Source organism: Pezoporus wallicus, unplaced genomic scaffold, assembly GCF_028554395.1.
Source record: "Pezoporus wallicus isolate ANWC-B61680 ecotype Strahan unplaced genomic scaffold, APGP_CSIRO_Pwel_v1 contig_3486, whole genome shotgun sequence".
Classification (NCBI taxonomy): domain Eukaryota; kingdom Metazoa; phylum Chordata; class Aves; order Psittaciformes; family Psittacidae; genus Pezoporus; species Pezoporus wallicus.
In genome coordinates, this window is record NW_026642292.1 from 4,636,068 (window position 1) to 4,775,281 (window position 139,214).

The following is a 139,214-nucleotide window of genomic DNA, read 5'->3' on the forward strand; positions in this document are numbered from 1 at the left end:
CCCCATGGGGTGTCTCAGTGTCACGAAGGGAGACAGATGTGGTTAGGGTGCAGTCTGTGGTTCAGACAAACTTTCTTGCTTGAATTCAAAGGAGTTATGCCCTTAGAAGACCCTGATGTCTGTGATGGCCAGAGAGGTACTGGGGGAGCTTGCTGGAAACAAGGAGGCAGCATTCTCTGTAGGTGATCCTGGAGCAGCTGGCTGCAGCAGGGGCTGAGGGCTTCCCCAGTACACCAAAGGAGCAGTCAGGTCCATGTGAATACACATAAGAACCTGCTGCTTCTGTGCACCAATTACGTGCTTTAGTGACAAGAGACCATAAATGAACAAGGGAGTTAATTAGGTGTGCAGCAGTCCAGGTTGGAGGCCTGCAGGGCTGAGAAGTCTGGAGCTGGTTCAAAGGTGCAGGGGGAGGAAGAGGCCCCAGAGCTTTGTGTAGCAAAGGTGCTGCTGGTTCTCCCCTTCGGGGAGAGCTGTGAAAACCCTCTCTGACCAGAAACATGGTCCCAGGAGGGGGGAGACCAGCTCCTGGCAGCATCTGTTTGTTCAGGCGTCTGATGAAGGACTTCAGCAGCTTGTTAATTCTCTCCTTTGCCCAGCTGCAGACCCTTGGTCATTGCATGCAAGCCTCCAACGCAGCGTGTGGAGTTGTGAGCCAGCTCCTGCGGTCCTGGTACTCTCTGTGTGCTGGATGATCCATGAGCCGTCAGCAGGGCTGAGGGGCATGTTGCAGCTGTCTGGCCATCTCTAGTAAAACACTTGCAGCAGGTCCTTTCCATCTGCTCTGGCCCAAGAGTGACCCTTGCAAACCTCTTCTCCCTTGTAGTCGCCTCAGCAGGTGGTGGGAAGGCAGATGGGAAAATCTCCAAAGCTGTAGCAATAGAAACGCCATGGTACCTCTCACTCCAGCACCCAAAGGTACTGGGTTCTTCCACTGCCACCCTAACCCTTGGCTTCCATGTCTCTGCTCCCACCCCTTGGAGCACCTCCTACTCCCTTCTCTGGACCTTGGTGGAGGCTCTGGATGGCATCCAGCTGGAAGAGAGCCTGCCCAGCTCTGCAAGCAAAGTAGGAAGGGGCACCGGTGTTATGAGGGGAGCTCACAGCACAGCGAGAGCTGAGGAGCACTTGTGCTCTAGATGTTGTGCTATTGGGGTCTTGGGGCCTATGAGTTTGGGGGTGGGAGGGTGTCTGTTGTGGTGAATCACTGCAAACCACTTTTGGGCTTTCTTGACTCCGCCTCCACTTGCACCGTGGGTTCATAAAGTCTGCTTTGGGGGGGTGTGGGGATGTGGGCAGAGGGTCCTCCACTCACCTGTAACTTTACCAGACTTCAGGAATTTGGCAAGCTTGGCCCACACTGGAGTAAGTTTCAGCTCAGGAGAATGGTTGGGATAGCTGAGCTGTGCATCGCCTGCAAGGCGGTACCAGCTGCTCTGGAGTCAGGACTCAAACCATGACCAGACCTGGTCCCTGTTCCAGACATTTCCTTCACCTCATTTGTTAGCAGCTTCGGATGCAGATTTGGTGGCCAGTATGCAGAGGCCTCGCTGGCTTGTAGGGCTCCTGTCCAGCTGCCCTCATTCAAGCCTCCTACCCAGCAGGCCTGCTTGGATGCAAGCACTGCAAAGGTCTCGGAGGGAATGTGTGAGGTATCCAGATTATAGCACTGTCACCCTTCCCCTTCAGGTGACAGCAGTGGTTGACTTGGGCAAAAGACAGGCACCAGCAAAACAGATGTGTCCAAGTACAACACAGAGGTGCAAGGTTTGCCTTGCAGAGGTGGTTCACCCTGTCTGGCGTTAGGTTATGATGCAGATGGCTTATGAGAGATGACCCTTCCTCCTGCAAAATAGCTTGTGCAGGCAGTGTGGGCAAAGAACAAGAAGCAGCCTGAAATGAAATAGGAGGATGGTGGAGAGAAGCTTGGAAAGGTCGCCAGGCCTGCAAATGCAAAGATGTCTAGGGGCCATGTAGAGGGGCTCCACTGTAATGTTTGGTACTATGCCCAGCCTGACGCTCTAGCACCATTTAGTAGGTTGGACCAGCCTTGGCCTCTGTCGTGTTTGGCTAGATGGAAGCAGTTGTCATTGTGTCCCAAGTACAGTATCATTGTCACTCTTTAATTCCTCCAATGAGGTGTTGTGAACAGATACACATGTGTTATAGCTGTACTTTGGATTCGGATTGCCTCGTGGGACAGGCAGCGATAAGTGTTAATAGCTGTTTAGATCCCAAACTGTTGTGTTTCTGAACTGGTTTCTATCAAGAGCAGAAGACGGGAGGCTAGGGAAGAGGCCGCTTTCCCTGCCAGAAGCATCCCGCTGGCCTGGGGAGGGACCCTGAGCTGCTGATGCCCTCCATGCAGCTGGGGTTAATGATCAGGCTAAGGTTATTGGGGGTGTTACCTTACAACTGCTAATTTGGTTTGCCCTTGTTCGGTGCCTGCCCCTGGGACTTCCCCTGGCAGCTGCAGGGGCAGGTCTGGGTCTGTGGAGGCAGGTCCCTTGGGGAAAGAGGCTGCTGTGATTAATGATCAGCGATGAATGAGAGGAAAAGGGATAGGAGGAGCAAGCTGCTAAGGCTTTAACTCTGGTGGGTGCAGAGGTGCAATCTGGTTCAGATCTGCTGGCAGGTGGGGAAGTGTCCTTGGCCAGCCAGGGTGTTAACAAGCCAGAGGTGAGCATGGGTGACCAGGACAGCCATGGCTGTGTTGCATAAATCAGATTTAACACACCAGAAAAAGCCTCCAGGGAGATGAAATGTCTCAGAGTCATCAGCTCTGCAGAGATAATGAGAACCAGAAAAGCACTGGGAGGTAAAACAGCACAGATCTGTGAAAACAGGCTTGTGGGTCCAGGATCCTCGTGGATCCACGCTGACTGCACACCTGGTGGTGGGGGTGGCCATGGGGGAGCCTGGTGTTTATGGAGGGTCTGCAGGGTTAATCCTCCTCAATCTCAGAAGCAATAGACTCAGAGAAGAAAGCCTTCCTGCCAAGTGATGCTCCCCACCTCCCCCCCCTATACTTCTTCAGTTGTCTTGAACAGAATGGAAGGAAATGGCAAAGGCTGGATCCACTAGTGGTGTGTTTGCATGGTGATATGTGAGTGAGGGGAACACCCCACTTTTGTTCCAGGCTTAGCTTCTGGAACATGGCCCTGTAACATGGGGCTTGAAAGCCTCCCCTTGGGGACTGGAGCCAGGAAGCACAGCCAAGAATGTTGTGCAGGTCCATAGCTGTCATGTCCCCAAGAGAGGCATCCCTCACCTCCTCTGGTAGTGACCGAATACATTGCATCAAAGGTGGCTGATGGCCACCTGTGCTAGAGGCATGATCAAGGTGAATGATGATGGAGCAGGCTGCTCAGGAAGGCTGTGGAGCCTCCATCCTCGGAGGGGTTCAAACACCCAACCAGCAGCATCAGGCATCCTGGCCTGAGCTGGGGCCTAGACAGGACCATCTCCAGAGGTCCTATCCCACCTTAGCCAGTCTGTGATGTGTGGGAGAGCACCAGTGGATGCTCTTCACTGTCAGTGCCACCTGCTTGCTTGGCCATAGCCAGGAGGCTCATGGCTGGCTGAGACAAGGACAATAGGAGCCTGTTTCCTCCTCACATCCAGTGCGAAACCAGTGATGGGGTCCTTCACTGTTCCCTTTCCCGCACTGCTCCTTGCAGGGCTGTGACTGAGCCCTGCAGAGTGCCTCCTGGGCACAGCAGAATGCTGTTGGAAACCATCTGAGCTGCTGCCTCTGGACACTGTGGTGGTGAAGCGGGTTTGCTTCCACTGCACCGTAAAGGAGGCAGAGCTGTAAATGGAACTTAGGCACCACCAGCCGCTTGGCCGACTTTGGCATTAGGCCTCAACTACTGGGGACAAGGCAGGGTTATTTCACAAAACAGGGATGAAGTATGTGGTGGGGGGTTGTTTTCCTGGCTGCCTCCTTGCTGGTGCCCCAGGGCTTGTGGCAAAGGGCATATGTTTGGTCTTTCCCCTTGTATCTGTGCCCCAGGCGCGCTCCTCATCTGCCTGCAAAAGGCTGTGTTCCCAGCCTCGGGAGCAGCTCTGTGCCGGCTGTGAGATCTCAGCCTGGATTAAGTGGCAAAGGCAAATCCTCAGCTTTGAGAAGAGTACACTTGACCTTTGCCTCTGTGGAGTTACATGCTCCCTCGGGAGGAAGTGTTGGCTCAGCCGCCAAACAAAGCACTGGCTGTCATGGGCAGGACCTGCCTGCCTCGGGGAAGGAGGGCCTGGGGTGGGGGTCAGATTTATGTGCCAGGGGGAGGAAGAGACAGCAGACCCGCTGACCTAGAAACTTAGAGGTGACCGGCTCAATTTACTGAGAAATGCAAAGCTACGCTGCCTCCTCTGTCAGTAAAAATACACCATCTGGGATGGCAGGGGCAGATGGTCCCACTGGCACATCCAAATGCAAGAGGGGACTTTGCTTGATCCAAATGAAGTTGTGAATCTCCTTTCCTTACTTTCCAACCTGTTTTCCTTTGTCATGTCTTGCGGTGCCTCTCACCCTGAATTGCTGCTAACACCTTTGCAGGTTCTCCAGATCCCATGGAAGATGTATCCAGTAGCGAACTCGGTCCTGGCACTGACTTCAGACAATATGTACGTGCTCAGTGATGTTAGGTGAAGCTAAACATGTTTTCCCTAGCAGTGGCATGTGTACAGCCCTCACATCAATTCAGATGTTTTCTCCTGCAGCACGTTCTCTGTTTTATGCATTGTGGCTAACTCTAGTGCCAGAGGGCCCAGCAAGGGATATGGGCAAACACAGAGTGGGTGTGTGGAGAGGTCTCTTTTCCACTTTGTAATTGAGATCCGAAGATAGGTGGTTCATCTGAGCTCACAGAAGCTTGTGTCAGTGCTAGGTCTGAACTGGGGGTCCAGCACCAGCACTGTGAGGCAGTGCCCTGGTTCTGTTGTCCTGGGCTCTGTTTACAAGTTATCAGGTGTCTCTGTGCTGATGCTCTTCCCTATGTTCACCTAGGTAAGGTTGCTCTTACTTTGAGGACATTTTGGGCAGCTCTGCGACACCAGCACCACAGTTTGAAGCAGACACATAAGGATGAAGAATCTGGCCAAGTGCAAAGTGCCATAGAAATGCATTTGCATCTCCATCACTGCAGGTACAGTGTTTGAAGGTTTGGTGTTACCCCAGGCCTCCATATCTTCCTCTCTCCCCAGCCTCCTCCACTGAAATACTCTAAGCTTGGAATCCCTTTGAATTAGTGTGAATGTGTCTCTAAAGAGGTAGCTCAGTATTCCTGAGAACACATGGATTAGATAGGGAAGAGATTGACCCAGGTGGAACTGATGAAAAATCCAGGTGTGCCCAAGCCTCCAAAGGGCTGAGAAGTATAAATACATTTATAGCCTACTGCATTGCAGAGAAATGAAGAGATTGATCTGTCTTGAGAGCAAATCGTCTCCTTTTGTGCCTCCTTCGCTGTAGATATTTGTGCAGTGCTCAGCCACTTGATTAGAGGGGTTTCTCCTTCAGTGGTTTTGGCTGGGATAGAGTTGTTTTTATTTCTAGTAGCTGGTACAGTGCTGTGTTTTGTCTTTAGGGTGATGAGAGCACAGCATGACAATCAGTACTGCAGGACAGGAGCACTGCCTTCACCTGTAGGTGGACCAGCAAAATGGAAGGAGGTGAAAGGAGACTGGCAGCTGCCAGCCAGGCTGTTGCGGGGTAAGAATGAGAGGAGGAGCAGTTTGGAGAGCCCATCTGTATCTAGCACTGCTTTGCTTGACTATCAGGAAGACTGTTAATCAGCTGCTCTGAACTTAGACCATCTGAAGATCTTGTGGGAAGCAGCCACCACCATGTTACCAAAGCTCTCCTGCACGCTGGAGGCAGTTACCTCCTGCTCCATCAGCTTTATAGGTGTTCTGTATCTCTTGCCTCTGTGTCACTCACACCCATAAGCATCAGCTGTGTTTCTGTTGGCGGAGGATGGCTGGGAAGAGACCAAAATCAGAGTATGTTACTGAAGGCTTACGTGGGAGGTCTGTTGTTAGCACGGGCGTGAGAGCTGCAGATCTGAGAAACTAATACGATGAGAAGGGCTGCGCACGTGAAACAGCTCAGGGCAACAAGCCATGTTCCTCCTTTAGATCTGCTTGGTGCTGACAAATCCATTAGAGGCAGCTTGATGCTGCTGCTGATCAGGACTTTGCTGAGAGCAAAAGCCCTGGAGGCTGCTGGCGGCTGAGCTCTGCACAAGACCAAGCTGATGGAGTCAGTTATTCCCTCTCAGCACATATGGAGCAGATTCCTGACCAATTCTGTGAGCAGGCAGTGTTTCTGGAGATGTTTGGCTGAAGCGTAGGCTTGGTGTAGCTGTGTCAGCGGGTTCTGGGGTGGGAAGGGCACTGCATTTCATTTCCACATTTCCCTTCTAGAGCCTTGCTGACACAGCTTCCTGGACCACTAGTGTCAGGAAAAGGCAGCTCAGGTTCTGGGGTGTGCGCGTGTGTGTGGGGCTGAGCCCAGCCCGCACAGGGCGTGAGAAGGGCACCAAACTGGCCTTCCAGCCCAGCTGCTTCCTCCACTAAAGCATCGAGACAGAGCCTCTGCCATACCCGGACTGCTTGGAAACATGTTGATAAACTTCCAAATGTCTATTTTACAATCCAGATGTGCTAGCCTTGGCCATAAACCCTCATCTGAAGAACAGGTGTGCTGTAATGCTTCTAGCAGCAGCCCCAAAGCCAGCTGGAGGCTTGAGCTGAGCAGGGGCCAAGGGGCTGGTGCCATATAGGATATGGATACTGGGGTAGGGACAGGTGAGGCAGGGAGCTGTAGGTCAGCTGTAGTTCACTGCAACACAGAGTCAGACTGTGAGGGAGGAAAGGGGCAAGCCAGAACATCCCTCAGCCCCCAGCCTCTGCTTAGCAGCACTGGAAGCTGTCCTGGTTATATGGGGTGCTCCTTAGCCTTGGTTGGATCTGTCCTGGTGAGGAAGCCCAGGGCTAGGGCTGGCCACCAGCCTCTGCGGTGTTTCCTATAGCTGCCTTTGACCTTCCCAGCAGCTCTGTGGCACTGCAGGTCAGAGCAATTCCCCACCGGCATTGCCAGGGGAATGGAAATGGGGCAGCTGCTTCCTTGAGCCAAACTCCATGTGTGCCTTTGGCTCAAGGAAGCAGCTGCACCCTCTGCCCCAGGCAGAGGAAGGTATCCTGCTGCTGGGCCTGCATCTGGCTCCCCAAGGCTGTGCTGGGGAGAAGCGCAGGCCCGGTGGGAGAGGCAGGCGCCAGCCCTCTGGTGCAAGGAGGACAGACAACCCTGGATGCAGGCTGGCAAGAAGCTTGGGGATGAGGCAGGACACGAGGTGCTGGTACCACACTGCCTTAGCAGTGCTTGCAGGCTCAGAGGTGAGCACCACGCTGATGGTCTACTCTCCTACCCCCCTGAAACTTACTCATATAGAATTTAAGCTCCACTGGTACCACTGGGTGATTTGTGTACCCTAAAAGCTTTGTTGGTGATTTTCATACCCTCCAGAACCCCCACGGAGCTGGACAAGCTTGCAAGGAAGCAGGGTCTGACTGAGAGCAACAAGATAGACAAAACATGCCATAGGGGCAGCCACCTTTGCTGAAAGTGGGCAGCAAGGCAGAGGTAACTCCGGCCAAGGACAGCACAAAGGATAGCCAAGGGCCCTGTTGCTGCCATCCCCTCACAGGGAAGAAGACCAAAGTGATGCTGAGGGGAGTCTCCAATCAGGGGCCACTTCCTCCTATATCTGGGGTGGCTCTGGCCATGTATTCAGCATCCCCTTGTCCCTTCTTGTGGGCATAAGGCAAGCTGGTGCTGTTGCTTCATTTTCACCTGCTCCCAGATTGCACTCCTGGCTGTGCAAGTACCCTTCCTGGTCCCTACCCCATCTGCCTGCCTTTCTCCTGCTTATCTGTGGTAGGAGCTGCTTGTAGACCAGCCTAGCCAGCACAGCCTCAGAGCGGGTAGTTCTGGCCTAATGTTGCTGCTCCTGTGGGGATATTCCCCAGGGACAATGGGAGATCCCTACTTCCTACAGCCCTGCCACCCTCCAGGACGTGCTTCCCTTGGCTCAGGGATGCACAGGGCCAGGCTCTGGGAAGGAGGGAGGAAGGAGAGGGTCTCTGTGATGCCAGCTGCCTTCTCAGCCACCACCCCTGCTGTGAGGGCTCATCAGCCCCAGGGGAGCACATGCAAGCACTTGGGCTGTTGGCACTGCTGTGCACTTGGGCTGTGTGAGGCTGCCTTGCCTGCTCAGCTGGGCTGAGAGAGAAGGGGAAAAGGAGAGAAGGCAGAGGCATAGTCTGAAAGTGCATGCCAGAGCTCAGCATGGAGCCAGAGGTAATCACTGCAAAGAGGGCAGCTTACGTTGTCCTTACTGCTGCTCTGAGCTCCAAACCCGGTGCTGGGAGAGGCAGGAAAATCATGAGTGCCACCTCTATAATCCTGTTCTGGATTTCTGTTCTGCACCTGGCATGGCCCCTGTCTGGGTGGGAAGTGTATGCTTCCCCATCCCAAGCTCTTTGCTCTTCTCAGAATGATGCAGCGAGGCATGGAAAGGGGCTTTGCTCATCTCCTCTGCAGTTGTCTTGTGTTTATGTCCTCGTTAAGCTCTCATTTCTTGTTATTCTTACTTCCTGTAAGAGTGGAAGCCCTCTTAAAGCTGTGTGCCACACCTATGTGTAGAGTGGGTGACAGCAGAGTCAGTGTGGCAACTGCTGAGGGAGACTGCTGGAGCTGTGATGTCACCAGAGAGCTGCATTCCCAGCCTGTGAAGTCATAGGTGGGAAATTGGGTACTCAGCCTAATCCCAGTAATTACCCAATGGGACTGTAAAGTGTCAATGAACTAGTCTATTGCTTGATGACTACTTTAGCTCTAACACACGCCACCTAGTAATAGCCACTTCTTTGCAGTTCCCTAAGATTCACTTTTATTAATAAGCTATTAAACATCCACTTGAAATCACTGCATTGTAATGAGCTGAGGTCACTGCTCACACAGCCATTCCAGGGCCAAAAGTGGTAGGAAAACACCTAAAATCCTGTGATGGGGAATGGGCCTGCAATTTCAGGATGGCAGAGTAACCAAACTATAAAATACAGATATAACATCAACCCCACCGATCATTCCCAAACAGGATCTATGTGGCCATCAGTTTTCCTCTGACATGCAAAGCTGATGGATAGGCTGAAGGACTTCCAGTCCAAATTCCCCATGCCCCAGGCAGCCAATGTGAGGGTCTTAAGGAAGCAACAGCAGCTTGAAGGAAATTACAGTTGTTGCTTTTTAGGAAGACTGCTTTGGAATCAGAAATTCAATTGCTTTAATCCCAAATGCTCTGCAGAATTCAAAGTTTGATTCAGGGTTGTTTTTTCTGGTCTTTTTGCTGTTTAAGAAAAGGCAAAGGAAATGGGGTGCCTTTGAGAAGTTCAGTGTGGGAGGGATTCCTCGGGAAAAGCTGCTTTGGCAGTCCTGGTTTCTTCTGCCCTTGTATTGGGTCATCTTGCCTAGATCTTTCTCTTCTGCAGGTTGTGGGGTCCTTGGGAAGTGCTGCCTGTGAAGTGGTACCAGACACCAGGAGAGGAGACCTTCCACTGAGGAGAGCGCCTCCACTCCCTCTGTATCCTCAAGCTATTGCTCCTGCTTCCCTTCCAGGCTGTGACAAGCTGTTGTTCAATGGCCACTTCGGGGAAAAGCCTCCAGGTGTCAAGACACCAGTAGAAAAGGGAATAGAAAGTTATGGAAATTCACACTATCAGGGCCCTTTCTACACTCAACAGTACCCCGTCACATGGGAGAGTGTTCCCTCTTTGTGGGTCATTGCCCTTAAAAATGGCAAGAAGCTGTGCTTCCTTCTTTCCTTTCCTCCCTTAGCGAGGACAGCTGACAAATGAGTGCTTCAGTTGAAGGCCCCCCCATCAAGTTTAGGCCCTGGGCAGGCTTGCTCCTACAGGGAATGTGTGATGGAATGGGTTTCTTGGTCAGGGCAGCCTTTGTGCTCCTCAGGGACGCTTGGGCTTTCCTGGTTTCCAGGCCCATCTCCCCGCCACGTGCAGTTCCAGCCACAGGTATCAAAGCAGCAGCAAGGCCAGATCAGGCTCCTGGGGAGAGGGGAGGTTGCAGTCAGATCACTGCAAGCAGGACTTCATTAATTACAAATGGACAGGTTCCCCTGAGCTGCTGGAGCTCTGCATGAGCCACATCCTAGCTGAGGTTTTTTGTTCTGATTTGTTTTCCTCCTGAAGATTTGCTGAAGGGGCTTGAAATAATGTGATGGATAAATAAGGAACCAGCTGTGCTCTGCAGCCAGCCCCACCAGAGCCTCTCTGCAGCAGTAGCCCACAGCAACCCCTCTCTGCCTCACTCTGCACTCGCATCCCTTGGGTTCTGACATCTGGTCTTGCTCTCCAGGTTTCTTCTTCCTAGCGGCATGTTTTCGTCTCCTGTTGAAACCTTTTTTCCAGCATGTGGTCTCAGCCCTTGGTGGTGCACAGACATACGCTTAGAGAACAGCACGACCAAGGAGTCCAACTGTGGGACACCCACTTGGATATTCTGTGCCTCCCTCCTCCATCTTAGAGATGATCCTGGTTAAATGGAAGCCGAAGGAACAATAAAACCAGCAAACCTTGGCTTTGGACTAGGAGCTGCTGGACGGTTTCTCTTCTGTTTTCTGACAACAATCTGTCACTCCCATGGCTCTTGGCTGCCTGCTGCTGGCCACCTCATAGGGAGGGCCAGGATGGACCCCAGGGCTTGGAGGGACACACCAAGAGTGGGTGGAGGTGGCTGGAGGGCCAGGCTCTGCGTCTGTTTGGAGCAGCTCATCTGTCCAGTGGGAACGTCTGCTTCCCTGGGTGCTATGAGTGTGCCGAGCTGCGTGTACCTCATAGCAAAGGCAGGGGGTGGGAATGCTGTCCATGGGGGATTTGTTGGCTGTGTTCACAAATTCAGAAACTGCTTTTCCTGCCTCTCTGGTGCCCATGGTTACAGAGGTCCTCTCCAGAGGTTTCTCTGCACTGTTCCTCCAAGTTTCTCCATCCAGACCCCCCAGGGCTGCTGTGTCCTCTCTCCTGGTGCAAGATGGCCGTTTCCTGGGAAGCTGTGACTTGTACCTCTAAAAGGCTGGTTCCACACCCTGATTTTGTAAGTCAGTGGGGCTGGCCAACCTTCTCTTGCCCTTCAGCCCCAAGCAGGGGGGGAGTACTCCTTCTTCCTCTGCGGGAGCTGTAGGCAGCTTCTGAATCTATGGAATGTGTTCCATCTGCAGCGCGTTAGGGATCTGCTCACAGCAGAGGAAGAAGCACATGTGGGTTGTGAACCCTTCTGAAGAGGAAGAAAAGGGGCTAATTAATCTAAGGGATACAGTGCCAGCAGCCACATCTGTGGGCCAACTGGCCCTGGAAATGTGGCTCCCAGGTGCTACAACCCCAAGGGGGTCTTACAGAGCTCGTGTGGACTCAACACGTAGGAGAATGATGGCTTGAGAGGTCCTGGTGCAGAGGGACCTCCATCAGCACAGTCCTGAAGAGCCCTTTCTCCCTGGCCTTTGAGAGGACTCGAAGAGAGATGAGAGATGACTTGTGATTATCTCTCCAGAGCAGAGCTCACCTTCAACCCTCTGTCTCTGGCCCCAGGGCTTCAATCCTCAGCTGCCCAAGCACCCCTCCTTCTCTTCTGTAGTGGTGGCAAGTGAGAAGGACCACACCATCAGCACAGCCTGCCCTTGCTCCTAGTCTCTTCAAGGTCTGTCAAGTCCTTTGCTTTCTGTGCTGGCTCCCAGGTCTGCCTCACGCATGTTGGTGCCCTGGCCCTGGAAAGCATGGACTGGGAGAGGTGCTGCAGCTGTGTCTGCCCTGTCTCTTCTCTGATACCATTGCTGCTGCCTGAAAGTTTGTGTGGTGAATTAAGGGGAAGTGAAGGCAGCAAGGAGCACTTTGAGCTGCCCATCTGCAGTTCACTGCCTGGGAGGAGCCCTGTGCTCCCTGCTGATGGGGGCCAGGCTGTTGAACCCCACTTGCCAGCTTGCTGCCTCCTCTTCCCTCCACTGCTGATCCCTCTTTCCAGGTGCAGGTTTGCTCTTGGTGACAAGCAGCCTGACTGTGCTGTGCCTGTGTGAGTTCCTGAGACTGAGATATTTCATGTTTTCCTGCTGAGCCCCACTGAGCAGCACACTGAAACCCAACCTGTGCTATGACTCCCCATGCACCCCCTGCTTCTTTTCTGACAGGCCTGGTTTTGAGATGGGAGGCAGTGAGCCCAGGAACAAGAATCTGCACATCACTCACCTGCGCTGGGATGCAACCATTCCCCCAGCAGAATACACACACTCTGGTTCAGGAGTCTAAGCCTGCAGCCCCTTTTGCCAGGCAGCCCTGAGGTAGCAAGGCTGGAGCTCATAGAGCGACTGCTCTTACATGGGTCAAACGTTGCTGCACACCCCTGCAAAAACAGAGGAGTGTTTGCATGTGTGAGCCTGGAAGGAGTTCAGTGTCCAGCTCCAGTAAACAAGTTGCAAAGCTGATTGGAGAGGAGATGACAGTTCTCTGGGCCGGGCTCCAGAGAAGCCAGGGGCGGGTGGAGAGGTACTGAAGGGCTGCCGATGGCGCTGTTGGATTTGCACATCTCTTTCCCCAGCCCTGCGAGGGGCTGCACAGGCTCCTGCAGTCCCACCGCCGCTGGGGCTCAGGCTGCTGTGGAGGTGCGGTCCCCTGGGGATGTCAAGATCACGCTTCTTCCCTGGGGTGACCCAGCACCTCAAGGGAAGAGGAATGCGCTGTGCCCCAGGGTTGCCTGCTCTAGCTTTGAGTACTGCTCAGGCTCTCAGCTGCTTTGTTTATAGCTTTGTTTATGGCATTGCCAATTTTCTTGTGTCAGGTTTAGGCACAAGCATTCTTTCCACTGCTGCATAAGAAAATAATTAGGTGAGGATGGAAAGGACATTCCTCTTTTTCAGAACAAAGGAGTGAGCCATGGCTGTTATCGGGCACTGCTCACAGCATCCAGAGCCATGCTCCTGCCCAAGCAGTGGCTCTCCCTCAGCAGGGCAGGCAGGCAAGCTGGTGGTGTCGCAGGAAGTGCCAAAGCACCTGCTGGTATTTCCTCTGACACTGCTGCCCCATAAGCCAGTTGCCAGCGCCAATGTCAAAGCCTGAAAGCACTGAGCTCCGGTGCTCCGGTAGCACTTGCTCACCTGTCAGGTTACCTTCCCTCTCCCCTGGTTGCAGGACCCCAGCTGGTCGGGGTGTGCTGGGGTCCTGCTCCACTCCAGATCCAGTGTGCTTTAGGGAGATTTAATTCCCTGTGCTTCTGCTCCTTTCCCGGCTTTTTTGCACCCTGGAGGGTGAGTAGCAGGGCTTCCATCCCGAGGAGGGGGGAGCCGTGATCTGAGAGGCCTGAAAGTCAAAGGGCAGGAGCCACTGGTTTCAAATGGGAGAGACTTTAGGAGTGCAGAGACAAGGTACTGGGGGAGCTGGACTCCTCTGCCACGAAGTTTTTGGGAAGCAGATGGTTTGGTGAGGGCCTGGGGACACAGCACCTGCAGTGGGAGAGGCTGAAAGAAGAGGAACATCAGTGGGACAGGGTGCTGTAAGGGCCTGGGGAGCAGCAGGAACAGGAGGAGAGCTAGTGCTCTATGTAGGAGCCACCCCATGCATCAAAAGGGGCAAAAGAAATTAGACAAATTCATGGGCTGATATGACAATTTGCCTTTTCAACCCAGCGGCTGAGCTGCAGCATCTGGCTGAAGGTGCCCCTACCCTGCGGGCTGCTGAAGACGTGAGGGCACACCCAAAGGATCACTCTTTGTGCACACTGAGTTCCTCATGTTCTCCCGCAGGCATCCAGGCACAGCGCTCAGGGCTGGGATGTTGAGTGAGGTGCACCTTTCATCCGCCTGAGCTTGGCATGATGAAAAGAGGCTGACAGATGTTACTGGCTGTACGACCCGCGGCAGGGACATATGCCAGTGTACATCTGCTTCCTGTGAGTACCTGCAGTGCTCTCCTCTGCCTCCTGGCCCGCAGAGGTGCAGCGAGAGGCCTTTAGCCACCCATCAAGCTCACAGATGCTGGAGTAGGCCAGAAAGAACTCACCCCAGGTAGACCCTGTTTCTGGACTGACACAGCCTGCACTCCTCTGGGAGGCTTCGCTCCCTGATGGAGATGGCCAAGAGCAGCAGACAGCAGCAGAGATGTGGCAGAGCTGAGCTGATGTGTGTGGCTGAAATGAGATTTGGGCTCCCTACTCTCCCTTGCCCTATTCTTCCCTCAGAATTTCTCAGTGTGTATAGAGCAGTCATTTGAAGTTATCCCTCAACCTCCAGGTGCCCATGAAGAGACAGATAGGGGGAAGGATGAACATCCACTCTAAGTTGGTGGGATGTCTCCTAAAAGATCTCTCTTAGCTGAAGGACCTGAAGCTTTTAGGTGGGTCCTTCTCTAGCCTGGACCTATACAAGGAAGAGTCTAAAGCCAGAGTTGGGTTTAAGAGCATCCGAGAGCTCTGTAGCCAGGGTGGGATGGCAAATAAGGCTCTTCCCATTGCTGTCCCCTTCTCCTGTGAGATGCGAGCAAGAGCAGCGAGATGGCTTAGTAGTGGTGATGGAGCTCCACAAGTCCCCAGATGCTGGGGGGCGGCGGGGTATTCCTCCGGTATCCGCGTGTCCTCCTCCGTGCACCGCACACCCGGGGCTGCTCCACCTTCCCCGAGCGCTTCCAGCTGCTGCGGGAGCCGGCGGCAGGCCGGGCGGCATGGAGGGCTCCGGGACCGCACGCCGGCATTCGGGCAGGCGGCGGACCGTCTCCCCGGCCAGGCAGGGGTTAAGGCTTCTCTGTTGTAGTTTGTTTCCCTTTGCCAAAGTGGGTGTTGCTGGAATGTCTCCTCTCCTAAGGAGGGGGGGCGAGCCGTGTCCTCTGGAGAGGGGGGATGTCAGCATCAAAAAGAAACAAAAGGGGGAGGTTTCCAAAAATAAAACCCTCCATCCCCTCCAGGCGCTGCCAGTGCCAGAGGCAGGCGCGAAGGTGCTCGGAGCTGCCTGAGGAGCGCGGGAGCTCTCTGGGAGCCCGGCAAGCGGGGCCGGCTGCTTTCCCCTTCTTCCTCCTCCTCCGGTCCGCCCGGCAGCCCGCGCCCCTGCCTCGGCACCGCTGTCAGCGCCCCGGGCCCCGGTGGGCGGCAGGTCCCGGCTGAGCCCCGGCGCGGGATGGGGCGGTGAGCGGAGAGCCAGCGGTGCCCTCTGCCCCGCAGCCACCGCACGATGCCGGTCGGGCGCTGAGCGCTCCGCGCAGCCCGTCTGCCCCCGCTACCGGCTGACACCATGCGGGGCGCCGCCGCCAGCCTCCTCCCGCTCACCTTCGCCGTCCTCCTGGGCTTCGCCGAGTGCCGGTCGGACTCCGCGGCCGGGCTGGAGCCGGAGCGCGGGCGAGCCGCGCGGCCGCGGGGTCGTGGGGCTGCTGTAGGGATGGCGGGCGCGGCGCACAGCCTGGCCCCAGCGCACGGAGCGCCCCCGCCGGCGCGGCCCCTCCCCGCCGCCCTCCACGTGGATCGCGGCTCCGCGGCCGCCGCGGGGAGCCCGAGCGGAGGTGACGGCCAGAGGCAGCGTCCACACCGCCGGCTGCCCGCGTCCCTGGGCCAGGCGGGCGATGAGGGGCTCGGTCCCGGCCCGGAGCAGAGGAACAGGCAGGACCCGTCCCGCCAGCGGCAGGGCGGCGGGCTGAAAGCTCGGGTCGTGCCCCGCTCGAAGGAGCCAAGCGGCAGAGGGAGGATGGTGGGGTAAGTGCTGCGGCCGGACCCTGCCGTGGGTGCGCGGCGTGAGCCGCGGCTCTCCCCGTGCATCATCCCCCCGTCCCATCCCCGCGGGCGCTGCGGGGCGGAGCTGGACCCGCGCTCGTGCCGCGCATCTGACCCGCACGGCGGGCCGAAGGGATGCGGGGCCACGGGAGGTGGGAGAGGACGGAGCGGCCTCGCTGGGCGCTGCGGGACGGAGCGCGGCCGCCTCTGCTCCGCTCTGTCCAGGTACCTGGCCTCTTGGCGCTTTCCTCCCGTTGCGGGCCCCTCGCACGCAATCCGTGCCGCCGCTTCCCATGGCTGCAGCTGGCTCGGCCGGGGGAGGCTTCCTATGACTTGCCTGGCAGGACCGCTTCCAGCTCCAGCCTCTGGCTGCTGGAGGTGGAGGGGAGATCGTATGGCAAGGCCAGCTGCTGCGAGGGCAGCCTGCGAGCGGGATGTCTGGTGCAGTCTGACGTACCCTTCAGCCCCATGTCCTCTCCTCTGGGCGGTAGTGCCCTCTCTGCTCTGCCGTGGGTGATGCCCCTTGTGATGAGCTCCTTTGACAGCTCGGAAGGGCCACCAAAGCCATGGTGCAGGCAGTTTGACCTGCACATGTGTCAACGTGTGTCCACTCTCCCTGTGAGCCCTGCCAGTGGGGTACAGAGGGTAGGCTCTGGGCTTACTACTCACTGACGCTGGCAGAAATGCCCTCTGCTAGCATAGGGTGGGGAGCTTCACTACAACACAAAATGCAGCTCAGTCTCTGAGGTCTATCTCTTCTGTAATCACTTCCTTGCAAAATTTCAAGATAAGAGATGTTCCCTGTGCCACTCTGTGTACTTTCCTTCAACAAATCCACAGAAGCACCAAACTTGCTCCTCCTCTATTATGTTTGATACATGAAGTATTTATCACCAACAGATAACCAGTGGAAGGTAGGTCTTGAGCAATTTGAGCTTACCCAGTCCATTAGCCTGGGTTTGGCAGCTGTTCAGAGTGAGAGTCTTGGGAAGATCCAGCCCTGCGCAGTCAGGGTTAGGCTTTTTGGGGCTCAGAAGGATTTTACCCTTTCTGCAGTCAGAGTGTTAGCATTGCTTTGGGGTCACAAGGCGGTTCAGTTGGATTTGAGTCGTGTGTGATGTAGCCCGTTTCCTTCTATGACTACTCTTGAATGGTCTCCACCAGGTTTTCAGGCTGCAGCTGCCTCCATTGTCAACAGCCACCCTGTACTGCTGTCAGAAGGGGCGGGCAGCCCAAAGGCTCAGGCTATGTTCAGAAGAGTGCTGAACCTCTTTGCAAGTAGCTTTCTTTCAGCCCTTAATCAAGGGTGTAACCAATGGTTGGTCCAGGTGTTACCGACGTGATTCGGCTTCCTGGGGTATTGGAGAGTGCTGTTGCCTCCAAGCTTAGAGGCAGGAATAGCTGTGCCTCAGTGCTGTGTTCCCCACACAGGCTGTGCTGCGCTCTGCCTCTGCCCTGCCCTGGAAGATGAGGGCTGGGGGATACGGAGCTTGCTCCAGTCCCCATGAACTTGAACTCTGGAAAAGTGCATATAATGGCTTGTCATCAGTGGCTTTCCATCTCTTCTGGAGTCCAAATCGGCACTTTTAAACTTTTCTATGACCTACTGTCTTTGGAGTGTATGAGAAAACCTAGCTGCAATAATTGTCCGTGAGTAACCACATGGCATTACTCCTCATGGAAAGCTAGCGGCTGCTGCCTCCATCTGTTCAGTGAGACTCCGTCCTTCCACCTCATCCATCTTCTTAGGCCCCTTGCTGCACCGGACACATTTCCATCCAGGAAACTCAGGGCCCCTAAAAAACATAATTTCATGATGTTTCATTTTTCTGCCAGGTGGGATATTTTCTGTTCTGCTATTTACACTGAACTCCTACTACTCTCTAGTATGGCAACCTTCATTTTCCCTTACTCAGGTAGCTTTGCAGGTTGCATTAAACCCTGCTGCTATTTATATATACAGTAACTTTGGCTTAAAATCTCAACTTCTGTGTGGGTTGCCCTCCCTGATTCCCCAATCAGACCTCTCTGCTGGTACTTCCAGGGGGTCTGCACAGTCCTGGGGATGAAAACCCCATTTATCAGCACTACATCCTTTTCTGGATAATTATTTTTTCTCTTTGTTTGACAGTGGCATACCCAAGATTGAGTTTCTTTCCTGGGGACTGTTTGGATGTGTCTGCCATCCTGCTCACATCTGACCTTGTTGCAGATGGGACTTGCTCGCACCTTTCCATGAGTGCGTCCAACAGCAAGACTTGTGAGAGATGGGTTTTAGTGTTTCCTCCTGGAGCCTCATTGTGAGGTGACTTCTGACACTACAGCAAATACTGCAGAAAATTACTGTCTTCTGAGTGAGGAAAACAATCCAGCCCAGGGAGCATCTCTGCTGTGCTGTGCTCTGCTTAGCACACCTGTTTCTCAACACCTCACAACTAGAAAGATTTTCCTTCCATGTGTCATGGGGTAGGGAGCTCCCATGCCCTAATGTGTGCCAGCTACGGTTGTACTTGTGTGCCAGATGCATCCTAGTTAGGGCTGTCCAGTCCTGCTGGGAGAATACTGTAGGCGTCTCCCTCCACCTCTGTGTTCCCTGGGACGTGACACCCTCCTTCCTCTGCCTTGTGGCTGGGAGGGTGAGTCCCAGTGATGATCCTCAGGTGATGTACTCAAAATCAGAGGAAGGTGGGTAACAGGGGAGCAGTCTGGGGAAGCCTACGTGCCTGGGTAATTTTCAGGGGCATATGAGGCTGCCCAGGTAACAGGATAGGAGTCCCACACTCTCTCTTCCTCCCACCTTCTTTTTGTGTATTCTGTCCCCTAGTTCTTGTTTAATTGCCGTTGTAGACACCATCTGTGGCTATTTAGTCCTGCTTTACCCAGGCGTTGTGGGATGTAGGTTCTTGCTGCAGTATGTGCATGTTGCTGCTCAGGAGCAGAGGCAGTTAACGCTGATGTGGACTTGGCAGAGGATTTTCAGTGGCTTATCGATGCCAGCACCCTTTTGCTAATGTTCTTCATAGGGTCCGACTGCAAATGTTTCATACACAGTTGGATAAAGTTCACTGTCCTGCAGTAGAAAGGCAGACCTGATGATCTAATGGTCCCCTGGCCTTCTGTTAAGATGCTGAAAATGACCTGAATGGAGCCAGCATATCTGGCAGCACAGAGTACTGCGTGAAGTTGGAAGATGATGCATATATTGCTTTTAAAATAAGTAGTGAAAAAAATAGTTCTACTGAATGGTTCAGAAACAGTATGTGATCATTGCTGAGGCTGTGCACATGTTGAAACTATGTGAAGCCACAGTCTTACTACTGTTTTCTTGTTTTCCTTCCCCCTAGCACTTGTTAAAGTTGTTTGGCTCTGGTTACAGATAACCCTGCAAGCTCCTACAGGCTTTTCTCATCCTTGGTACCACTTTGCATAGTGGGGGCCTGATCCTTATGGTATTGGTCTTTGGCTGCTGCAGCAAAGCCGGTGATGAAGGACTGGCTTGTTACAGCTCCTCTGCCCAAGCTGCAGGTTGGGCTGGAGCATGCAGTCAGGGCTGTGAATGGTACTTCTGGATGTAGGGAGAAGCTACATGGCTATAGCTGTGAGGAGTGTCAGGGAGATGTCTGTCCCAGAACAGGAGCAGGCAAGTGAGTAATGCCTGACATCCATCTCCTGTGCACCAAGCTCTCACAAGGTGCCAGGGACTATACCTGGGTGTGGATGGTACATCCTAGCAGCAGAGTGAGAAGTGAGCTTGGTCTGCAGTTGCTTACTGCTGCCTGTGCTGTTTGGAGACCTCAGGGTGTACCTGGCCCTTGAGGGGCTGAAATGCGGATCCAGTGCCTCACCCTGCATTTTGCCAGAAAGGCAGTCCCAAAGACCCATGTCTGCACTAGTGAGCTGTACCTCAGGGCTTTCTCTGGCACTGGGGCTATTCAGCTGCCTGAGCTCTCCAAAAAGGGGAATCAGACTATTGGAAATGGTCTCTGTCTGCTCCAGTCTGAGCTGAGCTGGGAACTATTTTGGAAGGTGCTAAGTGGCCCATGAGCCCTATAGCAGCCCAGTGTTACAGGCAATCAAGCCCCAGTGCCTGAGAATGTCCCCAGCAACATTTTCTTTCCTAGGAAAGATGTGAGCTAGCTGGCTTGGCCCTTAGGAAGGTAAATACAGTAATTAACCTATTCCACTGGTACGAGACAGATAGGAAAGAAAGATGGTTTTCCCAAGGCTTGTTTTGGCATCAGTGGTAGGGCTGGGAATAAGGCATCCCTGCTGAGCGTGACCTACTTGGGTGTGGTCAGTGGGACTTCAGTTTAGGACACCTGTGTGAGGACATGTCTTCTCTTTTGCACTGATCTAAGGCTGTGTTGAGCTTCTTTCCACCTGGGAGAGTTGCTGACCCCTTCATGTGCCCACCAATCCTCTCATCGTTTTGCATCCCAGGCTGCAGGGTGAGAGTCCTCCCCTCACTGCTGCCAGGCTCCCAGTTTCACATGGTGGGTAAGAAGGAGGCAGCCTGGCTGCTCAGCCTTGCACAGCTGCTGAGGGCTTCAGAGTTAGGAGCATGGCTTTGGCTCATGTCATTGTTAGGTCTGCCAGGGGCTTAGTGCATCATGGCACCAGCTGGTCTCCTTGCTGGGCAGCTCCACCTGCTGCCTTGGAAACCCCCATCTCCTGTGCAATGCAGAGTGATCAGGGGCTGCTGAGGGTGTACAGGTAGCTCCACAACAGCCACCCTTGGGACAATGACACCAGACCTGGAGGGACCTTGCCACTTGTTTTGCAATCCAAAAGCAGTGCTGGATGGAGAGACCCGGGGTTGGATGCACCCTGCATGTGGCTTACGCCTGATCCATGTCTTTACCCAAAGTGTTGGTGATGGCACGTGCAGAAAGACAAGCACATCTGGGGTCCATTACTCTCAAGCACCATCCTTCCATGCTGTAAACATGCTGTGCTCCTTAAACCTCCCGGGATTCATTCTGAGTTCTTTGTAAGACAGTGAAAACCACATGGCTTTCAAGCCATGCAATTGTCAACTAAAAGCTTTAAATAGAACCAGACCTGCTCATGACTGCGTCCCATGCAGCAGAGGCCCCATAGCTATTTTCCCACTGCTGATGCTCTTGCTTTACCTGGGGCCCCATGCTCTGTGAGGTCCTGTGCACTGGGCTTTCATCATGAAATAATTGTGGTCCTTCTCTGCACTCCAGTACCACATGCTGCTCCTCCCAAGTGCCCACTTCCAGGCCTGGAGATCCTCCCTGCCTCTGTCTCTGATAACCTCTCATCCAGGAGGTTGTGGAAGGAAGGGACATTCCTGTCCAGGTACTCCCTCTGCCCCTGCCTCTGAGGGCATCCCTGCCTGGTTGCTCCCTTCTCCACATGCTGGGCTGTCCTCCCTCCAGGAGCATCACCCTGGTGCTTAGCATCTCCCTTCACCTCGGGTTGGCAATTCATTTCTGGAGTTGGCAGTAACACAGAGCAACTCTGTTAATGAGAGGTTTGTGCTGAGCCCAGCAGGGGTTTCATGCCATCAAGAGTGATCTTGTCTGCTCAAGCTTGGGCCCCTGTCTCTTTTAGTCTCATACCTTTCTTCCTACAATCTCTGGCTCACTGTTGGTGTTGAGCACCTAGAAGTATGCTCCCTCCAGCATGCATGTGAGACATGCAGATAAAACTTGCACTTTAATCCCACAAAGGAATTAAAAGAGTGTGATTCAAGGCCAAACAGGTTCTCTGGGGAAAGCAAAGATGTTTATGCTGCTGCTTGGAGTGGAGTCCCTCAGTAGACCTTAATTACCTGAAGATCAGCTCCAGCCCGGTAGTTTTCTCTCTTTACTGATCTAGATGTCTTTAAAAAGTTTAAGGCCTTTCATGGGCTCTTATGCAGTAAGTAAAGGAAAGTTTGGTTTCCTTGGATACTTTCTGGGAATGCCTTAAAGATGAGACCCATGGATCTATTTGGGTTGACAGACAAAAAGCTGGAAATTGGTACTTTAGCCCAGCCAGAGCAGATGTGAGTGGATGCAGGAATTACTTTGGCTTGTTCTGTTTGCAGGAAGTCACACCAAGGGAATCTAAGTGCTTTCTGCCTGTAAAAATCTACCCAGGTTAGTAAAACGTTGATCCTGAAGGTCTGGATAACACTTTACAAGTGATGTGGCTTCTCAGACCACTTCCCCTTCCCCTTCTCTACAGGCAGCTTCATTCATGAACACCAGAACAATCCTTGGCACACCTGCTACCCACTGTCTTTGGCTCTCCTAAAGCATGAGCCCCACAGCTTGAGCTCTGGCACTTCTGGAGTCTCATCTCATACCATGTGGGTGCAGCAGTCACAGGGATACAATTTCAGAGCAGGATCATCTTCTGACCCTGCTGTGTTCATGTTAAAGCCAATCCAGAAGACTAATATGCATGTTTCCTTGGTTTCTGTAAATTCTGTCAGCAGCTCTGACTGCCTTGTCCAGAATTAGAAATAAACCATACTCCTCACTTCATTTCCAGAGCTTTCAGCCTGCCTATTTCTAACTCTCTACCTTTTGATGACTATACTCTTCCATCTACCTAGGCATGGAAAAGTTACATATTCCTAAAACTTTCCCTCCAAGGTGAGTAAATATGCTTGGAGACCACCCTGCAACTTGTTATTCCTTTTCATTATAGACATACGAGGTGTGATAGAGGAAGCAAGATTAGCTGCCTGCTTGGGCATGGCAGAGCACCTCTTGGAAGCACGGCACTGCCTCTGATAGCTGTATGTTGGCAGTGATCAGTACCTGAAAACACATAAGGGAAGAGGTGGGGAGGACATCATTTATGTAAAGGTAGTCAAAAAGTTGCTGCAGCAAAGTGCTGGAGTTAACAACCATGAGATGAGATGAGCATCCTGGAATTAGTGTAGCACTGTGCATGTCAGGTAGAGACAAACTTCATAGCACTGGAGAGTCCCCAGGTCCTGGGGTCATGGCACCAGAGGCAGATAACAAATGCAGGACTGGGGTGCTTGCAAAGGGAGAGCAAGCCAGGAGTGGCTGGTGTGGCTGCTGGAGGGCTGTCCCTCTTGGGGTAATGAGCAATGAACAGCACCAAGCAGCAGCACTTAGGTGGAGAATGAAGCATTGTCTTTGGCCGAAGCAGATCCGGACATTTGCAGAGCGGAGATGCTATGACCAAAGTTGGAGTCAGGCCTGACTTACACCCCAGTGCCATGAAGTGCTATGAGATCTTTAATGGTCCCAGGCTACTGGCTTCCAATTGCTCCCGGGAGGAAAATGGTTTCTCTGAGCACTGTGCCAGGAGCCCAGCATAATGCCAGTTGGGCATTATACTCCCAGAGGGATCACTCACACTGCAGCATTCACATAGCCCTTGGGGGTTTCTTTCCCAGGCACTTAAACAACTCGGCCCTTGTCCCATTGGTTTTGATCTCAGCTGCTGGTCCATTTGGAAGGAAATATCACATGCTGCAGGAAATAATTTTACGGGTGACTCAGAGGTGCTGGCTGCAGAGAGACCTCAGCTTCCCCTTCTCCTAACCACACTGCTTTGTCTCTCCGCTCAGGCCAAATGTTTGTGGCAGACAGTGTTGCCCAGGATGGACTACGGCTCTCGGCACAAACCGCTGCATCAAACGTGAGTATGACAGTCTCAGCTGGTGTGCATCTCCTGATGCACCCCTACAAAATGCTCGGGTATGGCTGCAATCCCAAACATGCCCCCTGGTCTGTGCCAGGGCAGGTGGATTGTGGGGTCCCTGCACGCAGTCCTCCAGCCTCCCCATGGGGCTGCCAGGCTGTGGGTCAGCTCTCCCCACCTGCTGGTTAAGTCTGAGCATGCTGAGTAATTATGGCTTTACTTTATTATCATTATTAGTGTCCATCCCTAGCAGGGTCTTGTTGGGGCAGGGCATTGCAACGGCATGTTCATGGATGAGTTTCAAGCCCTGGGCTCTCATCTTCCTGTTTGGAGCAAAAGGCAGGTCTGTGAAAGTCCCAGCAGGTGGGAGCCCGCAGTGTGGGGTTGTGCTCATGTGGGCGAGCAGTGCTGATGCTGAGGGGCAGATCAGGGCTGCAAATTACCTGGGTGCTATTAAGGAAAGCATTTAATGGAGCTGGCACAAGGGCTGGGCTGGGTAGGGCTGGAGGGTGGTGCAGCATGTGGATATGTGAAATGGCAGGAGGTGCAGAGTGGGAACTGCTGGGGCAGGGCCCTCCTGCCTCTCACAGAGGGGTTAATAAGGGCTCTGTTTCTCTGAGGGCCCTGTCACAGCCCTGGGGCTGAGATCATTTTGGGCTCCCTGACACAGCACTGAAAGGGAAGGGGTTTGGGCAGGGATAAGTGCCGTGCATGCCAGGGGCAGCTGCACTGCCATCTCCAACCCAATAGCTCTGCAACCACTGCCCAGCCCCTGCTGGGATCCCTGTCCCTACTAATGGGGCTACACCATCCAGCTCACCCATGGTCCTCTCCAATGCACCTGCCTGGTCCCAGGGAGGCGAGAGGCTGCATGCAGTGCCTGGGCAGCTCAGAGGACAGGCAGCACACAGGCACTGGGCAGGCTTTCCGGATGGGAACGCCCTGCCCGGGGTCGCGAAGAGCATCTGTGTTCACTCTAGTGGCAGCAGCTGCCCAGATGTTTAGCAGGGAAAGAAGCTCAGCTTTGTTTGCTGCGGGATCTCATGGACCTTCGGCAGCGCTGGGATAATTGCATTAGCGATCGCTGCTCGGGAGCTAGGGGCCAAGGGCTGACTCACCTCCCTTCTCCCTCTCCCCCCTGCCGACAGAAGCCAAACGGTAGAGAGCGTTCTGTGCTGCCAGACAGTGTCTGTAAACAGAGCGCGGGGCCAGCAATGGCAGCATCTTTCTCTCGTTAGGGATTTTCATAGGAGCAGTAGATCTGGGCTCACAGCCATGCAGGCTGTCTAGCAGTTGCTCAGGTGCTGGGCCCTTGTCCCCATGGATTCATTAAAAGGTCCCCGTCAACATGATTGGGCCTAACAGTGTCCCTCTGACAGGGGATGGTAAATCTCAGGCAGGATTTAGGGGGGGACTGGTGATGTGTAAACATCGTTTCATTCCCAGCTACCTCCCTCGCAGGGCTTTTCTGCTGGAGTTCAAGCTGCTGGAGATGTTCCTCTGTTTTTAAAGCTGCCGAGGCATGCTGGACAGCCTGTCCCAGTTAGTTTTTGCACTGTAATGCTGTTTAGTGTCTGATCCCATGGTTTTTTATATGGGCATTTCAGGGAAGTTATCAGGGTAGAAATGCAGCCAGAGGGAACCTCTTAGAGTGATGGAGCAGAGAAGAAGTTGGCATTTGGGTCTTGGGCAGGACCTTGGTTTTCATATATTTGAGCTTGGGTACAAGAGAGACCATAGGCCAAATTCTTATCTCCTTCCTATCATCTACCAAGCATGGTGATTTCTTCCTTCTTCACCCATGCTTCTCTAGGGACTTTCCTCTTGCAATATCTCTTGCATATGACTGAACTCAAGCCGTGGGCAGGTGTCTCTAGCCTTTTGGCTTGTTCTAGCTTTGAGGACCAAAGTGCAGTGTGAACTTGGGGAGTTAACAGAGTATCAGTGGCTGGGAGGGTGAAAAAGAGTAATCTTTCTCTTTGGGACACCAACATTTCTTGGGAAAGTGGAAATGAGCTGAGGGGGTTTAGCAGGAAGACCTCACCCGCTTGCAATGGGCTTGCTTTCTACCCACATGCTGCCAGCTCATCATGCGAAACTGCATACAGGGCATCCCGCAGGAGGGGACATTAGGGATAATGAGCTACATTTGTATTTGGGTCTGAGGAGTTCATCCAACCTCCTGCCTGTTTAACTTAGAATCATAGAATCAATTAGGTTGGAAAAGAGCTTTAAGATCATCAAATCCAACTGCTACCCCAGGACTGCCAAGACCACCACTAATCTGTGTCCCTGAGGGCCTCATCTACACAGTTTCTGACCACTTAAATCCTGGGGTGAGACTCAGGCCTTTATGTCCTGGGTTTGGTGGAGAAGAAACCCGTACGCACAAGCTGGCCAGAAGCCGCCTTGCGCTGTTCATATTTCAGGGACTGCAGGGGCTGTGGTGTGCACTTGTCAATAACTTAGCTGCTGCCTATTAGCTCATCATCCTTCCCTTCTGCTTAAGAGTAAAGGAATCCTTTTGCTCAGCCTCCCGACATTAGTTCATCCGCCTTTACTTTCATCAGCATTATTCACTATGGTTATTTGTTACTTCCCAACACAGCAGCTTGGGCTGGTAATGTAGGGTGAGATTTTTTTCCTGACATGGATATTTTAAAGTTTAAAAGAAACATTTTAATCAGCATGTTGGGAAGGAATAAACCTATTAATGTGTTTTCTAATCTCATACAGATGGTCTTGCAGTTAAGATACAGGATGAAGGCACAGGGACTCCAGAATGAGTCGCTAGCTCTACTGTGGTCTCACAGTGTGTCTTCAGACAGTCACATTAGCATCTGGGGCTTTTACACATCTGCAGAATTAAGGTGACATTCACATGGTCTCTCCTGTTGGGTTTCTTCTGTACAGTGACTGTACTGTACAGTCACTCAGACTGACTGTACTGTCTTTTGAGCTCAGACTGGTTTTCATTGAAGTTCTGTTTTCCCTTTATTATTTCTTCATTGCTGTTGATATCCCTGCCTGTCAGCCTGCACAGATCTCTCGCTTGTGTTAAATTATCCTCCCCTTCTGGGTGTGCTGACATGATCAGAGCTTTAAGTTAGACTGAGATTACATCTCACTCTGCATCAATAAGCAAGCTTTTCCATGAGAAAGTGGACTAAATCACCCCAGTGGTACAAGCCCTTCAGCATCTTCCCAGTTTTCCTGTTGATGCCTAGCTGAATGGACAGGTTCCCCTGCATTTAAATGGGACTGAGCAGGCGCTGCTTACAGTGAAGATCTACACCACTCTCCTTGACCTAGAGCATGTGCAAAGCAACAGGGGCACAGTAGTTGAATGTCACCTTGCAAAGTCATTGCTCAATCCTGGGCCAGGTGTGCCTGCAAGGTGATGTAGATTGCACTTGGTGGCCTTCCTCTCTGCAGGTCCTGACTGCCTGGCCTAAGTGAGTGGTCAGAGTCATGCCACAGTCATCCTTGCAGTGTGAACTTGCAGGGCTAGACAGCCCCAGACTTGATCTGTGAGGGTATTGCTAGATGCTCTTGAACAAACTGTCATTGCTACTAATGATAATTCAGCAGTGCTCCAAAACTTATCCTTTTATTAAGAGTTTTGATATGACTCTTTTTGCTTTCCCTAAAGCCACAGGTCCTGGAACAGGTGATTACATGGGACTACAGTGAGAAGACATGAGTGGCTGTTATCTTAACAGAAACTGTACATAGCCCCCACAGCTGGGGATTAACATCTCAGAGTAACCCTTGGGCTCAGAAACCAGAAAGCAAAGAGAAAGATTCCAAACAAACTGTCTTGTTTCTTCTGTCATTGTTATGGTTTTGGGGATCTGACTCATGATTTTACACACTTGGCTTTGGCAGTACTTCCACTGAACAATCTGCTCTCCCTACATTGCGGAGCTGGACTGAGTGAAAACCAGTGACTTTTTAAAGCTCTTTCAAGTTCTGCCTGAGTCTGCAAAGGCAACTGGGAAGGGGATTAATCCTAGAGCTGGAATATTTCTCTTCTCTGTATCAGTTGCCTTAAGGGCTTTTTAGAGTGCCTGGTCACTTATCACTGCCATCCTGCTGAAGGGCACAGCCTAACACGACTATGAATGTTGTTAGTGGGAGAGGCTGTGAGAACTGCTGTAGTCCCAGGTCCTGGCGTCTCGGCTCTGCAGTATTTCAGCACGTGAAGCAGTTGTTTTCTGTGGCAGGCTTCCTGGGCTGGTGGTGTTTGTTAAAACAGGAATTTATTGCGAGATAATAGTGGGGACTGGCAGCCTATTTATATCACAGCTGAGTTTTATATTATAAATTACATCAACTTTTGGAGTGCCAGACTTCCCAGAGACACGGTTAATTCCTGCCTGACTAGGACCCTGTCTCTGTTCCAGAGTCTGCAGTGGTGGCTGATTTATTTTGCTGGGGGATTTCATCAAAACCTCTGGCTTTAACCTATACATCTCTACGTGACTTGGGTTCTCCCTTGTCTTGAGATCTTTCTCTCTTCCTGAGTGTTAACATGGCAATAACAGTCAAATGAAGTATTCCAGCCAACATATCCCTGATCTAGTTAGGAAAAGCTGATGGCAGTCCAGTTTTGGGGTGAGGGAAGGGTTGTGGTGGTGATACTGCTGTGAAAGGACCTCAGAGTCTGCACAAGGACTTCCTTTGCTTGGTGACAGCAGGATGGCACATGAGGCTAGAGCTCTCTGTGTGTTTGTTGTCTAGAAGCAGTGTTTCTCACAGGTGTGCTTGGATCCCATGGGGATGGAGAACACAGCCAGAGAGGGAGGAATGTGCTAGGAAAGCCCAGCAGCCGCATGCGAAGATGGTGGGATGTTGGATGCTCCTGCAGCCTCCTGGGGCTGTCCTGAGGAAGGGGTCCTCAGCAGAAGTGATGGATGCATGTTTCAACCCATCCACAGGGTTCCCATGCAGCTGGAGTTTAATGTCCACCTTGTGTTGTCGAACAAGTTTTCATTACTCTTTGGCCAGACGGCCCTTTCCTTCTTTGAAGGATGACACTGTTTTCCAGTGTGTTTCCTATTAGTCTTGCTCGGAGCAGTGAGCCTGGTCCTACCTGGGCAGGCTGTGGTCTCCTGGCTCTTGCTGTCTGGGCTATAAACAGTATTTGGCATTTGTTGACTTGAGAAGTGTTAGGGTCCAGCATATAATTAACAGCACTTTCCTCCCAGGGTGCAAACTGAAGCTGGTGTGCTGTAATTAGGAACACACACAGGCTCAGAGTGTGATTTGGGCATGAAGTTAATGAACTGTAAGTCCCCATAGCTGTGGAGGAATTTGAGTGCAGTGACTCCAAAATCAGCTGTGGAGGGAGAGCTGGAAAGCTCTGGGGGGGACAGGCCGCAGTGGGGGAGAGGAGGATCATGCAAATCAGACCCCGAAACAGAGGTAACCCAAAAAAAGGTAACACTCGATCTCTTACTTTGGGGTTGACGTCTTGTCCTTGCCCAGAGTGGTATGGGCAGGGATAGGCCATACGCGCTCTACAGACCATGCTACTTATTTCTGAGCTTTCTGAAATGAGTATTGTTGGAGAAGAGCTCTGCAGAGGTCAGTGAAGAGAAGTGGGAGCAGAAGCAAGTCTCTGATGGAGGTGGCCTTGTGTTAGGGACCCATGGCAGCAGTAAGTATGTGACTTTGAAGGTCATCTGCCTGCAGAGGAGAGATGGAACCACTCTTGTGCTGCCCCAGACGGGTGCCACCACCATGGGGCTGAGCCCCATGACCACTAACTGCCTTTCTGTGTCTCCTCAGCTGTCTGTGACCCGCCGTGCCAGAACAAGGGCTCCTGCAGCCGGCCCCAGGTCTGTACCTGTCGCTCAGGCTTCCAGGGCTCCCGGTGTGAAGAAGTTGTTCCCGAGCAGGAGTACCACCCACCTGATGCCGCTGCCGCCTTCCAGCCCTCCGTGAGCTCCCTGCGGAGGAGGACCAGCACGGCAGGGAGGGATACATCCGTGCAAGGGGCTCAGGCACCCGTCCCACGGCACATCCCGACTGTGTAAGTTAAACCCAGTTCCTGGCAGGATGCTCCTCCAAGCCCACAGCAGATAATGCCATGCTCAGTCAGGCCACAGCCTCTGCTTCGTGAGACCAGGCACTTTGGCTCCTGGGGGAGGCTCCTTCCTACCCTATGGGAGCTGATGTAAGGGGATCGGGTCTTGATGTCCCTCCAAGGGACTTGGTTTGTCCCCAGCACTGTGTTATGGTCCCCAGGCACATGCAGAAATGGGACAGGCTCACAATGGTCCCATGCGGAAAGAGTACTGTGAAGTTCAGCAACTTTCCCATGTCCAGTTGGTGAAGAGCCTCCATTTGGTAGCAGCAGGGTGGATGGACGAGTGCGGGTTATATCTCTTTCCCAAGAGGATGTGTTTAGAGCAATAGTAGTACCTGCAGAAGGGTACATATATCTGAGGTGCTGTTAATCTGTGCTATAAGCGCTGGTATGAACAAAGCGATGATATTCAGAGGTGTCTCCTGGCAGACTCTAGCTGTTATTGAACCATTCATTCCGTATTTCTGTGCCATATTTCAGTGCCACCTTGGCAGATGCCTGTTTATTGGGTACAAAAACAAAGATGCAGCTGATGGAGGTTGCAGAGGCCCATGCAGGAGGTCCGAGGTGTCTGTTAAACTCAGGATGACAGTGGTGACATCAGCCGGTCATTTGGGTGAGGAAGAGCTTATGGTTTCAGCTCAGCTGCCTCAGATCAGTGCTGAGGTGCTCTTGTACCCAAGCTGCAACTCCTCCACGCTTTGGGTTTTGTGGAGTCCTGCTGGAGCTGTGGGTATTCTGCTGAGAAAGGCAGTAAAGGTGGGAAAGGTGCCTTTCTCTGCAAGCACTGCCAAGCACTGCTGATTTCTGACGGCTCAGTGGAGATGGAGAGGTGGGAATGGTGCCTGCTGCTATACAACAACCCACACATGGTGATTGGTTTTGGCTTTGTTTTGGTTGTTTTTTTTCCTAAATCATCTCTGCCGTTCCGTAAGGGTCCACGGCTACGGGAGCGAAGTGGGAAGTGTTAGGATGCACCACCCCTAAAGGCCCATGTCTTTCTTGCTGCTGCTTGCACAGTTGCTGGGCCAGAATTAGTGGTTTTGTTGGTAGCCGCCATAGCAGGGAACTTATATGTGGCTTCCAGCAGAAGTCCCTCAGTCATAGTCAAGAAAACATTACAGCAAATTCCAGGTGCCTAACCAGGAGATAACTTCCATTCTTCCTTCTGCTTTCTGAGCTGTTTTGACTTTCTCTGTCAGTGCCACTTAGAACTGCCTGAGGAGAGAACAATTTGGCCTTTGTTTTTCTCTGTTCCTGAAGTTGATTTTAACATGCCTGTTGCACCTAAAGTAGCTGTTGCCTTTCTGTCTCTTCTGAAGCAGAGGCAATTCGTGTGATGGAGACATTTCTAGACACTTACTTTCAGCCATCTACAATTTTGGAGGGGCTCAAATGACTGATGGGGAATTGACTGACACGAGGTAGTTCACTGAAGCTGGCATACCTCAGTGCCCAAATGAAAGATAATCTGATGGGAACCAAATTCAGCCAAGGCAGAGGTGATGCTGATGGGGAGAGGTGGCCAGGCCCCTGTCATCACTGCCCTGAGAGGGGCTTGGTGCCCGAGCAAGCACGCAGCCCTAGCACATGCCTGCAATCCCAGCCATCGCTGACGAGTTTCCCCACAGTGGTGACCTCCTCCTACCCCTGTGTGCCATGGTGTGTGGAGGGGCTGCAGGGGACGGAGAGCGGTGCCCTTCGAGATAGAGCACCTGTTGAAGGCTTTCCCAGTAAGGAACATGACCTCAGGCTCTGCACAGAGGACAGCGAGCTGTGCCCGCACTGGCAGAGCATTCCTGTCCGCACAGTCAGACGCGGTGTCTAGCAGTCACTGAGCTGGGATTGCTGAATGCCCAGCTGCCTGCGGTACCTTAAATCCTCTGGCGCTGTCCCAGGGAAATAGGACTCCATTAAGGACTGTGCCGTGCTTTTCCTCCTTCCCTCCCCATGGAAGCCATAGAATATTGCCTTATTCCACACTTCAGCGAGAGCATTTGACGTCCATCCTTTGCGATGGCCTCAAGTAGGACCCTGGGACACATCCACTACTGGCTACTTTCTCTACCCATCCTCAAGGGTTTGTCAAGGCTGCTGTGCATGTCTCCAAGGGGGATTTCTCACTGCCCCTTTGGGTACTGTGCTTCAAGCTGCTGCCTTTCCTGCCTGGGCATTGTGTAGCAGCCCTGCTTTGTAGGCTGGTGTGGGGCTATCTGTGCCCTGGAACTGGTCAGCATTGAAATGCCTCACTGCAGCCCCTGGGTATTTTCCCATAGAGTTCAGTTGCTTTGGTTTTGTCTGTGGCCTGTATAACATACTGCATGCAGCTAGCATGACCTAAAAGTCTTGTTGCTGTTAAATTGGTTCTTGCCCAAATATATTGAAGTGGTCCCTTCAGCCTGCCAACTTCTGGGTTAGCTGTGGAGCCTGTAAGAGTGAGCATCTGCAGCCAAAGTGCATTCTTGCTGTTAGCGCACCTAGCCATGCCCTCCCACTCCTTCCTGTGCACTGGCATTGGTCCTCATCTGGCCCTTGGCTGAGTTGGTTCAGTTAACACAGCAAAATTAAGGATAATTTTCTGCCACTCCATTGGGCTAAATTGGCTCATTGAAAAATCATGGGGACCAGGAGAATTGGGCAGAATTGCAAGGCTAGCAGTGAAGGGAAGGAGATGGGCAGACTCCCCTTTTGCAGGAAGCCACATATTAGATTGGTCATTTGTCTCATGAAAACATGCTCTTAGACTTGTCTGAACTTGGACCCTGCTTCATGCAGTTACAACACACAACCATAGAATCATAGAATAGTTTGGGTTGGAAAGGACCTTAAGATCATCTAGTTTCACCCGCCTGCCATGAGCAGGGTTACCTCCCACTAGACCATGTTACTCAAGGGCCTGTCCAGCCTGGCCTGTCATCTGTCTAACATCATCTATTTCTGTGCCACCACTAAAGTACTTTCTATGCTTCTGCATCAGGCTTTCTCCAAACAGTTGAACTGTAGCAGCAAAAGCAAGAAGCATATTGGCCTTCCCAGAGCTAGGCAGATCTTACTCATACGTGCTTGTATGAGGATAGATTTTTGGGCACTGCAAACTTAGGGTCACCTTCACTGGAGTTCAGTTTAGTGTCAAGTCTGAAGGGAACAGCTTCGGTTTTCCAGTCCTTGGTCTCCTGTATAAGGATGGGTTGTTCTGATTGGACGCTGACTTTTTCTAGTCAGTTCAGCATGATCCCACAGCAGCTGGCTTGCTTGTATCATTTGTTGATAAGAGGTAAAAGAAGCACTTGGGTGTCTTGGTGGATGGACGACACTGGTGGTTCCAGGTCAGTTGTTGTGAGAAGACTGTGAAACCCAGGATGAGCAACCAGTCCCCAACCTCCTTGCACATTCACATTGCTAACAAGGGGGAATTGAGCAAGAGTGGGAGCTTATAGACCTCTAAGCTTCATCTTGTTGCGGCAAGGCAGGAAAATGAATCCTCACATGGGTACATTTGCTTTCTCCTTTTGCTTATTTATGTGTATATTGGCTTTATTTGTGTTTGTATGGAGCTAGCAATCAGAAGCTCTAATGCAGTGGAACAGCTGTATGAAATGAAACAAAACCCATGAATCCTCCCCAGAGACCTGCTCTCTAAGTAGAGATGGGGTTGATTTTGGTTCAGTGAAGTTAGTCTTCAGAAAGAGTTAGGAGAGCAGCCTCCTGGGTTATTCAGGAGCTTCCTGGACCAAAATATTCCCCACTTGCCTGAGTGGGTAGGTCTGCTTTAAAATGTTTTCACTTTCTCAGCTAGTTGAACTTGCTGCTTATAATGACTGCCTCTTCACTGTGGAGAGTAGCTTGATCTGCAGGTAGGAAGTCTTTTGGAGTCTGGAGAAGCCTATAAAGCCTTGGTGAAGAGCATGACTAGGCAGTGCCTGTCTCCATGGCCCTGTTTCTGGTACATACGCTCAGGCTCTCCAGAGCTCACTTACACCTGGAAGCAGAAGCTGTGGTGCCTTCTGTGGCTTCCCTGCTGGGAGAGCCCAGGAAGCGTGCCTGACAGCAGAAGGTTAAGTGACTGTCAGTCTTCTGCCCTCAGCCTTGGTGAGGAGTAGCAGCACCTTGACAGTAGGGTTGTACTTGTCATACACAACTGGTGTACCAGTTGCGATTGAGAGGTTTTTTAACCTGGCAGGTGTGGAGGTTAGGAAATGGATATGTGGTCATTTGCAATGTAGCTGTCATAGATCCATTTCTGGGCATGCTGGCAGTCCCGGGAGGATGTGGATGTGGGCATCAGCCAGAGTGTTGCCCAGCCAGAGTGTACAACAGCTGTGCTGAGCACAGGTGTCGGTGCTGCGCTGTTACACATAGCCAGTAGTGCCTCTGGAGAGCTGCTGGGGAAGAATCACTGCATCCTTGCCTTGCCCTTATGGTGCTCACCGTCTCTTCCTGAGACTGAAGAGGGCGGCATACCCAGCCTTACCTGAGGTCAGCATTGCCCAGGGCAAGACATGGCTAGGAGAAGGGTATCTCTGAGTTTACTTTGATTGCAGCAGAGGTGAAGATGCTCAGACTTATCCCTTGAAACACAGGCTAATGAGTACCACTTCCCAAGTTCCTTCAGCAGGCCATGGTTCAGCGGAAGTTTAGAGTTGGGTGTCTGAGGGAGCCTGTGGGGCCTTGTTAGCTGCTGCAGAAGCTGGAGGCCCCTGCACTATGCTGTTTGGAACAGGGAGTGCTCTGGAGAGTAAAATCCTGGGGGTGTTAGAGGCCCTTCCGGCATGGACTAGCTGCAGATCCTTCCTCCTCTTGATCTCAGCCTGAATCTCTGCCCGGAGAAGCAAAACCCCGACGATGATTGTGCAGGTGGGGCTGCATCTCCGTCCAGAAGCCGAGCTAAATGGAAACAGCTTTGTTTTCCTAAGGCTGGAGTATCAGCAGAATTCCTGTTTATTTAGCAGAGTGGAAAAGGTTTGTGCCCCTGCCCCTCACCATCAGGATGGACAGCCACTGCCTTTGATTCCAGGCAGCATGAGAGGAGGGTCCTGCCACTGCCACCCGGCAAAGAGCCCCCCTGCAGGAGTGCCACACGTACATCTGTAACTGGCATTGAGACAAGGGAGCTGTGCTGCCCAGATGGGGTGTGTGTCCTGGGAAGCAAGGCACCCTTCTTCTTCACAGAAAAGAAACAATGACTGAGACCTGCAAAGCATTTTCCTGGTAACCCAGGCAAGGGAAAAGGATATAGCTGTGGTATAAGGTGCTGAGACACTGTGCAGACAGCTTAATGCAGCTAAGGTCTTGAGGGCAGGGAGCTTCCTCTGAGAGGGCTCTGTTTAGGCAAGGCAGTTCCTGGGAGTTGCCTGGTGTTTGCAGGATGGAAAAGGAAGAGGCTGAGTTGCAACATGCCTGCCCCATGGACTCCTGATCTCAAGAGACTCCTCTTCAGCACCCTAGAAGAGACATCTCCTCCCTTCCTGATGAGAGGAAGGGCTATATACAGCCCTTGAGGAGTTGCGGCAAGAGCTCCTGGCCTGGAGACACCAGGAACCACATGCCAGCAGGCAGGCTCTGCCAAAATGTCTGTTCTCTCTTCTGGAAGTGAAGGATGAGAACAGCAGGGAGCAAGCAGAAGGCAGGATCTTGGGTGTGTGGCAGAGGCTGCTAGATGAAGAGAGTGTATTTCCCCCCTTTTGAAAATGGGCTGAAGCCAGGTTCCATTCTGGTGGCAGACAGATGGCTAGCACAGTCCTTTGCAGAGGAGAACGGGGCCCATGAGTGAACATAAAGGTCTCCATCCTGAGGTGGCCACCAAAAACATGACACTGAGAACTGTCTTGGCAAAATCACCTTAATCAGCTTGTCACTGAGGACTAGTAAGTGAAATCAAAGTTCATTGCGAGATCACTTGATTTTTAAACATGCTGCTCCAAACAGACGGATTTGCCTTAATTGTTAAAGCAGGATCTGGAGTCTTCTGTCTTGCCAGCTTTGAACTTTTCCATATTCATGAGAAAAGGGGGAGATTTTTACTGCCTTACTTGTGTTGCTGCTGACTGTCCAGGACTATTTGTCCAGGGTGTGCATAGTACTAGGAGGGGGTCTATACTAGCCACATACCTACTGAACACACCTCCTGTTCTTCTGCTCACAACTGTTGCTCACTTTACACTTATGAAGGTTACAATTCACTACTACCCAAATAGCAGAGAAAATAAAAGCTGAGCCTGGCTGAGAAGCACCCCCCAGCCTAAGTGCGTTCCCATGGCGTAGACTGTGTCAGGTTTCCTACTTTGTTTGGGATAGAACCAGCCCAGAAAATCCTTAGCGTGTGATGTTAAATTCCTGGGGTAAACCGCTGGTGCCAGCCTTGCCTCTGCTACTGCGGGGTCTTTATGCTTGTTACCTGAATGATGGATTTCCCCGGTGCAGATAAGCCCTAATTGCAGCATTCTAAGGTGCTTCCCTTTGGCAATATAGTTTTCACAAGGTGGCCAAGCATTTGCGTTCCTTGATCCAGAGCCAGCTTTCAGTGGATATCTGAGCCCTGGTTAAAAAGTTGAAACTAAAAATCTAGTGCCAGGCCATGTGAGAATATGTGAGAAGAGATTCCACTCAGGGCAATGAGATCTCCATAAGCTCCAGATCCCAGCCCCTCTCCTACTTTGACACAGTTGAAAGCCCTTGGCAAGCTGGCTGGGAAGCCTAAAGGAAAAACTCAAGGTACCCAAGAGGGGCATAAATGTCATTTTTCTTATATAAAATACTTCTGTTTTTAAATTACATGATAGACCTTCTCTAGCCTGGCACCAGATACAGTTGCTCTACTTTTTAGTGTTTTAAAGCTGTCAGCACCATTCGGGTTTATGTGTTTTATGTATTTACTTTCTAGGGGGTTGTGTACACTTCAGAGCAGTAAGAGGATAGCTGGCTTTTCAGGCTCCTTTTAAATTCCAAATATGGTCTTTACATTAGGCTTGGTTCTTCTGCACCTCCTTGGGAGCCATTCCTATAGTTCAATTGAGCCTCTAGTATTTGGGAGAAAATGTTCAAATGCACTATCCTTTCTAACTGAAAGAAAAATGCTACTGTTGGCATAGTCTGATACTACCTGCAAGAGAGCAGGGTGCAGGGCAAATGCATTGTACATGTGGTAGGTTAGGTAGTACAGAAAATCCAGTTTATAGCCTATTTTATATACTATACATCTATCATTTGAGACATTTATGACAATACAATTTATAAAGCAGTTTTGTAAAAAAGAATGATGTTAGGAGAGTGCTAAGGCCACATGATCAAATGCTGGAGAGATTTTCCCGCATGCCTGAATTAGGATTGTCATCCAGCCTGCTTTCAGCTCCCTTGTGCGTATGGATTATGCTGCGGTTTCTCACACCTGACTGTATGCTGCCTTATTTGGTTTAAGCTGGTACTAGAACAAAATCAAAGCTGTTCTCTTTGGTTTCGAGTGTTTCCCATAAATCACCAAGTGCTGGCAAGACAAAAGGGGTGAATTGAGGCTGATCTGAAACGATTGAAATGGAGATGCAGAAGTCCCCATATAATAGATGCTTTTTTTCCTTTCCTTTCTTCAGAAGCATCCTGAGAAAAGCTGCCCTGAGTCCTTGGTGCTGGATGGGATTGGTACCCAGCTCTCCGTACCACCTCATTTTTGTCTCACTTGCATGGTGACTCTCTTCAGGGACGTGCAGAAATTAAACATATAGGCAGGAATTAAGAAGAGATTCAAGCTGGAAAAATATCTGTTACAGCTGAAGGGAAACACTTCTCCATGGGAGGAAGAAATCTGGAAGAAGGAGAGGCTGAGATTTTGCAGAGTAGGAATGAACAGCAAGTTAGGCACCAGAGAGTAATGCAGCTCGGCTGCAGTAGGACCTTTGAGGCAAAAGACCTGAGTCTCATGGGTTTTTTCCTCTTCACCCTGGGGTCCTGCACCGAGTCGACGTATTCCTTATTGCCAGAAAAGATCTTGACAAATTGGAAGGAATTCTGAGAACTACAAAAAGAGGGAGGGAGGGAGCTGAGGGGAATGGTTAACAGACCCACATCTGCAAAACTGAGCCAAACACTGGCCTTGAAGAATGGAGAGCATACTTGGAGGCTGAGGCTATCTGGAGGGGGCAGACAGGGTGTATTAGGTTGCCTGTAGCCTTGGCAGGGTGGCCATGCTAATTTTTCAGCTACGAGTCTTTCTACAACAGTGAAGTGCCAAACTCTTCCAGGGGTGTAATGACAGGTTAATAACAACACTGGAGCTCTGCCTTCTCCATTGCTTTGGAGCTGCACTGCTGAGGAGCTGGGGCCCAGGAGCTGCCAAGGCAGGCCTTTCTGCCTGCTCCAGACCGCTTCCCACTGGGGATGCCATGAAACCTGCTTCCTCCCTTGCTGATCCTTGGTGTGGATATTGAAGGTCACGTGGGAGAGGTGCGAGAGCAGATTCATGGTCATGGTACTCCTGGTGCACTGGCTTTGCTATCAGGCATCATGCATGTGTGGCCAGGAGCACTCCTGGTCCCTACCCAGGCTCTACTCTTATGGCTAGTGAGCAACTGGAGCGATGGAGGCAGTGCAGAACAGTAGAGCATAGAAATCACCGGGATGCTCATTGATCCCCAACAGGGCTGAGACTTCGAGAGCAAGCAGAAAAATGTCACATCCCAACACAGCTCTCATGGCTTGAGTGTGGGTGAGGAAATCCTGCATGTGGCTGGAGATGGAGAGATGTGACCTAGCTACATCAAGCCAATAGATCCAAAGGCCAAGTCCTGCTGGTGTTCAACAATTCTTTTAGCTTAAGATATGTCTTAGATCCACAGTGTTCCCAGGGTGAGTGGGAGACCTCCCAGCACGTCCTGCTGTAGATGAAAAGCCTTCCCTTCTCCAGATGAGAGGACTACACGCATCTCCTTTCCACCCTGTTGTTCTTGTGCCCTCTGTGTGTGTCTGCAGCCGCAAGCTCTTCACCTCATTCACACGCCTGGGATGAGAGAGGCTTGCCTGCCCTCTCAGTCTCCCGTGTAAAGCAGGGGGCAGGCAGCTGCCTCCCCCCACTCCCCAGGGTGCATGTGGGTGTGAGGATGAATAGGCTGAAGTGTTTTTTCAGGGCTTTGAAGCTCGCAGCCTGGTGGAGGGTGTGTTTCTAGTCAACAAGATGGAGATGAAACAAGAGTGCTTGTTTTCTCTCTACTGTACAGGGCAGACGAGTGACCTCCCTGCAGCTGGCAGGGAGGTTTTCAGTGGCTGATGCCTCTGCAGCAGGTTTCATTAGACAGGGACTGGGTCCTCAGCTCACAGTTGTGTCTTGTGGAGACACAGGGCTCCTTGGGCTGGGGAGCTGGGTATGCCTGTGGGCACAAGGGCAGGTTGATGTGCTGTCCTCATCTCTTGTGTGCCTCTGCGCTAAATACAGATCCTTCCCCTGCCAGGCAGGACCCTGCTGCTCACTGTGCTGTGGAGCACAGGGAAGAGGAGAGGGGCAGCAGTGGCATTGCCGTGGCTGGTAGTGGTGGCTGAACTCTGTGGGATGGTTACATTGCACAGTGGACATCCCAGCTCTCCAACTGTGCCAGCATCTTACACCTGGTTTTGGAACAGGGTAAAAGCTGTGGCTGTAGGTTAATATCTCCAGTAAGGTGGTGGCACTGATGGAGACCCTCATGTGGTGGCAGCTGTTAAGATACATCTGAAAGGGTCTCTTCTCACCAAGGCATGAGCACAGCTGTATGACTGTGTCTGCCAGCAGTGCTGCGGCTGCTGATTGTGCTGCTGAACACCATCCCCTGCAAGCAGTCAGGGGAGCCAACCAGAGCAGTATTCTCACTGCTTCAGCCCAAAGGAGCATGCATCTGTGCTGGGGAGAGGAGGGCTACACAGTCACCCATCTCGCCTGCTACTCTCTGCACACAACACAGGCCAGCCTGGGTGGTTCTGCCAGGGGGTGGAAGCTCTCCTGGCCTCCCTCTAAATTCCTGGTTTAGCATATGGAGTGTGCAGAGTTTGGCCCAGATGTGGCATTTGTAATTGAGTAGCCTGGCTTGGTTCTTCTGCTTGCTTCACTGGAATCTCAGAGAGGTTGTAGGCTACATTTTGATTTTCCTGGGAGGCACCGGCCTGCATTTGAGCTCTGGAGACAGGCAGATTGCAAACAGCTCTTCATCATGCTTGCCATTTGGAAATCACAGTTCTGGACAGTTTATGGGTTAGCACTAGGGTCTGACAGATCCAGCCAGGGGCATGATCTGCTGCTCCTGGTGACAACCCATGTCATTGCCTTGCACAGGACATGTTTCTGCAGCTTTGCTGGGCCAGGCAGGTGCTGTTCCCATGCTTGGAGAGCTGGACTTCTTCCAGGGAGTCAGTTGCTCGCTCCCTAATACAAGAAAGCAAAGAAGAGCACTCCCAGAGTGGCGGGTGGCATGAAGGGCATTCAATGTCAGCAAAGAGCTGTGTGGGGATGTGTGAGCACCACTTTGGCTAAGAAGCAAATTAGATCCTCAGAGACTGGTTGAAAAGAACCTGTTAGCTGTCTGTGTGCTTAGAGAGGGTCACTTATGCAGTGTCTGGCAACTCCTGAGCAGATAAAAATAGAGTTCACAGCCCATCTCCTTCTCCCTCTTTGTTCTGATGCACTACATGGCAGGCTGGGAGCCAGCTCGGGTGTCCCTACAGCACCAGCATTGTGTTGGGGGCCAGCAGAAGAAAGATCCCAGGGAGGTGGTGATGGTGGGACTGAGCTTGGTGGCATGGGGCAGACATTCAGTGACTTTACTGTGCCACAGACTTGCACTTCTGTTGCTGCAGTTTGTAGTGATAGACCCAGAGAAACCTCAGCCAGCCACTGGCATGTATGTCAGGCGGAACAGGGAGAAGTTACCACTGCAAGATGGCATAGGAGAGAGCCCAAACTGAGAGCCGTGTGGGCTCTGTGACAAGCCATGTGCTAGCTGTGGCAAGGGATAGTGGTGCTGGGCTGACACGGCTCCTGGGCATGTGCCAGCAGCACTGTGTGCATGTGGGGCAGGGAGCCTGACACGCTATGTCCTGTCTGTGCAGCCCCACTTTGGCAGTGCTTTCTGTGCCCAAGGCAAGGGGTGTTGTCAGTGGCACCTCTGCCTGCTGGTGCTCCCCAGGTCTTGCAGTGAAGGAAGGATCTGGATGACTCCCTTCCTGCTTGCCCCATGACCTGACTGTTTGAGCTGTGCCTGTGGCACTGCGAGGTGAATGTGCAAAGAGACACCTTGGCAGATGAGCTCTGTTATGATAAGCAGTAGGGTTGCCACTCGCCTTAATGTCCCTGTGATGGTCCAGGTGTCTGGTGTCTCATTTGGCGTGAGATCTGGCTGCAGATGAACTGGGCATGAAGGCACCCAATGGTCATTCCTGTGACCTTCATGGTACACAGGTCCTGCTTGGCCCAGCTGGGAAGGTCTCCTGCCCGGAAGAGGTAGGTGACCCCTTCTTCTGGGCAGGACAGCTTCCCTTGCCTTCCACCAAACTCTGGAGAGCAGGGCTTTGGACTTTCTTGTGTCCCTGACTTGCATGGAGGGTACCAGGGCTAAAGGCAGCTACAGGAGAGACAGTGGGAAGCCCGAAGCAGGCAGGTTTCAGAGCTATGTCTGCTCCTCAAGGGGATGATAAACTGAGACAGGAATTATGGGCATATTGTGGGTGGGCTTGAAGTCAGGTGCCTTGTATGGTGCGGTTTCCCCCTTCCTCCCCGAGTCCTGACAGAGCTGTCATCCTTGTCAGCATGTTTGTGAGCTAATTGATAATAAACTTGATTGCTGTCTAAGCTATGCCTCTTTTGTGCTCCGGGGCCCGCAGGCTGAGCCATGAATCCTGTCTGCCTGCTGAGGAACCTGTGCAGAGTCCAAGAAAGGGGAAGTTTCTGGTCTGCGGTCAATTTGCTGCTTCCAAGGCTGGCTGCTTCTCTCTCCCCTGTAGACACAGACTCTGGTGTTGAGGCTGCCCATTCTTCTGTGATGCTTTAGTGGAAAATCAACAACTGCCGAGCATTACACAGGGGGAAGTGAATCACTGATTTTGGTCCCAGTGGCCCCAAGTGGAGAGGGCGTCTCGCCAAAGGGACAGGCAGACGGACAAGACAGACACCGAGTGCATTGTTCGGCGTTTAAAAACCAGGGGAGAACCCGCCTGTTGTCCTGGCTGGTTATCAGGGCTGAGCATGACTCAGCCCCTGTCCTGGCTGAGCCCTCCCCTTGGAGCTGCGTGCGCAGGCGGAGGGTGGAGGAGCTGGGGTGGCCTTACCCCATGCTGCAGCAGCTCCCCTCCGTGGGACCCTGCTCCCAGCCCCACTGCCTCTCCGGGTGGCTGGAGGCAGCAGTTTCATCCCAGGCATCCCACTGGTTATGTTTGGAGAAATGGAGCTTGTTGAGTTCAGGCCTTGGGATGGAGGTGTCTGAACTCTCGGAAGATGGTTTCTTTTCTGAGGGCTGCTCATTTCAGCTTCATTTTGGACAGTGCTGTCCCGCTCAGTTACTGCCCTCATGGGAATTACTCCTTAGGTCTCCGTGGTCTTTGTCATCTCTTCCTCACGCTCAATGGGGCACAGATTTGTTTCCAGCTGCAAAAGTTACTCTGCAATCCTCATCTGACCAGCCCTTGCTTACCTAGGGTTAGCACCCCTCTCCGCTGACCACACTGTCCAGGATTCACTGCCTCCACAGTGCCTCAGGCCATCCACCCTGTTATGGTCAGTCAGGCTTTGGCTGAGGAGACGGTGAGGCAGGCTGGATGAAAACCCAGTAATGCTCCTGTGGCACTTGGCTCTGCATTTCCTTTGCACAAACACAAAAACCACTGTTTCCCAGCTCACTGGCGATCTGGCCAAAGTCAACAGTTGGATGAAGAGCAGTTCATAGAAGCTAAATCCAGGAAAGACTGAGGTGTTGCTGCTGAGGGAGAGAAGTGCTTTGAAGAGTTTGCCACCTTTGCCTCCAGCCACAAGGAGCGTGCCTGGCCTTAGGTCACTAAGAGAAGCCACAGCTGTGTACCTGCCTGGATTCCATGAGCTTTTGCTTACCCAGAGAACTATAGATCACAAAAAGTGATCAGAGATTGAAAAAAATGCTTTCTATATACAGTGGGTTAGAAAAACAGTACTGTTTTGTGTACCACATGGTCTCTGTGGTTTAGACTTAGTTACTGTGATTCTGTGTACCTAGTCCTGAAACTGCAGGCTTAAAAAAAACATGTGGTTGATTCAGAAACCAGAGGTCCTCACATTCAGCTGTGCAGTTGCTGGAAGCCTGCCAGCTTGGTCTTCTGCCTGCTGCCCTCAGCAGGGTGAGAGGTAGCTCTCACCTCCTCTGGGCAAGGAACAGAGACCTTGCAGGTTCAGCTGGGACTGGGCAGGAGACCCGTCGTATACAGGGAATACAACACTTTTGTACCTCTTCTTGCCTCCTGTCTCTAAAGTAAATATAGAGCAGAGTGCAACCTGTAACCAAACTGATTTAGAATAAAGTGTTTGTACACAGACAGAGGTGCAGTGGCAGGTGTGGATGTCCTTGCTAGATGCCATACAGGTGTCATTTGGATCCTGCAGGGGTGTATACCACTAGAATATAAGGGACCAGGTCTCCCTCGGTTCTCCTAGCATGTCTTACGGGTTTATGAGGAGTCCAGGTCCTTGACCCGCACCTCAGAAGAGGGCAGCTACAAGTGCTTGTTGGGTAGTTATCTACTGCTGCAGGTACAGGTCAGTCTGTCTGCACAGCTCCATTCCATCTCGAGTATCTGTTAATTTTGATTAGCATGTCATATGTATAGGAGTGAAACTTTCCATGTGCTGGTGATGGAGGTCTCTCAGCCAGTGACCTTTCAGACACCAGTCTGGTACAGATCCGCAGGAGCACATACATCCATTCTCCTGGAAGGAGAATGCTGCTCCCTCCACCTCCTTGACCAGTGTTCTTCCTGTGGCTGCTGCCACTGTTAGCCTGACACCGCAGAGGTGAGTGCCCCAGCACAGCCCAGAAGGAGAGGTGTCCTAGAAGTCTGCATGCTGGTTTTGCCCCACAGGCTATGCTTGACATGGAGAAAGCTGTCAGCAGCTCTGACAGCTGAGGAACAGAGAAACCAGCTGCTTGACACGTGGTTGCTATAGAGGAAGAGACCACTGCCTCTTTGCAGAGATCTGTGCTGCCATGTGCCTGGCTGAAAGTGTGGAAGTGAGTAATGCTGTGCTGAGGGAGTCTAAGGCTGAGTAAATGTGAAGCCCTGGGACTTCAGCTGTCCTGCAACATAGTGCTTGAGGTATCAACCTCCTCTGTCCCTTCAGTGCCTCTTTTTTGAGCAGTGAAGGTACAGAAAGTTCTCCAGTCTGCTCATTTGGAGCCACCACATCTATTTTCCATCCTCACTCTTACCCCGAGGACAACCACACCAGTGAGAGAACTTGTGGCAAGGAAGATCTCTGGGAACTGAGCAAACTCCAGCCAAACATATTAAGATCCACCAAATGGTTAGGGGTTGCTAGTGCCTTCCGGCTAGGTCTGTGCTGATGTGGTGAGCTCAGGTTAAATTCCTGAGACCCTCCTAGCAAGCCAGTCGCCTTCTGCCCAGCGGAGACTAATGCTGAAGGTTTGGAAGGGAAAAGCTATGTTTTGTATTCCCTAACCATGAGCCAGCTGCTTGGCGTGACTTGGGGATGGATTGGGGCTGGCAAACTGAGATGGAAAGATGCTTTTGCCATTGTGGCCTGGGGTAGGATGGTGTTACTCAACTCAGTCCACAAATCCCAGAGCTCATCTGCCTCGAATAGAACCAAATAAACAAATTAATTCAAAGCAAATCTGCCTCCCCCCACTGCGGCACACACTGGGATGCTTTGCCAACAGGATCCCAGTAGGATGTCTCTTCCTCAAGTGTTGCATGCTATGGAGTAATGTTCCTCCACCATTTTTCCTTTGTGAAGTTGGCACTGCCCCTCACAGTAAGTGCATATAATCCTTTCTATATATATTTCTTGGTAACTGAAATGCTAATCATTATTTTATTTAAAGTTCTTCATACATTGGTTGTTTTTCGTTTTTTTTTCTTTTACAAAATCTTATGATCCTGGGAATGACAGGAACTGTACCTAAAGCCAAGTTGTGTAATTCCTTCAGGCAGGCAATTATTAGTGCCCAGCCAGGCCCTGTTACTTGCATGTAGCATGTTCCCTTCCTCAAGGATGAGTAGGATGTGGATATTTTCAGGCACAGGAGCTGATATTTCTCTGTCTTATGCCATTGGTCATCTTTACACAGCAACTCTTCAGAACTTGGGGCTGAAGTTGCCCTCAAGTAACCAGCACTAGGACAGTGAAAATTGCTGGGCTAGGGAACTCTTAGTTCTTTTCCTTGGGTGCTTCTGCATATGCAGTAAAAGCTTTGAGCCTCAGCCACACTCGCTCATAGGACTATGCTTGGGGTCTGTCATCAGAGAGCAAATGTGCCTGAGCTTCCAGGTCTTGGTAGCTCTCACCTAGCCTCCGCAGAGCTCCATACAGCTTTTGCTTTGTCACTTACAAAACCAGGAGTAGCAAAATAGGTAAAAAAGCAGTAGGTGACAGGCTCCAGAAGTTCCTTCGCTGGCAGCAGGGTTGAATTAGTAGCTCAGCAATGTGTGGGCAGGTCGTGCCTGGCTCCTATGGTCATCAGGAGTAGGTGGTATTCTGCAGAATCTCAGGAGAGCTTCCGAAAGAGGCTGATAGGGACTAAGGTAGGGCTGATGTAAAATGCATTTCTCTGCAATCATTCTGGTTAGTTCTTGCTTGTCATTGAAAAACAAGAGCTGTTTGCTGTCCTCATCCTAGTTTACATCTTGATTTTAACAAGACAACAAAGATTTTTATCAGCAGGCAATAATTTTGTGAACCATCTGTGCTCTTTGACCAATCCCACTTGCTGTGTCTGCATCCCTGAATGACCTGTAGCCAGGCTCCAGACAGCATATGGACCTTCAGCCTGCAAAGCTGGGTGTCTGTCTAGCAGCATGGTTACCTGTGCAACTTAGCTTCTTCTCAGGACTCTTGTTCGTGCCTCCTTGCAGCAGCTCAGCCCTCATTTTCAGGGTTTTCCGATGTTACAAACAATTAGGTAATGAGTATCTGCACCAGGGACTTTTTTCTCTGGGATAAAACCATTCATTCTTGGATTCATACAGATCAAAGCCAGAAACAATCAATAGATCAACAGATACCTAAAATCACCTCCGGGACAGCACAGATTATGCATCTTTATTTAGTTACATTTGCACTATTGCAGTGATATCTCCCAGTGGCACATTTTCCTCTCCTGAAGCAATTGTATGGGGACTAGAGGAATCCAGTACTTGGGGTGACGTTGCAGAAGGGAAACAGCTCTACTGCTGCATGTGGGCATGATTTGTAGTAGGGAATCATTTGGCTTTGTTTTGCAGATGTTGTTTCATAGTTTGCTTTTCTTGGTTAGATTACAAGGCTCTTTACACCTGGTGTTTTGTTCTTGTGGAGAAACCTGTGCCCTGTAATCAGAGCACCTCTTCATCTTCTCTTCACTAAATTGAAGAGATGGAGTACTTCAGGTTTCTTACAGAAAGGCATTTCACCACGCCTCCAGTTATTTTTGTCATGTTTTTTCCATATCCTCTCTAGTTTTCAACATCCCTTAGAAGATGTGACATACTTCACATCAGAGCTAGATGTGATATTTTAACATACATACACCCTGCTGGGATGAGGATGTGTAGGGAGGCAAAAATACCATCCTGTTCCTGCAGTGTTCCACTGCCCTGATGTCAGGGCATTGAACTGACAGTTAATACTTAATTGCTTATCATTACCCCAGAAATCTTCTCATAATTGCTGTTTTCCAGGATTGTCTCCTATCTGCAGCTGCCGCCTGCATTCATTCTTCATAGAAGTGTAATTCTTCATTTAGCTTCATTAAAACCCCATATTGCTTGGATGGATTTGCCCTCCACAGTGATCCAAACTGCTCTGTGTGATTGCTCTGTTCTCATCATGATACACCACATTGCAGATCTGTGTGTCAGCAGCACACATTATCAATGTCAATCGTATGTTTATTTCGAAATAAAAATATTTATTTCCAGATGAAATCCTTGAATCCTGCCAGGCCTCGTACTATTCATCCTGGAACCCATCTAATTCCCTCCCCAGTGACAACTGCATCTTGTGTTCTGTCACACAGCCAGTTTGTTATTCATTTCACATGTGCCTGATTGACATTGTACTACCCTGTTTATTGTTTTTTATTGAATAGCATGGGCTCTCAGACTGTCGGTGTGCATGTATGTAATTTCTATCAAGTTATGAAAATAGACTCCTTTGACAAGAGTGGTTCTGCATAAACCCCATTGATTTGACCTCACTTCTATTCTTTCCTTTAGTTCCCAAATTATTGACCTGTGCGTCATCTTTTCCGTTGCGTTGTGCAGGGCTGATTTCAGGCTGGCTGGCTGACAGTTACCTTGTGTATTGTATTTGACCTGTTTGAATACCAGCACAGCACTAGTTCCCTTTCCATCTCCCCACATCTTATTGGTATTCCAAGCCAGGAATGTCAGTAAGCCAGAGCTGCTGTCAGCCAACTCTTGTTCGATCATCCAGACTTGTTGGGTTTAGAAGTCTGTGTTCCCTGTAGACACAGTAACACCTCCCCTGTGCTGTGACAGGGAAGATGGTAAAAGCCATAAAACGGGATGGATGTCTCTGGTGGTTTGGATGTTTCTGATGGAGGTTTGGTGGGACAGAGCTAGCTTCTTTGCCCCAGCCATTTGGTCAGAGGTGGAGGTGTTGGGTAGGGTATTGCAGAAGACCTGTCTGTACCTACATTAGGATGCAGAGCAACCCAAGCTGGGACTTTCAAAGAAACTCAAGGGGCATATGGGCAGCCAACCTGTTTTGGCTCCTGGGGTACTAAGGCATTTTTCCTTGCAGGTATTGCAGGTGAGAGTCAGGGAGGCATTTGCTGCTAAGCACAGAGCACCCTCATGGAGGCTTAGTGCTGCCATTTAGTAAAAGGGAATGGAAGCAAGGGCTTTAGAGCAAGATGTGCTGTTTTCCTGGTTTAACGCAGAGAGCTCTGCCTAGCAGTCTACATGGTATAAGAAGTGTGACCTTGTGAGCTGGACGGCTTCTCCATGCTTAGTCCCCAGGAAACACCAGAAACCATAAATGCAGTTACTGCAGAAAGTTGTAACTGCAATTACAAGCTTGAGTTCTTGGTCATTCTTTCTTGTTTGTGACACTCATTGGCCAAGATTTGTTTATTTGCTTGGTGTGGCTTCTCTTCTGACTGCCTTGCTGGTTTTTCAGTGCTCCTTTTGAGACAGAGAAGGCAGACCCTGAGAAAGCTCCCACCATAAGAACAAGTTTATTTGGGGCTGCTTGTGTTTGCTGTGGTGGGGCAAGGAGCAGCCCTTGGGCAGCCAAGGTCAGTGCAGTTACTCGTGAGGAGTATCAATTCACTTTTTCTCTTCCACAGGACTCAGAGCAGAATTGGCTCTCCTGTCTCCCCCCAGCATGCAGGGCCATCACGGACTGTCCGGCGGTACCCAGCCAGCAATGGCCAACTCACCTCTAATGCACTCCCCAATGGGAACGGACATGAGCAGGGCAGCTCTGGGCCACACTTGGCTTCCCAGGAGCACACTGTGCCTGCAAGGGGTAAGGCCTTCAGGGCTGTCACTGTTTCAGGGCTTCTTGTTGGGGTGTCATGGGGAAGGGCAACAGTGCGAGTGGGGAACCTCAAGAAACCCTGGATTCCCACGATTGTGCTGCGGGGTGGGATGGAAAGGGAATTGCTGGGATTGGTGAAGAAAGAGACCCTACCAAAGGAGGACAGACCAGGAAAGCAAAATGCTGACAGCAGGGGAGAGGAGCCAGGAGCTGTGACAGATGCCTCCCAGAGGTGTTGAACATCACCCCAGCATGCTGCCTCAGTCAGGGTGATTGCCTCAGTCTGCAGGAATGGTGTCTCCCAGCTTAATCCTCAATCTGAGCAGCCCTCGAGGTCAGATTGTGCAACCAGCATCTAGTTCTTCCCTTTGGCTGCCCCCATGGTGCCTTCTGACATGAGCAGGGATCAGGCCAGGCTGCTGGGACGTGCAGTTGCTGAGCCTCAGCACCTCCCCAGCTAGGACAGATGCAAGTTGTCTTCTGCAGCTTGGCTCCCCCGAAGCTGTCATTCCTCAATGAGGCATCATGTGGCATCTTAGCCCTTCTGAGCAAGGACAGTGAGCCTAAGTGAAGCTGTAATCTGGAAGTGGGAATTGAATGGGATAGTGGGGGTTGAGCACAGCAAGGGGGACACCCACAGAGACAGCTGTGTCCATGGGCTGGGTTGGAGGGCTCTGGTGTTGAGCCAGCTGGTTCATAGTTAAACAATAGTTCTGTCTGATGCCTGTTTTATGCAAGCCCCTGAGAGCTCTGAGTGTGATTTCCCCCCATATCTAATGTGAGAATCGTGAGGGTCCAGGAGGGGACCACAGGTAACTGCATGAAGCCAGGGGACACCCGTAGGGAGACATTGGTTTTCTCAAGTCCTGTGCTCTACTTTATGGGTACCAGTGTGCCTGTGCATGTGGGAAATCTTCCAGTGGCTTAAGGGCAGCCAGTCTCCTGGCTACTGACATGGCTGTAGAAGGAATACTGCCTAAAGAGTAAAATACGCTCTCCATGCTGGGGTTAGTCCATATGTGTCCCTTCACAGGGAGTTAGGCCACTCCAGCTGGGCAGGCAGAGAATGCTGCTTGCCATTTTTCATGTGTTCACAAACCCTTACTGATGCTGGAGCAGGGGGCAGGCTGGAGTGAGCGAGGGGCATAGAGACACTGCCCTGCTGAGGGACACACACCCCTCCCTGCTCTGGGAATGCTTTGGAGCTCTAGCTGTGAATTACTGGTGCCATGGCCTAGAGATGCTGTTTCCACTTAGCACTGTCCTTTTCATTCATAGGGGCCAACCTGACAGAGAAGATCAGGAAGATAAAAATCGTCTTCACGCCCACCATCTGCAAACAGACGTGCCGGAACGGGCGCTGCTACAACAGCTGTGAGAAAGGAGACACCACCACTCTCTATAGCCAAGGAGGGCATGACCACGATCCCAAGTCTGGCTTCCGCATCTGTGAGCACCCCGAGGCTCCAGCCCACCTTCTTTCTTGTTCCCCCACTCTCCGTGTCCTGCCTTTCCTGCCTTTACAGATTGAGGGCTTGGGCTGCTGTGGAGACGGGAAGAGATGGCCTCTCAGTGCCTTGGAAGATGCATCCTGGGATCCTTGGGGCTCACTCCATCTGTCTCTGGGGGAGGAAGACAGACCTTGCCTCATTGCTCTCTTTTCCTGGGCAAGCCACTTCTGTTTCCATGACACCCCAGGTAGAGGGGGTGCGTGTGTTTGAGGCAGGCCTGTGTCCAAGCCTCGCCACCCCCTCCTTCTCAGAGCCAGCTCGCTGCTTTTGTTGGCATCCAGTCTTGGGGCTGACTTTCATCACCTAATTTCCTCCTGTTCTCTCCTTTCACTCACGTGGCAGCCAGGAAAGCTGTCCGCAGGTTGCAGGCTGTTCTTATAAACAGGCTGGCTGAAACCTTTGCTCGCCTTTCAGAGCTGCTGTGATTGCTCATCAGGTCCCTGGGATGCCCAGCTATGGGTTGGGCACATCCTCTTGGAGCCAGTTGGTGGGAGCAGCCTGCAGGCCCTGGTGGGACTTCTCCTCTGAAAGCCTCTTTAACTCTCAAATTCATATAACACTGAGTGTAAAGTCTGGCTGTTGTGGACACCAGTTGATGTCAGAGGAATTTCTGCCTTCATCTGAGTCCAAAGATGTGTTTCCTCCCACAAAACTGGTTGCTGGGCTTGGGCAAATGAACTCGAGCAGTGTGAGAGCTCATCCCCTGGGATGAACCTGACAAGCCATGCAGGGATGTGCAGCAGCAACGTTGCAGCTCATGCTGAAATGAGTCAGGATGATGTGTCAGGGAATCCCATGCCTTGCCTGAGTGTTGCTCACACTGAGGGACACTCTGGATTGCTGCTGGCATCTAATGAGGCCAGAAAAGACATGACTTTGGTTTTATCTGTGGATGCATTTCCTGAGGCTGTACAGATGAATTGCTCCTGATTCTTTTGTCCCACTCCACAATTCTCCCACTTGAGCTGCTGGCAGGGCCAGGGCTGGCGCTGAGACAGGCTCTGAGGACGTGGCTCTCTGCCTGTTCTCTCCTTCTGCATCTCCCATCCCCGCTGAACTCTCTTCTGGGCTGGGAGTAAAAACCCTGCCAAGTGGGGAAGGGGCGATGCAGGAGAGAAGGAATTGTGCTGACTTGGCTTCTTGTTCTGACTTTGAGCTGCCATAGCTCCTGCCCCACTCTGAGGAATCCTGCTGTGCCAGAAACACAACCTTGGCTGTGGGGGGCTGCCCCGCAGGGTGCTGGAGACCCAGGCTGGCCGGGGTCCCACAGCCCATCATCTTCAACCCATTACTCCATTCCTGAGCAGAGCTTGGGCAAGATGGTGGTGCACAGCAGGGACCCCAGGCTGCATCCAGGCTGCAGTGCTGACCCCAGCCTGGAGCTGGACGTGCTCCTTGAGCACCGTGGGGCTAGTGCTGGCCTGGATGCAGCTGTGTGGCCTCCCGCAGCTGCCCCTTGGCTAGAGGCAGTGTGTCAGTGTCTTGCTAAGCAGGCCTCTCTCCTCTCTTTACCTTGCAGACTTCTGCCAGATCCCCTGCCTGAATGGAGGGCGCTGTGTGGGCCGGGATGAGTGCTGGTGCCCCTCCAACTCCACCGGGAAGTTTTGCCACCTGCCCGTTCCCTCTCTGGAGAAGAAGCAAGGAGGGAGAGCCCCGAAGACCCTGGCTGGCAGCTCCATGAAGCACTCCACCTACACCCTGCCCTTGTCCAACCAGCTGGGTGAGCGTGGCTCGTGACTGCAGACCCTGCATTTGTCTTCTACTTTGGTGCTCCTCAGATCTTCATTCACAGGCCTGAGGAGGCCACTGTCTCCTATACTTGGCTTTTCAGGCCAGGTGGTCAGAAAAGTAGTTCCCCTGGTTTCCAAAGGGCTCGGGTTGCTGGGGAAAGTTTTGATAGGTTTGTCCAGGTTTTGGGCAGAGAAGTATTTTAGATGCAGTCTTCCTTTACTAGAGTTCTCTTTGGGGTCATTCTACCTCTCCTCCCTTGTGACTGTTGATGACACGATGCTCTTTGGGTGCCAGATTGTTGCCAGATTGTCACAGCTGTCATATAAACTCATCTTCCAGCCTCCCTAAACCCTTCCCTGGTGAATGTCCACATCAACCACCCTCCAGAAGCCACCGTGCAGATTCACCAGGTCGCCAGGGTGCGGGGCGACGCAGAGGTGTCTGAGGAGAACAGTGTGGAGGCAGCCCTGGTGCCTCAGCTGGCTGCCATGCCCTGGTACACCCATGCCCACGGGAACGGCAACAGCATTGCCACAGAGGGCATCCAGCAGCAGCAGAGAGCCCCAGGGCTGCTGGGGAGGTGCTTTCAGGAGGCTCTCCATGGACAGGTAAGGGGTCACCTATCAAGCGCTGGAGTATGTGTAGATACGTTTCTTGTTTTGGGGTGTGGGTGCATCGGCTGACAGGGCAGGGAGGGTGGCCTTTCACTGTGTGAAGCATCAGCATGGGCATCCCCCAGGTGCTGTGTGCATGGGCAGCAATGCTTTAGTACTTGGGAAGAAAATCCCTTGGTTTGGCCCAGCAGGGAGACCTCACTGCCGTACCCTGACCAGGCTGTGCCCTGGGGCAGCGCAGCCCAGACTTGATGGCTTTCACACACAGCCTCGTTTAAAAAGAGTGCCCTATTTATAGCAACATTTACAGTCACGCTCTGCGATTATTGTAGGAAACGTATAAAACATAGGAAAATTCCTTTCCCTCTCAGACGATAAATGAAAGTCTGATTTCCATGGAACGACGCCTTCCTGGGCAGCTTGGCTGGGGCTTGGGAAGCAAACGCACGTGAGGGGCTTTCTCACCCCTGTCCCTCAGGGGCTTTCTCACCCCTGTCCCTCAGTCATCATAATTTCTTATTTTGTCTTGCCCCATATGTTTCTCTTGCGTCACTGGAAAAGCATTGGAGGTTTTTGGCACCCACAGGAACACCTGTGAGCTCCCCGGCGCAGCTCGTGCTCAGTGAGATCTGCCCCTGATAGGCAGCCTGGGACCCAGCCCCCTCCCTACTTCACCTAGCCCTTTCTGGGGGGTTGCTCCCAGTTCCCGTCCCATCCCTCAGTTGCTTCATCATGTCACAGTTTCTAGCAGGGTATGTTCTCAGCCATTCCCAACAGTAAATGAGATCAGCCCCTGGGGCAGAAAAGCTCCTCTGTAAGGAGACAGCAGCTCTGTTCCCCTGGGAGCAGATGATGGTGCACAGAGATGCTCATGGATGTCCAGAGATGCTGCAGGAGGTGCTCTGGGGGGAGCAAGGGGGTCGGCAGGGGGTACCCTTGCAGTGCTCACACCTCACTTAGCCGGGGTAATACTATGCCTGGGAGAGGGTGAGGAGTCCAGCGGGGAGTGCTTGCCTCCCCCCAGCTCTGCCGCAGCCGAGCCGATCGGTATGCGAGCACTGGGCAGGCGGCCACGCACGCCTGGACCGGGGCCAGCTCTGGCCTGTGGGCCACAGCAGCTCCACTCTAATGGGGAAGCCTGTAATACAGAGGGCCTTGCCCTGGGGGGGGGGGCAAGGGAGGAGGGGAAGAGAGGATTATTAAGCAGAGGAAAGTGCCTGACAGCAGGCTCCCGCCGGGCTGGACTGGTGCACCCATTTCACTGGCTAATCAGCCAGGCACGGGGCTGATTCCAGGGCTTTGCTGGGTGATATCATCTCTGGTTCATCTATTGTTCTGTTTGATGTCCCCTTCCCCTCTAAGTGGTGCATTTGATGGAGTCTTGTGTTTTTCTGTCTGCACAACTGTTTACTGTCTTAATCCACATCCCCAGTCCTGCTGTTTCCCAGTGGGGAGCTGTGCAGAGAGGGCTGTGCCAGTCTCTGACCCCAAAATGTCATTCCCCATGCTGGCTCTGCTGCTGCCATGCCTGCCACCCGCAGTGGACAGGTGCACATCCCCTCCCTGTCCCACAAACCTCTGATCCTCTGCTCCTCTCTCTGCAGTGCACCAACCCGCTGCCAGGGCTGACCAAGCTGGAGGACTGCTGTGGCAGTGTAGGGCTCTTCTGGGGTGCAGATCAGTGCCTTGCCTGTCCCCCCCGGCCAGGTGAGTACTTCCTCAGCCTGGGAGAGCAAGAGGGATGGCCAGCACCATCAGCAAGCAAAAATGTCCCAGGCTGCCTAGTGTCAGCTAAGGAAGCACAGAGCAGAGCTGTGGGTCTCCCGCCTTGGGGCTGTCTCTGCTCTTGGGATGGGCAGTGTGTCTGAGGCAGCCTGCAGGGCCATGCTGGCTTCCACACCAGCCCATGCACCCCAAAGCACCACTCTGGTTTGGGTGCTGGGCCCAGGATCAGTGCTATTTCCCTAAACCACCCCTCCAGTGAAGTCAGCAATTCCTGCCATGCTAGCCCGACTCAGAGGGAGAAACAGGAAAAGAGCAGCCGTGGTTTTAGGAGGTGCAGTCCTAGATTGGTGGAGGAGGCTTCAGACTCAGTCCTATAGAGTTACGGGCTTGCTCTGGGCCCGACACGGGCTTGGCAGGGGCTCTGGAAATAACACTACATCAAACAGTTGGCAGGAGCACACCCGTGGTCCATTCCAGAGGCATGGGCGTCCAGCCCTGTTTCTGCTGCGCTTGGGAGCTGGACAGACTGATCACGCAGGAGATGGGGATTCCTCGTCTGCTTTGGTCGGGGTGCTCCATGACAGGCACGGCCCCTCGAGCTGTGGCCCCATCCTGTGTTGTGGTAGAGAGGCTGTGTTGAAGGGCTCCTGGCTGGGGGGGGGAGGCAGCCCCATGGGCACAGTGGCTCCCGCAGCAGGTGCTGACCAAGTCTAGTGCAGGGCATGGTGCACGCATCCAGTGCAACACAGGCAGGGAGCTGCACACCTCTGTTGTGCCTGCCTGCCCCCTTTCGTCACTGCCAGGCAGCTTGTTCACATGCCTTCACTAGATCAAAGGACTAAAGCAGACAGACCCCATGGTCTGGGAGACTGAGGGTGGAGGTGTCCAAGGTGGCAGGTTTTGTGCAAGCAAGCGTGGTGTTGCTGCCTTCTAGCTCTGCCCAGTGGCTGTCCCAACTGCTCACGCACACGCTTGCAAGAGCTGTTTGCATCTTCTTGTCTTCCCTCAGTTTGGTTCCTCCTCAGCCAGGGGTAGGGCTAGCTGGAGCCAAATTCCTCACAATCACAGACAAGGCTGTCAGCATCCTGGAACCCAGTGCAGATCTGAGGAACTCTGACTGCTGTTGTCTTCAGGCTTTGCATGGCTCTGCCATGGCCATGCTGCTGCTTGCCTGGACTCGTGCATATGCCAACCCCAAGGGAGCTATGGGCACATGTGGTGTGGGGGTGACCACAGGGTCTCCAGGTTCAGCACAAGCAAGGAAATGCCCCAGATAGGCCTCAGCTCTCTCCTCTTTGTCCCTGACATTTGCATCCACAGTCATGGCTTTCTCCTCCCCGTCCCACACCAGTCTCCCCGTTTCCCACCCTGTCCCTCTGTGATCCCCTCCATTAGGAAGCAGGAGGTGATACTTAACACTTTGGTTAGTCTACAGATGGCTGTGAAATGTCTGCACCTCCTTTCCTTTTCTCCATGCCAGAATGCTAGGTATCACTCAGCAGCCAGAGCTCCAGCAATAATTTGTTCTGCTGTACTTGGATCTTCAGGCTTCAAAATGTGTCTCTAATCAGAGGCTTCCAAAACATGAAAACAGGCACAAAATACCCCCATGTGCTCCATGTGGTCATCTAGCCAGTAGAGCAGATGAACTTAAGAAAAACCTCCTAGCTGCCAGCAGGTCCCACTTTCACAGCTCAGTATGTGCTCGTGTCCCAGCAGCATCTGAAACTCAAGGGAGGTTGTCACTGATGGTCTTCATTGAGTGGACAAATGCTTGTCTGAGGTTTTTTCACAAATTAATTCCATGGGGATATTAAAAATGTATCCCATGGATCTCCACCTTCCTGTGCCACAAGAAAATCCCATTCCCTGTCTCTCTGGCTTTGGGAAATAAAGTTCCTCCTTGGAGACCAAATAGCTCTTGTTGATTTTGGCAGGAATTCAGGCTATCCGAAGAGGCTGTTTTCATCTATTTAATTGTGTGCAAGTATCTTCCTCCTTTGGCTACCTCTGATTGACTGCCCCGTAACCAGCCCCACATGCAGGAGGCCACACAGTGCAAGTAAAGGGAGCCGTAAGGCAGACGTTCGATGGAGGCAGCCTAAGGGAGACCGGCTGTACAGTGAGAAGCCCAGGTGGCTGGCATGCTTTCCTCTGGCACACTGTGTTCACATGAGATCTTGCCCCAGCATGGAGCAATGGAAACCGTCCATTCTCCATGATCTACCTGCTCCAATGGAGCCATCGAACACTGTGATCTCTCATTGCCCCTTACCTCCTCTGCCAGGGCTCCCAGGTCCATGCCTGTCTAGTGTGAAGTCATCACTCCACATCATTCCTGCCTGTAGACCACATCCCACAATCACATTCCTTGTGTCTTGTAGTCTTGCTGGTTTGTGTTGTGCTCACTCACTGGGCTGTAGTTCAGTGACCTGGTGTCTCGTGCACAGAGATAACACATCCAGTGGATGTTTCCAACTTTCTTCTTGGCACTGTGGTCTTCGGAGAGAACTTCTTGCACTCGTGTGTCCCAGGGAGGCATGCACCAGATCAGACTTGACAGCGCTGGGAATTTAATTCCAGCAACCAGAGACAGAAATGGCAGAAGCTAGTTCAGTGTAAACACTTATAAATGTACAGAAGTGCAGCCAGGCAATAGCTAGACAAACGGAGAACTTGTTTGGATTGACTGTCTGCCCGAGACACTGATTGTTAGTAGAGGCTGGATATGTCCGGATGTCTCTGTCGACTGCTGCTTTCATGTTTGGTACGTGTTTGTGTGCAGAAAGACATCAGAGAAGGAGAAGAATTGGAGCAGGCGTCTGTCCGAGCAAACCTGTCATGACCAGTCCCCACTATTTTGTGTGTTTTGTCCAGCATCAGGAAAGCCAAGGCACTTGAATGCTTCATCTGCATCCTAAGGAGAACATGTTAAAAACTGAGTTCAGAATTAAGGTAGGGGTGAGGTTGACCTGGGCAGGACTCTCTGTAGTGGGTGTTGCATTAGTCTCACAGGTTTCCTTTAGGCTCTGTTCAGGCCTTTGGCTGCCTGGTTTGCTGCTGGGAGAGTCTATATTGTTAGGCCACTTAAGAGAGGTGGGCACAGAGGTGGTTATTCAGGCAGGCTATGGAAGTCATTGGGAGATTGCTGTTGTTCATGTAAGTGAGAACTGAAGATGGGAACCCCAAGATGCGTCAGAGACAGCCCTGGGAGAAGAGGGAGAGCTGAGAGCTTGCTCCGTGAGCTGTGGGGCAAAAGCTGTCACCCAACCCATGAAAAAAAGAGATGAGCCAGAGGCAGAGCCATGGAGGGTGGCGGGACACCTGCGTGCTATCATGCAGCTGCAGTCCTTCAGCTGCAGCTGAAGATGGCTGGGTGAAATGTGCTTGCATTGCAAGGTAGGATAAATCAGATGGAGACATCCAATGACCCTCCTGGGTCTGTAGTACTTAGAGGAGGCAGAGAAGCAGTGAAAAGCTAGAACAGAGAGGTAGGAACAGCTACCTGAAAGGTAAAACTTGGAGAAGACTAATAGTAGCACAAGGGAATTGGAGGATGAGGAAGCATCTGAAGTAGAGACACTTGGACGTGTCTGGAAGGAATCTTAACGACTGGCAGAGTGTTTGAGCAGCACGGGTGAGAAAGCTGCATTGAACCAATGTCCTGTCCCATGGCAAGCTCAGGATGTGGGGCTGGTACAGGCATACTGCTGGGAAGAGCTACTCCTGCTTCCCTGCCAGGCCATATGCTATTTCAGGGCATACAGTAATCTGTGGAGAAAAACATGCTGGTACAAGAGATAGTCCGTGAGAGCTAAAACCAGCAAGACCCAAGATGCAGGTCGATACAGACCCCAGTGCAGGTGTGGGTTTGGACACCAGTTCCCCTGAAGGCTTGGTCCTTGCCAGGAATGCGGGGATAAAGAAAACTGGTAGCAGAGTTCCTGCCCTCCTCTTCCACCTCCTCCCTGCCCCTGAGACCACACACATCTGTGCCAGCAGTGCTCCAGGACAAGCCCATACTGGTGATGGGCACCATCTCTGGTGCTGCCCAGGAGCTACAAGTCTCACCTTTCTGTGGGGGTTTGGGGGACTTTCTGAGTGCAGCAGTAAACCTGCAACTTCCAGGTCCTGTTTTTTTCAGTGCCCCCTGACCCTTATTTCAGACTGCAAGCCAGCCTGAGCATGGGCTGGGCTGTGCACCCGCCAATTGTGCTCACTGCAGATCTTCCTGGGCTGCTTTCTCTCCTCCTGCCTATGGGTTTTAACTGCATTAAGAAACAAGTCTTTGAAGGCTATTGTTTTGTTTTTATTCCCACTCCCCGTGTTTTTTCAAGTTTTTTTTTTTGTCCTAGAGAAAAGTCTGAATTTCACTGGAAAGTTGGATCTTGTAATGTCTGGCTTGGCGTTCGCAGCACTCCCCAAACAGACCTCCCACCACGAGAGGGGTGGCAGCTCACCCATGGAGCCGTCATCATCAGAAACACTGAGCCGCTCCCCTGTGCTGTGCCTGAAGGCTCTGAAGCAGCCACAGGAAGCCCCTTGAAAATCAACTGCCTGGCCTGCTCTTGTGATCATACTGGGGAGGATACGGGGAAAAAAGCCCTGGAAAGATGGGAAAGAGGCTACAGAGGGGGCTGGTTCTGCCACCACTACACCATGTGCCACTGGGAGTCTATCTGGGGCAGCAAAGAAGGGCTGAAGTGGGGAAAGAAGCTGAAACCTCTGTAAGGTTGTGGCGAGACCACAGAGAGCAATGCTTAACTGGGGAAGCACAGCATTTTCAGGACTGCCTTGTTCTGCAGAGTGCTTCTTTTGCCCGTCATTCAAGTGCAGCATCATGGTCTCAGCACACAGCAGCAGTGTTGCAAAAGTGGTTTTTTTTTAGGTACAGGTAAGTGTTGTCCCAGGTAAAAGCTACTGTAGGAGCAGGATGAGGTTCTCTCTGTTGAAACAACCCCAAACATCAGAATCTTTTTCTTTGAAGCATCTTTTTCACCTTGTAGATCTTTATTGACCATAAGCAGAGCAGAGGGCTTAGTTTTGTATTGCACATTGGCACTGATGCATGCCCTCCCCACCCCTGCTACCATAGCATTTTGGGGGGCATTGGAGGAAGGCTTGCTGGAGCATGCCTACCACAGACTACCTGGAGGAGAGCAGGCATGACAGATATGGACTGAAGGATTTGTGTCCTTTCCCTCTCGTCCATTCTGGCTGGGAACTCAGCTCATCCCCACAGCCACAGCCCTGCCTTACTTCTTGGTCTGGTATCTCCAGTACTTCCTCTCTCAGGAGGCTGTTGTGGAGTCCAGGCTGCTCTGCTCTCCTGCCAGCAAGTTCAGCAGCTGAGATGCTCTCTGCAGCAGGGGCTGATCATCTCTGCTTCACACTAAACCAGTGTGAGGTTTGACTGGGCCCAGCACTCTACCCCTCCAGGTGCCATGAGACCATGAACTCTGGCTCCTTTCATCTCCCATGTGCTGTAAAACCCAGGGTAAGAAGAGGCACCACAGCCACTCTCCTGACTGCATGCTCTGTGCCCACTGCAGGCATGGGGAGATGCCCGCCATCCCTCCAGAGTGGTGTTTCTTCTATGGAGCTGATGCAGGGTCTCCAGAAATGTCTGTGAATGCTGAAAGTGGCAAAGGAGTTCAGCAAGGCAATGTTTCTCAGAGAGATAATGTCTTTTGTATGATAAATGGAAAGAGTTGAAAGAAATGGGCTAGCTTTCAGCAGCCAAGCATTTCCTCACTTTTCATCTGACCACAGGCTTGCCTCTTCCCCTTTTAATAGAGTGATTTTGGCTGGCCTAATGCAATGTATTATCTCACCCTACAAACCTTGCCTCACTTGGGCCCTTGTGGCTACCACCACTAGAAGCGCTTTCTTTCCACTTTACCATAAGGCTGAGCGTTTTCATCCTGTCTTCAGTATTTGGGGAATCAGGGCCCTTAGGTAAACCTTCTTCTCCTGGGAAGTGATGGAAAACTAGCCTAGCTGCTTAAATCATCCTGCTAGGCTGCAAAATCCCTCTGCCCAATTTCTATGCATTCATTTCCCTTCTTATTCTCCCCTGCTCAAGGGGGGGAGACCCCTCCCCAAGGGGGGGAGACCCCTCCCCAAGCTCTAGCTGGGGACAGAGGTGCTGCTGGGAGTCCTGGGCTGTGGTTGCTTCATGCTCATCTCCTTTGTGGGTCTGTGAGCTTACCACACATACATACTCCTATGTGCAAGCCCTGCTCCACCAGGGATGCCCAGTGCCTGTAGAGCTTGCAGAAAGCAGCACCAGAGAGTGGGATGAAGCAGGGATGGAGGGAGCAATGAGGAGAGCCAAGGGTGAGTCCCACTGCACAGGTACCTGGTGAGCACATAGCTCTGGCACAGTGCCTACAGGGCTAAAGTGCCCCCGAGGCGAGGCACTGAAATCACACCCCTGAATCAGGAGCCAGAGCTCTCTTCCCTCCGTAAGCCTGAAATCCCTCTGCCCAACAGATGCAGCTCAGCTGCTCCATCCCCAGCCTCAGGCACTGGGACAACCCCTTCCTGAGGAGAACGTAGACAGACAGACAGACACAGGAGGCTGGGACTTCTCTGGCTGTGGGTGCTGGCAGGTTTCTGCCCTCTCCAACAGGCCTTTTCCCTTTGCTGGGTTTCAGAGGAATAGCCTCCAAAGCCATTCTCCCACTTCTAGCAGCTGCAGGGGAGAGAGTGGATGCTGATCCCTTTTGCAGGAAACTCAGATGTCCTGGGCTGGTTTTTCAGAGGTTTTTGGCCATCTCCACTGTAGTTCGGCATCATAAGAACTCGTGGAAGGAAATGGTCCTCTGCTCGAGTAACCAAGTACAAAGCTGGGAGTTAATAGCTTACATCCTCCTGCAGCCTCACACTGTCTTCCCTTGCGGCCAGGTCCTGGCAGAAAGAGAGCAGCCTCCATCCAGTACTTCAGAAACTGTCTTCGTTACCCTTGGTACAGAGAGGTCTGCTCACATTTCATTACAGTTATTCTTTCCAGGGAGCACAGGTTTCTTTGCAAAATTAAGGCATTTGTCCACAGCCTCACAAGCGATTTGCTGCAGTAACAGGCTGCAGGTTTCTGCAGGCTGAGTGCTGAGGTGGCACAAGACCTGCACACTCACCCCTGTCACTGGTATTTTTTGCCTTGCCCTCTCCCCAGCAGCATCTGGCAGAGGGATGGTGCAGGATCTGTTTCTCCACAAAGGCTTTTCAGAGAGAGAGTGGGGCTCTGACACATGTCATCACTGTTTGATCTCTGGCATGCTTGGCTCCCCTTCGGAGGGCTCACACATAAGGATGCTGCTTCATTTCAGCATCTGTTATCACATCGTGCTGAAGCTGACAGATGCTTCCAAGCACAGTTAATGCCTGTCAGCAGTCCTGAGCCCACAGGCTGTAGTGTGAGAGGACCTGGAATCCCACTGGGGCACTGAGCCTGGAGCCTGTGAGCCAGAGGTTGCTTTTCCCTTCCCAAGAGGTTGGAAATATACCCAGTGATTTTCAGTATCACCAGCACACCCCTTGCCCCTAACATCCAGATATCAGACTGGGGAGGAAACAGGAAAAAAGCCCAGGAAATATGGGAAGGACGCTGCAGAAGGGGCTGATTCTGCCACTGCTACACCACGTGCCACTGGGAGTCTGTCTGGGGCTGTAAAGAAGGGCTGCCCACAATTCATGACTGAGCTTTTGAAGGGCATGAATAGATTTTTTTTTTGTCTCAGTCATTCACCCAGCTGCTAAGGATCTCTCTGCACCCAGAGAACTTTGTAGCTTCATTTAATATACCTGGGGAAAACAGGCTTTCTATTCTAGGTACAGGCTGGTGAATGAGTTGTTTTCCTGTCTTTTATTTCCCAAGCACATTTATCCTAGGAGTCTGGTCCCTAACTTTTGCCTTTCAAGAAGTGTCCTAGAATGGCTTTAAGCTGCATTACAGGGTCAGAGGACCAGGACAAAGAGTCACGGATATGTGTTTTCTCTGCCTCCAGCACACTGTTTGTGTTTTTAACATTTGCAGTCTCTTTCTGACCATCTCCTGCTGCAAGGATGGTCTCAATTTGTCCCTGGTTTTCAAAAGCTGCAGTATGTTAGGGTTCTGCCAGATCCTTACTATTGCTATTGCCATGGAGGCCTTTCCACATATGACACCAGGGTGTGAGCTACTGATGCCAAACAGGAGGAATTGGAACATTGGGAATACAGCTGGACAGGAACTTAGCTGTTACACAGACTTCTTGTTTCCAAATGTACAGTCCAGAAAATGAAAAAGAAACCCCACCCTGGGAAAATCCCATCTTTAGGCAAAGCATCTTTCTTCCTACCCCACCCTGCGCTTACTCACTTCCCAGCGCATCACCTCCTGTATTCCCTTTCCCTTGCTCCAGAGCACGGTGCCTAAATTTGACCTCCTTGGAATGTATGGGAAATATTTTACTTACCTTTAAAAAAATGGGAGAGATTTAATTGTGGAGTTTATAGGCTATTTTGAAACCCACAAAACTATTTTAAGCAGAAACCTGAAATTGTCTCTTATGAGAATGATTGGGAAAGGACATCGCATGCAGTAAAAAACAGGGAAATGTAATAAACAGGCCCTGGGCTGTTACTTCAGGATCCTGTCGAGGACCCCTGTCATTGCTCTCAGTCTGATGCCCCTTGCCATATGCCACTTGGCTATCCAAGCTGGCCCAGGAGGTACCAAGGTGACATAGTGATAGATATGAAGCACAGACAGCACCTATGGGTCGCGAGGTTGGCACTTGCCAACCAGCAGGAGACACTGCTTGGGAAATGTGTTTGCTCCCATCTTTCCCCCTGCTGTGGGAGTCATCAGAGGCCCATCCAAGGCAAATTACAACCTTTTCCCCTCTGCAAGGAGGGCAGGGAGAAGGTAGAATGCTGATGGGTGGCTCTACTGCTAACATCCCACACTGTTTGCTTTCTTTCCAGTGCACCCTCTGATTGAGAATGGGCAGGTGGAGTGTCCCCAGGGATACAAGAGGCTGAACCGGAGCCACTGCCAAGGTAAGGATGCTGTTTACGTATCTCTCTATCCTTCCCACATCCACTGTCAGAGCTGTAAGTATCTACACAAGTAGAACAGAATTATCTAGCTCCCTGATACAGATCTGCAAAGAACATGACTTAGAAAAATCTCTGTGCTTTCATCAAGGATGAAAGAAAATCAGGTAACACTGGGCTGTATGGCTCAGCTGTTAAGCTTAGTCAGCACATAGTGGGGCCAGCCCAAGAAAACTCACCTGTCAAATCCTGCCAAGCAGCTAAGGACATATGTTGCTGCTCTGCTAAGTGTTGAGCGTAAAAACAGTTCTCCCATAGTCTGAAGCGACAGAAATTCTGTTGCCTGAAAACATTTAGGAAGGTTGTCAGCTTGTTCAGTTGTTCATTTACTAGTGGTAGAGTGCCATAAAAGCAATTCCTTCTGTTCTGAGTGTGTCACTTGTCCATGCTGCCAGGCTGCCCTGCCAGCTCCATGCTGATGGGGTCTGTCCATTTGTCACTTCCACAGTCCCTCAGTTCTACATAAGCAAGGTGCTATCTCTTCACTTTTCTCTCTGATTAATGTGTTTGGGCGTCTCTTGGACCTACAGTGCTTATGTTTTTTCTGTGCTCTGAAGTGGAACTTTATGGTTCTCTTCTTGTGATTCACGGTAAGCTGAGAGGTGTCATCTTGAAGATACAGCAGGGAGCCTGGGCACCAGCCATGCACATCCAGGGCTGGCAATCCAATGACTCATCTCTTTTAGCTGGGACTTTCCACCATGCTTAATTAATGATTCAGCCTCCCCACATCGTCCTGGGGGAGAACTTCCAACAATACAACAGCTTCTATTCTTGGTGCTCAGATCTCATCCCTTATGTGGCCACAGACAGTGCTGTGGGTGTGAGCTACCAGAGAACATTGAACAGGAGTCGGCAGAGCAGAGCAGCTGCAGGGACTCAGTGTCAGCAAGCAGAGACCTGCAGCAAATGCTCTATATTTGTGTCCCCTCTGGAGCAGAGAGAGGCTCATAGGAGCAGAGGGATCTGGCAGTGTGGACTTGGCTAGGAAGGTGGTTTTGCACTGGAAAAAGCGTGAACCAGAGTTGTGCCTCTGTGTGCTCATTCATAAGCTGGGCTAGTGAAGTACCATTCTGCAGATACTCTAGCTGACTCAAGGTGCTTTTCCCATCTCTGCTGTTGCAGCGGGATGTGTGTTAGGTAGCCCAGCACTGCACTTCAGGGTCCAGCGTGAGCACTTTGGCTGATACACTATGGGAGAGCCTACATGGAGCCTTCTTTTGCCAGCCCAGGTAGGAGGGGAGCCAAGGGGCTGGACAAGGGCTGATGGTTCCTGAGACCATTTGCTGTAGGAGAGGAGCTGAGCTGGAAAGGAGCTGAGGCCTGGTTTTGCAGGCTGACATCAAGGCACAGATGAATGACTGGAGAAGGGCCTTGGCAGAAGCCCACTTTGTTCTGTATGGACAGAAAGGGCTGCCTCTAGTGTCTTCCAGCAAAGAAACAAACGGCTCATTTCTGCCAGATCTCCTTTCCTTTCCTCAGCTGCATCCCATTGAGCAGGAACAAGGCTGCAGTGAGTCTGAGTTGAGAGGAGTGCTGGCAGACTCAGTCAGGGAATCTCCCAGTGCTGCTGGGCCCAGCAAGAAGGATGGCACTAGAAGGGGTAATGTGCTTGCTAGATTTGAGGCAAAGACTGTCTTGGAGGCTCAGTGGTAGGGAGGTGTGCAAGCAGTCACTGCACAGGACACACACCAGCACCGCAGTGACTGTATATACTTGGTGTCTGCTGCTGACAGGTCCTTTCTGCTCACCGAGCACCAGGAACCAGCCTGCACCTTTCCAACACAGGCCTGTCCCAGCCTGGCTCTTTCTTTGAAGCACCAGCAGGCTTGTGTGGGGTGGGAAGAAGCAGCTGAGACAGAACATGGATCTTGGTTTGTGGTCCCTGAGGCCTCTTCTTGTGGGCTAGCCATCCCTGGCATGCTGCAGGAGGTAGGAGTGCATGGCCCTGAGCACACCTGCCTGCTCCTGTTCCCTGTGGGGATTTCCACTGTGTGAGTCCTCTGCTGCCAATGGAATAGATGGGGTTGGACTAAGGCTGAGATGTACGTGGCTCAATTTTAAGTTAAGCTCATAAAACCTAGCCCTTGGTGCTGTTTGTTTTGTGCTTTCATTGCTCTAATGCCTTCAATCCCTTTGCTTATGTGGAGGCCAAACACTTGTCCAGTTGATGTGTTGGAATGAAACGGTGTTCTGACCATGGCAGGGAGTGACAGGGATGAGCCCTGAGGCTCCTCTGGAGAGACAAGCCTCTTCTCTGAGTGGGGTTCCCAGTACATTTGGGGTCTGGCCATCGGTTGTTCTCATGAACTCTGTCCTGTGCTTGGTATAGAGTAGGAAGCCATTAAATTGCTTAGTCAAATCCCACTGCTCCCAGGCTTGCTGCACATCACTGTGGCATTGGTAGTTCCAATTGGCTGAAAATCATGGCCTGGTCTTGATGGCCCCTATGTGTCTCTACCGTTTGTGGGACAGGCAGGGTTTGTGGGTGAACAGCAGGGTTTAAGAGCGCAAGACTGGGTAGGATCTCTCAGGTCACTGCGTCTGAATTCCAGCTGTCATAGGTGGCTTTGTGACACCTTCACTTCCACCAAGCAGTAAAGCTTCAGCTCTGAGAAATAAGGTAGTGCTGGGAAAGACATTCCAGGGCCTACATGCCATTGGGCAGGCTCTTCCACTATCTCCATTCTTCTGAATGTTCCAGCAGCCCACCTCTGCACCCCTTTCTTATACCTTGAGACAGTCTCTAGAACGCAACTCGGTGCTCTCGGGACACCTGAGGTCTCACCAGTACCTTGTACACTGGCATTGGGACTGCCATTGTCTTTGGAAAGTGTTTGGTGTGGTGTTGCCTAACATAACATTGACATTTCTTGGTCTTGGCAGCTCACAGGTGCCCTATGAGCAGCAAGTGTACCCACGTTCCTCTCGCTGCCTTCTTCCATCTCTTAGCTTGTAGCATATGTTCCTGTGATTTCTTCCAGGGTAGTGCTGAGGTTCATCCCACTCCTGCTGCTCCATGTTCCCATCCAGCTCTTCATGCACTTCTAGTGCCTCCTGATACAGAACCTTTCAATAGCACACTGGCTTTTCTGGGCCAAGCTCTTTAGTGGGGATATAAAGCTACTTCAGTCCATGAGGAGGACTTCCTCCTCACTCTCCACCATGAAAGCTGCACTTAGCTGCCCCTTATGCATCTTTTGCCAATCCTTGTCTTGCCCATCTTAGCTCATTCATTCCTACATGGTGCTGTAGGAAAGGTTTTATTGCAAGCCTGATGAGTGAGCCTGGTGGTGTTTCCCTGAGATAAGCCCAGCTCCCTACCCAAAGGCTGGCTCTGATGCCTGCTGAGTCAGGGGCAGCGCCAGACCTTGAGGCAAGGCTTGAGCTTAGCAATGTCCTGCTTGCTCAACCTCTTCCTAGAAGAAGACACTACAGCACAGAGCCACAGCCTGGCCCACCACCCCTGTGTCTCTGGAGGGGATCAGTCACTGCCCTCCCTCTGTGCTGGCACTGAGCTTCTCAGCAAGGGTCCTCTGCAAATGATGACTCCATGTGAGCAGGACCAGGGATCAGGTGGAAGGACAGCCAGAGTGGCTGACTGTAGGGACCACATCTATGTTCCACAAGGACTACAAAGCAGAGCAGTCATTCATGAGCTACCCCCGCAACTGCAGTGAGCGAGCTCTCTGCTGCACATGTGGGACTGCTGTTGCCACAGAGGTCCCCACCATGCTTCTTGGTGCAGAGGCTCTCCCAGACACCAACCTGGCTGAGACCCCTTCGGTCTATGGCACCTGAATAGGAGGCACAGGGTATGGGGTGCAGTTCACCCCTAGCTTTCTCACATCTCACCACATCTCGCATCTCTTGTCTGTCCACAGATATCAATGAGTGCTTGATGCAGGGCCTTTGCAAAAATGCCGAGTGTGTGAACACCCGTGGCAGCTTCCGCTGCACCTGCAAGCCTGGCACCATGCTGGACCCATCCCGTAGCCATTGCATCTGTAAGTGCTCCAGGGAACCCCTTGGTTTGGGATGGGACCCAAGCAGGAGCCTATGGCTGAGTGGAGGCTGCAGCCTGCGTTCACATCTCTTGCAAGTGCATCTCAGTTATACTATCCTGCTTGTGTGCAAGATGGGTCCCCTTCATGCATTGTTCTCCATGGATATGGAAAAGAATGGCCCCTACAGAGCCTGGAGGGGACATGCCTGCAGTGTGGTAGCAGAAGACACAGCCTCCTGGGCTGAGATTGCTCCCACAGGAGCTGGATTTGCTTGGGTGTGGCACTGGTGGGACAATTGCCTGATGGCTTGAGTCTGGAAGAGTCTGGGAGAGCCCCTCGGATGAGACATCCCTTGGAACAGGCTGGGAGGCACGGGCAAAGAAAGGCCTGATGGGGAGAGACTGAGTGTCCCCCACTTTGTCTGGGGAGCACAGAGCTTGACCTTTTCACTCAGCCTGCCATTGTGTTTCAGCGGACAAAGCTGTGTCGATGGAGCAGGGGCTGTGTTACCGTTCAGCATCTGGTGGCGTGTGCTCCTTCCCCCTGTCCCACCGCATCACCCAGCAGATCTGCTGCTGCAGCCGTGTTGGCAAGGGCTGGGGGAAGAACTGTGAGGAATGCCCTGTGCCTGGCTCAGGTGAGTGTTCCTACCTTGGCTTTGCCTCTTTGGTTAGAGCGGGGTTTGGGCTTGCCTGAACTTGCTGCCGCTCAGATGGCTGCAGGACCCAGAGCTGAGCGGTGCAGATGCTGGCCTGTGAGATGGGTACAACAGCCCAGGAAGCAGGCCTGGGTAATACTGGGAAGATAGGGAATCCCCTGATGGGAAACCACTCTCTACCATAGGAAGAGCACAGCCACATCTGTGCCTGGCTTTACTTGACAACCATTTTGTCCCTTGTACATCTGCTGGGATGAAAGCCAGGTGAGGATGAGTTTGGCATACCTCAGCATGGGATTGGGTGGAGGAGAAAGCACTGAAACCCTCAGGACTGGAAAAAATCATCAGGTGGTTTGTGCAGAGCATCTTGAGTGATGTGCAAAGTGCTCAGTGCTGAGGTACCAGGGACTCATTTTTATTTGCTCCTTTGCTCAGCTTAGGCCTTTCTGTGGCATGATATCTTCCTAGCAACACTGACACAGGGAGGGATTTAGTTTTCGGTGTCTGGGAGCACCACCCTGTGCCTGCTGGAAACCCACCCTGCCCTATGAGCAGATTCATTCTGCAAAAAGCATCCATCCACTGCAGCCCAGATGTGTTTCCATAAGGATTTAACCCTTAGAAGTCTCCAGAAAATAATAGGATGGGAGAAACTGGTACCTGCATTCGCATACATGCCTGTGCATCCTCAGCTCCTTTCTTCCACTTGCCCCACCATCATGCCTGGGTGTGGTAAGCCAGATGATCCCTGCACCAGCCTCTTCCTAACCTCTGCCCTCTAAAGCTTGGATGTGACTTTCCCTTACAGAAGCCTTCAAGGAGATTTGCCCAGCAGGACATGGCTACACCTACTCCAGCTCTGATATCCGTCTGTCCATGAGGAAGGCTGAGGCAGAAGAGCTCCCCCTCAGCTTGGAAGAGCAAGGGGAGAGCAGCAACTGGACATTGGACTGGGTAGCAAGGAGACAGCAACTGCGGGACAGCCTGCGTGGGAGCATCCTGGAGTCATTCCCCCACCCTGGGATCTCGGCAGGAGAGGGTAGTATGGGATTTATTCCTTAAAGCTGCTCCATCTGGGCCCCTAGCAAGGGTGGGCAAATTCCCAGGTCCTGCATGCCCCCGTGGATGGACTGGCAGCTTTTAAAGGCCTTCTACATATGTATGAATATACAAGGTGCTCTTCAGCCCTACTAGAGTTCCTGGGGCATGAGACATCAATTCTTCAAGCCTTTGGAGAGGAGGTCGAGTGTTTCAGGCTCCTGCAACCGCGTCTTTGCAGTTGGTGGTGGCTAGCCAGGCTGCCTCCACTGGGAGCCCAGGTCCATGTGGCAGCCCTGGCACTGCAGTCCTTGGGCTTCTGTCCTGAGGTCTGTGCAGTGCCCAGAGAGGGGTCTGACTGTGTTGGCTTTGGGAACAAGCTCATTTGTTGTTGGAGGAGTGCTAGGGACTGAGCAGCAGTGCCTTAGAGGTGGGGCAGCTGGGGTTTGGGAAGGATGCCTGCTTGCTTTGTCTGTACTCACTGTGCACTGTTTCACTTTCCAGGTGAAGTTTCTTCTGCTGCACAGGTGAGAAAGGTTTGCTACAACCATGGCAGCTAGATGGGCAGGAAGGGGGATATCATATAAATAAGTGAGGTGTGAAATTTGGTAAGAGAAGGCACTAAAAAGAGCAAGTAGCTGCTGCTAGAGGCAACATCATACAAACTGCAAACCGTGACACCCTGGCTGAGTTGTAGTGGCTGAAGGCCATGTGCCCACTCAGCCCTTCCTAAGAGGCCACTAGCTCAAACAGCTGGAGCTGAGACCTTTGCTGCACTAGTTCATGGTGAATGTTGACTCCAGCTGGTGTTCGCTGGGCAGAGGTAGCAGCCCTGGCGGATGCTGGAGCTGGCTGAGGTGCAGGTGCTCCCTCCCTGCTGGCTGATGGGCAGCAGGAGGAGTAGCGGCTGTCCTCAACCCTCCAGATCCACCGGTGACAGTGGCGGTATTTACCGTGCCACCTTGCAGGGATACCTGCCTGGTATCAGCGCCTTGGATCTCACCTGCGTGGCTTGCTGGTATGGCCCCTCGGTGGGTAGCCCCCGGGCACGGCCATGAGCTGTATTTTGCTCAGGCCAGCGCACTCAGGACAGAGTGGCTTTGGCAGCTTCTCCTCCCAGGACATTGTCTTGGGGAGCAAGAGGATCTAGGAGGTGGGTGGGAAAATGTCTCAGGGATGCTGCACCCCAGCTACAATCCTATGGTTTTGTCCCTCAGGGTGTTGCTGTTGCCATTGCAGAGCCTGCCCTGCGCAGAGGTGAGTGCTCAGCTGGCAGGAGGGCAGGGTGCTCATGGGGAGGAGCACAGGGCAGTGAGGAGGGAGGAGAGCAGAGGCTGGGAGCTGCCTCTTCTACACAACAAACCCCAGCACTGGGCAGGACAGGCTGCTGGCTGGGCTGGCTGCAGATGGCATGGAGGACCCCCAGCACACTGGGGTGGCTGATGTGTGGCTGTAGAGGTGTGTGGAGATGGTGGATCTCCAGAGATGTGAAGGAAGCTGTGTTAAATAACTAGATAATGAGGTTGCTGCAGCCACCCTGTGGCCCCTTCACATGTGCTGTGTTGGGGCAGTGGTTGCAGGGACACCCAGCACAGGTAGGCCTTGGGCAGGCACCTCTCTCTGGGATTGAAATCTGGACCTCACCTCTCTACTTCTTCCTCAGCAGATGAAGAAGAGTCCTGGCATGGTCCTCCCCAGCCTGGCCCCACCACCACCTGGGATGCTGCTGCTCCTCCAACACAGATGCCAGGACAGGGCTCAGGTGTGTATCCACTGCTCTCAGGGTCTTTCTTTCTCTCTCTTTTGGGGGGAATTATGCCCTAAGCTCTGCCCTGGGTTTCTCCCCTTTGCCCAGCCTGCTTCTCTTCCCATATGCCCCCCCTTGACTTCCCAAAGAAAAGCTCCTGCCCTGCTGCCCTGAGGTGATGTCCCAACCCGGTCATGGCTGCCACCAGCCAGGGAAAGCTGGCCGGCTGTGTGGAGGCACGAGTGCACTCCTGTACAGGAGCAAAGTGTTTGGTTTTCTGTGCCCTTCCCCGCCTGCAGCTCGTTTGTCCAGTGCAGCAGTGGCTGCGGAGCGAGGGGATCACGCGCTCGTTCCGGTGGCTTTGGCCCTGTTCCCCAGCAGTGCAAGCTGACTCATCGGGAAGGGGGAGCGCGAGGGGAGGCATGTGGCTCCCAGGGCGGCTTGTTTACTGTGCTGGAAACAAGGATGCCGTTGTTCCAGAGTTGCTTAAGTGTCTGGGAGTGTGGCCCCTGCCCTCCGCCGGGGGCTGGAGCACCTTGGGGAGCAGGCCTGGCAGAGGCACCTTGCTGAGGAATGCATCTTCCTCAGTAGACTTTTGTTTGGGGTTGGGATGTCCACACACACGCACACATCCCCCGATCCAGCTCAGTGACAAGGGGTGTGTGGTGCCTCACTGCCCCACCTTTGCCACCTGCAGGGCAGAGGCGGGGAGCCCTGCTGTCACCCCAGAACCAACCCCCTACAGGCTCAGCTGCCAGCTCTCCTCTAAGGCATGGGGCTGGCAGGCTTCCTCACCACCCTCTTGTGGGGCCAGGGTGCAAGTAAGCAATGCAGGGGAGATGGGCATCCCAGATTAGCTCAGCCCAAATGAGGTGGCAGGGTCTGCCATGTCATCCCTGCAGCCCTTTCAGTGCAGGCTGCCTGAAGCTGTAGAGAGGAGCAGGCTCAGCATCACTCTCCAAGATGTTAAGAAACAGCCTCCCCAGAGGCTGTCTGGGACAGAATGCAGACACTAGAATCCATGCACCCTTCTCATGCTGCCACCAACCCCATGCTCTCTCCTCCCAGAGGCTGGCAGCTGTGCCTCTTCACCTCTGTCCTGTGGAGCCGGTGCTTGTGTGCTCTCCCCAGAAGGATACAGATGCTTGTGCCACCCCGGCTACATGCTGGACTCCAGCCGCCACCACTGCATTGGTAGGTTGGCACCTCCTCTGCCTGCTGGGCCTTTATGGACCACTCACTCCTTCAGGCTCCAGTGAGAAGGTTTCCTTGCAGCCCTGCTGAGCTCCTGGCTGCACAGCAGAGCTGGCAGAGGGCTGGCAGGGGGCTGGCAGGGGGCTGCGGGTGGTGAGTGTGTCTTCCATACTTGCACATCCTTGGGTACAGATGAAGATGAATGCCTGAAAGATCCTTGTGCTGGAAAAGGTCACTGCATCAACAGTGTGGGATCATATTTGTGCTTCTGCTACTCTGGGTACACCCGGGTTGTCTCGGAGGGCAAGCAGAGCTGTGAGGGTAAGTGGTGTCTGCTTGGCACAGGGCTGCCACCTCCCCAGGATGTCCCCAGTCTTCTGCTGTTACCCTCTCTCATACGTGTGCACATACACATGCACACACGTGCACACCTGCACAACCTCCCTTCCTGCAGGCCTGCCCTTGGGCAGCCTGATCCATGGGGATCGCTCTCTCCTGCTCACTTGAGGACAGGACCTTGCCCATGATGATCTGGGCAGGAGCCTGTGATGCCAGTGCTGATCGTTGCTTCAAGGGGATGCTAGGACCGATGAGGGATGGAGGAGAGCCCTGGCATGGGTCCCCAGGGCAAAGCCTGCTGCAGGTGGAGCAGCACCTCTCCTGCATCCAGCCTTCCCAACTCTGGAGCGGGAAGACTTCAGGACTGTCTCCCTGCCTGTTGCCAGATCGAGATGAATGTGAGCAGCCCTCTATCTGCCGAGGACAGCAGTGCGTCAACACCCCTGGCTCCTACCGCTGCGAGTGCAAGGCGGGCTTTGCCATGGGACACAGAGGACAGTGTGAAGGTGAAGCTTGCTGCTGCCTGTTCCCCTGCCCCGTCAACCCACCCTGTGCAGGGCTGAACACCTTCTTTCCACATCGATCCTGTTTCTTCTCCTGTAAGGGAAGAAGGACCCCTTCATGTTTGTCAGCCCTGTGCCCTCCCTGAGGGCTGCCTGTCCTCTCCTCTGCTTTAGAAGGGACAGGCTTTCCTGGGCACAGAGGGGTAGTTCTCCCAAGATTCTCTCCCATCTCCCCAGGGAGATCCCCCCACAACCAGCCCATGACAGCTTTCCATTCTGGGAGGAGATGCCCGTCCATTTTCATGCCACCTGGATTCTGTGTGACCAGACCTTTGTGCTGGCAAGCAGACTGCAGGGAGAGCATGCTGCCTCAGGCCACCTGGCCCCACAGGATCCCACTCAAATGGCATGACCTGGGCTTGATCATTCAACAATGTGCCTGATTGAAGATTCCCCTTTCTCAGTAGCTCATCAACACAGAGTGGGAGACTATTTTAGGAGGCAGTACGGGAAACAGGGCATGCCCAGAATGGTGCTCCCCCTGCACGGCCTCCACAAAGCACTTGACTTAAGGATTTCCTGAATTGGAGGCTGCATCACAGTCATAGTTAATGAAAGTCCCTGATGAAACAGCCCTGCACAGATGTTCTCTGATCCCCCTCTCTGCCCATGCACATTTCTGGTCTTGGCAACGTCCTGCAGCAGTGAGTTTTGCTCTGGATTATGTCAGCCCTTAGGTGTGGGTGTAGGATCCTGACTGATAAGTGGGACTACAAGAAATGTTACCCGAGCCCTGGGAAATGTGTCTCGCCTCCTCTTGAGCATCACTGTCCTCCAGAAGGAGACTGAGGATTCAGCTGGATGGAGCACCATGGAGAAGGCTGCACTGTTTGCCTTTGGGAGCCTGAAAGGAGTGTATTTCTTGGCAGATGTCAATGAGTGTGTGGATCCCAGCCCTTGCCGCAGCGGGAAGTGTGTCAACACGCTGGGATCCTACAAGTGTGTCAGCTGTGGGGATGGCTACTGGGCCAGGAATGGGAGATGTATTGGTGAGGAGCTCGGGCTGTCTCTGGGCAGCACCCCATGGCAGTGCTCTCTGCAAGCCTCAGAGTGAGCAGGGGCACAAGCAGCACCCTTTCCCTGTGGGCAGCCAGCCTGCATGGCTGGGACACAGCACCCTTGTGGCTTGGGTGATAGGGATAGCCCTGAGCACCCTCCTGTGCCACGTTGCCCTCTGTTGTGTCATGCAGATGTGGACGAGTGCCTTGTGGAGGGGACTTGTGCTCACGGACGGTGTGTCAACCTGGATGGCTCCTTCCACTGTTCCTGCTACCGGGGTTACGAGGTGGCATCTGACAAGAAGAGCTGCCAAGGTACCAGGGTGCCGTGGGTCCAGACACTCTGAAGAGTCACGCACCCAGTCCACAGGTTTTCTTAGGCTCTTCCTGAGGGCTCTGCCAGGGTCCTAGCCACCCTATTGGCTTGTTCTCTCAACACATCTGCTACCAGACACGGTTACTCCACATGCTTCCCACTCATCCCGCTCTCCCTCATGTGCCTATGCAGACATCGATGAGTGCACATCCCAGGCTGCCTGTCCCTCTGGACTCTGCCTCAACACTGAGGGCTCCTACTCCTGCGTGGCTTGTGATGCTGGCTACACCGTCTCCAGAGATGGCAGCACATGTGAAGGTATCCCTTTCCCAGGGACAGAGGAATGGGTGCTGGAGGAAAGAGACATTGCCATAGCTGGGTTGTTGGTGGCGCCTGGGGACTTTAGCCTCAGGATCCTCAGCTCTTTAACTCTCTGATCAGCAGAAAGGGGGGGGGGGGGGTGGTGATGGTTGCCTGGAGCAACCGGAAGGTGAAAGGTGATCTTCCTCACACAGGAAAGAAATGGGGCAGAAGGACCTACTGATGAGAACCCTGGACTAATGATGACCTGGGGAATGCTGACACAGGCCAGAGCATGGGAGGCCTGGAAGCATGAGCAGAGAGGAGTTGTGTGTGGTTCAGTTCAGAACTGTGTGCCTGGGAGCACATGCCCCAAATGTAGGTCCTCAACAGAGGGAGAAACCTTGAGGCCACAGACAGTGGATAGACTGTGGGCACCCAGGTTTCATCATTTTTCTCAACCCCTAATGTAACTTGGGTTAAAGAGGAAAGCTTAGCAAGGGCTCTGCTGTGCCATGTATGTGTGGCAGAAAGTTAATGCCGGCATCGATCTGTGCTGCTTACATTGCTGAGACATGAGAGCTCTCTGTCCCAGCCTTACAGCCCGACTGCCTTTCACAGGCAAGGAAACTCCCCCCCCCCCCCCCCCCCCGGGGGATGCCCCCAGGGGACATCCTGGGCTTGAGATGGCTTGGTGCAGGCTTCCTGTTTGGTGTAAGGGAAGGGAGAGGGCGAAGGCACTTGTTTAAAGATTAGCCATGTGCTGTGAATTTCTCTCTGGAGCAGTGCAGAGCTCTGCAGCCTGCACATAGCTGGCAAACAGAAGATACTACTCTTGGAAGATTCCCCTGCATAGGGGCCTCCAATAGAGGAGGAGAGAGAGGCTTTCCTCTCTGTATTTTCCTCTGTTTTGGTGTCTAGGAATGCCAGTGTGAAATTAGTTTATTTTCCATGTGATTTTTTTGTGCAATGGAAGGACCATCATTTGATCCCTTCCATCTGCCCTCCCCCTTTCCCAAGACTCCACGTGAGCCCCTTCTCAGCCACCTTGCCCCAGCTGTGTCACAAGGACACCTTATCAAGGTTCGATACTGTCTGGGTCACACTGACCCAAACACGGATGACAGGATGGCATGTTCTTTCCTGCCCTGGCTGGTGTCCTTGTCAGTGAATCTGGGTTTCATATTTGAAAAATGATAAGGGTTTCATGGTAGTTTTGTGATAAATAAACTAGGTTATGGTTCATCTCCAGAAGGATTCAAGAACATTGCTACTTGCAACCCTTTGAGATTGAAGAGCTCAGAACCCTCCCCTGAGGTGGCAGGGAGTGATGCTCATTTATAGTTGTGGCATGATTAGTGCCCTGCAAAGAGGAAGAGAAGGTCCCTGCCCTGCCCGTGGGAGCTGTTAGTCTCAGGGCTTTAGCTCTTGGCAGGAGAGGAGGGCAGGACCTGGCTGCCTGCACACCAGCCTATCCTTCTGGTTAGCAGCATCCCTCAGTGCCCCCAACCTCATGGGCCTGCAGGCAGTGGCAGACTGCTGGCATCTGGCAGCCTCTGTCAGAGGGAAGGTACCCCTCTGTCCTCTGCTGTGAGCAAAATCCTCAATACTGCCAGCAGACTCTGGCCAAGGCCTGGAGGAGTTGGGTGGGAGAGGGTTTGTGTGGAGCTCTGCAGCTGAATAAGAGCTGATGTAGGCCCCTGTCCAGCTTTGCCAGGAGAAGGACATTGTTTGCAAGTCTGACAGGTAGGAAAGCAGAGCTGCAGAAGGTATGGCTAGTGCTGGGTTACTTTCCTGGTGTTTGCTCTTGTGCAGTTGGCTGAAGAGAGGGTTTGTCAAGAGCTGTAGCTCTGCACTGGCCTCTTGGTGGTTGTGGTACCCAGTGCAGAGCTCTGCTGGAAATGGACAGAAGGGTTAACAGTATCCCTGTGCTTACAGAGTCACAGAATGGCTGAGGTTGAAAGGGACCTGCTCAAGCAGCACCACCTAGAGCTGGTTGCTTAGGACCATGTCCAGATGGCTTTTGACTATCTCCAGGGAGGGAGACTCCATGACTACCTTGGGCAACCTGTGCGAGTATTCAGTAACCTTCACAGTAAAAATGTGTTCCCTCATGTTCAAATGGGACATCCTGTGTTTCAGTTTGTGCGCATTTCCTCTGGTCCTGTCTCTGGGCACCACTGACTTGATGCTTGGATCCTGTTTATCCTGGTCCCTATAATGGAGGGAAGTGAAGGGTCTGGGCTGAATCCTCACATCCCTGTAACAGGGAGTATCTGCCATCATATTACTGCGACAGGATGATGTGGGAGAGCAGCTCAAACCCACCTTGCAGGGCAGCAAGCTGGGTGATGGCTTCTCTGGGCGGGGATATTCTCTAGCAGTGGCAAGGGCTGGGGTCTCACTCTGTGCTGTGTCCTTTCTGGCAGATATGGATGAGTGTGAGGACCCTGCTGTTCAGTGCCTGGGGGGAGAGTGCAGGAACACCCCAGGCTCCTACGAGTGCCACTGCCAGGCTGGTTTCGAGCTCATCAATGGCACCATGTGCACAGGTACAAACCCATCCCTTCAGCCCTCTGAGCCTCCCTATGGATCCTCCTTCTTTCTTGTCAGTGAGGATGCGAGGGGCAAGGCAGGTGATGCCAATATGCATGGCACATCTGTAAGGTTGTAGCCAAATGCAGGATCACCATGAACAGGGAAGATCTCTGTCTCCATGGTGAAAAAAACAGGGTCCAGGTGCCCTGCGAGAGCTGCCTGTTAGAGACTGGGGAGAGGGAATCCATGTGGCTTTGGTGAAGGATGTGTCCCAGTGCTGGGTGCATGGTCCTGACTCTGCTCCCTCTGCAGATGTGAATGAGTGCCTGAACAGTGAGATCTGTAGCCCCAGTGGCAAGTGTCTCAACAGTCATGGATCCTACTTCTGCATTTGTGCTCCTGGCTTCTCGAACGTGGCTGGTGGTGTCAACTGCCAAGGTGAGCTGCAGGATGGCAGGGACACACCTCAGGCCCTGTCCTTTGCTCTCTTCCTGGCTGCAAGATCCAGGTTGACACTTCTGGCCTGGTTCTGCAGATGTGGATGAATGCGCAGACAAGTCCCGGTGCTCACAAGGCCAGTGCCTGAACACAGAAGGCTCCTACAGGTGTCTGTGTGAAAATGGGTTCAAACACTCCCAGGAGACTGATGACTGCGTGGGTGAGAGCTCATTTGGGGAGATCAGGCCCCTGGGATGTGGGGGTGGTGGATGCAGAGAGTGCATGGGGGAGGGTGGTTCTGTTCCCAGCACCCAAAGTTGCTGGTATCTTGTAAGAGGGACTGAACTTGACCTGGGTGCTGCAGTAAGCAAGCAGAGTCTCCATGTGACAATCCTCATCCCCTTTCCCTCCTCCCTGCAGATGTGGATGAGTGTAAAGAATATGGGGATGCCATCTGTGGCACGTGGCGGTGCCAGAACAGCTTGGGCTCCTACCGCTGTATCATGGGCTGCCAGCCTGGCTTCCACTGGACCCCCTTGGGTGACTGCATTGGTGAGTACAGCCCCGAGTGTCCCTGTCCCTCTTCCTGGCAGGGACAGCGTGGCTGTGGAACATCTCTGCCAGGGGCATGGGGGAGAAGGAGGAGGAGGAGGAGGAAATGTGTGGCTGGTGGAGAGGCAGATAATGCTGAGTTTGTTTTCTTGGCTGAGCTGCCTGCTTGTGTCTAGACTTCTCTCTTCCTGGCATCTGGAACAGACACTGCCTTGTGCTGCTTTCCGCTCTGGGAGAGTCCTGGGCAGGTTACAGCCATTCCAGGCTTGGGGCTGGACCACAGATCACTGTAAGCTGTGCTTGCTGGGGCTTCTGTCTGTGCCAGTCACCTGCCTGGCAAGGCTGGGTGAGAGGAAAAGCTGCTGGTACCACTCTGTGCTAGGCTGAGTCTGGGTTTGGAGTTTAGGCTCCAGCAAAGAGGAAAGAGCAAAGGGGATTCTGCAGTTTCCAAGGCTCCCATCCACAGCTCGGGTAGAAGGCTGCAGCAAGGAGGAGCTGTTGCCAGATACTGGGCTCTGGCCTGAGCCAGGATTTAGCATGTGGAGCTGCTCCTGGCCTTAGGAGCAGCAGGCTGTGGGCACACAGCTGCTCCAACTGCTCCTGGGAAATCTCCCCCATGCAGAAGTAAGAGGGGAGCAGGATGCAGCCAGCAGGGCTGTAAACCCTGCAGAGGACCCAGTTATGATTGTCCAAACCCACCGGGCTGTAGCTAGGCAGAGATTACTCCCTGGCACTATAGCAGCTGGAGAAGGACCAGGTCAAGAACAGGGCATAAAGGTATCATCCTAGGTCTGCTGATCTGTCTGCACCTGCCCCACACGTTTCAGTTGCACCCTTGTATCTCCTCCTGATGTGAACCTATAGGCTCTGTGTCCCTTTACTCCTCTGCAGGAACCTGTGCTACCCTCAGTTGCCCCTGCCACCCACCTCCCACAGTTGCCATTCATTTCCCATTCCCACCCTGCTCCTGCCTCTCAATCCACATGGACCCTTTGCAGCACTGGATGTTGCAAGAAGCTTCTCTTGACACACACACAGCAGTGGAGTCCCTCACATCAAGGGAATGCTTGCCTCATCCCCAGGTCTTGGGGTCAGAGCAGAAGGGCCTGGGTGGGGGGAGTCCACGTGGAGAGGTGGGGTCTAGGGCAATCCCTGCTCTCTGTTCTGCTGCAGACATAGATGAGTGTGCCAATGAGACGCTGTGTGGGAGCCATGGCTTCTGTGAGAACTCGGATGGCTCTTTCCGCTGCCTCTGTGACCGTGGCTATGAGATCTCGTCCTCTGGACACTACTGCGTTGGTGAGTCTCCTGCGATTACCCCGCCAGTCAGTGAGGAAAAGGCATAGGCAGAAGCCAGGCTGGTGACACATGCTGCCAGAGCATGGATGGGGACTGCATCCGTGCATGGAGAATCCCAGCCATGGACTGGGCAGCTCATGGAGCAAAACACCAGGCAAAAATAGGTGCCCAGGGAGAATGGGCAGCATGAACTATTAAAAAAAAACATTTTCACCGTTAAGACAGTCAGGCAATGAAACAGATGCCCAAGATGGCTGCGCAGTGGCTGTCCTTGGAGGTTTTAAACGCCCAAGAAGAAAAAGCCCTGAGCAGCCTGGTGGCATCTCATAACTGACCCTTCTTTGAACAGGGTATTGAACTAGAGACCTCCAGTGATCCCTTCAGACCTGGATGATTCTGTGACCCAGTGACTCGCTACATGCTGTAGTTCAGGCTCCTTGAATCCATTGAAAGCAGGGCAGGAAGTTCTTGCCAGACTTGTGTTGAGCCATGGTGTGAGCACAGCTCTGAGCTTGTCCCTAGCAGCTTCCATCTCCCTGCTGAAGGGTGACCCCGTGCTGCAAAGGGTGTCCATGCAGAGGGAGGGCTTCCGCTGCCCACCACTGCCCCTTCCTTTGCAGATGTGAATGAGTGCGAGCTGATGGTCGCTGTGTGCGGGACTGCACTTTGTGAGAATGTGGAGGGATCCTTCCTGTGCCTCTGCCCCAGTGACCATGAGGAATACGATACAGAGGCAGGGCAGTGCCAGCCCCGAGCAGCCTTGGGTGAGTAGGCAGCCAGAACAGAAGCATGAGTATCAGCTATAGCAGGAGTGTGGTAGTCCTGGCTGGGATGAGACAAAGCTGTACAAGCCCATGCAGGGACAGGCAAGCTTTCATGTGGGAGGAACTGAGGAGCCTGAAAGTGAGCACCTGGGAAGGCCAAGCTGCTGGTGATGGGTGTGCTCTGGGACCTCCTAGGTGTGGGATGCTGCATTGGGGTGCCAAGGACCCCATCCCATCTCTGCTCTGGTGTCTTCTAGAGGGCCCTGAGACACACACAGCCCACCTCTCTGATGGCACAGAGCGCAAGCAGTGCTACTACCACATCAGCGATGTTCACCTGTGTGACAGTGTCCTGGCCAAGAACATCACCAAGGAGGAATGCTGCTGTACTGTGGGGGCAGCCTGGGGTGACAACTGTGAGACTTACCCCTGCCCCATCCCAGGCACAGGTAGGACTGTGGCCGCACCACACCAGGCAAGACCAGTGCTCTGCCTTCGAGCTCCACCTTGGTTGCACTAACAGGCTGTTTTCTTTACTTCCCATCTCCCCTTGGCGTCTGCCTCCTGGCCAGTGGAGTACCAAGAGATCTGCCCTCTTGGGAAAGGCTATATTCCCCAGGAAGATCCACTCTCAGGAAAAGTCTCTTTCACAGGTACTCTCATTTAGTCTGGGGGAAAGAGGGAGGGAGTGGTGCAAAGCCTTGCCTGGAGGTACATCCACAGAAGTATCTGTGGATATTCTGGAGTTATGAATGGGGGATGTGGTGGGGGGGTGTGAGCATCCTGCTGCTGCTTTCCTCCATCAAGAGAAATGCCAAATTGCCAGTATCGCCAAGCTGGCAATGCTCCTTCTTCCAGTCTTGCCTCACTGAAAGCAGTGGTTCTTTCTTGGTGCAAATCTATGCCCATTTTGAGCCAGGGATAGGGTCTAGTGAGACACAACACTTCCAGTTACTAATCAGATCTCCCAGTGGCCAGCTGGCTCAGTCTTTTGCACATCACCTCCAGGGGATTGTGTTCTCAACCTTTCAGAAACATACATGAATTTCCTACCTGTGAAAGTATCCTGCTCCCTGTCATCCCTCCTCCTGCTCTGCCTGTGGATGCTTCCCTCTCTGCTCCCAGGCATGGGGCCGGTGGGAGAGGTGGGGGCTCACTTGGGTCCCTGCCAGTGATCCAGGCCAAGGTGCTGTGCCAGCTTTCTGCAGATACAGCACCTGGGCCACCTTGCTCCCATGGCTCTGCTCACTGAGACGCTCTCTCGTTCCCTCCATTCTTCTCTCAGACATGGACGAGTGTGAGATATTCGGCTCCGAGTTCTGCCGCAATGGACAGTGTTTGAATACAGTGCCAGGCTATAAGTGCTTCTGCCGTACAGGCTACTTCTATGACTCCAGCAAGCTTGAGTGTGTTGGTAAGACGGCCTCAAAGAGCAGTGGGCACCCCACTGCACATGGAGGGACAGCTGTGCTGCTGCACCCAGAGTTTTCCCTGCTGCCCATGCTACAAGGCCAGGTCTGGGTGACAAGCTTCACGGGAACCTGCTGGGGAACAGGGGAGAAGGTGGCAAGAACCCCCAAGATCCCTGTTTAGGCAGGGAAAGGGCTGCATTGCCCACATCTATCAGTCTGAAATGTTGCTTTGTCCTTGTGTGTGGGCAGACCAGGACGAGTGTCAGAATGAAGTGTACTGTATCAACGGCGAGTGTCTGAACACGGATGGCTCCTACCACTGCTTCTGCAGTCTCCCTCTCGTGCTGGATGCGACCGGCAACCGGTGTGTGAACCTCTCCAGCAGGGCAGGTGAGCCCCCGCCTCTGCTACAGCACACCTCCACCCTGACATCCACCCTGTGGGTCAGTCCTCTGGGAGAGAGCACAGGGGAGGATTTTGTGTCAGACTGAGGTGTGCCAGCAGCCTCACATGTACAGCCAGGGAAGGGGGGGCAGGAGCTGGGGCACATGGTTGTCCCTCTCAGGAAAGGTGAGGTGGCACTCTTCTGCATGATTCTCATAGCCTCCTTTGCTTGTGTCACTCGCAGATGCCTCGGAGGAGTATGAAATCCACCTGGATGTCTGCTGGCAGACCGTTGCCGACTACATCTGCCAAGACCTGCTGCATGGCGAGCAGACCACGTACACTGAGTGCTGCTGCCGGCTTGGTGAAGCCTGGGGCCAGAACTGTGCGCTCTGCCCACACAGGTCCTCCGGTGAGTGGGGTGGCATAGGCAAGCATCCCCCAGCAGAGGTGGGGGAGGGCTGGGGTGCCACTGGTCATGTCCTGCAGGGTCAGCCACATACGGCTGCAGCAAGAGCTCCTTTTGTTACCTGCATTGCCAAAGCCAGTCCAAGGAGTGGGTGAACCCCCTGTTTATCCACATCTGTGTTGCACCCATGGATAGGATGTACCTGAAATGGGTGCAAGGAGTCCAAGGTGTTTGAGGGGAGAGTTGCTCTGTGCATCCCACTGCTCCTGCGTAGCTTAGGAGAGGTGAGGCGGTAGCAGGCTGGGATGGGAGCATGCTGAGAACTGGAGGTTTTGCTGCTCAGGGCCTTGCTGGCTCCAGACAGGAACTGGTTTTCTTGAAGATGGGGTCTCATCAGTGAGCTACAGAGCTGCAGCTTTGGAGGCCATTGAACAGAGGCCTGGCTCTGCTTGCCTGGTGTGGATGCACACTCAGGACATACTAGACCTACCTCTCTTGAGCCAGGCTGCACTGACCCTTCCTTTTCTCTCACCACTTGCAGCTGATTTTGCTTTCCTGTGTAATGGGGCCAGTGAAGACAGTGAGAGAGGGGCCGAGCTCCGAGAAAGACCTAGGTATGAGTATGGACCAGGCTTGGAAGACCCCCACTACGGCCTTGCCAGCCCAGATATGGGCCCCTACTACAACTACCTGGAGTCTGAGTATGGAAATCCAGATGGTGGTTTCCCTCGGAGGGAACCCAACAGCGAGTTTCGTGGCACCCCTCTCCATTATGGCCCAGGGCGGTCCCCACCCCACTACCTGCCCAGCCAAACGGGTGAGTACTGGGAGACACAGAGAGGTGGTTTCCCACCCAGCCTGTGTGGGCACTGCCTGGCAGCTCCCACCCCAGGCAGATGTTGGGAGCTGCCAGCTCAGCGCTTCTGGCTGCTGTGTTAGTGCTGGCCTTGCCAGTATCATCTCACCGTGTGCCTGATGTCCCTCCACACGTGGAGGGTCACCCTGCTCTAACACCACCTTACCACCCTCCAGGCCTCTACGAGGGCTTCGAGGGGCTGCAGGCTGAGGAGTGCGGGATCCTCAACGGCTGCGAGAACGGGCGCTGTGTGCGCGTCCGGGAGGGCTACACCTGCGATTGCTTCGACGGCTTCCAGCTGGACATGACCCGCATGGCCTGCATGGGTGAGCGGGGCCGGGCCGGCAGCGCGGGCAGCCTGGCCCCTCATCCCTTGGCGGCTGTCGCTCTCTGGCGGTCCTGGCCGGGACAGCTGCCGGAGGAGTCCCCGCTCCCGGGTGCTTCCTTCCCTTAGGGCTGGGAAGACCTTTCTGGGGGTTCAGCCCGCCACTCTCTGCTGGCAGCTAGGTCAGCCAGCTCTGTCCGGTGCGGGGAGCAGCAGCTGATTGACAACTTTTTGGCATAGCACCCTTCTACATCACCAACCACTGCTACTGTATCCCGGTTTAATTTCCCCAACATTCATCACTGCCCTGGTGAAATTCCTCACTTTCTACCCTGCCCTATGAGACATGGTCTCTAAAGCATCTCTTAGCACTTCCTCTACATCCCTATGCCATGCCTCCATCCTTTTCACAGAGCAGCTCCTCAAGCCAGCTGAGGCCCCAGGCACTCAGCAGATGAAGACCCTCTTTTCCCTTAGGCACAGCCCTAACTAGCTCTGAGCTTCTTACTGTGTGACATGGTCATGCAGCTTCTTTGTACAAAACCCATGGTCTCTGCCTCCCCAAGTGCTGCTGGGCAGAATGGCTGCCTGAGCTGTTACTCCCCGTTCTGCATTTGTGCCCTCTGTTTCACTTTCCTTGGCCACAGGATTTTTTTGTATTTGCCTTCAGAGCATGTTCTCTGGTTGATTTTGGATGGCTTCTCTGCTTGATTAGAATGAGTCTGAAGGCTGCAAAGTGCTTGCAGCCTGGTGTCACACACATTTTACAGGCAAGGGAATTCTTCCTTTGCCCACCTTAATGACAACATTTAGATGGAGCAGGGGTCAGGACAGACTCCTGCAGGCTGTGTTTTAAATGTGTGTTATTGTAGCAGACAGGTATTGCTAATTACCTTTGGTGTGCAGCTTTGCAGCTCATTGTGCAATTGCTGCCGTTTCATCTGGACTGTATTTTCTCAGTCTGCTTGAGTGTGTCATGTGAGACCGTGTTGAAATCCTCACCTTGGCCAAGGCACATCATATCCACCACTTCTCCCTTATCTGACAGACCAGTTATCAGGTCACTGAAGGGAACCAGATTGGCTTAATGTAATCAGACCTTAACAGATCTGCACCAGCTATTTAATGACCCTGATATCCTTTGGAGGGTTATGACCTGATCACTCACAAACCTGGTCTGCTTACGGGAATAGGGGTGAGCAGTCTGTAATCCTGGATTCTCCCTTCTCTCTTTTTGAAGATAGTCACCAGATTTACCCTTCCTTGGGTCTCTGAGACCTCTTTTACCCTCCATCTCAGAGAGAACATCCAGCTTTTCAGGGACTGCAGGAGCACTAAGATGTAAAGATGAGTTGCAACAAGCCTTTAGCAATATGGATGTAACTGCTTTATCTATCTGATAGTTGGACCTCTCTATCACAGTATGGCCTTTCCCGCCCTGTGCTCTTTCACCTTATTCAAACACTTCAAATGTGGTCTGCACCCTGTCTAGTCACCATGAGCATTTTTGATGGCTGGAACAAAGCCCACGCCAGCTGCTGCAGCCAGCTCGGCTGTCTTTTGTTTCCTCACCGATAAGGACCAGACCAACATTCCGTAGTGTTTCCTGCTAATGTATTTATGGAGTGTTTGCTTGTTGCCTTTTGTGTCCTAGACTAACTACCACTTATTTTACACTGGAGCCTATCTTGGATTTTTCCTTTGAGTTCTCCTACTTGGTGCTTAGTCACCCCTGAGTTTTTACCTTGCTGACTTCAGGTGTGTAGAATACTCCTACAGCTGCTTCAGTGCTTCACCTCTCCCCTCCCTGTGGGGATAGCTTGCCCTCACCCTGAAGGGCTGCCTGCCTACCTACCCCTGCCTGAATGGGCAGGCTCCAGGGCTTGGTGCACACTGCTAGCACTAACTCTGCTGCTTCTGGCTTTCAGGTGACTGAGCTAAAGTAGCTTTGTTTTACTTCTTTGAATTCAGTGACCCACAGCCAAACCAGCCTGCCAGCTCTTCACCCATTTACCTTTCCCTGGAGACCCCGGCAAGTCTGTCTGCTTCCCAGGCTGTGGAGCACATCTCTCTTGATGTGCTGCCTAACATCCCTTCTTCGGGCTTCTGAGCAAGCCCATCTTTGGTGATGTTCTGGTCCTGAGGTTTAGCCCAAGTTCTCAGTGTCCATTCTACCATTGCTTTGGCTGTATATGAAGGCTGTCGTGTTTCTCAGGCTCTCATCTCACCTTTCCCCTCTCCTCCATCTCACATGACTGCTGTGCTTCCTTCCACCTTACCTGAAGGAATTGCTTCCAGCCTCCTTCCCTGGGGTTGCGCTTCTCTTTCTTTGCCAGATAGCCCCCTCCACCTGAGCTAGGGATAACCTGAGGTCCCAGGGCGGCAGAGCTTTCCAGCCCTCCTGGGGTCCATCAGTCACTGCCTGGGCCTTCACTCTCCCTTGCATGGCAGGCTGAACCCATCATTTGCTCCTCACTCCTGCTTCCTGCTGATATGTGGGGGGTGAGGCTGGAGTTTGTGGTCAGAGGGTTTGGACCTGCCTTGGCAGGTGAGGATTTGGGCTCTTGTGGTCCTGTGAGTGCAGACAACGGCTCTGGGGTGCACAGGGATGCTCTGCCTAGCTGGTGGCCTCACCGCAAGTTGGGGGTGGCTCTGGCAGGATGTCAGGGAGGTGCATTTAGCAGCAGGGCAGCTGCTGTAGGCTTGCATGCACACTAGCTCAGCCACAAGCCAGCCAAGTGAGCCCTTTCACACAGTTTGTGGGTTAATAAAACAAGCCCTTGTTTGCATAGCACGAGGTCCCTCTTTGTTCTGGTCCTGGTGATGATGATCTGCCGCTCAGGGCCACCATCATCTGCCTTGTCAGCCTTGTGGATCAGGAAAGGGCATTTTCCAAGGTTGGAGGTGGTCTTTCTCCCAGATCCTGTGCTGCTTTCTAAGCAGCAACTTAGATGAATCTGCTAACCCAGAGGCATCATGAACTGCAGGACCCCTTATCTCTTGTGCATTGCTGGGGGTGGGGGGACTCCCTCCTGTGCTGGGAGATGCTGAATGCTGGGGATGTCACCCTTGGGTAGTAAGGGGGCTCTGTCGGTGTGCTGAGGGGTGTGGGAGGCTGGAGGGGTCATGGACATCCTGGAGGTGCAGGGGGTGGGAACTGGGCACCTGTGGGGTGGCAGGGGCACAAGGAGGTGGCTGTGGCTGGGAATGCTCGCTGTGCCACTGGCTCACCCCTGTCCTTCTCCTTGCAGACATCAACGAGTGCGAGGAGGTGGGAGGCCCTGAGCCCCTCTGCCAGGGCGGCACCTGCGAGAACACGGAGGGCTCCTACCGCTGCCACTGCTTGCCAGGCTACGTAGCCCTGGCCCAGCCCCACCACTGCGTGCCCCAGACAGCCCAGAGTTCAGCAGCAGCGTAGCTCTAGGGAAGCAGGGGTGAGGGCGCTCCCCTCCTGCACGGAGAAGGGCCCCCTGAGGCTGTGGGTGTTTCAAGGCTCTTTGCTCCTTCCCCTCCAAAGTGCACAACTTCTCCACCACCTTCTCTCTGCAGATGAAGGGCTGATATCCCAGCCTCTGCACCCCCTGCATCCTGCCAGCCCCTGCTCCTGCTGCAGCAGAGCCCACCCCGGATCCCAGCATCCATTGCATCACCCCATGCCGTTGAAACTCACAGGACACTTTCCCCTGCCACACAGCCCCAGCCTCCCCACTTCACCCTGCAAGAAAGGGGTTTCATCTCCCTGCTGCTGCTGCACTGACCTAGCAACACGCCTCACCCACACCGTGGGTGCTGGCCCTGCTCCTCGTGAAGCATCCAGCCCTCTGTCCAGAGCTTTGAGAGGGGGTGACCCCAGATTTCTAAAACGGCTGCCTAGCCCTGGGGCGTGGGGAGAGGTCGGAGGGGCCCCAGAGCCAGCTCTCACTGCTGGCAAGCCCAGGCACAGCCCTTAGCCGGGCACATCCCTCTGTGCCCCACGCTGCTGGGCAGGGGGACAAGCGCGGCTTCCTTTGTGTAAAGTTGTTGGTGACTCTCTTTTTGTTGTTTTTTTGTGTGTTTTTTAACCGAGTCTGTTGGAAACTTCTCTCATGTTGTTAAATAAAACATTTATTTTGGGCCCCTGTGGCTCAGGACACTGGGGCTGCTCAGAACTATGCTTGTCTTGCCTCTGCCGAGGGGGTACTAGATCCACATCTTCCCTGTGGGTCCAGCCCAGCAAGGCCACCACACTCTTGTAAGCCAACTCTTATCTCTCATGCTGGCACCCAGCCTCCTCCTGAGGCAGAGCAGAGACTCTTGCCATGCCAAATTCTTGCTTATCTCTCAAACTCAGTGCCAGCAGCAAGAGCCAGCTCCATCCCCACAAGACAGCATGGCAGTTGCGGCTGCTCAGACCTTGCCTTGTTCACACACAAGGGAGCTGGCATTTAAGCATGAGCGTGTGTAGGTTTCTGCAGTTGGCAGTTTTGGAGCCTGTTGGTCCAGCCCCAGAGCCCTCACTAGAACAGCCTTTACCTATGGTGCAGCAAGCAAGGCCACGACCTCTACCACCACCTCCTCAGGGAGCCCTTACACAGTTTCAGGGCAGCACAGGACCAGCAAGGCAGGAGCACAGCCAGGCATTGCGATTGACACTGGCAGCCAGCAGCACAGCCAGGCATTGCCTGATTGACACTGGCAGCCAGCAGCAGAGATGCCTGGCTACTCACACATCACCCGTGCTCAGGCCACCATACCTTCAGCTGAAAAGCAAGACCAGCCCAACCCCAACTAGAAGATGCTCAGCCACTCTGCTTCTCTCCACTCACAGAAGACACAGAAGCAAGTAATATATAGCATTTATTAAAAGGAAAGTTATAAAAAGAGGTTCAGGAGCTCCCAGCAGCTCCAAGTTAGTAGTAGTGCAAACCATTGATTAGAGAAAGAATCATCCCTGCAGAGACGCCAAACGCCATTTGGCTTTGCATCCATAAAGAAGTGTTCCAGCTGCAGTCCTACTGGCACAAGCGGGCCCAGGACAGAGCAGGCTGCCAGCTCAGGGGAAGTCTCCTCTCCTTCAGCTGCATGAATGGCAAACATGGGTCCCAGGGGCATCCCAGTCGTGATGTAGCAGGAGAAGCACAGGAGGGTGGATGTAGCTGGCATTCTAGAAGAGGCACTGAAGGGTTACCAGGTAGCAGCTCAGATACTAGCCAGGTTCATCACAGAGAAATTCCTCTGAGAGGACACACAGCTCCATTTCAAACAACTAATGTGCCTCCACAGAGCAGCTGGAGAATGAGGCTCAGTCACTTCTGCAGCAGGCACTGCTCTCCCTTGAGCTGCTGAGAACACTCAGGGGACTCTAAAGGGAGTAAGAGCCCTCTGCCCATGGCTGACCTTGCATGAACACGGTACTGGCTGCTCAGAGGCTGCAGAGCTCTGAAGGAAGCAGTAAGAAATGCTTATTATATAAAAGAATTTGGCCTGTGTTGTCTTCTGTTTTTCCCCTCCCCAAGCCCTACTAAAGGGCTCCTCAGCTGGTGATCTGCACTGGTATCTTCCAGCAGAACAACATCTGGTCTTGGTCATCCACCAGCTCCCACTTCACAATCAGTTTAATCTGAAAGCAAGAGAAGAGCAGAGGGAAATAAGAGTGTTCAGGGAACTGCAGGGCAAGGACATGGAGAGGAGAGTTATCACTTCTGTGGAGCAAAGAGGTCCTGGGAGCTCTGCACAGAGAGAACAGAGGTGGGGTATTGCCCCTGCTGAAGTAGGTGGGCCATGGTCCTGCAGCAACACCTGGAACATCTTACACAGATGGAGGGCTCAGCTGCGTGACACAGATGTTCACACAACTGCACTCAGATCCTCACTCTCTGAGCAGAGCGGAAACACCCTGCAGCCTCCCAGCTGAACTGCACCCTCGAGCCAAGCACCCCCAGTTTGGGAGAATTTGGCTGAATGCAGCAGGCTCTGCAGGGAGGCATAGTACAGGAGGATACTTGGGCAGCTGAAGCCACTTCTTTGCAGCTGGAGGCAGGCTGCTTCCTCGGCTGGGTCTGTCCCAAAGTGGGAACTTGAAACAAAAGTCATGCTCACAGCAGAAGTTCAAACGTAGTCAAAGGAGTCTTCTAACCCCTTCCCTAACACCACAGGACAAGGTGTTCCTTCAAGGCAGGGGGAGGGCCTGCCCCATGAAGGGCAGTATCTCTGAGGAGCAGGCCAGCTGCCTGCTTACTTACACTGGGGTACTCGCTCTTCACAGGGAGTTTATTCAGGTAGCTGTAAGAACGGCCCTTCTGAATGGGGCACTGGATCCCCGACTTGCATCCATCAGGCTCAGGAATGGGAAAGGGGATGTCCACGTGCAGCATCTCACCGTACACCCTTGCTTTGCTGCCCTGGCTCTCAATCTCTGCAGAACACGGAGAAGTGTGAGCACAGCATCAGAGCAAGGAACCCATTTCTACCTTATACCCTCCCTTCCACGTAGCCTAGAAGCTGTAAGAACACAACTAAGGGACGCTCTTCATCACCGGCCACTTCTTCCCACTCAGAACCCTTTCCAGCCACCCTTCCACATTCCCCTCCACGCAGTAGGACCGAGGGGTCGTCCCCCCCCCCCCGCGCAGCCCACCCGGCACCCCAGCTAGGGCGCCGATGCTCACTGCTGGCGAAGGTCACGTTGATGCTGTAGGACGTTCCCTTGTGGAGCAGGCACGGCTGAGTAGGGCACGGACTCACGTTCACCTCCTGGATGCTGCCGTCTATGGAACCTGCAAGGAACAGCCGGGCTTACCGAGCCTTCTCCGCCTGCTGACCCCTCCGCCACCCGCCGCTGCCCGCAGAAACTCACCGCAGTCGACGAAGCGGAGGGGCTCGGCCAGGGCAGTGGCGGCGGCGCCCAGCGCCAGGAGCAGGACGAGCGGGGACGGCACCATGGCGGCAGCGACAGCAGCGGGAGCTGAGCGACGGCGGCTGCAGCTCCGCCGCGGTGTCACATGAGAGCGGCGGCCCCGCCCCGCGGTCAGCTGGGGAGCGCCCCGCCCCGGTGCACGTCCGCTGCCCCGTGTCCTCGGGGGCCGCCTGGGGGTAGGCTGGCAGAGGGTGGCGGGCGCGGGTGCGGCGCTCCGACAGCCAGACCCCGTGCTGGGGTAGACAGGCAGCGCCCAAGGGCAGCAGCTGAGGGACGCGCTCAGGTACAGCCCCGCGATGGGCTGGGGGGCTCCTTCGAGGAAGCCAGCGTAGTAGTCTTACTCGTTACTTACTCCATACCTCATCATCTACATGTCGAAAGCTGAGTAACCCGAGTGCTAAGAGTGACATGTGCTCAGTAACGTGGTGGTTGCTGCGCATACAAGTTAGTCCCGCTTCTCAAAGTTGTGAAATGCCAGAGACCGCCAGCTTTGTGCTGCGGGTGCTGGGACGAGCTAGAGGACAGTTAAGACACTTCAGAAAGCTTTCGAGCCAAGCTAAAGTTTACAGCTTTTCACCAGTTTCACATGTTAGCGGCGCTACTCGTAGCAGGGTCATGCCAGGGACACAACAGAGGAAGCACATGAGTGCTGATTTGGTAGGGGCACGGCAGCGCTGACACAGCTTCCCCACCGCAGCAATCTGTCCCAGCCCGCTGTGTGCACACTCAGCCTCAGCTGCGCTGCCAAGTGACTCAGGGGCAAAACTCCCACGCTTTGCTCGGGCTCTCCACCATGGGTGTCACATCAGAAACCCCAGAGGTGCTGAAGGAGTGAGCCAGGCTTGCTCTTGTGCCTCTCTGTTGAGCAGGTTAGTTCTTCAGGAGAGACCCTTTCCTTCAGAAGGGGGAGTAGATTTTTGGGGGTTATTTTCTTATTTTTTTTTCTGAGTAAGCTTTTGGTTTGCAGAGGCCTCAAGCAAGCAGACCAGAGTGCTTACAGCAGCCCTATCAAACAAAAAATCAACCAAAGACCCTACTAAGACCAAGCCCTGTATTTAAGCCTACCCAGCACTCTTCATAACTGACCCAGATAAAGGCTTTTCCTTGCACACAGGAACTCATGCCCTTAGAACATCTTTCCTTCTCCCTGTCCTTCAAGTCTTACAGCTGGTAAACAAAGCCACCTATCTGACTGCTGGGAACAGGATCACAGTCAGCTCAGAGCAACACCATAAACTCCCGTCACACATTCACAGGATAAGCAGTGTCACACTCGGGAGCAAATTCCACAATGCATTAAATCAGGATGCCTCCCCGTGAAATGGCTCACCATATATCTCTGCTTTGCAGACGTTTTTGCACAGTAGCAGTGGCTGCATAGATACAAGTCTGCAAGAACTAAAAATCATTGAAACTAGGATCAGAATTAACACATCTGTTCCTCCCAGACCTGGACTGATAAAAATAAACTAGTACATGTAAGTTTGTAAAACTACAGCCAAGGCCTTTACATAAGAAAGAAGCAGAAACCTTCTACCCAAGGTTTTTAGCTGGTGTCACACATTAAGAGTTTTGCAATAACAGCACTAAAGCATGGGTTCCCCAGGGCAGCATAAGCATCACAGACCAAACAGACCTTGCTTTTAGGCACATGCCCCATCTGACATCTGTTACAAGATGTGGGCCTCCAGGTCACCTTGGAGCCCAACATTTCAACACTCAATTCAGCTGCAGACAGGGTTCTTCTCAGATTAACAACTTCACAGCAAGCTTGCGCTGAAGTCTAGAAATACCAGGAGAAAAGACTAAGCAGGCCAACAGATACATTCTTTCCAGCAAGACAAATACTTGAGTTCTTCATTTTGGTAATCTAAACACCTCTATTATGTGAGGAAAATGTCTAAGGTTCCGCTTCATGAGCTAGCTACACCCGATGAATCCAAATCCCTCTGACAGCATTGCACTTGCAGCTTGGTAAACAGATGGGCTTGCAGGCACTACAGCCGCAGTGAATACAAAAGTCAGGTTCTCAAGAAAATCCACATACAGAGACTAATTAATTTTACTGTTTTCTCAGCCAGAACATACTCCTTTTGCTGCAGGTCATCAGAATTCACATTAAAATGCATCACAAGCCACTCTCGCATTCAACACTACACCAGAGGTTTTATTATCACCTGTTTCTGAAGCGCTGAAACAAGCTCGGTTTTCCACCAAAACAGATACAAGATGATTTAAGCATACACATTGCAGAGGAGAATAGCACAATTCTCAACTCACAGCAAATCTCTTTAACACAGTGTGCTTGAGGAGAGCTGAAGGAACTCCCCAAACCCAGATACCACAGACCAGAATAAGAAGGGGAAAACAAAACACAGCCAAACCTAAAAACAGATTACATCAAGCTATTGGGAGCAAGGTGACCAGCAAAATCACAGCCCAGGAAGGAAGAAAACCTGGAGTGCCACTCTGGGTGAGATAAAAACAACCATACCACAAAGCTGACAGGAGGAAAACAACAGTAAGTAATAAGAGGTGCAAAGGCATAGCTGTTCTTAGGTACTCCCACTCCTCCTAGCCACTCAGAAAATCAGCCCCAGCACCTGAGTCACTCCTCAGCATAGTGGATTATGAATTAGATTAAATTAATTGAGGCCAACTGGCCTCTTTCTCATTCTTTCAGTCTGTGGTAACCATTTGAGCAATATCCTGAGTGCCTTGAAACTACCTGTCACACTTCTGACACGGAACACTGGTAAAAATGAAGGTGTTTTCGCTGGTATCACGCACTAGAAAGTAGAGTATCTAGTTTCTGGGGCTATACCTATTATCCAAAAGGTGCTTGGAGTGAATGGAGTCACAACATGAACAAATGCAGTGGGATTGGTCTAATACACTCTACAGGAGAAAGAACGAAAGCCAGTGTGATATGGAAAGCAGGCGCATTTTCCTGCTCTGCTTTTGAGATGCCACATTAATAATAACCAGAGAAACACCCCAATATGCTCTCTTAAAACATAAACTCTTCCAATATGCCCGATGAGGCTTCATCAACCATTGCAGGTACTTGCATTAATACCATCCCCCTTGGACCCTGCCTGTGATACATTCCTGCCTTTATACTAATGTCATTGGAATTGAACCAAGAGGAGGCAAAAGTAAGCAGGTCAAACCAGGTTGTATTTACATGCTCAGGGTGGGAGAAGTAAGCAAAAGCTTATGGTTGCCGGAGCATTGACTTGCGTGAAGCAGGACGGTGAGAAAGAAAGCCGTCACTGTGTCCCGAGGTCCCCTGGCGCCAAGTCAACCCCTCCTGCTGGGATGACTGGTTTTCCTCCACATCCCACGGCATGACTCTCCACAGGCCTGGCCCGGGTTGAGGAGCAGGATCCCTCCCCCAGAACCACATGAGGAAGAAAGAGATAAAGACTTAACTGCGGGTGCACCTGTGAGCGACCAGCCAGACCGCTGTCACATGTCAGATCATCCTGCCCGATAAAGGAGCAAGGCAGGAGAGCCAGGATCAAGGGAAACCACTACAGCCCTGCTGCCCAGGCCCTGTGTTTGCTGCTCAGCTTGTCTAACTCTTCCACCTTGATCCCCCTCTGAGCCTCTGGGTTCCGCTTGGTATAACAACCCAATTCCAGGACAAACACGTTCTACATAGAGTGCTGCGTTATTTATTACTATTTATTTTTGTACTGCTTTATATCCCTCCGTGAGCACTCCTGGTTGTGCGAACAAACACCCGCAAGGACAGACGGCAGCTTCCTGCCTTTGTACAGAGCTCCATCGGTTTCGGGGGCTTTGTCGAGCCAGCAGCCGACCTCCGCACGCAGCGGGACGCGGCTCCGCACGGCGAGGTGGGCCCGGTGGGGCGGCCAGCGCGTTGCCTAGCAACCCCCGCCGGCTCAGCACTTCCGCTTCAGCGGGCGCCATTAGCACCTGGCCGGAAGCAGGGGCGGCGGCAGCCAATGGGAGGGCGGGGGTGGGGCGTTGGGGCGGTGCAGGGGGCAGAATGGCGGCGCCGGGGTGTCGGAGGCGTTGGTGGATGTTGGCTCTGAGCGGCCGGATGAGGTACCGCTCCGTAGTGGCTGTGGGCCTGCTCGGTAACCTCGGCGGACGCCCGGTATCTCCGCTGTGCGGCAGGGGCGGCGACTGTGGGCATGGGGACGGGGCCCGCTTCCATCCCTGGCGGTGTGGCAGGGACCCCTCTGAGGCTCCCCTTTCCTCTCTTCTCCCTGAGGCAGCTGGTGTCCCGCTCCGCTGTGCCGAGGACGAGCGCTGCCAAAGCCCCTGGTGGGCCCTGCCTGTGCAGTTGGGCACCCCCTGCGGTGGGCAGCGTCCTTCTCTCAGCCAGGCCCGACAGAGAGTGAGCCCAGCGAGGGACAGATCTTTCTCAGTGAGAGCTGCGTGAAGGTAGGGACGGTGGGAGGCAGCTCGGGTGTCCCTGGAAGTGGTTTCCGAGCTGTCTGCTCTGTCAGAGGCACGTAGGGGAGGCACCTGAGTGTTCCCTAGTTTGTCAGCAGGTCTTTTAATTCTTGTCCTTTTCTTTGCAGAGGCTGTTGGAGATCACAGAAGGCTCAGAGTTTCTCAGGCTGCAGGTTGAAGGAGGTGGCTGTTCTGGATTTCAGTACAAGTTTTCCTTGGACACAGTTATCAATCCTGATGACAGGCAAGGGCAAAGGGGTGTAGTGGTGGGCAGGTGTGACTGTTCTTCCCAAAGGTGACAAGAAGGGTGTGCATGACATGGATAGTATCTTGTGCAGAAGGGAAGAAAACTGTGAGATAAAGAAAGTGCTCGGGCTGTGCTTCTCTGTTGCATCTGTAGCACAGCTAATGGTTAAATATTCTGCTTTTCTGTAGGGTATTTGAACAAGGTGGTGCCCGCGTGGTTGTGGATGTGGACAGCCTGGCCTTTGTGAAAGGTTCCATGGTGGACTTCAGCCAGGAGCTGATTCGCAGCTCCTTCCAGGTGGTGAGCAACCCCCAGGCAGAGAAAGGTTGCTCATGTGGGACTTCCTTCTCTGTCAAATTCTGATCAGAGTTCCCATGGACGGACACAATCTTCAGACACTTCCTGGCAGTCTTCAGAGGTTTTTTGCTCATTCTTTTCCCAGCTGCTTCCTCTCATCTCCCTTACCCTGTAACACAGCTGTTAGAGATGACTCCAGCTGTGTGTGTCTGCATTCAGCCTATCTCCAAGACTTGTTGGTCTTTCCTTCAGAAACATGAAGTAGCTCTGAGCATCCACGTGGGAGCATTTTCAGCACCTTGTGAACCACCCTCCAGGTGGTGCTGACTTGCCTACCCTGTCCTGAGCGTGGAACCACTGCACTGCTTATCTCTGCAAGGGATGGCTCTATATATATATAATATATATCTGTGCATGTGTGTCAACTGAAAGTTCTTACTAAAGAAATTCTTTGAGATTGATGGGTATTGCTTGTACATTCCCATGTGTTGAGAATCTGGATTCTTTCAGGGTACTCTTGCTTATCTGTTGTCTTCCAGCCAAATGGGTCTCAGAGTTTCTCTCTTGTATACTGTCCAGTGTTGCCAAGTCTCCAGTCCCCTACAGTGGGCTTTTCCAGATACTTTGCTGGTTTCTTACCCAGCAGGCTTCTCTTAGTCCCAGGAAGCTACAGTGTTTTTGCTGTCAATCCCTGGAATGAAAGCTTTTACTTAGAGTAAGCAAAGCTGAAAAATGGAGGTAGGAAGAATTAACATCTTATTAATTTTATATAAAAAGTAACTTCTGTGTATTTATATATATATAAAAATATGTGTGTATATATGTATAAAAAAACAAAACACACAGCCCTCCATCCCCCAATCCCCCACTGCTATTTTAGGCTGTTCCTAAGTCACACAGAATCTCTGGTTTCCACATGTGTCTGGTGCCTTCCCTTATCAGCAGGAAGGGAAGGTCAGGTGACCCAGGCAGAGGAGGATCTGGAGTACCACTTAGTGGTCCTCAAGTCCTTTTGACTTAGTTGTCTGGGAATCTTTGCTTCATTGTTTAATCTCTGTCTAACTTGTGCCTGGTTTGATGAAAGAATAAAATGTCTTCTTTTCTGAAACTGCCATGGAATGGGTAATCTAGAAGTTTCCAGGATAACATCCTTTTGATTAGTTGTTTTCTGTAGATTTTTATCTACCACTAGATGTCTTTTAAATTGGAATGATTCACCTGCTTCTGGGTGAGAGATGGGGAAGCTATTTTTTTCACTTGTCTTGTGTTTTAGTTGATCATAACCAAATTGTCTAAGACTCGAGTCTCTCACATGAGTGTGGGAGCACTGCATGACTTTGATCTCAAGGAAACTGCTTATGGGAAACAGCTTTTTAAGACTCTGTGCCACAGGTGTTTTTGTTGTTAAGCTTCCAAAACACCTTTCTCAACTAATCAGCATTGCCTATGTACAGCACTGATTTGCCTAGTGATTTTTAGTAATCAGAGAATTCAGTCAGCTAGCTTCAGTTTCATCTGTAGATGTTATGGGAGTTCATATATGATCTGCTGTGGCTTCATCCCATGAAGAATATGGATGGGATTTGGAACAGCAGCTCTTTTGATTTAGGTCTTTCCATTTCTTGCAGTCAACAAGATCTACGTAGCTATGTTGCTGTCAGAGGGGGCTGGATGTATACTGTGCTATTTTGTAAAAGGGAATAAAAGGATGTGATTAAAAAAACTTCTCTAACCTTTTTCAGGATGTTTTGGCCAGAACTGCCTTTGAGAAGTGTAAGACCTAAAAGCTTGTGTGGGTAGAAGACAATAAGTAAACTCAATTTCTTTCAGCTGGGATAACTGAGCAATTAAATTTGGCAGGAGGAATTGCTTTCTGAAACAGGAAGTTTAGATCCATTCTTGATCCATTTCATACAGTCTGACCTTAGGCAAGAGTATTTTGGGATCTTTTAAAGAAAAGTGCATCAGTAACGCTGGGGAAGTAGCAAACCAGCAGCTATCAAGGCTTCTTTCCCCTAAACTAAAGCCTGCCTTCAGCCCCTGTAAAATCTGCCATGTGTATTCAACCTAGCTGTATTCAAACTCCCTTCACTTACTCTACGCTAATGAAGTAAATCAGGCAAGTTCTGTTCATGTCTAGTGTCACCTCTTTCAGAGAATTTGCCTCTCCCTCCCAGGGACTATACAGAGCTTGAGGCTTTGGGTCCCAACCCCTGCCCCCGGCAGTGTTGCTGGGATTGGCCGGCAAGCTTGTATGTGTGGCTTGCTCTGCGTGCGGTTCTGGCAGTACTTCTCTAGCTGCGCTAGGTGGACCCCTTACTCCTTGGGAGTTGCTGAACTGGGCGTACACGAGTATTTCGACATATATCTGGGATGAGGTTGTATCTGCTCCATGCAGGACCTAGGCGAAAGTTTCTTTGCAGCTGCCTGTTTTGGAGACGGGAGCTGAGTTTGTCTGGTCTCTAGATCAGAGAAACTGCTAGGAGCTGGAGAGGTTCTAGCTATGCAACCCATTTCTCTTGGCCTCCTAGTGCTACTTTATGGGAGCAGCTGTAATGTACTGGCTAGAGCTATTAGCCTCCCAGTTCCCAGTAGTGAATGGGTGCAAAGGGCTGTGTGTCACCTCCAGAGTCCTCCTGACTCAGTCTGTCAGTACATGGAATACTGAAAACTTGTGTCCATGTTAGGAAGTCAGCAAAGTGTGTCCTGTTAGCAGAGGGGGATGAAAGCAACCTGGGCGAATTTTTCCTGTGCATGCAGAAAATGCTAGATCTGGTTCCTGTGGAAGAAAAAAAAAAAAAAAAACAACCTGTTTAGGTTTGTACACTGAAGGATGCAGTGATGGCACCACACTGTAGGCTGTGGAGCAAGACCAGTGGTTCCAAAAGAAGGGTGCGGAGGATTAGATGGAATTTGGCCCTGCCTGGGCTATGAGGGACTGCCAAGGCATGCCTGTGAGGGGTCTGCAGTGCGGGGATAGGTGGGAGCCCTTATACTGAAAAAAACAAATACCAGGAGTACAGAGCTGGAGGTGCCGCCTTCTCTTCATGGCAGATGAGAAACTGCAGCAGAAAATCTTTTTCTGCTCCCACATGAAGGAGGATTCTCTCAGTTCACCCACCTGACAAGGAATGAATGATCAAGAAAGGTTTCCATAAATACCTCTATGTTAGGATGAAACTTCAAGGGAAAAGGGCAAAAATTATCAGTGGCACTGACAAGCGGGTAGAAGATGGAATAGAAATCCTCACTTTGGTGAGGGCTTGTTAGAGCTCTGCAAGGACTTGTTAGTAAAGGACCAGCACGTCTTCAGCCTGTGATTCTGGATCTGTTTTTCAGGTCAGGTATCTACCATTACCTGTGGGTCTCTCTTTTTAGGCTTCAAGCCAAGCAGTGGTAGAGAAATCACAGATTTTGTCGTGCCCCTTTTCCTGTATAGGGATATGTATGAGAATGCTGTGCTTGGAGGGCTTCTGTGTGGTATTCCTTGCTATGGCAATTTTTAGGGCACTTATTTTAGGGCAAGTGGCTCCTATAAGACCAAGGGCCAGACTAAGCTGGATGTTAGGGGAACAAGTGTCCCTCTCACCACCGTGTTTTCACCTGCAAAATTTCATTAAGTTCAGTCCTTTCTCTTGTGAAATTGCATCTGTACAGAACTGTTGGGTGACTCAGTACAGCAGCTGGGGTGAGGAGCCAATACCCCCCAGATGACACCCACTGAGGCTTCTGCTTCCCCACGCAGTACTGCATTTCCTGCTGCTGTGGGGCTTGCCTGAATGTATCAGCTGGGGGAGGAATCACTGAGTGGTGGAGGAGGCAATGACAGTAAGGCATAAGTGCATTAAAGGAAGCCTCTCTTGTCTGTGTCCCATGCTGTGAAGGCAAATGCTTTTGTATCCAAAATGTCTTCAGCCTTGTAAGCGTTTTGAACATCCACTGGCAGCTGGAAGTAAAAAGCCAGAATTGTATAGACACCACTATTCACACCATTAGGTGGGACTGTTCAGAGGAGTTAACTGAATTCATAGCAAGCATACTGTATTTCCAGGATGAGCTGCTACAATATATGCTGGAGGACCAAGCTGCACAGTCCTCACTAACAAACACAGTAGTCTGGTTCATTAGCAGAGTGTGATAGCATGTGCACCATTCCGATTCTTCATTCTCTTTGCCTGTTTTCCTATACACTAGTAAAGCTCTCACCCAGCTTCTCTGGAATGGGCTGTAGCTGCTGGAGAGGCTGGCAGCAGAGAAAAGGATAACCTTGTGTAATCGTGTGTTTGATACAACTATCAGCCAGCCTGAAAATAGAACCCTGATTCAAGGAGATCAAGCATTGGCAAGGGCAAGCTGCAGACACCTGTATTGTATCAAACTCTTACATTTGGGTCTTGCTTTTCTGTTTTTAAGGGGATGAGTCCTTGAACCAAACACTGTTAGGGGCTAGGTATAGGATTAATGGTGCAGTTTGGATCTTGCTGGGTTCTGAGGAATATGTTTGCTCTGCATGGTTCCCAGGATTAGGCTGCAACTGGCTTTGATCTGTGCAGATACCTGTCCAGGAAACAGCTCAATAGATCACGGACTTGGGGTGGGTTTAGTATCCAGCTGTGGACAGAAATGCCATGGTGAGGCAGCTGAAGCTGTTCATGACAGCAAGATGGGCCATCACTCCAAGACTGATTCTCCGCCCTGTGGGGAGCAGTTTGTACACAGAGCTTCCTGCCTCTGGCCTTCCCAGCACTTGTATGGTCTTAATATTTCCTGCTTGAGCAGTAAGAGTTTATGGCCCTAGTCTTTGTGGTTGATTAGAGCCCAAGTTTGTGCCCCTGTTTTAATCAGTGCTCATTTACCTTTGGCATTCTTCAGAGGAGCAGAATGGTATGTCTTTCAGTTGCCATGGAAACAGTGAGACTAAATGCATATTTCCATGGCAACCTGCCATTATCTTCAGCTCTATCTGTGGGTCTCATTTTCTGACCATGGGGGTGGGGTGGTGAAAATGGAGCTTCATCTCGTAAAAAAACTAAAAACAAACAAACAAAAAAAAACCCAAAAACATGAAAAGAAAGATGCCACCACTACCACAGCCATCACCACTCCTTTTCTTCCTCCGGTTTAGGCCTGGGGCTCAGAGAGGCCTGTGACTACTGCCATCATCCCATGCTCTGGGCTTCCAAGGTATTGTCTTCAGCTTCTTCTCTCCATCCTTCTAAAAATAGAGACGTTCAGAACAATTTGATGACAATGTTCCAGCACTGCTCTGAGCTCTTTGTTTCCTCAACTAATGCTCCTAGAAAAGGTCCTTGAAGTTAATTGAACTTTCCAATGGGTTCCAAAGGTCGTTGTGTCTCAACTCCTTTTGGTCCAAAGGGCCAATGATTAATTATAGGGTCTAAGTCTCTAAGGAGAGGCTTTTGTCTGCTGGGACGGGAGGCACCAGGGCACTTCAACATCAGGAGCAAGGGATCTTCTTGCAAGGGAGGCAGCGTGGACAGTTTCAGGAGGTCATCAGAGAGTTAGGGATCAAAGGTGATGTTTCTCTGTTTTGTGTGTGACTCGGGATGCAGGGCAGAGAAACCAGGTGTTTGCTGCATTGATGATGGGTCTGCAGCCCCCCCAGCCAAAAGTGCTCTTGGCCACTGCTAACATCTGTGCCTCCCGCAGCCACTGAGTCAAAAAAAGGACAGAATCTGCAGTACTTTGAGCAATTACCCACAGCTGTTCCTTAAGCCTGTGTTCATTTTTCTTGTTCTAGCTGGCTTGACCTTTAGCTAATTCCTCTTACTCACAGTCTAATCTTGGTTACTGAGGGAAGAAAAACTTGTGTCTTGCACTGTTCTAGCCTGATGTAATAGAGTCATCCATGGAGAGGATGTGGTAGAGCTCTCCTTCCATATCTGTCCCACTATCCTTTCATAGGTGCTGAAGCAGAGGATGATGAAGTTCTGCCCACTCAGCAGTTATCAGGGAGGCAAATGTTGCCTCCAGAAAATGTCACAGGTGAGGCAAGTGCTGCTCAAGCACAACTCTTTTTCCTTGCTGTAGTCTACCGCAGTGCTGATCGCACATGCTAGCTGTCACAGCCTGGGTTCATGTTGTCTCATCAAGGGGAGAATAAAGACCAAGGAGCTGTGTACATTGATGAACTTGCAAGACTTAACCCTGGAAGAATTACAGACTGGTCACACTGCCAATGTTTGATTGGGAGCTACTACTTAGAAGACACTGAGAATGGCCTCTGAGATGTGGGAACTTCCATCTTGAGCTGAGGTCCTGAGCACTGGGACAAACTCTGCGTGGTTTGCATGGCCAGAAATTGGCTGGAGGATGTGCTGCTGGTGCTGGACCAGGCTGGCTTGACTCATGGGGTGCAGAGGGTATGGAGGAAGGTTTGCTGCACATGCTCCATGTGCAAAGTGGTGTCTACCCTTCAGCTGGCATGGTGAGCTGACCAGCTGCAAGGCAGCCTGAGGCCAGTGACAGCCTGCAACAGACTGATGAACAGCAGACTGCCGTGGGCTAGAACCATAAGAAAGTTTGCCTGCGGGCTCAGTCATATTCTGCTGCTGTGGCTTGCAGAGCTGCACAGCTGGGGTGGCTTTAGGCTCTTCCCCTCATGTCCATATCAACAAGCAGGCATTGACTGAGGGAGTGAGACAGACCCTCATTCAGGTTCTCCTTGGCCATGGAGTCAGTTCTCCTGGCCAGCATCCTGCACTGTGTCTAAGCAAGGGTGTCCATGCTCTGGCCCAGGCTGTGTGGCAGGCTTCCCTTTGCTCCCTCCCTACCCACACATGCCTGACATGAGCTTCAGACCTGGAACATTCATGTTAAATATAGAAACTTTTCAGAGAAGATCTAGCAGCATTTGGAAAAGGTAATTCATCAGCTGCCTTTGGTGATAAAGGCAGAAATAATGGGGCAATGCTATTGTTAGCAGAACTTTATCTAACAGCTCCTGCAAAAGCTTAGTGTGGAGCAGGAAGGCAGTGGGACTGCGTAGCAGATCCCTTGGACACTTAATAAAATGCTTCCCCCAGCTGTCACTGTCCTATGTTTCCAGATAACAGGCACAGGCCAGAAATAAGCCTGCCATGGTGAAAGAAGTTGCTTAATCCTCTTCAAGCTAAGCAAAAATTTATCAGTGAAGAGCCAGTTCACAGGGCAGAGCTGAGCTACTTGGGAGAAAATTGTGTCTGCTAATCAAATAGAGCTCCAGCACTGTGGGAGGGTGAAGACAAAGCAGGCTGGTATGGGAGAAGGGGGAATAGCCCAAAGAGATGCTCACGGGTGCAAGGCAACAGGAGGTATTTGCTGAGCCTCCCCCAGCTCTGCTGCAGAATCACACGTTTGTGGGCAGATGAGGTTATCAGAAGGTGGGAGGGCACTCACAGCTCTCCAAGTACCATAAGAGGCAAAAGAAGCTGATGGGACCTGGGAGCTTCTGAGAAGACAAGGACTGGTGAAGAGATGGGTTATAGTTAATGTAAAAAAAAAACCAAATGGGATGGAGGAACAAAGAGTAGGCAGCTAGACCAAGGGGTTGCAGGAGCTAAGCAGAGTACATACCTGTGCCTGCTGGGCAGCTGTCCCCCTGAGATAACAGCCATAGGGGTGCCAGATCCTTGGCACTGGTCTGCTTTGCTCTGGCTGAACTTTGGATGGTGACAGCCTGTGGGGACAGAGCCTCAGGAAACAGAAAGTGATGACGTTTCAGAGATAAAAAACAGACTGGCCAAAGGACTGGAAAATTGCCTGCTTTTCAAGGACTGGGCCTCTCTGGCCTGCAGAAAAGGCACCAGATACGAAAAGCAAGGGTGCACAGAGAGCCTTGGTCAATGTGTTATATGCTTAGGAGCATGGGCTACTTCTTCAAATGAATAAAGGCTCCTGTTGTAAGGAATTGAGACTTCTGCTGCTTGAGGATGGCCTCTTCTATAATATGCTGGGTGTTGCGAGTTGATGTCCTCTCGATCCTTGCTGAATATGATAATTTTACAGGACAGATGAGACCACTAGAAGTGTCAGACTGGGAGGGCTTCCTAAGGACTAAGGGCTTGGGAGAGATAGGGGAGGTCACAGTATCACACAGTGTGCTAGAGATTGGAAGGGACCTCGAAAGATCATCTAGTCCAATCCCCCTGCCGGAGCAGGAACACCTAGATAATGTTACACAGGAATGTGTCCAGGCAGGTTTTGAATGTCTCCAGGGAAGGAGACTCCACAACCTCCCTGGGCAGCCTGTTCCAGTGTTCCGTCACCCTCACTGAGAAGAAGTTTCTTCTCAAGTTTAAGTGGAACCTCTTGTGTTCCAGTTTGTACCCATTACCCCTTGTCCTATCATTGTTTGCCACTGAGTAGAGCCTGGCTCCATCCTCGTGACACTCCCCCTTTATATATTTATATACACTAATAAGGTCACCAAGGTCCCCTGAGGCTGGTCCAAAGACAAAGTAGTTCAGCAGAAGGACAGCCTTTGGGAGTTGTTTGTCTCAAGTAAAAATTAGAGTATACCTTGGACAGCGTACACTACAGCGGGCACAAAGAGGTCTCAGATACTGAGCTCCTCACCTAATGCTCAGGGGCAAAGCACTTGCTACGCATGACCCTGCAAGCTTCTTCTGGCCCAGAGAAACCTGATCGCATCTTTCCAGGGATGCTGATTTGTGTTGGTTTTGTATCTGTGCCCCCTTTGCCCTCTCCTCTCCTGCTCATGTTTTCCAGATGCATTTGATTTATACGTACTCATTCCCTTCCTCACAGGAATGAGTTTTGGTGTGTGTCGATGTGACAGAGAAAAATTGATAGAGCAGGCTGCAGAGCAAAGCAGCTGGGATCTTTCTCAGGAGAGCAGCAGTCATTAATTATAGGAGTCTAACTAAACGCCGGCTGAAGCAAGAAGCATTTTCTAGATTTCCCTCCTTTCTTTTGTACCTCCCTGTGCAGGTTGTCACATCAGAACCAGTATTCGGGGGCAAGTCAAAATGACACCCACCTTTTTGAGTAAAAATGGGATGCCAAGTGCTGGGGAGCAGCTCCCTTTCTGGCTTCCTCCTCTCCTAACCTGGTGCAAGAGGCACTGAGCCTCTCCCTAGTGGGGGCTGCAGATAACATTTGTCTGTCCCTTAAGCTTGCTCCTGCTTCTTCCTGGCCTCAGGCAGTGGTGAGTCAGCTGCTGCTTTACTAAAGCCTCTCAGGTCTGATCTGAGCATCAGCCTCCTCACCCTGGCTCATCAGGTACCTCAGAATGGCAGGTTCTCCAGGGGTCCATTCTATTAGAGTCACCACAAAACTGGGTATTTTGGTCCCAAGCAGCTTCATGGGTGCATCACAAGCAGAGCCAGCAGCACTAGAGAGGATTTTGTGAGTTCATCCCAGGGGAAGGAGAGTGGGGGAAGAGGGAGGAAACAACTTGAACGTCCTTAAACGCGTAATACTCCCTATGTGTGTGCCTCTCTGATATGTTTCTGGCTGATGATCCCAGTACAGGCTGTGCTGTTGCCCTGTTTCAGGTTGCCTAGACAGATAACCTCATCTTAACATCACTGGCTTGCTCACAAACTTTGCTCATGTCACCTCATGAGCTGTAGTACTGAGATAAGAGCGCTTGCCACAGCAGGAACCTGCCTGCATTAACAACAAAGAGATACTAAGGGGAAAGAGGGCTACAAACATACCTAGGATAGATAACGCTGATTTGGTCTCTCTGCGGAAGAAAGTTGTTACGTGTTTTCCTTAAAGTTTCAGGGGGCTGCCAGGAGATGTGTGTGCCTAGCCAAGGGAGGTACTGTCATCAGAAGCTAATATGGTGCCCCAGATGGATGCTCATGGCCTTCTGCTGGGGCTTGGGCAGAGGAAAAAAAGGAAGGGGGGCACTGGCTTGCTGATTAAGAGACTTTCTCTTTGCTGCCTTTCTGCTGCTCGAAGGGGGAGGCAGAACTGACTCCTGATGAGAGCCTCTTGCCTGTGCTGGGACCTCTCTTAAAAGCTGCTAAACATTAAAAAAAAAAAAAAAATCTGTGAGCACTTTGATAGTCCTCAGAAGAAAGTGAAGCAGAAGAGCCTTTGAGCTGCACGTATAAGAAAAACCTCTGTACATCGCTGCGGGAAGAAAGGCTGGTGGAGCCAGAATCTGGCAACAGTCCCCAGCTGCCTCCATACAGGGCTTGGTTCTGGGCTTACAGTAGCAGAGGCATCCAGCCTTGCCACACTGCATCTCCTCCTGTGGGACCCCTATTAGCTGTGGGAGCCTCCCAGCCAGGCAGCATCCCCCTGCTCCTCATTCCCAGGTTTCCATAGCAATAGGTGGTGTCAGCTATGCCAGGAAGCCACCGCAGGGAAATGAAGGTTTCTCCCTGTCTGGGGCCAGCAGTGTGCTGGCAGGAGAAAAGGAGTATTCTGATGCTTCTGATGAAGTCAGCAGCACCTGGCCTGCCCCAGTTCACCCCCAGCCAGGCCAGGGTGCAGCGGGTGTGTGTAGCCTCGTGGGGCTCTGCAGGGCAGGTTTTAGGGGACTGCATGCACCCAGAGCCAGCTCCACACAACAGCTGCCCTGCCAGGGGCTACCAGTAACGAATGGATGCCACCCCTGATTTTGTGTCCTCTAATCCCACAGCCTCTGTCCCTTCCCTAACCCGGCCTGCTCCCTTTTCTCCCGCTTGGCACACTGTCAGTCAGTGAAGTCAGGAATTAATCTTTGGCTTTAATGGAAAGCATGCTGTGGGGGTCAGAGAGGCACAGGCAGCCTTGAAAGCAGCATTTTCATTCCCAGGATGGGGGAACAGGGCACTGAAGTAAAAGCCAAGGGAGGGAGAGGGGGGTCAGACAGTGGAGGGGAGTACAGATACCCAAGGCAGTATCCCAGGAAGAAGAGAAGGAGGGTCCTGGGGGAGCTCCCTGTAACCTCAGCACTACAGGGAGAGTGGATTTCATCATCTGCTAACTATCCCCACCTCTCCCCACACAGACCGGAGGAAGGGGAAGACCTGCCCATTTGAACGAAATAGAAAACTTGTGGGGATTTTCAGAAAGTAAAATAATGCCAATTCAAACTCCAAACATTTCATGTTATTTAGCATTTGTTAAAAGAAATCTTGGAAGATAGGTCAGCTTTGAGCTGGAACTGTCATATTGAAAAAAAACCAAGCTACTTCATTTAGAAAATGTCTAAACAAAATGTTTTGACATTTTCAGGAAAAAATTATCCCATACATTTTCAGACAAAACCAGCTAACAAATGTGACTGAAAATTTTGGCGTCCTGAAAACCTCATTTTGAGGCAAGCTTGACATGTGTCAAACATATTTCATACGCTTCTGGCTGCAGCCCAGGTATCCAAAGTGCAGTGGTGCAGGGCAGAGCCTGGAGTGCTGCCCAGGTATACTCCATGCAAGCTGGGCAGGTCCTGGCCATGCCCAGGGCAGCTCCATGTGGTTGCCTTAGGGTTTCACCTTGACCCAGCTCCTGCCAGGACCTCTCTGCCCACAGCAGGAAGGGTGCACAGGTCAATGTGCCTGCCCCTGCCTTTGGCTCAAGTCACAGCTCTGCTGCAGGGGTGAAAACTGGGGCCGGATCATTTTTGGCATATGATGGTGGGGAAAGGAGCTATAAATGTGCCAGAGCCATCCCTCAATGTCTCATGCATCATGGGGAAGAGGTTTCTGGCATAATCACATTCCCAAAAGGTGTTTCTTTGAGAGCCTGAGTGCATGGTTTCCTGATCAGGAAGAGAGAAGCAGAATACTGCATCTCTGCCTGGCCTATTGAGAAGTGTACGTGCTTTTCAGCAGCAAGATTAGATGTCAGGAGGAAATTGCCATTTGCAGTGTGGCATACCATTGTACACCAAGACCTCCAGTCTCACGCAGCACCTCTGTGCTGGGCACCAGCCGCACTATGGCTTTGGCTGCCTATACCTCTCCCCATTTCCCACCCCAGGCCCCCAGCAGGTCAGAGAGCCTGAACTCTGACCTGGGCATGTGTGGAGGGGCGGAGCATTTCACAATTGTCTTTGCCAGGTTGTGCTGTCTGGCCTTGTTTCGCTCTCAGTAAAGGAGACATGTACAAGTTATGCCCTTAAGGTGGGAGGGTGGCTAACACCAGTGCCAGGCAGGACCCTCTGCATCTTTTCATGGCTGAAATAGCTAAGCAGTTGCCCATCTCAACAACTTGTTCTGGCACACTGGGAGACCTGGGAATCTCTGACCTATTTCTATGAATTCAGGATTTTCCCATCTTTACTTCTGCTCCTGCAGCCTGGAGAAGGGAAGGAGGGACTTGGTAGAGGAAGTGTGTGGAATATGCCTCTGCAAAGGTAGGAAAGACAAAAGCAAGCAGCAGATGTGGCTTGAGTGTCTGCAAATGCCCAGAGGGACTGGAGTGCTGCTGAAAGCATCTCCTCTGAAAGCTCACTCTGTGGAATGCCTCATCTCACTGCAACAGGCTTGGCACCAGTGGCTGCGGGAAGCCAGTGGGAGCATGGCATGCGTCCTGAGCACCTCTCAAACCTGACAGCTGCCAATGATGTTTTCCTTAAGTCAAAGCAGACTTCAGGGTTAACATCCTTCCTTCCCTCTGCAGGGTTGAAATATCCCCCAGGCCTGGCTGTTCCAAAAACTAAGTCACATGTAGCAGCAAGAGACTGCAATAAAACTTCACCCCTGGACACAGGCTTTCTCTCTGTAGTTATTCCTGGTTTAATAGAAAATATCCCAAGAAATAAGGCTGGCTCCTGCCTGCAACCTGTGCCAAGGCTCCTTGCAACAGCCAAGGACCATGTGTTGGTATGAGGTGGTTGAGATGGCAGCTCTGTAACCCGAAGCAGAGATGGAGAGTCAGAGGAGCTGCGCTCACTGCCTGCCTGGCTCCCACTGCTGCCTACAAAGCTTTTCGCAAGAAAACACTGCTTGCTCTGACATTTAGAATAGGCTAAAAATCGTTACAGGCTCTTCTGGCACATCTTAGGAAGTGAAGCTATTGACTTAAAAACTCAACATCAGTTTTGTAAGAGAGGTGAGATCTCCCCAGCTTCCTCCTGTGAACACCAGCACCTGGGCTTGGGTGATGGCAGGAGGACGTTTATCACTGCACTGCCCTCCATCCCCACTTCATCTCTGCCTTACGCCTTGTGCCGGGTTGTGTGGGAGTACTCAGCTCCCCTAGAGCCTCTCAGTGTGTGGAGGGTGCTCAGGCTCTTTCATTTTGTTGATCCATTAGAGACTGGTAGTGCCTTTAGGCATTTCATGTAAAAATAGCCCTAGCACCATGTGAACCTGCTGCTTTTCACCACCTACTGCAGGCACCCCTGAATCCCAAGAACGTGCCACCTTAGTCAAACCTCTGCCCTTTCCTTGATGCGGGATGCAGCACTGCAGTTGCCCCCCAGGTGCACAGTCCCAGTTTATGCTCCCAGATTAAAGCTAATAGAAATGATTTTTATTTTGAACATATTGAAAAAACTCAAGATGCCTTTTCCCTCAGCACAGCTTGGCATCCTGCTCTGGCCTATTGTACCGATGGCAACTAATAGTTTTACTGGTTTCAGTAAAAGCACAGGCAAAGGTCCTCCTTTTCATGCCTCCTCTTCATACCTGCATGCTCACCTGCTCCAGCTTTACCTGCAGAGTTGAAGAGCTGCCCAAAATTTCACCATTGGAGCTTTGCTGTCAGCTTTGTTGTCAGCTGCCAGGACAGCCAAGACCTCCTCTTTTATTGCCAGCCGGGCTCTTTGAGAGATGAGGGACATTCATCCTACCTTTGTGAGTACATGGACTTACTGGGTACCTCTGACCACTGCTGAGGACAGAGATACTCAAGCACGTGTGTCCCTGCCATGACATGGGTTTGTGTCCTGGCCCATCTGCAGGAGCTGGCTATGCTGTGGTGCAGCCAGTTTCTCTTGGCCCTGTGGCAGCAAGACAGGCAGACAGCAGAGGTGAGGACCCCAATCCCAAGGGATTTAGGCAATACCTCTAGTGAAGTCATTCTGTCATGCCAAGATGAGGCACCAAAGACATCACAGCAGTGCCACACCCAACACAGGGTGACAGCCAAGCTGTTGCCAGCTTAAACAGACCCATGTGCCATGATGACTTCAGCTTGACTCTGATGTTCTTTTCCAGTGTGGGTGTTTTGCACTTGTGATAAAGAAACAGAGGTGGTGAGTTACCATGTACCAGTGGCACAGGCAGTGAGGGCTCCGGACTTCCCTGTCCTCCAGGTGCTGGACAGGAGAATGAGCATCTCACGCTACCATGAGCCCCTACGCTGTGCTTACCGCCAGATGCCAGCCAGCTATGCTTGGGCACTGCACAGGGCTCTCTGCATGTGTCATGAGCTCCTTAGAGCATCCCTGTGCCCACTGGGAGCAGGCAGGTCACCCCTGTGGTGACATTAAAAACAGCAAACCACAGCAGTGCTGAGCCCCACAAACTTCTTCCCCTGTCAGCAGAAGTGAAATGAAATTGCCTCCACCTCTGGCTCTGGAGCGAGCTCCTATCTATTGGCCCCTAATCAGGGCAGATATGAAATTTCTTATCTGCTTGGTAAAATGGTGCTGCACTTCATCCAATTATTTTTTCTGATAAGCATGAGGGAGGGAGCTGGCTGTGGGAACTCATACAGTCAGCAGTGTGCCGGCAATGGGGTCCCTGCCTTGATGGGCACCTCAAACTGTACCCCACACAGCACCAGCCAAAAACATGCCAAAACACAGGTTCTCCTTGCTGGCATGACCCAGAAAGGGGTCTGGGGTGGGGTGCTGTGGGAGTCAGGATGGCAGGCAGGACATTTACAGCTTGCTGCCCACCAGGGTCATGTCCAAAAATTCCTCCATGTGGCTGCATAGAGGTCACCTCTAGTGAACACTTGCCTGAGACCAGGGGAGCCAGCCCAACAGGGACAGCAAAAGCCAATGGCAATGAATCATCTTTCCCATCCTGGGTCAGAATTGAGCCCTGTCCAACAGCATCTAATGCCTGGATCATCCAGCTCCAGCATTTCTCCATTCCCAGGGAGGCAGCTATCGACCTCTCCTCTTCGTTGCCCCTTGGAAGTCAGTGGTGGTGTGGTTAAACATGAGGGAGGAGCAGAAAAGCTGACCTGGCCACATGTGGCATTGATGTGCGGGCATCTGGAAACTCCAGACAGGGATGGAAACACAGAAGCAAGGAAGGTAGCAGAGGATTAGGAAGCAAAATGGGGCTAGAAGATGGGAGAAGGGACAGAAGAGTCCTGCAAAAAGGAGAAAAGGGAGATGTCATGGTTTAAACCCAGTCAGGCAACTCATTCACTCACTCCCCCCCCTTCTTTCCCTCCCGCTACTCCCAGAGGGACAGAGAAGAGAATCGAAAAGAATGCAACTCCCACGGGTTGAGATAAGAACAGTTTAGTAACTAAGGTTTAACACAAATCACTACTGCTACCACCAATAATGATAATGATAAAGGAAATAAAAAGGGAAAAGAATACATCACCTCACCATCAGCCGACCGATAACTCAAACCCACCCCCCCCCCCCCCCCCCCCAGCCCGACCAAGCACTGACCAATACCTCCTCACTGACCAATACCTCCTCCACCCCTGCAGTCCTAGCTCTTCCCGGGTAACTCTCCGTTACATCCTGGGCATGACGTGCCGTGGTATGGAATACCTCTTTGGTCAGTTTGGGTCAGGTGTCCTGTCTCTGCTTCCTCCCGGCTTCCCCTCCTCCCTGGCAGAGCATGAGGCTCACAAAGTCCTTGGCCAAACCAAAACATCATTGTTATCAGCTCTGTTCCCAGGCCGAAAGTCAAAACACAGCACTGCACCAGCTACCAAGAAGGAGAAAAATGACTGCTACTGCTGAACCCAGGACAGGAGATGAGCTGGAAGAAGAGCTGGTGTGCCATGCAGTGCCCAGCACATCCCAGGCAGTGGGTGAAGGGTGCTGGTCCTCCCTGCAGTCTCCTGGATCCTTCCCAGCACCTTGCTGGACCCAAATGGTTAGAATGGGAACCAAAACCCCTCTGTTGAGGAGGGGGAGCAGGCACTAGCCTCAGCTTTTGCTAGTAAACTCGGTGTTTTCAAGCAGGTGATGGTGGAGGCTGCAGCAGGCTGGAAACCAGGGACATCTGTGAAAGCAGCTCCTACAGCGAGCATCTTTGCACACCGCCACAGCAGCAGCATGAAAAAGATGTTCAGATTGAGCAAGGGAAACAGCCCCTGCTCTCTCTGCTGCCCTTCGCAAACCAACAGACTCTGTCACCTTCACTGGGTCCATGCAGTTGTCTGAGAAGGTGGGCAGCCAGAATACTGGGAATATAGAAGTCGAGCATCAGCTTCACAAGATGACAGCTATTTTTCCCCCCAACCTTTTAATAATGAGAATAAAAAGTGCAAAATAATTCAATTCAGCAGTTAACATGCATACAGTCACCAGGTAATTGGCAAACCATTTTCAGGCAGGAATTTGCAAGCTTCTGTGTTAGCAGGGAAAGAAAGAGAAGCCCGTTCATTTAGGGCAGAAAAGGCTGATCTCTATCTAAATGATAGAAATAGCGATGGACTGTTTTTGCTCTGATCTTCTGAATTCCTGACTTTGAGTGAAACATGAAGTCTTTCCTTTCTGGCTGAGGTTGTGTGAACAGTTCTGGGGGAAAGCCCAGCATCTTTGCTGTCAGAAATAAAGCGGAAGGGTAGGAACTCTGCCCCAGGCCAGCAGCTCCAGCAGGATGCTCAGCACAGACCCTGAGCTGGCCCAGCAGAGAAACCTGAATTTAATACCTGTTGTGCTCAAGGACCAGGGGAGCAAGCACCAGCAGAGCACCCTGGAAAGGCAGCCTTGCTCCCAGGAAAAGCACAAGTGATGCAGACTGTCTCTGCAGTGATACTGGTTCCCACCGTTTTCTAAAAGGTTTTCTCTATTTAAATGTTGTCTGCAAAGTGGATTTGCTCTTGAATCCTCTGGATGAGCAGTGGGGAAATTAATACAATAAAAATGTAGCTATGTAGAGCAGCTCTCCGCTGACCTCTCAGCCTTCCTCTGACGGTAGGCTTTGAGTCTGAACAGGATTAATTTGGTTTCCTTCCCCATTAAAGAGGCCAGCTCCTGCTCACCCCCTCCCCGCCTATAGCTGAGCTGAGCTGAGCATTGTGCCTAGCACTGCCGACACCGCCTGGGTGGGAACAGCGGGCTGCAGGAAATCTAATTTTGGAGCATAGGCAGCTCCTGACTTTCTGTGATGAAGTTTCAGCCAGGGGTGCTCATTCAGACCCAGGGTCATGTGTCATCCCTTGTCCTTTAATACCTGCGGGCACTTCACCAAAGCACTTCACAGAGATGGAGGATTTCCTGGGAGGGGGGAATAAGGTGCTAAAGCCTGTCTTTCATATCTGGCCATGGCTATCCCAGTTATGAGATGGACTGCAACATTTTTTTCCCCCATCTTTATTTTTCATTACTTTGTGACACATTATTAGAGGAAAGCCACCTGTGAACGAAAGGGAGAAGTTCAATACCCTGAAACCTCAGGCCAGGTGCCCTCGTGGAAGAACATTTTAAATTATAAGGGAAATATCTCATATATTGGCTTAATTTCAGACAGAAACCCCATACACATTATCAAAAGTAACCAAACAGCTATAAACTGCCTCTGCCCATGGAAAACAGACACAAGGTGATGGAGACAGCCCACTCCCCTGAGAGACCAGGCACTAAAAAGAGCTAAAACACATGCGTGGCTCCAAAACATCTCATTTTTTGCACACACAGTGCTAGCTGGTAAAGGTCCTCCTGACATAACATTTCAAACAATTACATTTTAGACCAGCCTGGCTCAAGAACACACAAGGGAGATGTTGCTCTGGGCTCTGCTGTAAATAATGCATGTGGATTGCTTCACAAAATAACTGGGGATGACCTCTTGTTTGTTAGCCTGGCAGCGTTGCTTGTGTGACGGCCCCTCCCTGCTGCTTGCAGGAGCATCCTCATCTGAAGCAATTGAGGACACAGTGTAAGAGCATCCACATCACTGGAGAAAACGGCATGCCGAGGACTGTGGTCCTAGATTATGAAAAAGGAGTTTTAATGAGAAACAATTGGCTTTAATAAAAAGAAAAAAGAAAAAAGGATGTGACCTCTGGTAGTGCCCAGATTAGGGAGCCTATGGGCCTGATACCCCATGCCAAGTCCTCTCCTGTCACACTCAGAGGTTATTCAAGGCTATTATGCGTTCATTCAAAACATAGGGTGCGGATGTGGTGGGCAGCCACATCACACTATCTTTACCTCTCACCAACCAAAAAAGTCTGTGGCAAGGCAGGCAGGGCTTCCTCCTGCCTGTGGCTATGCATAGCAGCATCTCAGGAACTGCTCATCCCCCAGCAGTGATGCTGCAGGGCAGGGACACACATCCTGTCCTGAACAGGGAGTGAGGGGATGATCACCCCAGGCCCCAGACAGCCCGTTTCTGTGAGTGGGAGCTGCACTCCTGCTGTTTACAGACAAACAGGGGTTTGGGGAAATGCTAACCAACGGCCTGTCACTTTGACAGCAATGTTTTCTTGATGGCCTGTCAACTGCTGATAAAAGCAACGTCCTCACACTTAAGAGCACAAGTCCCAGAATAATAAATCCCACGCTCTTGTCTAAGGTTGCGTGGTGGAGAGAGATGAAATTGGGTCATTGCTGCTGCAGATTTGCCAGCAAAGTTGAGGGGCAGATTCAGCAGGAAGCTGGCGGCTTGTGAAGGCCCTAATCCCATGCTTTGATGGGCCTCACAAACTTATCATGGCATTGATGAGTTGCTGGGCTGGGGCAGTGGGGTATGCAAATCTTGAACTGCAAAAAGCAGAGAGGAAGCAACAAATACCAATGTCCTCTAACGGGAGTGCGGAGGAGGGACTGCTGCTTTGGTTACCATGATGTCTGGCCAAGAAGCACTGGGTTTGGTGTGAACCACGCATTGGAAAGCAGGCCTCAGTAGTGCTTCTGCTTATCCCAAGGAAGCAGTTTCAGGAAAGGATGGCTCCTGCACTGGGGATACAGGCAGGAGCCATCAAGAAAGCAGATGAAGAAAGCACCCCGCTGCCTCCTGCACCACAGAACCAGAGGGGGAACCAGTGCAGCAAAGAGCAATCTGGTCATACCCATTTTCACAGCATTGGGAGTTTCCCAAGGATTCAGGGTAAGGCTTTGATCAGAAATGGCTTTCAGAATATATTGTGTCCTACTGATGAATCCCTTTTTAAGGCTGTTTGACCAGTGTACAAGGGAAATCAGTGAGTGAAAACATGCCCATGGACACAGAATCTAATTTTCTGAATGTGGCTGAGGGTGCGTTTTCAGGGCTGAGAGACAATTAGCCCAACCAGCCCTTGAGCTCCATCACCAACCCTAATCAAGTCATCTGTTACCAGTGCAGAAGTCAGATGTAAAAATCTCTGGGCTAATGTGTCTCAATTTAACCCAGTCCTAAGTTCTGACACCCCTCTTTGTACTACAGTGTTTCACCCCAGACTGGCAAGAGTTAAATAAGTGGGTTTATAGGACAGACATGTCTTTTTCTACTTGCCAAAGCACGTTTCAGAGGAAATCCAGAGACCACACAATCTCTGATGGCCTATACAGACTTTGAGGCTTACGGGCTCTGATCTATAATAAGGGCTCTGAATCAGAGAGCTGTTCCAGCTGTGTATGTAGGCTGTTCTGCTCCTTACAGTCTTTTCCTGCACCCCATGATGTCCATCACTGAGTTCACACCAGAATTTGTTTTGATAGTCAGAAGACAACTAGGAATAAATACAGCATCCCAGGAAGAAAAGTGGGGCTGAATTGCTAGAGCTTTGGGTGTGCAAACTTGAAGAAGAATGGGTTGGGTTATAGCTTCATACACTCTGCATGTTTGTACCAAAAAAATTGATATGGTGTAAGAGCTGTATTGGTTCTGGAGAGACTGTAAATACAGGAGAATAACCTCTTTTTGTGCATTGGCACTCTCTCAACTTCTCTGCAACTGGCCAGGATTTCAGCAGCACAGAGCTGTACTAAGCCTAGGAATGAGAGCCCAGGGAGCCAGCAGCTCAGATCTGTGCTGTGGTGGTGTCATCCTTGATGTATAAAGCTTGGAGCAAGAGTGTGGACAAGAGTAAATGTGTTAATAAACCACTAGAACCTGCCAGATATAAAACAAGGGTCCTGAGAGCCCCGGTGCAACCAGACCCTGTGTGAAGAGCTGTAGCTTTTGGATTCACGAGCACAAGTATACATTTATCAACTTTTTATAGAGAATTTCATCCATATAAATGAAGCCACTGAGCCTCCAAACTCCAGTGTCTGCTGTCATTCCAGAAATGCAAGTAATTTTGGAATACACTTTTTTCACAGGGATTCCTGAGATACAAGGGTCTTGGAAATTTTCCACTATTTGATTCTTCCCTATAAAGATCAGGACAAGGCTGACTGAAAATACACTGCATGGTAAAGCCAACCTGCTCTTTTGAGTTCACCCTCCTGAGTAGACACTGAATTGCTCACTCCATTACAGGAGATGGCTGGAGATGTTGGATCTAGGTGTCTGTCCTTGATAGGGTCTCCACACACTTGGGCCATTGCCATGAAGATGACCTGCCATATACATGTCACACCACACCCTTGCAGAGGAAACAAAACAGAGGACTGGCCTACGTGCTTCCCAGAGCCAACACAACAGCAACCGCTGGCTTTGTGGGTCCTGCATGTGATGGCCCAGTGCCCAGTGATGTTGCGGGAGGAGTGGTGGGGAGGCATTGCAACAAGGAGCGTGTGGTGGCCTCCTGGACCAGCTCAAGAAGTTTCTTTTCCATCCACTGAAGACACTTGCTAGGAGGTGTGTCTGACAGCCAAAACAGCCCATGGAGGATGGCAGACCTCCAAGTTTGTAACTTGGAAACTGTTATGAAGATGAATGGTGCACGTCACATCAAATCAACACCTTAGCAGCTAGCAGCGGCTTAGCAGAAAGATTTGTTCATCAATGAAGCGAGCCCTGTGTTCTTCAGAAGGAAGAGCATCTGTTCATGAACGCTTGACTAATTTCTCATTATCTCATTGAAACAGCTTATGCCACTGGAAAAGCATCTCCAGCACAGCTAATGTTCAGCCAACAGTTGGCTACCTGCTTTGATTCACTGAGATCATCAAGAATGACATGCACGATGTAGAAACAGGCACAGGTATTTCAAGGGAAGAGACAGGTGAAAACACTTGAAGATGAGAGACGAGCGAAAACCACTCTGTTAAAGTGAGGACAAACAGAATGAGCAGGAGCATAGCTGGTGGCTCTGTGGGGCCTGATCTGTAGCCATGGCCAAGATGCTGGGCTGGGTTTGTGCAGGGGCTGCTTGGATCAGCTTCCAATAAATGTACCTGCTCCCTGGGGTCTGGGTAAGGGAGTTTTTCTGTGGGGCTATGTGGGCTATGCCTGTCTTCCATAGCGTTTGTCATGCCGTGGTCATACCCATCGTTGTGTTCTTCTGCTCTGTTGGCTTCCTCACTAAGAGTTGCTCCCCTCAGACTTCTCCAGCGTGCTGTCTGCTGTGACTGAGGTCCAGTCTCTGCATCCACTTGCTACAAGTCAGTCCTCTGCCCCCTCAACAGCAGGCTGGAGGCAGAAGAATGTCAAACTCTGGGCTGAATTTTGCATTGCAGACTCCAGATTTGCAGTGGAAAGATTTGTTACTGCTCCCACAATGAGAGTCATGCTCAACTGTGGCTGGTCCCTGAGGCCAGCCCCCTTCAGTGATATTTTCCTTCAAAGAGCAAAGGGGAAGCACTCTGCTTGTGTCCCTCTCACTCGCTACAGTACCCAGTGATTTGTTTCAGCTTCTCCATCTGCGTTACAGAGATAAAGCGATTTGCCTATCGCTGCAGAGCACTTGGTGATGGAGAGCACTCGAGAGCCAGCCCTCACCTTGCTCCAGCAGTAACATCACAGCTCCCTGAAGGAGCTTAGCTGGCAGAGCTGTCCCTTTCTGCCATCCTTCATCACTTTGGCATCTGCTGGTACGATGCGGATACTCCCTGGGCAGGCTGGAGCTCCACTGCTCTGGCTGCAAGAGAGCTGGGAAAAGGAAATATGCCTGGGGTGTGAGGGGAAGAGGGAAGGGGCAGGGAGGGAACCAGTGCCTTCTATTTCCACATTGCAGGTCATTCATCATCATTACGGTTGTAAATGACAGTATACAATTTACCAAGAGATGGAAGTAAGGAGGAAACAGAGCGGAGAGGTGGGAAGAAGAAAGAAAGAAGTTGTAGAGAGCAAGAAGTAAGAGAAAAACGGATGCAGTTTAGGTAAGTAAAACAACAAGCACAAGGAAGAACAGTGCAAGACTTTGTAAACAACAGAGGGACAGGGGAGGGATGGAGAGAAGCAGGATCTGGAAGGGCAACATGGGAGACAGGAGAACATTTCTCTGAGGATTAGCTGGAAGGAATTGGCTACTTCCCTGGTGCTCAGGAGTACTGATGGATTATCGATCAGGGAAACCTAACCTGTTCTATCCAGCAATATTTTCTGCAGGGAAAGGCAGCTGATGTTTGGGAGAAGAGGAAGCAAGGGCTGTTGACAGCCTGCCTTCTGGCTTCAGGTCCTGGTGGCACTTGTAGGGTTTAATCTGGGTTGCAGAATGCAGAAAGAGAGGACAGGGATTTAGGAGTCATCCACCCTGATGGGACAGCTTTTGGAAATAAAATAAAGGAACTAACAGGTGCAGAGAAACTCCAGGGACAGAGAATAATTGTTTGTCTAACATGTGGCAGAGCAGGGCTTCTCACAGAGGTTGAGCCACCACCTAAAGCTGCTGCCTGTGGAAAATGCACTGACGCTGATTTGCTGAAGGAACATCTTTTATTTATATAAGCTTCATGAAATCACGCATAAAATCACAGCGTCCGCAAACACAGTCAGAGAATCTAAGATGCCTCTACTGAAATTAAAGTGACCTAAAGGACAGACCCAAGGCACTTTGGTTCACATTCAAGGGTCAGGAAATACTAAGGTATCTGGGATTCAGCTCCCCTGTTGAGGTGATTCATTAGCTTTTTGGCCAAGTGCCTCTAATCCCATGACTCGATCCCAGCCCTCGGCCTGGAGAAGTGGCCTGCTCTCCTGCTGAAGCATGGTGTGCTCCTTACAGTTTATTTGGTCAGCCTCCTCCATTTCATTTCTCTCCCTTACAGTCCCCAGCAACCCACAGGTTTCTTTATCCCAGCCACTAACACCAGGGCTGCGAGCACTGGCTCTCACCTGCCAGAAGGGGCTGCATCGCCAGGCAGGTAACTATGAACCCTTGGGCAAGTTCTCTGTGTGTTCTCTCAATGGCTCGGTGAGTGTGGGTTTGGAAGTCCAAAGAGCCAGTGGTAAGTCACAAGCAGCCCATGGGGCTTTGCACAAGGGTGCAGTGAAACGCAGGGTGAGCAGGGATGGAGGGTCTCATTGGGTGAAGTGCAGAACTGGGACTTCTTTTCTTCAGGAATATGGTAGCCTCTGGGTGACTTGAGGCATCTTTGGGTGCCCTCCCGCCATGCAAGCAGAGGCCAAAGTGCTGTGAAGGGGAAGGAGTTGCACATGGCTCTTAGCACACTGTCTGTCTGAGGTCTGCCAGCAGCCTGTGAGCTGGATCCAGTCCCTGGGGTGCTTCCAGCCAGAGGGGTCTCAGGAAGCCAAGCACCAGCCCAGCTCCCCAGGCTGCAGTTTCTTGGTGGCAGGGATGCAGCTGAGGTCCTTAGGAGGGACACCTGTAACAGTCCCATGGCTGGTAAGGAGCTGGGGTAGCTCACCTACATACATAGAGTGTTTGCTTGTTTGCATCCCGAGACTCCAAAGGCAGAGAATTGTGGATAATCACCACTGCACCCCATGCCGAGAGGAGCTGTTGGCTTCTCCCCCCATGCTAGTAGTGGCTTCTCCCCACTGATGGCTGTGCTCCTCTGAGGCTTTTCTGGGAAGAGGCTTCAGGGGATGGCAGAGGGACACAAGACAGGCTGGGACAGCAAGGACGAACCCTGCAGGGTCTTGGGGACCAGACTGCCCTGTGACCGCAGCATGGCTGTGGGCTGAGCTGCTGAGGATGGCAGGCAGGGGAAGCACCCACAGACAGGAGCAGATCTGTGTCTGGGTGGGCATGTGAAGGAGGATGAAGGAAGGAGAGAAAGTCCAGAGAAGAATAATCTAAGAAGAATAATCTCCCCACGGAAGTGGTTGGTTCCCAAGTGCTGGATACTTTTAAGATTCATCTGAACAGGGTGCTGGGACACCTAGTCTAGGTCACACTTTGCCAAGAAAGGCTGGACCAGATGATCCTTGAGGTCTCTTCCAATCTGATATTCTCTGCATGAAGCAAGGGCATTAGATGGGCACTTTGCAGCAGCTGCAGCTCTGTGCTGCCTCCTTCACCTGCCCTCCTCTGCCTCAGGACCAGAACCCCTAGAAAAGACAAGGAGAGAAGCCTTAGGGAGCTGGAAGGGGCCCCATCAGCTCCACAGCCCCTCACACCCTGTGAACTCATGTTTCCAGTGGGCTCCATCACTAGGTTGTCCCCTCCTTGGACCTTGCCAATTGGTGGCATTTCTCAGCCTCTGCAATGAGGCACTTCTCCTGACTGTGGTCCTTCATGCTGGCTTTTTATACAACTCTTAATGAATTTCAGAGTTTGCCCCTTGTAGAGCTTGGATTAAGCAGAATTTTAATGAACATTAAAAGTAATACCTTTAATTGAAAGATAGCCTCCATCTGAGGTGAAATCTTGGCTCTGCAGGAGTCAGTGAGAAGCTTGCCAATAACTCACTTGAGCCAGGATTGTACCCATTAGTGTTCAGGACGATTTCTAGCTTTTTCACAGGTTTAAAGAGAAAATGCCACAATCTGCTGTAATAGCCCAGCTCCCTTTAATGAGCAAATTTAAGGAAATTGGTGCAGAGCAGGAGTAGAAAATGGGATGGTGAAGAGAAAGCTAAAAGCCTACTGTACCAGCAGGGTGATATTCTTCCTGTGGTGCTCCTCTCCCAGCAAACCAAGCTTGAAGTTCTGAAGCCAGCGTGGGCACCTTCATGTAGGTTCTATCCCTGGCCCTGCACACCCAGCCTATGTTCAAGACTTACCAAACAGCTGTGCCTGGCTTCCCTATGGTCTGGCTTGCTCCACAGCATGGACAACCCTGGCTCTAGCCCAGGTGATGATCAAAGTCATGTCTTAGCCTGCAGCCCTTGACCGTGCTCCTTTATCTCTGCCTTCTTCAGCATCATCCTCAATGGCACCTGCTTCTGTCACCATGATGTGGCACTGATGGCTTTCTCTCTGTTGGCTTCTTCTTGAATCATGTTTAATCTTCTCATCCTTACCTCTGTAACTTTATCCCTCTTCTCTTTTCTGTTTAGCTTCTGATTGCCCTTCCTGATCTCCTGACCATTTTAGCTCTGAACTCTCTTGAAGGCACTTCAGTATCTGGCTTTGTGCTGTTGTGTGCAGCATCCCAGATACTCACCCCACATTTCCCTTTTTGGGTCCATGCAATACCTGCTGCCAGCATATTGCCTATCACTGCCATCTCCGTGTGTTAGAAAATGGTATTTACCAAGCCCACATTGCAGCCAGGTGAGAAACAAGAGTAATATTAATGGCACAACATCTTCCAAGCCCAGACCCTCTTGCTCAATATCAGCACTGCTGAAGGAACAGAGTAGGCTAAGGTGAGGACAGAGGTTTGACAAGAAGATTTGGCAGGCAGTTCCTGTGCAGATGGAGAGCAGGACTTTAGGACATCCACAATAAACATTGCTGAAAGCTTTAAGGACTAGTGAGGCCAAGTTTGTCAATGCACTGCTCTAAAGGCAGCAAAAGTGAAGATGATATGATCAACGCAGCTTCATCCGGCAAGCCAGCGTGCTGCTGCTTCCAGAACAACCTACAAGGCACAATGGAGAAGCCCTGTGGAGAGGAAATTACAATAATTGAACCAAATGGCCATGTGGGTGTTTACTGCTCTCACAAGGTCATCAGGGGGTGCAGTAAATTAGGGTAAAGCCTGTGCAAATCACACAGCTGGGGTAAAACAAACAGAATGCTCTTTGGTAGCCCACCTCCCCAGTTCCCAGGGCCAGCAGAGCTGCTGCAGGACCCCCACACTTCAAAAGCAGGCTTGTGTGGCATGCAGCGCGAGGGAGCAATACCTGGCTGTGAAGAACTTAGAGCATTTTTGCAAGGTTGGCACATCGGTCTGGAGCAGAAGCTTGGTTTTAGAACACAGGACCGACCTTTGGACAGCCAAGAGATGCTGTAGTGGAGAACAATGTGCAGCCACATGCCCTGGATGTGCTGCTATGAGCCAGCCCTGTCTGGGACACCTCCATCCAGAAGCTCATTTTGTTCTTCAGTACTTAACCTGCTCAGCCTCAGCGCTACGGTCCTGAGCCCACAGGGCTGTATGTGCGGGTCCTTACCAGCCAGTGCAAGGAGGTGGAGGAAAAGGGCAGACAGCCCCTTCAGGACAGCCGAGATGCTGTTTGTGCTGATGGGTTTGACACGGTGTGTTAGAAACGCTTCAGTGGCTTTTGGAGAGCCAGAGGGGCTTGTAAAACATTTTTATTTTGTACTCTCACCTTTTAGAAATGTACTTTGCATCTCTAACTCACTCACACATAACAGTTTCTTAAGGCAATTGATTATGGCACTGTCCCTCCAAACTATTACTGTTTGTGTCATAGCCTGGCACACTCAAGACTTGAAATACTTTCCTGTTTATAAAGTATCCTTGAGGTTGAGGCAGTTATTGGTACAGCTAAATCTATAACCCTGAGAAGGCGCCCAAATGAAAAACAAGCAGCTGCACAGATGTCATTCACGGTTGGCTCTTACAGCCAAGCATCCACAAGAAAACAAATATATTGGCTACTTCTTAGATAAAGCTCCCCACCATGGCCTGCCTGTTTGTGAATGTACCTCGGAGCTAGTCTGAGTCAGTGTGGTACCAAAGTGGTTGCAGATGCTGCTCTTGTCACAGGTCCAGCTCGGAGATTGTCCTGGTGTTAGAGAGGCAAAGCTGAATGAGCAATTTATACAACCACTGTTTCATTCTCAACCTCACTGATGTTGTATTCTTGTCTCTATCTCCAGGCGATCTCACTCCCAAGGTTTGTAAGACTCTTTCCCCTGTTAATCTAGCTCCTACAAGGTGTATCAGTAGCTGATGTGAATGATTATTTCCCTGCTATGGATTTCAGATGGTGCATCAGTGCCACCCATGATAGCATTTGCTCTTCAGCAGGGAGAGCACTGTCCTTGTCCTGATTGAGAGGGAGCTTCAATTATAAGCGCTTTTTTTTTCTGGTAGTTCATAATTTTCCCCACAAATGATACCCTTTGAGATGCATTTTGTCTTGCTTCTTTCAGCCCATAGGTGGCTTATTTCATAAAGTTTGATAAAAATCTGTTTGGCTGGTCTGTATTACTCTGATAGGAGGGGGGTAAAGTAGATTTAGCACCATGGATATCTTCAAGATAGCAGTATTTTTCTCTTTCTGCAGTCTGATCAGTAACATCAGCATATATCCCTCAGCTACTCTGCTCACACACAGGTCCAGTGCTGTCATTATGTTGGAGGGCAACTTCTTTGGTTATAAAGAGGAGTTTTAAGTGGATGGCACAAGCTTTATCAGGGTCTAGGTCCTGGGGGAGCCATCACCCTGAGAACATGAGACTCCACAGATGCCCATAGAAAGTTCACCTATGCTGTAATCACCTTTGTCAATGCTCTGCACCAGGGCTTCCCCCTCACCTCGTGGACCAAGCTCTCCAGAGCCTCACCACAAGGCAGGTCCGAGCAGGAGGGGTGTTTCCCAGCCACGCAGATGTGTTTGCACAACCTCTTGCGGTACCCAGCCTGTGACCTTCTGCAGGTTCCAGCTTTAGAGACTGCTCATTGCAGTCCTTCATGGAGGGCTCCAGCCCTGAGTGTGTGCAGTACCTCTACAAGCACCAAAACAAGGCAGCCATGGCCAACAAGTGGCATTAGTTGTGCCACAAAGCCCATGCTGGGCCTCTGGGAAGTGGAGTTATACTACCATCAAGCCATAGCTGTGGTGTAGGAGCCTGAAACTGTCCCCCTGACAGCCCAGCACATCCTTGGCTTGTATCCCAGAGCTGCATTTCTTCCATTTTTCTTCATGACAGATTGCTCCTGAGGGTCCCCTTGCCTTCACCTCCTATTTCCTGGCAATTTCCTTCTGCCACTCATCAATTTTTGTTATAATCTGAGCATTTCACCGTCAGAGCAGAGGCAATAGTGCATGAGAACCGCCTTGAGCGGGCTCACCGCGCTCCAGCCCCACCCCAGCAGACCGAAGACAGGCCCCAGAGTAGCCTGACAACGCTCACAGGGCAGCAGCAAGGCTTAGATGCTGGAGAAGGCTGGCCTGGTCAGGGAGGTGGCGTCTTCCCAGAGCCTTGCCACCTCTCCTGGCTAAGGTGCAATGCTCTGAGCCCACAGACATTGAGCTACTGCCCTCAAAAAGTTGAAGCTGTCCTCAGTTGCCAGTAACTCATTCTCCTGCTCCCCTGCATTTCTCCCTCCCTGACTCATCCATCCTTGTACTGCATCTCTTGCCTGCTGTTACCCCTCCACCTCTGTCACCCCAAGCTCCTCCATACTCCTGTTTTGCATGGTGAAGGGTCCGGTCCATGGCGAGTATGGGCAAATCAAGAGGCTTGGTGAGACACGGGCTGGGCTGCTCTGGGCAATGCTGATCAGTGGCTCAAGCTTTAGGAGCTGATGTCCATGCCTTGCTAGAGGGCATTTACACAGATCAAATGTTTTGTTGGGAGGATGTTGAGGGGGCCATAGGGTTGTTGAAAAGCAGTCTGGGGGCTTTGTGTGGAGAGACACAAATGGAAATGCTGACCTTGTCTGGAGATCAGAAATGGGATGCAGAGCTTGGTTTGGCATTAACGAGCTGAGAGCAAAAGAAGGGCCTCTCTGTGGAGGTGCCTGCCCTCAATTTATGCATTTTCTCCCTATTAAAACCATGTCAGTCCCTGGGCACAGCAGCTCCAAAGCCCATCTCATTTTGTCATTTGAATGAAGTGTTTGATCTGAGAATTATTATTATTATTGTTTAATGTTTGACTGCTGATAATGCCTTTGGCACTCAGCAGGAGCATATGGGCAAGACAAATCTCTGGCCCAAGGCTTTAGGACCACAATTCCAGCTTCCAGTTAGTCACAAGACACCAGAATACTGTTCTTAATGAAAAACGATGTGACGCATATGTGGTATGAGTCATTATAATGTTAACTACTGTTACTTCAAGCCTAGACATCACCAGGATCACTTTCTTCCCCAATGATTCATGTGCCTCATGCATGAGAGTTCAGTCTTCTTTTTTTTTTTCTTACTAAACTGAAATTCGATATTTTTTAAGTGTTTAGGGGGCAAAGCCCTTCTGTTCCTGTTTGTCACGCTCAATTTCCTTAAAATTTCCTCAATTTCCCAGAGGTTTGATACCATGAAGGAGGAAAAAAGGAGAAACCCCAAGATCTATGCAAGGAGGTTGCAACAGGAGGCTCCCCTGGTGCAAGGTCCAGTCCTCACCATGGGTGGACCTGGCACGAGGTCCAGCCATGAAGTGGAGGTTGGCCCATGCACCACTGGGGCTGAGGGCAGGGGGATACTGGATAGTCTGAAGGAGGCTGTAGGATCCTGCACATAGGGATGCATTCATTGTGCAAGGACCAAGCACCTATAGAGAAAGTCCCTGTGGTGCTCACATAGCTGTGCCTTGGTATCTTCTCCCTAACACTGTCGCCTGCCTTTCATATGGGGCTTCAGCAATCTTGTAGTGTCATTTCCAGAGGCTTTGATCCTGCCAGTAGCTAAGTCAGGAGGTCTCCAGGGCTCAGACTCTGAAGATGCTCCTATCAGCAGTTAGCCAATGGGAGACCTCCTGTCAAGCAGGTGACTGCCACTGCAGGTAGTTGCTGTCTTTGCTGGTGCTGGACTTAAACCCTCTGCAGCCACATCGTGGCACAGGGGCAGCCTGAGAGCCCCCAGCTGCCTCCATGTCCCCACATGCACGGGCTGGGACACATCCTCTCTCAACATGGACGTTTTGGGCAGAGCAGGGCAACCCTGAAAAATGAGAAGGAACAGAAAAGAAAGATGAACCTTTGAGGAAGTGAAGAATTGCAGATCAGGCCCTTATGGAATTACAGGATTGAGCCCTGTTGGCTCAAAGCCGACTGTGGGATATGAGGAGTTCACTCTCTGTCATCTCAAAACACGGCTCAGTCTTGATGTTTTATTCTTGTCCTCCAAGGCCCATGGGACTGGTGGCTGCAGCCTGTAGCAGCAGCAGAAACAGACCTGGTAGCAGGAAGGCTGAATCATGTCCGTCAGCCATTGACCTCACTTCCATCCTGATCAAAGCTGTGCAAGGTTTTCCAGGCAAGCACATGTCACGGGATTCTATTCTTGGGAAGAATTATGTCAAAATGATAGCCTCAGTTTATGCCCTAAATTCAACATAATAGGATGCAGAAGTGCACAGACAGGTCTGAAACACTCTGCCCTGGCGCAAACACATCTACTTTTTTTTACAGCAGAAGCTCACTGAGCCTTGTTGGTACAGGCTACATGTGAGTACAGGTTTGGGGTTGTGTGGCTTTCCCCCCTCGATTTTCTTCATAATCCGGAGTTTCTCCTTCAACAGCAATCACAGCTCTGCCATTCAGTGACACCATCTGAACATGCAGAATCACAGTGCATCAGGGTGGGAGGACTGTACCAGGGTCATCCATGGCAGACACGTAGTCCCACCAGCTCTGCTTTACTTTTTAAGACTGTTATCTTTCATGGCCAGATTTACCACAAGGTTCTGGCTGCAGGCAAAAGCAGCCAAAGCATATGGACCAGCTATTCTGGGTTTAGAGCTGCTTTGCCTTGCAAGAGCGATGCAAAGGAGCTAGACAGCACATAGGGTTCCCTTCCCTATCCTGCTCATTCTCCAGATGTCTGCTATTTGCCTGAACACATCCCCAGTGTGACATGCACGCAACCATATACACCACCTCCTTCCCCCTCCTTGCTCCCCTTCACATCCTTGTACCTCCCTCATTGTGCCCCTGCTCTCCCAGCCTACACCTTGGCTGGATCCTGTCCAAGAGCATAAGCATTGAAAGGAACATTTGGTATTCAAGAACATCTCTTTGCCTCATGAAGACTTGCCCTTTTCCATGATGATCTCCACATCCAGTTGTCCAAGTGGAACAGGCATCCTAGTGACTGTCCTGGAGGATGGGAGTTCCTGCACTGTGAGGAGCTGGAAATGCTGCCACATTACTTAGGCATCCAACAAGGCTCTCTGTCTGAACCCAGGAAAAGGTTCCACTGAATGGCTATTCACAGCATGTCAACTGAGATCTTAATTAACCCAGAATTCAGGTGCTCTGGACAGCTTTCCAAAGGCACCTGCCTTCCCCATCCATCATCTGCTGAAGAAAAAAGCAGGCAGCCTGAACGTTGCTCCAGCACTGCTGACAAGGGGCAGGAAGAAGCAAGCCCTGCTTTGACATCGCTGCACAAGGCACCCTCAGGGCCATGAGGGACCAGGGGAAGGTAAGAAGGGACTTCCCCGTGGATTTTTCTGCACTGAAGCGCTTTAGGGCTCAGCCTCCTCAGAAGCCAGTGTTACTGAGAGGGAGAAAAATGACACTGATCTCATAAGGATGCAATTCACACATATTGCAGACATGGGCTTCTCAGGACCTTTAACTACATGGGAAGTTGCAGACTTTCGTGTCATCAGGTGCTAATAGTATTAAAGACATGACAAAATCTGGTGCTGGGTGCTCTGTTCTGTAAGGGACCTGCAGCTCACTCCTTGCTTACTGCTGCCTCTTAAACAGCCAGATTTCCTCATGAACACTTAAGAACTTCATTCTGGCTGCAGAGCTTGGTGCTTTCACTCTTACAGAAGTCTTTAATTATTTCTTTTACTGTATTTTTCACAATAAATGTTCCGAATCTGTCTCCTAAGTGAAAACCCTCAACTTGTCCATACCAGCTGAGTCACTGCCAACATGGTACTGTAATATTTTTGTTATTCTCTGTATCCCTCCATGAAAGCAGTCTGACAGCACGTTGGGGTTTTTTTCCTCACCACTGTGCATTAACCAGATGGTTTTCACTCTATTGTCCACAGATACACCCACATCTTTTTTTTTTCCCCCTTCATGCTTTTAGTTAATTTAGAAACCACTAGTGATTATGAAGCGTTGAAGTTATTCCTTCCAATATGCTTTACCTTCTCTTTGTCCACGCTTAATTTCTTCTCCCATCACACTGCCCAATCAATTAGTTTTGGCTGATCCCTCTGAAGCTTCTCTCTCACCTCTAGATTCCACTGATCTGATCATTTTTAACAGCTGCAAAATATAACCTTAATCTGTTCAGTGCTTCCCCCAATCATCATAAAACAGTACTTCAAATCCCCCCACTTCTTTTGCCAGCACAAGGGGCACCTAGTGCCTGATGTCCTTTGGTCCCAGTGATGCAGCCACCTGAGCAGCAATGTCCAGTTATCTCAAGAATTTGTTTCCCTTTAACTGTGTCTCTGCTCTGTGTTTGTGCTTCTTTGAGGATGCTCTGCAGCGGGGTCCTCACCTTTGCAGGGACCTTACAGTTATAAGGGTTTTAGTAGTTTCTGTCCCTTTCTGGCACAAAATCTTTCCTCTCAGCTCTCCACTTGCAACTGTTTGGCAGGAGTTCAGGCTTTTGGTCTTGAGTAATCTGCGTTTTCTGGCCATCAATGAAGTAATGTTACAAATTTGTCGTTGCGTATTTATCTGTTGCTATGTCTGTAGTTAAATGAAGAATGTGAAGCTCAGGACATATTGGCAGGGACGTTTTAATGTTTGAGAGAACATAACCAAAAAGAAAACCCCGTCTTCCTGTGTGAAATACAAGCACAGCTTTCTTCTGGTGTATTTTATGTCTACGGCAACATTTTTCCTACTTACATTTTGGAGGGGCATCATTGACTTGGTAATGAAAGTCCAGCATGATAGTGCATCAGCTAACATCTAATTTCATTTTCTTCTGCTGGATGGGCTCTTGCCAGAGGTATCCCTTTGCAGCTGAGAGCAAAGGACCTTTTCCTTATCCATTTTCTTTTCATTCATCCCAGTGGATGCATAAATACAACAGGAATGTTCAGTGTAGTGGGAGGCTCCCTGCATTTTCCTGCACTCCCTTCAGAGTCAGTCCTGTTCCTTCTCCGGGCAGCAAAGTTTCCAGCTGACAGCTATCCGCAGTACCCTGGGGGGGTGGTGGTTCATCTCTGATTGACTCTTCTAGGTTACACCACCCTTCTGTCTCATGTCACCTCCCAGGGGCACTGCCCCTCTCTGATCTGGACTGAATGGCTGCAGTTATAAAAGCAAAGCCACAGACCACATCGCTTCGTCTGGTTTTTGCCATACCTCCATAAGCACTGGCATGAACGTATAGTATCTGTGCATGCATACGTTTCTCTCAGAGCCACCTGAGTCTGGAGAGACTTTGATTTGGCATACTAATGTCGCCTTATCATTGTTACAGCAGGAGAAATAGTGCTGCTAAGCAGTGTGTCTGTAAAAGCTGGTGAGGGCTAATCCCTGCCCCGCCGATCAGCTGCAGAGCCTGCATGTTAACTCAGCATTATGTGCAGCCCCGGTAAAGGATGGAGCAGCCACCCCAGGCTGATGAACACAGCCAGTGGGGATGGTGCAGGGGCAGGGGCGGCACATGTGACCATGCACATCACACTTACCATGGCACACCTCCATCCACCATCCTCCCTGCTTGCTCCCTCACCTTCTGCCAAGTGCCATGGCATAAAGCCAAGGTGGCTGTCTGGGCTTCTGCAAGCCATGGATGAAGCTGTTTCATCTGGAGACCAAGCTTTTCTTTCAGACTTCCCCATGGCATAGGGAAAAGGGTTTTCAAGCCCACGTCTTGCTTCCCTTCACCTCCACAGCCGCTTCAGCCTTGCCAAAAGGCTGCCCATGCACGATAAGGCCCTCTTTGTCTCTAAGAAGAGACATGCATGCAGAAGGGGCCCCTATAAGTCATCTGCTCCACCTGTCCGCCCCAAGGCAGTGTCACTTGCCGAGGATATCTCCAGAGGATGCCTCTAGCCTGGACTGACAGATTTCAGATGATGGAGATGCCAAACCTCCTTTGCTGTCCCAAGCCCTTTCCTGTCTGTCCCACTCCCTAGGGACATGGGGACTATTCTCTTCTTAGACCCTCTCAATCTGTGCTGGCTGGGTTTGGCCAAGAGGGACATCTTTTCCCTTGGGATCGTTCTTTCCATAGCAGCAGCTCTGCCCTCTGGCTGACATCCTGGAAAACAGCCTTCTGGCTGAAGCCTCCAGCCTGTGGCTGGCATTTTGGGATCACATTCTTCCCAGACGTGCTGGGAAATGCCAACAGTGGGAAATGTGGGTCACCCACATGGAGGGAAAGCTGGCCACCCATCACTGGTTCTTTGGGGAATGCAGACACTTTGATCCCATCCTTAGCCCACATGAACCAGCTTCTTTGGTTTTGCAAAAGGATCTTGCTGCTGTTCCTGAAAGGATGCACACCTCTTTGGGAGCTGGAGCAGAGGGCAGGCTGCCCCAGTATCTCATCCCCTAGCAAGAGCCCCAGACCCTCTGGGAATGGGATCTTGGGGCCTGCCTGCCCTGGCACATAACCCATCACCCTTCTATTCATCACCTGGAATAAGCTGGGAGGTTTTAGAGACAAGCCTGGACATACAGAAAGGAAGGTTTTGCTGTGAAGCCTCAGCGTTTTCCCGAGGTGGCCCTGGTGTGGGCTCTGAGGAGTGACTTCAGGGTGCTGAGGGCAGTGGATATGGGTGGCTGTGGGGCACATCTGTGTCTGCCTGGTGCAGTGTCCTCTTGGCACAGCAGCACTGGGGATGGGGGAAGGCAGACAGCTCTCTGACCATGCTGAGCAGGTTTCCCCCCCCACTGGACCAGGCTTCAGCTGCAAGTGTATCTGCTGTCAGTTGTCCTGGTGCTGGGGTGAGCCTCTGGGGAAGTACTCAGGGAGGTTAGAGCAAGCGGGAAGACAGTGCAGGGGTCGGGGAGCTGCTGGAGCCTGGGGGAGCAGCACAGGCTCCCTGGGGCATTACCTGCACGGGCGGGGGGCGCGCAGGAATGATGCGGGAGCTGCAGTGTTGACTCCCACTGTGCTGGTGTAAATGTGGATTAACTCCTCCAACTGGAGTGATGCTCAGGTGTGAAGAGGCAAATCAACATCCCACCCTAGCAGAAAAATACCCGACTGAGCCAGCAAATGAGCTGCCTGTCCCTGGGATGCAGCCCCCGGCCGGGCTGCCTGTCCCCGCTGCACCGGCAGCGGGAAATCTCATTTAGCCTTTTCCTTTAAACTCTGCTTGCTGGCACTGTCTTTCCCTTGCTGGGGTTGTAGCAAGGGCTGTGCCCTGGGAACTGCAGCGAGCAGGAGAGGGAGGCAGGAGTTTCACCCCCGTTATCTAAACCAGCAGGAGAAGAAATCACGTCGGGAGAAGAGGAGCGGTGCTAACGCACAGGTCGCTCCGGCTAGCGAGCCTCGGGAGCTGGTGATTCCGCACCCAGCCAGCGAGCGCGGGGTCTCTGGGCACGAACGCCGAGTACGGCTGTGCTGCAGCTAGAGGGCTTCGCTGCTGCCGCACACATCCCGTGTGCTGCCTGGTGCGCTGCCGCACACCCAGGCACCGGCGGGGCTCCGCCGCGCCGCTCCTCGCCGCTCCCGCTGCCCACGGCCGGCCCCGCCGCAGGGCCGCCCGCCCGCCCGGGCCCCGCAGCACAGGCGCTGCCGCCGCCGTCATGCCTGCCGCTGCTGCTGCGCTCCTGCCGCCGGGCCGCCAACTTGGCGGGTGAGCCCCTCCTCGACACGCAGGTAAGGACCCGCGCACCGCTCCGGGATGGAGGCACCCCCTCGGAGGAGGGCGGGTGGCTTTCCGGGGGATCCGGTCCCCAGGCAGACCCCGTGGGGGGGCATCAGGTCCCCAGAGAAAGACAGATCTGCTTCAAGCTCGGATTGGCCTCGGGGGGGGGGGTCAGAAAATATGTTGGGGGCTGTAAGGATGAAAGGCTGCGACCTGGAGAAACCAGGATTGAATTACCTGATCGGAGGCTCTGGGGTGGGCGAAATGAAAGGATTTAAGCAAAAGTTTTGGATGCCAGGTATGTCAGAGCAACTGCAATGGCATCTTGGACCCACACAACCATCGCGGCTCCCTCCCGGGAGGCAGCTCAGCCACTGACTGAAGTTTGGGGTTGCTTTCCTTCTGCTGAGGAGCTTCAGAGGCCAGCAGCAGCCAGCCCACTGCCAACCACCCCAAATGTGCATCCATGGGATGCACCCAAGCATGAGACCGGTGTGGGGACCTAGGTCAAGAGGGCTATGCCAGTGCGTGAATTGTGCCAATGAAACTCCCCTGAACAGCACCATCTCCTATAGCTCTGGAGACACCCTCCCAGCTTGTACCTGCAGGAAGAGCTGCACGTTCAGGAGTTTGGAAGGGAAACACTTTCCATCTCTGCCCAGTGCCTGTTTATAATTCCTTCTCTGAAGCCACTGTGGGTTTCACAAAAGCTATGGTGCTCTCCCCAGACCCTCTTCTCTGGGCTGCCTGCTTTGCTTCTGAGAAAAACATACCCTTTTCATGACCTCAGGGTCTGCCATCAGTAGAAACCTTTTTACCAGGAGGAAGGTAGTAGCACTGTGTAAGTACCAAGGATAACCAGCGGAGCGGGGTCTGAGCCTGCCTGCAACACACAAGACAAAAAAAGCCTTGGTCTCTGGGGGATAATAGGTGGTTACTTTGTAGGCTGTCAGGAGGAGGAATTACCGAAGCCAAAATGTAGTGACTGCATTTCTCTGGCAAAAGTTTTTTGTGTCATGAAAATGGCTGGCAGAGCTAAAGATCTGGGGAGCTGAACCACTTCACTTCAGCTCCCTGAGCCACCATCACAGGCAGGTAATAAACACTAGTATTAAAGAATGAGTAATTTGCTGCAGCTCCTGCATGGTGAATTTGTACAGCAGATCGCTGCTTTCGTGTGGTACCCAACCCCTCCGTGCCCTCAGCCCCGCCTGCAGATGTCACCAGCTCTTGTAGAGGGGTGACCAAGTGCTTGGCAAAAACTTGCCCATTAACATCCACCCTCTGCCACCTGCAAGCTTGTTGGAGCAAGCCCCAAAGGGGCCAGCCCTGGCTGCCCTGGTAGCCTGTGGCAGAGCAGCCTGTGGGCTGTGGGGAATGGCCCCTGGCCCAGGCTTGGGCACTTCAGGCCCTCCTGGTTTGGCTGCCCCCTTCCCAGCTGCTCTGTGTGTGATGGGATGTTCTCAGGAGCATCTTTGACCTTAACAGGCAGTCTGAAGCTCTGCCCTTCCTGCCCCCGAGTGCCCCTAGTGCTGCCCCATCTGCGTTAGACCCCAGGCACTGATAGACTATGTCCCTTCCCCAAGTCTCTCTTGACCCTTCATCACCCTCTCTCACATTTAATATCTGTGCTTGGAATTGGTTTCCAGCTGCTCTGCAAGCATGGTCTCTGAATCAAGAAGATTTTGTCCCTTTTCTGCCTACTTTCTAAATCCCTCTCCCTGAGCCTGGGACCGCCAGGCACCAGTTGCAGGATGCTGCTCTGATGCTGCTTTCAGGGGGTAATCTCAGGCAAGGTCTCCAGCCAGTATTTGTCTATGTGCAGAATTACAGACAGGCAAGTGATTGACTTTTCTGGCTTAAGGGCCAAACCACAGCATTAGAGAGGGAAAAAAAAAAAAAAAAAAATCCATTATAGATTTCCTCAAAATTGTCTTTCTGTTGCTACTTCTTTGTCAAGTGAAAAAGGCAGCAAACCAGCCCAAAGGCTTTGCTCAGCCTGGAACAGAAGGCTCCAGTGAGACCCAGCATTTTTCAGGTGTATCACTTGAACCAGCTTCCTTTTCGAGTCAAACACTTCGGGTATCCTTTGAAAACCAGAGCTGGTCACAGGATTTGTTCCCATCTCTCTCTGGAAGCTCAGCTGTTGGTGTGAAAAATTGGCCAGGGCATGGCTCGGAGATGCAATGCCCCTTGCAGCAGCCCCACAGGTGCTGCTCCTGAGCTGGGCAGAGGTTTCTGCGCACATCCTCCCAGCTCCTGGGGCCTCCAAGGAGCAAGATGGAGGGACATGCTGGCAGGGAAGACCCATGAGCAGGGTGTCTTTGCTCAGCCCTTGTGGGGCCACCAGTACTGCTCACGCAGAGCAGGGCCACCTCCTGCAACACTGTGATTCCAGACAGGTGCAAGCAGCAGCCTGAGCTCTTTCTCAGGAAAGGCTGATCTAAGTCCAGTGGTGACATGGTCAAGGAAAAGAAACAGGCCAGGATGAGAGGGAAAGCGTCTACATAGCACAGGCAGGACCGGCTGAGAGGGCCCCTCAGCAGGGCATGGTCAAGACTTGACAGGGCCGTGGAAAAGAAAATGTGGCATCATTTTGTAGTATCTCTTTCCATACCATATGGAAGATCATTTAGCATCATCCTCTGCATGGTTCTGGCCCCCTGGGACTGTGGGATGGACAAGAACCATGGGATGGCTGGGGGCAGCTGCTGCTTTTCTTCTTACCATAGTCCTGAAGACAGAATCGTAGAATCAACTAGGTTGGAAAAGACCTTTAAGATCATCCAGTCCAACTGTTACCCCAGGACTGTCAAGTCCACCACTAAACCATGTCACTAAGGGCATCTACACTTTCAGGGATGGTGATTCCACCACTTCCCTGGGAAGTCCATTTGGTGAAAAAGAAAATTCCTAATATCCAATCTAAACCTCCCCTGATGCAATTTGAGGCCTTTACCTCTTTTTTTATTACTTATTACTTGGGAGATCAGCCACCTCCTTTCTCCATCATCCTTTCAGGCAGTTGTAGAGAGCAATAAGGTCTCCCCTGAGCCTTCTCTTCTCCAGACTAAACGACCCCAGTTTCTTCTTCCTCCATAAGAGGAATAAATCTCTCCTATGTCTCTGGCCAGTGTAAGCTGCCTGTCCTTAAACACAGAGCGTGCATGTCCACCCAAGGATTCCATTTCTGTGGCAACAGCAAACATGAAAGAGAGGTTCAGCATTTGTTTTGGATTGCACCTATTGACCCGGATAATAATTTAACACGTTGAAGTTTGACTGCAGACGTTGGCCAGAATGGGGAGAGAGAGATTCACTTATTCGCTGATCCGGGAGATCAGCTTACTGCTGATAACTACAGGCTGTGTTTGGAAACTTAGGGTCTAGAAAAGTAAGTTAGAAAGGTGTCATCTCCACAGCATAAGTTCATTTTTAAAGACAGAGCAGATCACTGGAAAATGAATTAAACATCTGAACTGTAGAGATGCTTTGTGTATCCCCAGGAGAATCAGGCCACAGCAATCAAAGTGGATATAGCCCTGAGCTGAAGGCAGGCAGATGGTGGATAAAATAAACAGGACGGTGGGGAAAGGAGGGTGCTGGCATGCACTAGCCTTCAGGGTGGTTATGAATCACTGGAGTATGGATATGTTTTAAACAGAGACAAATGAACAGCCCTTAAGAGCCGCTTTACATTGCCAGCTTCGATTGATAGTAGGGGGATTTGCAGAGAGATGTGAGGTTGGAGTTAAGTGCTGTGGCTAAGCAGCTCTACCAGGAATCTGCAGCTGCAAAGGGAGGACAACTGTCCCCCCAGCGCCTGCTGACAACTGAATGCTACATCCCTGCCTCATCTTGGTGTTGGCCGGAGCGGAAGGCTGAGGAGCTCAGGTCTGTCCCAGCACAGGGCATTGCTGCTCCCTGAGGGTAATGCTCACCATGTGCCACCAGACCAGGCAGCCCAGAGTGGTCTGTGGGGAAGGAGCAGTGGGGAGGATGGGATGCAGGGTCCCGTGGCAGCAGCAGCCATGAAGTGGCAATGGTCTGTGGGACTTCATGGGCAGGAGACGAGCCTTGAAGTGGAGATGATGGGACTGGAGTAAAGGGTATGAGTGAAGCAGGGCAAGCTGGGAGAAGAGCGTGGAGCCATCTAGGATACCCACCATGTTCAGTTCAATAATAGGTATAAATAGCAACAGATAAAACCTGATGTGAAACTGAAGACTGCAACCATTAGCATAAGAAAATCACCCATGAGCAAAAATTACAATCCGCAGGCACGAGCTTCTGTGCATCTTCCAGCAGCAGTGAGAACAGCCTGGTAATAAATACATCTTGTGAGACCTCTATGAGATCTCCTGTGGGATGCTTGGTGTCTCTTCAGGTACACTAGGCAGGGAGCCTGGTCTTGGCAAGGAACAGGGCTGCATCTGTGTTGGAAGCATTTGTGCTTCCTGGAGCCCATGGCCATTCTAAGTAGGTTTTCTACATTGAGGGTAGGGTGACAATGCTCTTCTCTCCAGACAGCAGCCTTAGGCATTTCCTTAATGTGGTCCAGAGCTGAGGAGGAGGAGGTTGAAGCCTGAACCAAGCCTGAGCTCATGTTTCAACAGGCCAGTGGTGTGGATGCTGCAGAAGGCAGGGAATTCACTCTCCCCTCACCCTGAGCTGGCATTTTTTGCCTGAGATGAGCAGTCAGAGCCCACAGGCTTCCCAGGCTGTCCTTGCTGGCTGATGCCTCGAAAGGGCTGGAGACATCAAGTAACAGCCCCTGCAGCCTTCCCACCTGAGAGGCATCGCTCTGACCTCCACCGCCTCTTAGCACCCCTGCCGGGTTCCCAAACAGGATTGTGAAGGAGCCTCCAATGACAGCTATCAACTAGTTTTGGTTGGCATTATGTGCCCCTTTAAAGCCCCTCACCGGGACTCTGTTGTTGACAGCGCTGCAGGGCTGAGGGCTGTTAGGATGCAAATCCAGCAGGAGAACCCCGAGGCTGAGAGGACTGCGCCAGCGTGGCTGTTGTCCATGTCTGATCCTGTCTTGGACCCGTCATAACACTGCTGTCCAGGTCACTCCTCCGGCACCGGGGCAGCCCCAGGAGCAGCCTCTCTTGTCACCTACTCTCCTCCCAGCTCCCACCTTCCCAGGACCCCCGCACCCAGGACAGCCTGCAGAACCTCTGACAGCCACCTTATTTACTTGCTTGCATCTCCAGCTAAAAAAAGGATGCTGAGAGAGTCCAAAGCTGCTAATTATACACCTAGCCACCCACACAACCATGTGTTTTATTGCCATTGCTCGTTACGCTTCCTCCTTGACAGCCCGGTGAAGCCTTTCCCGCTCTCCCTTGCATGAGGAGTACATTCCAGCGGGGTACGTCCCGTGGCCGCATCCCTGCTTATGAGCTCCGACTCCAGGCAGGCGCTGTGCTCACACCAGCCAAGCGAACGCCAGCCGTGGGGTGTGATGCGGTGTAGCCGTGGCCAAGGGTCTGCTCAGACGGGCGCTGCCCCAGGCGCTGTGTGCGGGGACCCCACGGTGCTGCGGGCTCTCGGCCCTGGGCGGCGAGCGGAGGCCGGGGCTGGCCGGGACCGCGGTCGGTGCGGCGAGGCGCGGCGACCGGAGCGGCAGCGGCCGTGCGTGGAGTGCCTGGGACATCTAGCGGCCACCGCTCCGAGTGCCGAGCCCCGCCGGATGCGTTCTGGGATGGGGGTGCCAGGGCTGGGATGGGGAACACGGTGGCAGCGGGGCATGGTGCCAGCCCCCCAGCCCCTGGTGCCACGGCGGCAGGCAGCCCATGTGCAGGCACTCCTGGTTGGAGCTGTGCGTTTCGAGCACGTCTTTCCAGTGTTCGGAGGCGATGGAGCTCACGTTGCTCCACCGCTGATGCTCACGGGCAGCGTGTTAGCTTGCTAGCACCAGGGCTGGGGACGGGGCGGCGGGGAGCCCGCAGCCCTGCTGAGCCCCTGGAATGGCTCCTCCAGAAGCAGCACAGCTCTTTCCTGCTAGCCTTTGGGATGGATTTGCTGTTCCTTACCGTTAGGAGGAATGCCTCAGCTTTGAGCACGGCTGGGTCGAAACAGTGCTGCGGAGAAACATTTTTATCAGAGGGAATAAGGACTCGATTTCCACCTGGAAATTGCTCAATTTGACTTGCGAACCTTGAAAAGCAGCCCATCGCATCCCATTTCTCAAAGCAATTTAGTCTCTGTTGGAACCAGGAGGCCATTGGCGAGGCACTGACTTTCTACATGTCAGGAGATCAGAAGCAGCGCTTTATTCACTCCTTTCTAGCTCTATCAAACCATCTGCATTTAAGTTGTGAACTAGATGCTCTACATTACGAGTGCCTCAATTATCATCCCTCTAGTCCATTGTCCATGCACCCCGTGTCACCTTCTTCCTTCCCTCCTGGTCTTCACCAACTCTTCCCCCTCCAGCAGCTCCACAGTCCCTTTCTTCTCTATCCCAGTGGCCAGGGCTCAGTTCCCTGCCTGGCTCACATGTCACTTTGCTTCCCCTGCCCTGTGCCGTCTTTCCCACCATCTCCCTTCTCACTGCTGTCCCTACCATGTCCCTTTGCTTCTCTGGGTACCACCTCAGCCAGCCCCATGGGGCTGTCATGCGCCACTGCCCTCCCATCCTGCTCCATGCTGAGAGCTGCCTCCGCTGCATCACTCCCCCGTCCATTCCAGCATGATGGCTGCCACACCTGATGCTCCTGCCACAACAGCCTTTCCCAGGGCTGGTGAAGGGTCCATTACACCCTAGCGTGAACAGCCTCCCACTCTGCATGCCGGTGCTGCACCCGAGGCAGGAGCAGCGGTGTGGAGGTGAGCAGCCGCAGGAGGGCTTGCCTGTTGGCTGGAGCATGACCGCTTTCTACAGCCATACAGCTTTCTACATCAGTCTGCAGGGCTGATGGAAGCTTTTCCTTATCCCTTGAGCTGTGCTTCACCCTGCACGACTCAGGGCTGGATCGTAGCAAGTATGTGTCGGCTGTGCTGGCTTCTATGGCTGAGAAAGGACTTGCCAGATGTGTTTTCCACAAGCTCTCACAGCCCTTCCTTCATCCCCATATTCCCTCTCCAAGATGCCGACTATTCCTCGCTGGGGTGCTCTGCCTTTGCTCCTTAGCAGCCCTTGTGAGCTGGTTTCCTCTTGGGCAGAATCGCAAACTTGGATGCCCAGAGGCAGAGCTACTGTGCCCTGGCAGGACTTGGACCTCTTCCTGGAAGTCCCAAAGCACCTTCTTTGAGCTTCCAGTAAAATCTGGGCTTTGGGAAGGGTGCTAGCCACATTCCTGCCCTTTCTTGCTTACCTCTGTCCTGGGGCTATGGCAGCTGTACCTAGCCTTGATCTTGCTTCCCATCAGACAGGTCAGGAACAGCTATTCATACTCTCCTGCCCTCAGACCAGGCAGGGCATGGCAACACAGTGGGGCAATGCTTCCTGAGGGCACCCACCTCCCTGGGTGCTGTCCTGAAGGGGAAAGACAGGGTGAGCTAACCTTCTCACTTGGAAGTCTGGGTACGTGCAATGCAGTCAGAAACTCCTAATGAGCCCGGGAAGTGAGGCAGAGTGTTTGCTTGACAGGGCAATTAAGTGATGATTGATTCCTGAAACAACTACTCAATTCATCATTAGCTGGGCTTATCATAGCTGGCATCCGTGCTAAGGGTCCCTCTGAGGACTGTCCCAGGGGATGTGGTGAGGAGGTGAGATCCCTTTAGCATAAAGGTAAATTTGCTGTGTTTTATTTTCATGCCTTATTTTGGCTCCTTTTATCCAGCAAGCTTCTTGAGAGCACACAGCACAGTTGTGTGTTTCCCACTCTGCTGGGGACTGCTGTAGCCGTCCTGGGGAGGTGGAGGGCCCTGCCCCACTGGGTGGTTATGGGAGCAGCAGTGCAGCAGGGGAGGCAGTTCGTTACAGAGCCAGCATATTAGTCTTGGTGGTAGGTCTGCAGCAATAGCCCAGCTCAATCAGGGCACTGGAATCTGCCTCCTCCCAGATGTGTCCTCCCCATGGCCTCACTCTGTGCTTGTATACATGTAGGTGTGCATCCTCCCTGCGCACCTAACAGCATCCTGCCTCTGTTACCTCCTGCCAGCACTGCCCAGACTAGCCCCGTGGGGCTGACATACTCATACTATCCAGTTGTGCTGGTAATGAGGACAGAAAATGACCACTCTGCCAATTTTGTCTTTTGCAGCTTCCCTGCTTTCATCTGCTAGCTTCATTTCTCTTCCCCCAAGCTTGGTTATTACCAAGCTTACTTTATTACCAGGCTTACTTTATTAAGTCCCTGTGTGGCTACATTTAC

At 51.9% G+C, this 139,214-nt stretch overlaps 4 protein-coding genes and 1 long non-coding RNA gene across 8 annotated transcripts in view; 4 read left to right on the forward strand and 1 right to left on the reverse strand.

Annotated features, from left to right (window-relative positions):
- The first annotated feature begins 4,684 nt into the window (after nt 1-4,684).
- Nucleotides 4,685-12,301, forward strand: LOC130609463 (uncharacterized). The gene is made up of 3 exons (XR_008974786.1): nt 4,685-5,147; nt 5,589-5,713; nt 12,255-12,301. It is a non-coding gene; the product is annotated as an uncharacterized LOC130609463 (long non-coding RNA).
- A 2,586-nt stretch (nt 12,302-14,887) lies between these two features.
- On the forward strand, nt 14,888-87,012 carry LTBP2 (latent transforming growth factor beta binding protein 2). Of its 3 annotated transcripts, none has more exons than XM_057428475.1 (35): nt 14,896-15,793; nt 23,376-23,446; nt 29,243-29,486; nt 48,047-48,228; nt 49,519-49,689; nt 51,271-51,471; nt 51,822-52,090; nt 53,701-53,803; nt 62,792-62,866; nt 66,808-66,930; nt 67,403-67,567; nt 68,397-68,627; nt 69,131-69,153; nt 69,844-69,883; nt 70,293-70,388; nt 71,442-71,567; nt 71,760-71,888; nt 72,293-72,412; nt 73,339-73,458; nt 73,660-73,782; nt 73,976-74,101; nt 76,513-76,635; nt 76,934-77,059; nt 77,157-77,279; nt 77,480-77,611; nt 78,785-78,910; nt 79,531-79,674; nt 79,932-80,123; nt 80,247-80,327; nt 80,960-81,088; nt 81,336-81,476; nt 81,715-81,882; nt 82,421-82,696; nt 82,912-83,061; nt 86,312-87,012. In XM_057428475.1, exons 1-35 carry the CDS (start codon nt 15,339-15,341, stop codon nt 86,476-86,478), a joined length of 5,271 nt encoding a protein of 1,756 aa, XP_057284458.1. In that variant the 5' UTR covers nt 14,896-15,338; the 3' UTR covers nt 86,479-87,012. The 3 variants fall into 3 exon arrangements, with proteins under 3 accessions (XP_057284459.1, XP_057284458.1, XP_057284457.1); XM_057428474.1 differs by having other exon boundaries at nt 14,909-15,793; nt 70,290-70,388; XM_057428476.1 differs by lacking the exon at nt 79,531-79,674 and having other exon boundaries at nt 14,888-15,793; nt 70,290-70,388.
- An 871-nt stretch (nt 87,013-87,883) lies between these two features.
- NPC2 (NPC intracellular cholesterol transporter 2) lies at nt 87,884-90,016 on the reverse strand. 2 transcript variants are annotated; one of them, XM_057428580.1, is made up of 4 exons: nt 89,896-90,016; nt 89,708-89,815; nt 89,282-89,454; nt 87,884-88,659 (listed from the first exon to the last, which is right to left on the reverse strand). In XM_057428580.1, the coding sequence occupies exons 1-4, from the start codon at nt 89,978-89,980 to the stop codon at nt 88,573-88,575; spliced, it is 453 nt and encodes a 150-aa protein (XP_057284563.1). In that variant the 5' UTR covers nt 89,981-90,016; the 3' UTR covers nt 87,884-88,572. The 2 variants fall into 2 exon arrangements, with proteins under 2 accessions (XP_057284563.1, XP_057284564.1); XM_057428581.1 differs by lacking the exon at nt 89,708-89,815 and having other exon boundaries at nt 89,839-90,016.
- Nucleotides 90,017-93,978: 3,962 nt separating this feature from the next.
- Nucleotides 93,979-95,200, forward strand: ISCA2 (iron-sulfur cluster assembly 2). The gene is made up of 4 exons (XM_057428485.1): nt 93,979-94,095; nt 94,206-94,374; nt 94,515-94,630; nt 94,822-95,200. Exons 1-4 carry the CDS (start codon nt 94,007-94,009, stop codon nt 94,994-94,996), a joined length of 549 nt encoding a protein of 182 aa, XP_057284468.1. The 5' UTR covers nt 93,979-94,006; the 3' UTR covers nt 94,997-95,200.
- A 35,390-nt stretch (nt 95,201-130,590) lies between these two features.
- Nucleotides 130,591-139,214, forward strand: part of SYNDIG1L (synapse differentiation inducing 1 like) — a 16,753-nt gene continuing 8,129 nt past the window's right edge. The window contains exon 1 of the mRNA XM_057428582.1: nt 130,591-130,895. The gene's annotated coding sequence lies outside the window, so the exon portion shown is untranslated. The remainder of the gene's footprint in view (nt 130,896-139,214) is intronic.

Excerpts from the sequence above, each read along its gene's own strand:
- NPC2 (XM_057428580.1), bottom strand. The coding sequence starts at position 89,980 with ATGGTGCCGTCCCCGCTCGTCCTGCTCCTGGCGCTGGGCGCCGCCGCC. Across the intron at positions 89,455-89,707 it reads CAACGTGACCTTCGCCAGCA|AGATTGAGAGCCAGGGCAGC; the intron begins GTGAGCATCGGC and ends CGTGTTCTGCAG. Across the intron at positions 88,660-89,281 it reads TGAAGAGCGAGTACCCCAGT|ATTAAACTGATTGTGAAGTG; the intron begins GTAAGTAAGCAG and ends TCTTGCTTTCAG.
- LTBP2 (XM_057428474.1), top strand. The coding sequence starts at position 15,339 with ATGCGGGGCGCCGCCGCCAGCCTCCTCCCGCTCACCTTCGCCGTCCTC. Across the intron at positions 68,628-69,130 it reads TGGGATCTCGGCAGGAGAGG|GTGAAGTTTCTTCTGCTGCA; the intron begins GTAGTATGGGAT and ends TTCACTTTCCAG. Across the intron at positions 82,697-82,911 it reads CTACCTGCCCAGCCAAACGG|GCCTCTACGAGGGCTTCGAG; the intron begins GTGAGTACTGGG and ends ACCACCCTCCAG.
- ISCA2 (XM_057428485.1), top strand. The coding sequence starts at position 94,007 with ATGTTGGCTCTGAGCGGCCGGATGAGGTACCGCTCCGTAGTGGCTGTG. Across the intron at positions 94,096-94,205 it reads GGACGCCCGGTATCTCCGCT|CTGGTGTCCCGCTCCGCTGT; the intron begins GTGCGGCAGGGG and ends TCCCTGAGGCAG. Across the intron at positions 94,375-94,514 it reads TCAGTGAGAGCTGCGTGAAG|AGGCTGTTGGAGATCACAGA; the intron begins GTAGGGACGGTG and ends TTTTCTTTGCAG.